Below are 121,896 nucleotides of genomic sequence, written 5' to 3'. Positions count from 1 at the left end.
TTTTTGACTACCATCTTAGCAGTTGTGTATAACTGAAGGAAGAGAGGGGGAAGTCATGTGATGAGTAGGCGACACAAACTGCTCCTCTAGCAGGAGCTGTGGGTGTACAGTTTCCCATAAAAGGGCCTGTGAACTCAAGGCACCGTGATGAGGACACTGCTAAGTGAAATAAGTCAAAGACAATTACCATATCTCACTTACATATGGGATATGAAAAAACCCCAAACTCATAGATGCAGAGAACAGATTGGTAATTGCCAGAGGCAATTGAAGAAAACCCAGAGATATGGGGAGGGGGTAAAAAATGGGTGAAAGTTGTCAGAAGGCACAAACTTTCAGTTATAAAATAAGTTTAAGTCCTGGGGATGTATATACATCATGGTGACCATAGTTAATAATACTGTATTGTATATGTGAAAATTGTTAAGACTGAAAATCTTAAAAGTTCTCATTACAAGAAAAAAACATTTGTAATTGTGATGATAGATGTTAACTTGATGTACTCTGGTGATGCTTTCACAATAGATACGTATATTGAATCATGTTGTACCCCTGAAACTAATACAATGCTACATGTCAATTGTATCTCAAAATATGTCAGTATAAAGTTAGCTGCAGAAAGATAACATGTAACACTACAACACTGGAAGCTTCCTCCAGGAGTCTTTTTCCCCCATCCACAGTGGGTCAGGTACAAAGAACTATGAGAGCAGTTAGCTCCAAACATAACATCCATGGTGGCTGCATTTAGGTTCTCTGTATAACTATTTGGAAAATGAACCCCTTCTCTGTCCCAGCTTCAAGGGAACAAACATAAGACTTGCTTTCTTCCTCTGCTACTCATTCCTACTTGGCCTGGTCATACACCTGCTGGAATCTGTTACTCCAGTCCTGGGCAGAGCTAGTTCATCTGGAGTGAAATAAGGGCAAGACCAAGGCTTCCTTCCCCTCACTGGCAGCCGGCTTTCCCCAGGGAGTGCTGCCCCAAGGATTTCCATCCTCTGCTTCCTGGAGAGCTACAAGCCCCAGGGGCCGCTGTTGTGATTTCCAGGAGGCACAGAGCAGGGGACTCCCTGCCCTCCTCACCTCTCCCTTGGGTGTTCATCCAAATGCATACATTCCTCTTTGGAAGTTGAAGGTGTGAATAGCTTTGAAAGTGACTAAGAGGAGAAATCTGTGGATTCATAGATTGACAGGATTGGTTAAGTAAAATACCTTTTTTTTTTTTACTCAGGTAAGTGGAGTTTCAGAAAAATGATGAAGTGACTTGTCCAAGTCATAAAACTACTCATTCCATGATCTATTCCTGGTGAAAAAGGAAATAGAAATCCTATTTCTTGACGATGGGGGGAGTCTAGTAAACATAACGTTGCTCATGTAATTGTAGATTGATGATACCAAAATTAAAAAATAAATAAAATAAAATAAATCCTATTTCATGATTCCCAAGCAGCTGCTCTTTCTTCTACTTTGGAGCTGTGAAGATAAATTGGCTTCTGCTTTTATGCATTTTGAATTTTGATTACTGCTTTTCACTCTCTACCCACTGTTGATTATTAGGGTGATGTTTTTATACTGTGATATTACAGTCAAGGACCTAACAATGCCTAAATCCTGTCTTGCCTGTCACTCCCTTTTCCCCTTTCCCCCAGGCTCCTAGGAAGCTAAGCACAATAAATAATTACCAATTGTGTAACAAGATACATCTTTATTAATATGGCTCAAGTGCCCATTCCCAACGTAGAGCTCTCTGGTAAAAAAGTAAGTGGGGCTTTCTTCTTAGGATATGCCTGCCCTCTGACGTATGCAAAGAGGAGGAAGTATAAGAAATACAGGAACTGTATGGCTAGATTTGCACAATACGCTTTGGCTTATTTGCTCACCCAAATGCATGTTAGGAGGAAAGTAGAAGAGAGAAGACACTGACTGGGTCTGATCCCTCTAGAAGTCATACAGGAAGCACAAGGTTTACACCCTTTAGTAAAGGTGGTTTGTATTAGTTACCTGGTGCTGTATAACAAATCATGCCAAAACATAGCAGCTTGTAACAATTACCATTGGTTATCTCCTGCAGTTTTTGTGGGTCAAAAATTCAGAGAGGGCATATCAAGGATGGCTTTTTTCTGCTGTTCAGTTTCTGGCGTCCCCACTAGAAAACTCAAAGGCTGAGGACTGGGGCTGTCCAAAGGGGCACTTACTCACATTCCTGGTGCTGTCAGCCAGAAGACATACATATGTTTTCTCCAGCTAGTTAACTCAAAACATGGTGTCCTGAGAGCCAGGTAGAAGTAATATTAATGTGTATGACCCATCCTCAAAAGTTATGCAGCATCACTTCTGCTACATTTGATGAGTTGAGGCAGTCACGAAGGTCTGCCTAAGTCCAGGGGAAGAGAACTGACCCCACTTCACGATGAAGCATATCAATATCACTTGGTCAGAAGAGCATAGAGATAAGACATTTTCGGAAAATACAGTCTGCCACAAAGCCCAGTCAGTGTCTTGGGATCTGGCCATTCAGATTAGGAACTTTTTCCTTATTGAGTGGGGACATAGGAAGAAAGGTGATCTGAAATAAGCATGGCTGGAAAGAAGGCCTCAAATTTTATTTCATATAGAACCACCACCCTTTTCCTATGAATAATAAATTAGACACTCCTTTCCACTCTCATTGTAACTTCCTTATCTTCACGCATAACAAAAAATTCAAATAAACTGTTGGGGTTTGACTTCTGAATCGGACTAGGATGATAGGTAAGAGGGCATGTATGTGGATTCTCTGGAAGGAACCGACCAGTGCACACACTTCCCAACAAAACAAAGCCTGACACTCCACTGAACTGTGTCTGAAAATCTATGTGAAAGTTCATTTGTCCTAAAACTATACTAAATGTTAAATTCAAATAGTGTAAATTACATCTTACTAATCATGTATGCCTTCATGGAAATTCATTTGGGTTTGAACTGGCAGAAAAGGAGAATAGAGATAGAGTTGAGACGCTGGTAGGGATAAGGTAGAAGAGAAAGGAAAAGCAGAAAGGAAGCTATAATTACCTGGAACTTTGCTGTGTTACTCGTTGTCAAGGTCCAGTTCTTGAAAGCAGTTTATATGGTTTTCCAGCTATAAACCCACCATATCAGCTTGGAGATCCTCCTCCATCCCTCACCCAGAGATTATCTCTGGAGGTACTCTATCATCCTACCCCTCACCAGAAATGCCGCTTTCTTCTGAGTACTCTAACAGAATGAAATAGGTAATTCATCTTTTCTAATTAAAAATAATAATAATGACAACTAACATACTAATATTTATTGACAGCTTACTGGGTGCCACACACTGTGTTAAATGCTCACAATATCTCATATAATCTTTACAAAAATAATCTGAGGTAGGTCCTGGTCATCACCTCCACTTTTCAGATGAGGAAGCTAGATGCTAGAGGTTTCAGCACCTTCAGTACAGCTGGAAAGGCCTAAAGCTGACATCTGAACCCTAGCAACTTAACCCTGGAGCCCAAGCTCTAAACCACTGCATTGTTATATAGGGAAACCTCATACAAACCAGTTATTGGGGGGAAAGATCACTCTGAACATCTTTATTAATACCTAAAATATTTAGTGAGGAGAAAAAGTAGCAAGTCAAGAGTAAGAACAGTGAAACAAGCATATACATAAATAAAGAACAAAACCAAGTTAGTATATTTAAAAAGTGAAAAGTGGGATTTTTTGGTAAATTAGGATTAGGGTTAGGATTATTGTCTTAAGCAAGCAAAACAAGAGGAAAAAATACAGATTAATAAGATTAGAAATAAGAATATAATATATTGCCAAATGGGTGCTTGTTTACAAAATGAAAAGAACTGTGACAGATCAAATAACTAGAAAAGAAGTTCAAGCAGCTACCCACCACAAAGATGTGTAGTCCTGATGGATTTAGGAAAATTATCAAAACTTTCAAGGAACAAAAAAAAAACCAGTTTTTTAAAGCATAAACTTTACATGTATATGAGTGTGTGTACGTTGTACGTTACCCATCTTATTTTCTGAAATGAAAATGATATATTTCAGTTTCCTATTCAGATTTTGAAGTCAAAGTATAGGCCAATCTCATTAATGAACATAAACGTTAAGATTTCATGGTAGCAAAAGGAAAAATACTTTACATGTACTAGTCACTATGTTTGATTCTAGAAACGCAAAACTGGTATGAAGAAGTAAAAATAATATAGTACATCATATTAACAAGAAAATGGAAATATATATATATATATATATATGTATTTAACCAAAAAGATTTTAATAGATATTGGGTATAATTCTCATTTCTTCCCAGTGAAAACTTTTAAAATCAGGTGTTGGTAACTCAGAGATTGCTTTTTGTCATATGGAATTTTATTCAGTAATTTACCAGAAAGGCAGATTCTTGTTCTTTATTGTCTGAACTCATCTCTCTAACATGAGAATATCTCTTTTACTCCTAAAGAAGTAATGTGGAGGAAGCGAGACAGGTAACAAGAAAAATATCATCACCTTGAGGCAGGGACTGACTGTCATATCTACAGATATGTGGCACTTGGGATTTAGGACCCAAGGAGAGATGAATTCAAGAGACTCACATGTATGAAAGAGATTAGCAAAGCCCTGGAAAATAGAGAAGGAACAATTGCTGCTATATGTCCTAATGATGCACTTTTTTTTTTTTTGGCTTATTTTGATTTGAGCTGCCTCCAAACTATTTTTATCTTCAACCATTCCAAACAGGAAACTAAGGTAACATTAGTTATATTGGATTTGGAGTTTAAACATGTTGGAGTACTGAAAACAGAGTCAATTTTATTTAAAGAAGAAACACACATTGGTTTTCTCACATCAGAATCTATTGTTCCAGAAATGTTGTCAATAACTATTCAAGAGGAAAAGAAAATATGATGTATTGTAAGAATAGAAATAAGTTAGCATAAGTGTAGCCATCTTAAGGGCCTAGAAGCCATTTTCTGAGTATGTGACTTAGAAAGAAAAACGGGAACTGGATAAGGCCTTGAAAAACAAGTTAATCATGAACACCAGGTGGTGGGCAGCTGTGGCCTTTAGTCAGGTAGCCTTGGTCAGCTAATCTGACATACCAAGCTTATCGTGCAGAACCTCCCTGACCATTGAGGAGTGGTCTTATCTTGCTCTTGCCTAACCCCAGGATGTATGTCTTGCAAGAATAATGTGCAGCTGTGGAAAATCACTATGAGTTAAGTGTTTTGAAAATGCTATATAAACCCTTAGCTTTGAGTGCCCGGGGTCCTTGTTGAAACCTGCTGTATGAGGCAGACACTTGGACCCCAGCTAGCTGGCTCCTGAATAAAGTCCTCTTGCTTGTTGCATCAAGAGACGTCTTCCGTGAGTGAATTGGGGTGGCGTCCTCCTTTGGGGAGATCCAACATTTCAAATATTAGAAAGGAAGAAACGAAAGTATCTATTTCACAGATGGTATGACTGCAGACCTGGAAATCAACTAAAAATTGCAGAAAGTAATGAATTTAACTGCAGGAATGCCTCTAAAAAATGTGTATGTATGTGTGTACATGTATGTATATATTGTATGTATATGTTATACATGTGTATATGTCACTGTATATACTGATATATAACAAGTACAATCAAAATGGATCCTTGTATTGTTATTACAACAAATGTATTGTTGTATATATATATATACAAAATGTATTGTTATAACAACAAAAGCAGATTAAATACACGGGGATTGATTTAACCTGTGGCAAGGTCTATTCAGAGAAAGAGGATTATTAATAAATCGAATGCTATACCAGCTCCTGATTAGGAGAGTACATACAACTGTATTTCCAAGGTTTATATGTAGATGTATTGATTAAATCCTTAGCAGATTAAAGCACCTAACAAATGAAGAGCCTAATTCCTATGGTAAAATAAGAAGAATGTTAAAGAGTTATTTTTAAGAATGTAATGATTACTGAATCATCCTACTGTATATTTAGCTTAATTAAATTTTAAAATATATTATAAAATGTTAATTGTAAAAGCCATAGATCTCTAGGTTAAAAACATAAGTTGTTGAATCAGGAAAAATAGATGTAGCAGATTAATCAAACTCTTAAGAATTTAATATATGACAAATTAGAAGTAATACAGTGAGGAAAGGCATCAACTAATAAATGCTATTGAGACAATTACATATTAATATAAAAAACTTAGATCATCTTTGGCAAGTTTCTTAAAATACCTATTTCTCCTTTTCCTTCTTGGTGAAATGGGACTATCTTGAGGGTAGTTTTGAGGAGTAACTTAGATAATGTACATAAAGCACTTAGCATGGTTCCAGGAACATAGTAAACAGTATTATTATGAGTCAGAATGTTAAATATAAACTAGAACAAACAAACTGGTTAAAAGATCTAGAAATACAAACAGAAAACATATTTATCCCAGTAGTGAAGAAACGAATTTCTGATTATAGAAGCATAAAAGGCATTTTACAAGAGACAAGATGGATATATGAATACTTTAAAAAGCCAAAGAGTTTCAAACAAAATGCGTTATTGAGAATAGACATGTATTATTGAGCTCCTAAGTGAGGTAGCTTTGGAAAGAGTGTTGTCAGGCCAGTGAACTGAATTTCAGGATGGCCTGCAGCCTCTCTCTATTGGTCAAAATAGAGAGAGAGGTGTGCCCAGGGCCTTCCACATGAGCCCACAGGAGCTCAAACCCAGCAAAGGAGGTCCCCTCCCTGTTCTACCAACCCCTTCGGCTGGTTTGTCTACAGCTCCGTGGTCCCTCCTCCTCCAGCTTGGGGTCCAGGAGAGCTTCATGTGGGCAGGATGGGCTTGTGGTCTTACCTGGTCACACTGCCAGCTGAGCTACCTCCCTCTAATCACAAAGGCTATTCATCTGGCATAGCTCCCACCCATCCAGCTGCCCCTGCCAGCCAGATGGCTACCCTCTTTACCCCTTCACCCAACTGGTTAATGCTCACTGCCTTACTTTTTTTTTCTCTCTAGAAGTCCCAAACTGCATGTCATTCCCACATCCCCACACCAACCAGTATACCTTCTACATCAGTCAGAGTTCTCAGAGAAACAGCTGCAACACATAAAGAGGGCTTTTAGTTTTGTCGTGTTGTGTTAAATAAGGAATTGGCTCACAGTTACGGAAGCTGAGAAGTCCAGACCCAGGAGACCTGGTGATATGGTTCCAGTCCAAGTCTGCATCTGAAGGCGGAAGATGAAACCCCAGCTCCAAGACAGTAGGGCAGAGAGAGAATTCTTACTCTGCCTTTTTTATTCTATTCAGGGGGAGGCCCACACACATTGCAGAGGGCAATTTGCTTTATTTAGTTTACCAATTCAATGTTAATCTCATCCAGAAACACCCTCACTGAGGTACCCAGAAATGTTTAACCAAATATCTGGACACCCAATGGCCCAGTCAATTTGACCCATAAAATTGACCATCCCAGCCTTGCAGTGCGGTTCATGCCTCTCAGCCTTTGTGCAGGGACTGTTCCTTTTGTCTGGATGACTCTCCCTTTCTCTCTTCTTCACCCGGATAGTTACTTGATCCTCTATGGCTCAGTTAATCCAAGAAGTCTTCCTTGACACATGCTAGCTGAACCAAAAGCTCTCTTCCGAGTACCACAGCAGCCTGTACACTTCTCCCCAACTAGGCTGCAAAGTGCTCATGGGCCAGTGACAGTCCTTGCTCTTAGCCATCTTTGGCCCTAGCACACTGTGTGGCCCACAGTAGCCCTAAGAAAGGTTTGTCGCACCTGCTGCTGTGTATCCCACCACTGCCCTCTAGTTTTAACGTCACTGTCTGTCCTACTGAAGCTGTTTATATGAAATGACAGCAGTTCTCAGCTCTGATGAACATTGGGATCTCCTGGGGTGCTGATAAAACCACCAGTGCCAAGGCCCCACCCACAGCCAATTAAGTCAAAATCTCTGCAGTGGGGGCCCAAGTATCAGTATTTTTTTAAAGCTCCCCAAATTGATCTGCCTTTATAGCCAGAGTTGAGAACCATCAATTTAGGAGATTATTTAGACCCCAAGAGATTATCTTAATTCTGAGTTTGACTAGGAAGGTGGGGAGGTGCACCCCTGCTGGTATGGTTGCTATGCTGAGCTTAGGGGCCTCAGGAAGCATGTCAGCTTCCTCCCAGGGCTTCCCCCTCCACACCCACACCCCCAGGAGGCTGGCTACTTGGTGTTACAGCTTTCACTTCTTCGTGAAGGGGAGCCATTTAAGTCGTTTCTCCAGGAACTGGCTTTGAACACGGCCTCAGTAATCCACAGGCCTACCTTTACCCCTAATCAGAGGGGTGGGCCCTCAGTTGGTGATATAGTACCTCATCCCTCAGGTGTTTTCTTTAGAGTCAAAGGGGTCATGTGATAATAAGGAGGACTATTCCACAAGAGCCTGAAATATATATAATTCTAGTGGTCCTCTTTAAGAATACAAATTTGCATATCACAAAATTGCTTATGGCCTTCTCAACATTTTGAAAAGGGCCAGTGCAAGTGCCACACCTGGATATTAAGCTTCAGCAGCTTCAGAGCAGATTTGCTTCTGAGAATAATAATTGCCATTTATTGTGTCAGTCTGCATCGGAGGCTTTTCATATGTAGCTCTCCTATATACAAGCAAGGAGAGGTTATCCTCATTTTACAAATGTGGAAACTCTGGATCAAAGGTTTGTTACCCACCCCAGGTCACACAGGTGGAATTGGAATTCGATCCAGTTCTGGCTGGTTCCTGAACCCAGACTCTTCCCAGCACACCAGCAGATCTCAACATCTACAAAGGCTGTGCACCTGCAGAGGCCTGGTGTTACACTAAAAAGCAGGTGAGCATATTATACCAAGCATGTAGACTGAGAAATTAATGTAGCTTGCATATACATGGGATGTTTTCTGCACTATGTAGGTGCTGTTGTAGTAAATAAAAGTCATTTAAAACACAAGTGTTACTTAATAGCTTTAATCTTTGTGTCCTTACTTAATCAACAAGTACAAAATGTACAACTCTTACATGAGTACTTGGAAAATTCTTTCTGTGTTAAAAGGGCCCCTGGTGCTGGAAAGGTTTGGCAACACATTGTATTAATGGTGTATTGGTATGGCTCACGTTCACTGAGCCTGTTGTGGTCAGGCTTTTTCTATAAGGTTCCAAATTCTTGAACCGTGGTCTCTAAAATGAGGGATTATAAAACAATCCATTGTAGTAACAGAAGAATATATCAGAAATTCTGTTTATTTTTATCCTCATCTTTTAAAATGTCCATGTATGTTTGTGCATCATAAAGTATATATTATTACAGTAGCATTCACATATGATTATAAAATGTACATATTACATGGCATAGAAGTGAAGAGAATAGACTCTGGGGTCAGACTACCTGTGTTAAAATCTTAGGTTTGCCTTTGTACGTCATTGAGAAAGAATCCTTTCTGTTCTGCAGTTTCCTCTCCTGTAAAATGGATACCTACCACATGGAGTTGTTGTGAGAATTAAATGAGTTAATATGTGCAGAATCTTTAGAATAGGACTCTACAACAGTGTCATGTATGTCTTCTATAATAAAGAAATGATTATTATCATGCATTCATTAAGACATATTAAGGGTGAGACAGGGACCATGGGTGTAGTCAGAGAAGTAAGGTGAGGGCATCCAGAAAAAGCAAGGCAAAATAATTAGTCAGAGCAGTGTAACAACATGCAAGGAGAGCCCCTACCAAAACTCTTGTGTTAAACATTACGCTCTAGAGTCATCCTTCAGTAAGATCAGTTAATGTTCCCCAGATAAAGGAAAGTAGCCTATTTTTTTATTATGCTAATCATTTGTAATCATGTGTAAGATTCATGTTAGCATGCTAAAAGGCCCAGGCCTATGTGCTATTTTCCCTCCTTCAGACCTGATGAGGTGATTTGCAATCTGGACAATTAATAAAGGCAAGCAAGCCCAGCTGTAAACAACATGGTAAAAGGCAGGAAGGATTCCATTTTAAAAATAAGATTGCATTTTGATACTCAGGAAGTTAAGAAGATTCTTAACTTACTCTTTAGCAAACAGACAATAGCTCTCCAGCCTGAGGCACCAGGAAGCAAGAATATCAGCTGCAGAGAAAAGGACAAAGGAGTGCATTGACTTCTGCTCATGCTGTCTGTTTTCCTCTCCTCTTTTGCTCTTTCCAGTGATACCTTGGGGGCTGGGCAGGTAGTCTTGTTTGATAGCTCCCAGACCAAGACATGGGTATCTCAGGGAAAAACCAGAGTAGTAAATTTCTTGTGTTAAGTTAATTCTAAATATTCAGGGACCACTTAACAAGTCCACATCCCTAAGCCTTTTATCACGTTCCCAATAATCCTCAACTGCCTATAAAACCCCTAGACAACGCACAACTATGGTCTCTCTTGTCCCTTCTGTAGTGAGCCAGGAGCTCTGTCTTCTCACTTTATCTCTAAATAAAAGCCTCGCCCTGGCTCTTCTATCTTGAATGTTTGCTAAGTTCATTCTTTGAGTCCGCAAACAAGAACCCCAACATCCAGCATTCATTGTCATTCCCTCTCTCTCTCCCCCAAAAAAGGTATGAATTAAAATATTTGTCAATTACTGCTCAAACTATTCTATCAACTATTGCAGAAGCAAAGAAAGAATGACTGTGGGGCATCCGATCAAGATCCCTCCCAAAACTGCCCTCCTGCTCAAGTCAGCCTCTAGCCCTGGGATGTGGGCTAGCACTGCCAAATGGCCTAACTCCACAAGAGTTAAAAGACAGCCCTAATATGTTAGGATTCGTTCTCTGTGCATTGTCTTCTGGCCCAACGCTACCCAGGATTGGGACACAGACTACACTGAGCCTGCCGTCTGGGAACTAGAGGATGGAGAAACCAAGAAACAAAGCTCCACTTACAGCAATTTGCCCATGCTTCCAGGGAAGGAGAGAGGGGCCTGTGTGCTGGGCTGCTCCCCTGCCAGCAGGCTGGCAGAACAGCTGCTGACACCCCGCCTGGGGCCCTGCTCTGCTTGCCCCATCTCCAGGCTGAGCCACCAGGAAGCAGCAATATCAGCTGCAGAGAAAAGGACAAAGGAGTGCATTGAGTTCTGCTCATGCTGTCTGCTTTCCTCTCCTCTTTTGCTCTTTTCAGTGACAATCTCATGGTCTGTATCCCCCCGCAGCCTCAGCACCCTCAAGCCCAGAGGTCTGCTCCTCTGGCTGTCCTGCCTCCCTGGATGCTGTCACTTCAGTTTCTCTTTTCCTGAAGGGAAGCCCCTGAACACCTTTGTGAAATCCCAACCCCGACTCCAGACTCTTCTCCCTCATTGGGACTGCCTCACATTTGCTTGGATAGATTTATAACTTATGCAAATACACATAGATGATTAGGCAAATGATTATGTAAATGAGAGTAAATGAGACCTTCCCTTTTCTTATACCAATTCTGGTAACACTAGGAGAAAGTAACAATAATGATTGAATGCTGCCATTGATGACAACATGGATGGATCTTGAAGGCATTATGCTAAGTGAAATAAGCCAGACACAGAAAGATAAATACTGTATGAGCTCACTTATATAAGGAATCTAAAAAAAATCAAACTCATAGAAACAGAGAGTAGATTGGCTGGTGGTTGCCAGGGGCTGGGGAGGATGAGGGAAAGTGGTGAAGGGGTCAAAGGGTACAAACTTCCAGTTATAGGATGAATAGATTCTAGGAATTTAATGTAGAGCAAGGTGATATAGTTAAAAACACTGTATTGTATCCTTAAAATTGCTAAGAGAGTAGATCTTAAAAGTTCTCACTGCACACAAAAGGTAATTATGTGAGGTGATGGATGTTACCTAACTTTACTGTAGTAATCATTTTGTTATATATGCATGTATACATACATATGCACACAGGCATATCAAATCATCACATTGAACACTTTAAACTTAAATGATCTTATATATCAGTTATATCTCAATGAAATTGAAAAAACAGTGATTAAAAGATGGAAAATAGAATCAATGTGTAAAAGATAAAGAAACTGGAACTTAATCTAGAAAAGAAAATGTGATGGCTATTTCACAGCAAGATTTCATTTCCAAGAGGATAAAATAAAAGAAGTCTTTTACTCTCAAATTGCCATGAAAGCCTCAAATCCACAGTAAATTAAAGAACTATCAGTATCCATTGTATTTTCCCACTGAAATTAGCAGCTTTTAGGAAATGGTCAAGGTTCTGTAACTCTGGGAGAGTGCTGCGGGGAGAAGAAATCCCAGGGCAAAATACCCTGGAAACTGAAATCCCTCAAAGGGAGAAATAAAGTGAGAGAAACCCGTTTATTTCTTACAAGCACTCCACTTCTGCTCTCCGGTGTATTTCCCGACGTGGCTGCAGAAGAGGAGGCCCCACCCAACTTCCCCAGTCCAGATAAGCCCTCACCCTCTATAGACCTTGTATTTACCTATTGATATGGAGATGGACTACTTTACTTCTCTCCACCCCTTGGAAACACCTATTGTATGGAGAAGCTCTAAAGCCAAGCGGCAGATTCTGGAAATATTGCAATTTTACCCGCAGGGACTAATTGGTATATTTTACAAAGAGCTCATATATTTCATTGGTATACAATACACAGTATTCACTGAAAAATATTTAATTTCTAATAGACAAAATCTTTGTAGAAATAAACAGAAATCCAACTGTTCAATTACTATTTTTCAAGCTCTTGCCCATATTTCAAAGAATTAATAAAGCTGACTTTTCATGAAACACGTAATATAAATAAGCAACTGGGTTTCAAAATAGAAACATTATAAAGCTCATTCTTGTGGGCTGAGCAAGATCCACAAGAAAATTATGTACATCTTATGTAATTTTTTAAGTCTAGAAAAGGTTATTGGAAGCCAAGTACATGATTGCTGGAAATCTAATAATTTCAAATGCTGTTGCAGCTGAAATTATATCTCCAGCTTCCACCTACTCAGATTGTCTATTATTTATGAAACTGACCCACATCCCATCCACACAGACACTATAGGAGCCCACAGAACATTTTTGTCAAAAGTTATAAAAATAAATGTTATTAAAGAACCATCATTAAACATATGAATTACATTCTATTGCTTAGCTTAAAATGGACTCCTAAATTGGCATTTTTAAGAAAACTTTTTAGCAGCCCTGTTGAGTGGGGAGTACAGCAAAAACAAATCTTCTCTCAATCTCCCTAGTTCTTACAATGATTGTAAGTCTGCAGAGAAGAAATCCCGGGGCAAAATACCTCTAAAACCCAAAATCAGTCAGAGGGAGAAATAAAGTTTAAAATCTGTTTATTGCTCACAAACTGCAGTCTGGGGCCATTTCTCCCTTTCCTGCTCCAGCAGAAGCCCAAACCGGCCCTCCCCCTCACCTCTCAGGTACAGATAAGCCCTCCTTGCCCAGGTAATTACCCATTGATATGGAGATGAACTTCTCTATACCCCAGAGAAATGGTGCAAATGCACTAAAGCCATACTTCTTTCCACCTTTGAACGCCTATTGATATGCAGATGTACTAAAACCGAGTGAGATATTCTGGAAATGTTACAATTTTACCCACAGGCCACTGCTCCAGAAATCTCACCTTACAATTTACTCGTTCCCCCTCTTTCAACCAATCTAATAACATACAATAGCAACAGCAATAAAATCTTGATAATCCTTAAGCCACAGGATTCAGCCTATGCAGATTAAGTAAATGTACCTTACAGCACAATCTCTTACTAAGCACAAAATATGTTTTTATGCTTGTTTACTCATTCCGAACAACCATGCTAGATTGCTCACAAAACTTTTACCAAACATTAGACAAAGTCAAGCCTCTCTTTAAGCATATTTTTCTTGATTACAGCAACACATCATGATAAATTTTCAAGCCAGAGGATTCACCTAGGTTCAAAGTCCCATTTGGATTAAGTCCAAAGCTCGTCCATTCCAGCCATCACACAGCAGCTGCAGCCAAGGGGTACATCCAGGACACAAGGGCTGTAGAAGCAAATAAATGTGATTGTGGGGGGCCACTTTGCTGTTATTCCAGGAATACCCACGTGGCCAGCTTTCAGGCCTTTCCCCAACGTGCCAGAAGAGCCAGTCCATGTGTTGAAATGTCCAGGGCCATGTCCATTTGACTCTTAATTGTTGCACTCATCCTTGCAATACATGTCCAATAAAGTGGGTGCCTTGATCACTCTCAATCACCGGCAAGCAGCCATAGGCTGCAAAGAGATGCTCTAGGCCCCTCTTGGTGGTTTGCTGATGTGCACAACATGCAGGGCACTCCTTCTGGGCTCAGCAGACTTCTTCAAAGGTCAGTGGCAAGCCCCACTAATGGGCTATAGCCCACATTGTCTTTTGCCCCACATGCAACAGACCCTGATGCAGCCATTGGGCCACATCAGAGGCAGACTCCTTCTAGCCAGAGAACTGGGCTAATGCATCTGCTTCATCATTCTCTGAGGATGCCAAAGGCAAACGGCCAATCACATGATATACAGTAGGTGTCTGTGCTACAGCACTCTGTGGCCTTTGGATCCAGTCTCTCACCCACCCCGCAGTGGCATAGGTGGTTATTACCTTGGTCGGAGCTGTTCCGGCAATGGGCTCCATAGCTATCAAGGTGTGGTACACAGCAGCCAGTTGCTTCTCTATCAAGGCAACTCAGACCTCTGCTCCTTTCCATATTTGTGACCAGGCTCCAGCTGGGGAGCAGAAGCAGCAGCAGTGGCAGAAGCAGTAGCCTTAGGCTCAGGCCACAGGTCGGGGTCAGCATGGCCAGCAGTGGTGGTGGTGTCTCCACGACCACATGAGTGTAGACACATGCCCCTCGGTGCAAGTACCACTTCTTGCCACCATTTGTAGGGGCGGCCTTCCCAAAGGTCGCACCCATTAAGACAGATTTTGGGTTCAGAGGAATCCTACCAGCTGCACCAGAGTATATGTCCGGGGAGAGGAAATCCCGGGGCAAAATACCTCTAAAAACCGAAATCAGTCAAAGGGAGAAATAAAGTTTAAAATCCGTTTATTGCTCACAAACTGCAGTCTGGGGCCATTTCTCCCTTTCCTGCTCCAGCAGAAGCCAAAACCGGCCCTCCCCCTCACCTCTCAGATATAGATAAGCCCTCCTTGCCCAGGTAATTACCCATTGATATGGAGATGAACTTCTCTCCACCCCTGAGGAATGATGCAAATGCACTAAAGCCATACTTCTTTCCACCTCTGAATGCCTATTGATATGCAGATGTACTAAAGCCAGGTGAGATATTCTGGAAATGTTACAATTTTACCCACAATGATTTATTTAAATTCTATTGAGAATGGGACAAGCTGCAGAAGACTGTATTGGGGGTGGGGGCTGGCAGATATCAAGAGTTCAATTTTGAACGCGTTAAGTTTTAGATGTCCATTGGACATCCAAATGTAAATTTCAAGTAGACAAACAAACAGGGGAGAGGTCCAGACTGAAGGTGTGAATTTAGGAGTATGTAAATATTTAAGGCCATGAAACTGAGATCACCAAGACAATAGGCATACATAGAGAAAAGAAGAGGTTTAAAGACTGGCCCAACAATTGGAGGTGAGGGAGGTGAGGGAGACTAAGAAGGAGGCTAGTGAGGTGGAGGAAATCAAGAAAATGGTAGAATCCTGGAATCAGGGGGTGCAAGCTCTTTAAGGAAGCAGGGATGGCTGATGAGTTAAGTAGAATGAGAACCAGGAATTGACCATTAGATTCAGCAATAAAAGAGTCATGGTGGCCTGGAAAAAGGTGGGAATGGTGGAGTGGTGGGGGTATAAGTCTGATTGTAATAGATTCCAAAGAGAGTGAAAGGAAAGCAATGGGAAACAATGAGAATAATCAGCACAGAAATTTTGCTATGAAGTTTTGGTAGCTAGAAGAGGAAATAGGATCAAGACTTCTTAAGACAGAAGGAAGTTTTCATAAATAAATTTTTTTTTAAGGTGGAAGAAATTACAGCTTGTTTAGATGCTGATTGAAAAGAAGCCCTTGAGAGAGGGAAGTTGATGAAGCAGAAGAAAGGAAATTGCTGGGAGAGCATATCTGAGCAGGTGAATGGGGCTGGTATCTAGACCACAGTGGAGGAGTTGGGTTTTTTGGGGTTTTTTTGGTATCATTAATATACAATCACATGAGCAACATTGTGGTTACCGGATTCCCCCCACTATCAAGTCCCCACTACATACCCCATTACAGTCACCGTCCATCAGTGTAGGAAGAAGCTATAGAGTCACTACTTGTCTTCTCTGTGCTATTCTGCCTTTCCCATGCCTCCTGCTACATGTTGTGTGCTAATCATAATGCCCTTTATTCCCCTTCTCCCTCCCTTCCCACCCACCCTCCCCATTCCCTTTCCTTTTGGCAACTGTTAGTCCATTCTTGGGTTCTGTGAGTCTGCAGCTGTTTTGTTCCTTCAGTTTTTCCTTTGTTCTTATACTCCACATATGAGTGAAGTCATTTGGTACTTGTCTTTCTCCGCCTGGCTTATTTCAGTGAGCATCATATCCTCTAGCTCCATCCATGTTGTTGCAAATGGTAGGATTTGTTTTCTTCTTATAGCTGAATAATATTCCACTGTGTTTATGTACCACATCTTTATCCATTCATCTACAGATGGACACTTAGGTTGCTTCCATTTCTTGGCTATTTTAAATAGTGCTGTGATAAACATAGGGGTGCAGGATTTGGTTTTGAAAGGCACACAAGACAGTTTGCTCACAGAAATAGGAGGGAAGGCACAGTATATGAGCACCGATGGAGGAAGGTGAGTAGATATGTTGATGGGTGCCTGTGGAAGTTCTCTTCTGATTGTTTTTATTTTCTCTGTGCAGGAAGCCAGGACATCAGCAGAGAAGGATGGAGAAGAAGTGTTGGAATTTGGAAGGAGGCATGAAGTAGTATCTAGAAGAGTGGGGAAATGAATGGACTAGGGAGATGTAATAGGATAGCCTCCTTAAGGTTGGTAAGCATTAATTTTTTAGTGAGCCTCTCCTCTGAATCCCAGTACTAATATTCTACATAATTTATTGAGTCTGTAACACCTAAAATGTCACTCTTTTCATCTGGTTTTGAAAGTCCTACCTCTCTCTCACTCTCTCCCTCTTTTCCTAATTATACCTCACCTATTTCCAAAAAGGGTCTGAGACAACTTACATACAATCGAGAATTATTTAAAACTACATAACTGAGGGCTTCAGGAAAAAAGGGAATAGATGTGACTGGTGCTGCTGCAGCCATATGGGAGGTTCGTCTACTTCTCATGTGCATTGTTATAAAGTTAATGTACCAGAAAGCACATCTTTTGACCTGGATTCTACCACTAATGAGGGTGATATTTGGTCCTGAAATAAAACCTGTTGTTTTATTTCTCAATTTATTCAGAATCCTAAGGATATTGACCTTGGCTGAAGGTAAATGCGTTGTCCAAGGCCATGCCTCCTTTCCTCCTGTAGAGGTCTGAGCCGGGGCCGAGGTCGGACCCCAGCCCTTCTAAGATGGCGCTCACATCCGGTAATGGCACATCCCACGCAATCGCTCTACCGAGTAGGAGAATCCCCCTCCCAGACCTTATAAGTAGTTCCGTGCTCGTGCACACTGCATGATTTCCGCCCTGTCGCCAATAGAGTTAAAGGTCACGCATGCTCTCCCCTTTGATTGGTCTAGGAAACATATATATAGTGGTAGTTAGTAGTAGGAAAAAAGAGAAGCCAGCAGAACCAGAAGCTAGCGAGACTGCCTGGGGAGACGAGAGGAATGAAATTCGGGAGAAACTGAAAGAGCTCTAACTCATACCTGCCTGCGTGCAAGCTGCAATCTTTCTGTAACACCGCCTGTGAGAAGAAATTAAGCCTGATTGAAACCAAACCAGGTTTACTGTGATGGCGTTGACTCGACCCACGGGAAGCGGGCGCGATACCCTCCCTGGAGGCAGCCCACATCCAAAATCCAGTGAAGATGGATATACAAAGACCCAACTCCCTTGCTTCAATTCAGTCCATCTCTGAAGGGCTCTCTGAGCTTCATAGCTCCCCAACCAGCTCCTCAACCGCTGCAGCTGCCTCCCAGTTCAACTCCTCCTGCTCATTCTTGCTTTCTTCACTCCCTTACAGGTGTTACTCCCAAGAGCACTCAATAGTAGACTTCCTGCATGGAAAGCCCTGCCTCTGAGGCTCTTTCCTGGGGAACTTGGTCTATGACAGTTGCTAACAGAAGTTGTCCTAGGAAACAAATGTTAAAATGGGATTTTGGAGCGAACACAAACCGGGCAACTGGCAATAAAAACATCATACATGGTGGTAAGTGGGGTATTGAAAGCTGCTAGCATACTATAACTGCAAAAGTTAAAACCCTTACAGAGAAGTCAGAATGATATCTGTAGAAGGTAATGAGGGCAATATCCCAGGCATCTGAGAGTTTTATAAGGAGTTGTAATTACATGGCTTTTGATGACTGTTGCTGGGGAGTATTGCTGCATTAAAGAAATGCAATAGACGGTGGGAATGTAATTACCAACGTAAGATGAACTGAATATTAGAGGACTTTGCTAGCAGCATATAAGGAACTCATCTCCTGTAGTCACAGGGCAGAAAAAGCAGAGGGTCAGGCTCATGACTTAATTATAAGGGAAATGGAGCTCCAAAGAGGACTGATTACTCCAAAGAGGAACATAAACATGTTCTCATGGCAATTCTGTTTTGTCAAGGTTAGGGCCTTGACTGGGGAGAACTGGGACCCTGTGGCTTGGAATGGGGACATCTGAGTCAGTGAAATTGAAAATACTGAATTGTGAGGTGCCCCTCAATGCTGTAGGCCCACCCCACCTTGCTAAAGACTTGTGCTTCTCCCTTGCTTAAAGATAGTTAAGAGGCTTGTGTTTTGCAAGACACATACCTCAGAAAATATCTTCCCTCCTGGCTGCCAGAACAATTAAGTCACAAAATAACCCATTTCGGGAAGTTCTGAGACTGATAGAGGAAAGGTTTATATCCTTAAGGTGCTTTTGGATCAGCAGAAGCTAGAAAAGTATGCTTGGGAGGGGCCTCCCAGCCTGCCTAACCAAGCAGGAAGAACATACATAAACTTTGGTAGTTTGCCAATGCAGAACATTGACCACAATACAGGATTCAATGCCCAGCCAAAGACTGTAGGACACATTACTAACACTCCACTAGGTTGGCTCTTGGAGGCTTGGCAAAAGTGATGACGTGCATAGTGAAATGACAGACCTGCAATGGCAGATGGTAGAAGGAAACAAAAGACTCAGAAGTGAATTAAGGTAAGACTATGGGTAATGGCAAATGGAGAAATATTGGAAGATATGGGACAGCAAAAACTGGGGAATTGAGGGATGGACCAATGGGAGTAGCCACAAAATTTGAAGAGCTATGCACTATGTGTCAATGCCATCCAGAAAACATCTACCACAAAAGATGAAGTAAACAGTCCAATAGAGAAGGTGACCAGGCTAGCTGACATCAACAGGCCACTAACATTATCCCCCGCAGTGCTGGCATGAGTAGTCCATGAACAGAATAGGCTTGGTTTTAGGAATGGAAGCAGTGCATGAACTCAAAAGAATGGACTCCCACTCACCAAGGCTAATCTAATTGCTGAGTGTACAACTTGCTCCAGATGCTGTGCTATTTATCCTTCAAGGAGACCAACCAACCACATGCAAGTAAGCCAGTTACATCAGAACTCTTTGGTCAGTGATTCCTCTTGACTGTTTGCACTTATTCCATGTAGGGGTTTTCCTTTCCTGACTGCAAGGCTTCATTTTCCAAGAACTGAGATAGGGTGTGAGCCAGGGATATGAAAGCCCACACACCAGACCAAAGGATAAACTTTTAAACAAAGGTGGTGTGGAGGTGGGCATATGACTATGGGTTCCCTGCTCTGATTACATAACTCCACCATCCAGAAGCTACTAGTCCTTCTAATAAAATAATGGGATGTCCCTTTGAAGTTACCATTGAGGTGCCAGCTTGCAAATGGTATCCAGTAATGATGGAGTACCATGCTCCAGGATGCAGTTCACACCTTAAATCAATACTCATTATATAGTGGTATGTTTCAAATAAGTAGAATACAAAGTTACAGGAACCAAAGAGTAGAAGTAGAAGTGGTGATCACTGCCAGGGACCCATTTGGAGAATTTTGCTTCCTGTATCAGCATATAACACTCTGAGATCTAGAAAGTCCTGGTTCCTAGAGGGAAAATGCTTCCACAAGGGACACAGCAAAAGCCTTTTTAAGCTATTTGTGCCACTTAGTCACATCGACCTTTTTATGCCAAGCAAAGAAGCCATCACTCTGGCATTAGTAATTCAACCTAATTACAGGAGGAGGTAGACTACCAATGAAACATCAGCAAGGCTATATAGAACACCTGACTAACATAATTAACAAGCTTGATGTTAGAATCTTATATTCATCAAATAAAAAATGCACATTTTTCTAGCACACATAGAATATTCATAAAAATTGATGGCATGTGAGATCAAAAGAAGTCTATTGAACAAATACCAAGGAGTCAATGGCATATGGATTGATGGTTTCCAAACGTTTTTGATTATGCACCTCTGCTGCTGTAGTTTGAATTCCTAGGGAAGCAGACTGACATGGAGATTAGTGTGCAGAATGTTTAGGGTGTGCTCTTGGGATTAACAGCTGTGAAGGAGAAGGGAAGGAAGCAGGAATGAGCAGACGGAGAAGTTGAGCTGCAATGTGATACCAATGAAGGACTCAGCCCAATGTCATTGGAAACGTGAGAGCTGCCAGCCCTTCAGAGTTGAAGAGGATCAGGCACTTACACCTTCTGTGTTGAGCAGTCATTGGATGCAAGCTGTCTTGAGCAAGGCAATCCCCATTCTAATAAGGCCATTTTCTGGCAGCACTCCTAGCAGCTGGGAGAGTAAATCTTTCATTCCTGAAAGAGGATCTGGATAGTACATCACATAAATTTTAGTGTACATCTCTTACATGCAGGATATTATAAATTATATATTTTTACTATTATATTGATAAATGTACATTATAAAATGACAAAGTGGAAATTTGTAAGTGAAGTGATAAATTAAGTACTATAGTAAAACATTTTATTAATAATGGTTTAAAACCATATTATTCAATTATCTTAACCATATTATAAGATACAATACACACTTAGGGCAAGCTTCATCATGAATGATAGGTTATGAATCAACATTTCTAATAATCTTGATAATTCCAAAGCTTTTTGGCCAACTTCTTGCCAGATCTAACTAAACCATTCTATCTTACGATACACCTGACAAAAAGCTGATACAAGAACTACCAGCTCTGTGACTTTCCTGTGGCTCACTTTAGCCTGCATCATTTGCATTACCTTCAACTGTGCTTTTTTTCAAGGAATCTTTTGTGAAAGTTAATTGAGTAAAATTAAATTAGTCTAAACATTCCCTGACCCGGACACACATATTTTGCCATGTTTCTCAATATGCTGAAAATAAATGAAAGGGGGAGGATGCCACTTTCAGTCTCTGTACATTCTGGAACTTGCCCTCTTCCCTCAAGTTACATTTCTAACATGCGGCTGTCTGAGATGCAACTTGGTGAGGTCATGTAGGGAAAGTTGGGGTTCCCATGGCCAGCATCCTCATTGAACCTGAACCGCTTAATGATGTAACTGGCCTATTGCTAGGCTACTGCTTCCACACCCATAGGCAATAAGCTATTATTGACTGAGTCACTATATAAAGAGCTCAGCCCAGTGCTCTAGGTGGAGGCAGAGATGCTAGTACTCAACCTACTGCTGGGAGAACAAGCCAGGTAATAAACGCTTTTGCCCCAAGAACGTTCTACAGTCATTTTTTTGGTCACATTGAATCCATAGTGAACTTGCCTGGGGTTGAAATCCATTCACAAGACAGGCCAACAGTGTCCACATGTATATGCAATATTAATAAAGGTTGGTTTATTATTTTTTAGCAAAAATAAGTAGCAGTATGTTTTGCTGTCTTGCTAATGGGTTTTAGCCCCAGGCAAGTTCGCTATGGATTCCATGTGAACAAAGAAAATGACAGCAAAACGTTCTTGGGGTGAAAGGGTTATACCCAACTTTATTTCCAGGTGGCAGGTCAGTCACTAGAATCCCATTCACTCAGAGTGAGTCTGCATGCAGCAAGCCGGTCTCTGCCTCTGGGCCCCTCTGTCTGCACAGCCGTCCTCTGGGCCCCTCTGCCCGCACAGCCATCCCGCACAGCCATCCTCGGGCCTCTCTGCAGTTGTCCCACACAGCCATCCTCTGGGCCTCTGTCCTTGGTGCTGCCACCACTCCAGCCTCTGCTCTGCTCTCCTGCAGCCTTGCAGCCCTGCCACCATGTCATGCCCAGAGCACTGGGTGGAGCTCTTTTTATAGAGTCAACAGCCATGTATTGCCCACAGGTATGCAGTGAGCTTGTCAACCACAGCCAGGTGAGAATCCTAGCCACAGGAACTCTCATTTTATCCACACTTGGCTAAGGGTTTCAGTCCCAGGCAAGTTCACTATGGATTCAGCAAGACCTAGAAATGACAATGGAATGTTTTTGGGGCAAAAGGGTTTATAACCAACTTTATTACATGGTGGCAGGTCAAGAACTACAATCCCATCTGCCTCAGAGCGAGTCTGCATGCAGCAAGCTCGTCTCTGCCTCTGGGCCTCTCTGCCCTGCAGTTGTCTCAGTCTCTGTCCTTGGCGCTGCCACCACTCCAGCCTCTGCTCTCCTGCAGCCATGCAGTCCAGAGTACTGGGCGGAGTTCTTCATATAGAGTCAGTAATAATGTATTGCCCACACATGTGCTGTGAGCAAGCCAACCAGAGCCAGGTGAGAATCCTGGCCATAGGAACTTTCATTTTCTCTACACAGTAGTAGTTCTTATATTTTCTGCCTGTACCTCTCTGAATCAATTTTCACACCTCCTTGGGTAGGGGCACCCATCATGGAGATCTCTGATCTAGTGAGCAGAAAGTTTGTACACCCCAGATTCACCACCTCCCTTTTGATCAGTGCTGAAACTGCTTCTGAAACTACTCTTCTTTTACTTTGTGCCATTTTCGACCATCTCTTCTGATAATTCATACTTTTTTTGTGTTTAATCTCTAATTAAGAGGTGTCAGTTTGAGGTTTATGTGGACCTGTGAGACTGTTTCCTACTAAATGTTGATTTAAATCTCTATTCTCAGATTCATAGTGGGTATCTCCATGGACTGCCTATAGCAATTATATGTGAAACACAACATAAAAATTTATGAGCAACTCAATATTAAGTTGAAAAACATCACTGGCAAAAAAAATTTTTCTGTGAGAAATCCTGTTTAATGTGTCCAGATAGTCAGACCTGCCTGTACCTTAGAATTACCTATGGCACTGAGAAAAACAAAAACAAAATTTAAAAATCCCACAGCTCACGCCCCTAACACCATGACTCTGTTTCGAGAAAGGCGCGATTTCGAAAAAAAAAAAAAAAAAAAAAAAAAAATCCCACAGCTCTTGGACCCCACCCGCATTAGTTAGGATTAGGGTCAGCTGTGATAATTAAATAACACCAGTTTACCAATGAGAGGGATTAATTTCTCTCACATAATTAACTGTTGGAAGGCAGAGTGGTAAATCTGCCCCATGAGGTCCTCAGAGCCCAAGATCTTTATAGCCCTCCATTCTGCTATCTCCAGGGCATAGCCTTTGTCCTCATGGTCCAGTATAGTGGGTTGAACTCCAGCCATCACATCTGTGTTCCTGACAGCAGGATGGAGGAGAGGCAAAAAAAAAAAAAAAGGGCAAAGGATGCACATTATCTGACTTTAGGCATAGATTCCCCCAAGCACGTGTGACCCATGCACTTACATCCCATTGTCTAGATCTGAGTCATATGTTCACAGCTGGATGCAAGAGAATCTGATAAATATATTGTATATTTTCAGCAATCAAATGCTCAGCTAAAACTTGGAAGTTTATTACTACAGAAGAGAAACATTGGGAGACAGCCAATAGTCTCTGCCAAAATTTACAAATCAACAACTTTCTAGGCCTTGGCAGGCATCAGGAATCCAAGTGCACTTATGATTTGGTTGGGAATGCTTTGGCCCTACCCGATCCTAAGGATCTCACTATGGCTAGAATTATCACTGTTTCTGTTAACAACTGCTTCCTCTTAGAGAAGATGGAATAACCCTAACTATAGTGAAAGCTCTGTGCCAGATAGATTGCATCAGCTCTGCTCATGTCCTCTTATTAGATGCTTTCAGGCACTCATTCCAGCAGGCTATTTTCAATTTGGTGAAAGAGAACAAATAAATATTACAATTGAAATGTCCTGGAATTAAAAGTCATGTTCATCTCTCTCATGTTGTTCTTTCTCAGGATGCTAGAAAAAAAACAATACTAAGAACAGAAAAGATGTAATCTTTCAAAAAATTTAGTTCCATTGGAGACATCAATCTAAAAAGAGACTTTCTGCTTTTGTTAACTTTTGTTTAGAACAATCCTTATAGCAATAAAGAGAAATGTGTTGGGTTTGAACTGTATTTGGAGTGTCCTGGACACAATACTGTTGCACAACTCTAGGGGGTGCTACTCACATTACATCTATATGAATGTCAACCCCTTGGAGCACAGTGTGACTGATGTCCCTCAGAGTTCTGTAATGATACTGTCCTGCCAGAAAGCTGTGTAACTTGTCTGTTAATGTCAAAGGATGTATGAGGCAGCAAAATAGGCAGATGGCACTGATAATTCCAAGTCAAAGAATATTGTTCTCTCAGCTGTTTTTAAACATAGTCCAGAGACTTTGATTTATATTAATGTCATCAATGGCTCCCCAAGAGGGTTCAGACAATATACTGAGCCTGCAATATTCTAGGGGTTTATTTTAAAGACAAATATAAGATTCTGGAAATTCCAGGTTCCTACAGTGTTGTGGTGTATAATTTGCATACATAATTCTGTAACGTGATTAATCAGGATTGTTTAGGATCCCTGCTTTATCTCTCTCATGCACACCTGTTCTACTGGAAATGAATAAATAGCAGCTGCAGCTGCATGGTGGCTTTACTGATTTAAAGAACATCTTAAGTCTCATCTTTAATGTTGGAGTTTAATGGCAAAGCTTCAAGAGTGCTTCTAATATACAGTTTTCATCAGTGTCAATTACCATTAGAACACATTTTAAAAATGTCTTTCAGAAACTGTTTTTTTTAAAAGATAATTTTTAAATTAACAACAAAGTAAGCCTTTTAAACAAGTATATTTTTCATGGATGGGCTAGGGTATTTTAGAAAGGCTCATCATTTCAACCACTGTTGTATGTAGGACCCGACAAATTAGTTTTGCTTACTTACATATAAAATAAGAATGAACTCATATTTCTTATTCCTATTTTACATACAGAATCTTGGTCCTTAATCTTAACCTGGGTCGTAGGCATTTTTGAGAACATGATGTCAGATGTGGTACCTCTTCTAAGAAATGCACTCATATCCATATACACAAACATTAACATAAATTTCAGGGATTATTAACTCATAAAACCCATTCATGGACGCTCTAGTTTCAAAGTCTCAATCTAGAGGTTACTGTAGGGTGAAAAAGAGTTTTAAGAACCCAAAATAAAATCTACTCAAGATCTAAAGAAGAAAAAGTTAACCTATGTGTTTGTGTGTGTAAGCATTAATTTGAAAAGACACTTTGGAGACAAAGTTACTACATTACTGATGTCTTTAATTTCACGGATTAATTTATAATAAAACCCAGCAATATACCTCTCAAAAATTATTCTCGATTTAACTACAGTTCAAGGCATATTCTAGGTAGCTTTTGTCTGTTTGTTTTTTACAATGGAAAACTTATACCATATTCATTCAGGATTTCTCTATCAGAACTTTATACAATTTTGGGTTCGCTAATGAAAATATTGTGAAAATAGTTTATTGTATTATACCAAAGGACAACAAATTGGCCCCATTTGTTTGTTTATTTACTTATTAACAACCTTATTGAGATATAATTCACATACCATACAATTCACCCATTTCAAATGTACAGTTCAGTGGTTCTTGGTAGATTCAAAGAATTTTGTAACCATCACCACAATAATTTCAAAACATTTCTATCAATCAAAAAAGAAACCCCGTACCCACTAGCAGTCATTCTGCATTTTCCACCCCTCAATCACCCCAGCCTTAGGCAACCTCTATCCTGCTTTCTGTCTCTATAGATTTTTGCCTTTTCTGGACATTTCATATGCCCATTACAATATGTGGCCTTTGGCAACTGGTTTCATTCATTTATCATAATATTTTCAAGGTTCATCATGTTGTAGTATGTATCAGCATTTCAGTTTTATTTTTATGGCCAATATTCTTTTGTATATTATATACAAACACTGTTTATCCATTTATAGGCTGACAGAGATTTAGGTTGTTTCTAATATGAGACTATTATGAATAATCCTGATAAAAACGTGTTTCCAAGTTTTCGTGATGACCAGCCCCTCAACTTTTAATCACATGAAAAGTAAAAAGAGAAGAACTCTTATAATTATTATACAATTATATAGAATTTTTTTGCAATAATTTGATTTTTTTCAAGATTCCACCATTTCTATACTCAACATCACAAAGGCTTATGACAAAGCAACTGGCATCATTTCTCTACATTTCTCTATCACAGAATCAGAGGAAATTAGAGCCCTAATTGTAACTCTAAGATCCCTTCTTACACTAGGACAACCACTTACTACTTTCTTTTATTTCTTCAGGAACAGAAGAATAAAGAAGGGCCAGGTTGTAGACACTCCCTGGTCTTGAGGAAATTATTAACATTACTGAGCCCCCCGGCCAGAAGAAAGCACAACTGTGCACATTGACTGGGCCTTGAAAAGAGGCGTTATGTTGAGCATGACTTGCCAGAATACTCTGATTTCCCATTCTAGTCTGAAATACTTGGCTCCCTCACCAGTTCCCAACTGTTTTGCCTACAGCTGCAATACTGTTCTGCCTTTAATACCCTGCCTCTCTTCGAGTAGCTTCCCATGCTCAGTCACAGAGACCTTCCCTGCTGACTCTATCTACCTCCGCTCCACCTCTGAGGTTGTGGACTGAACTTCATCACAGGCTTCTGTGCTGGGTTAATGCTCCTCTGGACTCTAGTCTGCCAGTGCTGTGCATGATGCTCAGGAGGTACACAATGAATGTTTGTTGAATGAAGGATCCATAAGATTTCCCATCAGTGCTGTGTGTGAGGTTAAAAGGGGTCAAAATGAATTTATGACATTGCATTTATCAGTAATTAATTGATGACATTCTCTATGATCAAAGCACTTGGAAACATCAACTTATTTCTGAGGCTCTCTCCTTAGCTGTTAGGGTATTACCACAAGTTTATTCACTGGGATTGAAATAATTTATCTGACAGGGACAGATTCAGAGGCATAAGAAGCACATTCCTAAAGATTTGGCCCATTAGTATGATCGGATAGAAGACCAAAAGAGGTTTAGTTGGCCAATTATTCTTTTTGCTGTGTATTTCAGAACACTCTTACTTTGAATCTTTGGATTGAATTTCAATGAAATTCAGTGAGCACTACCTGATGCCAGCATGTGAGGCATAACCTAGAAGGCTGAATTACAGTTTACTGTTGGAGGGTCCTGCCAAGGTTTGCCATTCGTCCAGAGGAGGGTTTCCCTGGGAAGCCAGTTTTTTCAGATAGTCACAAGGTTCCAGTTGTGGAATATCAAGATTCTGCCTGAAATATTTCTGCAACTTCTCTAGCACTATGGGCAACCCAACTGTGGAAGCATAGAACATGGGCCCACCCCTGTGCCTTGGCCATCCATACCCATGAAAATAGATAGCATCGATGTGCTCTGGGGTAGCAGCTATCCCATCTCCCAAGATACGGAATGCTTCATTGATGAGTGAATATAAGCAGCGTTCAAGGATCTCATCCTGACTGATGTTCCGTGGTTCAATGTGATAGGTTTCTCTGTACTGTGACAGAAACTTGGAAAGCCAGGGATCAGGTTTGTGAATCCTACCCAATGGCTTATCATATTGGTACCAGCCCTTACCTGTCTTCTGGCCAAATCGTCCTGATTCACAGAGCATATCAGGAATTGGGCAATATCTCCTGTTGCCTCGCTTTCGGGCAGGAGTTCCTGGAGGCAATGTAGGTCCAGTAAGACCTTGCCCTTTTCGAGATTTCCAACCCACATCCAATCCAGAAAGATCAGACACTCTAAAAGGTCCCATTTTGAATCCAAATTCTTCCAGCACCTGATCTATCTCCTCTGGCTTACTGCCTTCTTCTAATAAAAAATGTGCCTGATTGTAATAAGGTCCCAACATTCGATTCCCAACAAATCCAAAACAGTTGCCTACAACTACCCCAACTTTTTTCATCTTTTTTGATAAGTCCATAATAGTGGCAATGGTAGTAGGAGAAGAGTATTGGCTTGGAATAACCTCTAACAACTTTGCAACATGAGCTGGTATGAAGAAGTGGGTGCCAATGACCAAATGAGGACGATCTGTAGAAGATGCAATCTCATCGATGTCCAGGGCTGAAGTATTGGTGCACAAAAAAGCTCCTGGCTTGCATATGGCTGACAGTTCAGCAAAAACCTGCTTCTTCAGGTTCATTTCCTCGAATACTGCTTCAATGACTAAATCTACACCACCCAGCTCCTTTATAGATGTAGTTAACCTTGGTTTTGGTCCTGACCAAGGGTGGCCACCCTGTTGCATTTTGGATGCTTCCTTTTCCAAAAGAGTGGCTATTATCTTGTTAGCAGCCTCTAGTTGCTTCTTGTCTGATTCTACAGCAATCACAGGGATCTTGGCCTTTGCAAGAGAAACAACAATACCTCGGCCCATTGTTCCCAGGCCTGCAGATAAGAGTGAAGGAGAAAAATGATTCAGTGGTAGTGGGAACTAGAAAATTACCCAGTGAATGGAAAGCTCCTGTAACAATGTGGCTTTTAAAGAGATCAATTCAAGGAATACACATGGAATGAATACTAGTTAAGGCTAGGCACTGTGTTAAGTGCTGCAGAACATATAACAATGAGTAGAATTCACACACGCACACACACAATTAAGTTTTAAAAAACAAGTTTAGCAAGGTTGCATGATACAAGATTAATATAAAAAATCAATTGTATTTCTATATATTAGCAATGAACAATCTGAATATGAAATTAAGAAAACAATTACACTTACAATAGCATTAAAGCATTCTGAATAAAATGTTTATGAATAAATTTAAGAATTGCAAGACTTGTACACTAAAAACCAGAAAACATCGTTGAAAGAAACTGAAAAAGACCTAAATAAATAGAAAGACATCCCATGTTCATGGATCAAAATACTTTTTTTTAAGACTCAATATTGTGAAGATGGCAATATTATCCAAATTAATCTGCAGATCCAAAATAATCTCTATAAAAAATCCAACTGGGGACTCTCTTGTCCCCTCCTGGCGTGAGCTGGGAGCTCTGTCCTTTCACTATATCTCTGAATAAAAGCCTGTACATTGCTCTCCTAAAAAAAAAAAAAAAAAAAAATCCAACTGATTTTTTTCAGAAATGAATAAGATGATCCTGAAATTCAAATAGAAATACAAGGAACCCAGAATAATCAAAACAATATTGGAAAAGAAGAACAAAGTTGGCAATTCCAAACTTATGACAAAGCTACAATATTCAGAACACTGTGGTACTGGCCTAAGGATAGACATATAGGCCAATGAAATAGAACTGAGAGTTCTGAAATAAATTCATACACTATGGCCATTCAATTTTTGACAAGGGAGCCAACATAATTCAATGGGGAAAGAATCATCTTGTTAACAAATGGTGCTGAGACAACTGGATATCCACATGCAAAAGAATAATGTTTGACTCTTACCTCACACTATATACAAAAATTAACTCAAAATGGATCATAGACTGAAAAGCTAAAACCATAAACTCTTATTTACTATATGCCCTTGTATTAGGCAATGGTTTCTTAAATATTACACAAAAAGCATAAGCAACAAAGAAAAAATAGATAAATTGGACATCAAAATTAAAAATTTTTGTGCTTCAAAGGACAAAAAAAGTAAACTATAAAAAAGAGAAAAAGAAACAATGGGAGGAAATATTTCCAAATCATATGTCTGATATGGGACTTATAACAGAATATATAAAAATTCTTACAACTCAGTAGCAAAAAGACAAGTCAATTTAAAATTGGGCAATGGGTCTAATAAAAATTTCTCCAAAAATATACAAATGGATAATAAGCATATAAAGAGATACTTAACATCATTAGTCATTAAGTAAATGCAAACCAAAACCACAATGAGCTACTACTTCATACCCTCTAGGAGAGATATACTTTTTAAAAACAGACAATAACAAGTTCTGGCCAGGATGTAGAGAAACTGGAAACCTGCACATTGCTGGCAGATGTAAATTGCTACAGCTACTGTAGAAAACAGTTTGGAAGTTCCTTATAATATTAAGTATGGAGTTCCATGTGATCCAGAAATTCTACTCCTGGGTAGGTAGGTAGATAGAAATATGTATATATATCCCCAAGAGAATTGAAGACATATGTCCATACAAAATTTGTACATAAATGTTAACAGTAGTATTATTCAAAATAGCCAAGGAGTAAATACAAAGCAAATGTCCATCAACTGATGAGTGAATGAACAAAAGGTGGTATAAAGTGGAGTATTATTTATCCATAAAAAGGAATAAAGTGCTGCTGCATCCTACAACATTGATGAACCTAAAAACATTATTCTAAGGTAAAGAAGTTGACACGAAAGCCCATGTGCTGTATGATTTCATTTATATGAAAGGTCCAGTAATCAGCAAATCCATGGAGGCAGAAACTAGATGACTGTTGCCACGTGCTGGGGGAAAGGGCAATGAGGACTGACTGTAACAGGTCCAGGGTTATTTTTTAGGGTGATGAAAATGTTCTAAAATTGATTTTGGTGATGACTGTACAAATTTATGAATATCTAAAAATCACTGAACTGTATTCTTTTTGGTGGCATAATGTATACTTAAAATGTATTTTAATTGTAAAATACATATAACATAAAATTTACCATCATGACTATATTTAAGTATGTAGTTTAATGGCATTAGTATATTTATATTATTGAGCAATGAACACCACCATCCATCTCCAGAACTCCTGCACCTTGCAAAATTGAGACTCTGTACCCATTAAAAAATAATTTCCAATTCCTCCATCCCACCAACCCATGGCAACCACCATTTTACTTTCTATCTCTAGGATATCATCTATTTTAGATACCTCATATAAGTGGAATCATATAGTATTTGTTCACTTGTGACTGGTTTATTTCTCTTAGCAAAATTTCCTCAAGGTTCATTCATGTTGTAGCATGTTAGAATTTCCTTATTTTGTAGACTGAATAATATCCTGTTGTATATATATACTGCATTTTGGTTATCTATTCATCTGTCAGTCAACATTTGGGTTGCTTCCACTTCTAGGCTATTGTGAATAATGTTGCTATGAATATGAGTGTACAAATATCTGTCCAAGTCCCTGCTTTCAATGCTTTTTGTTATATACCTAGAAGTGGAATTACTGGATCTTATGTAATGCATTTTTAGTGTTTGGAGGAACTACCATGCTGATTTCCATAGCAGCTGCACCATTTACATTGAGTTGTACTCTTTAAAAGGATGAATTTAATAGTATATGAGTTACATCTCAAAAAACTGCTATTTAAAAATATGAGTGGTACCAGACCCCAGGGAGCTTATTATCTAGTGGTGAGAAGAAAAGTTCACAGGTATCCTCTCTATAAAGTAAAGTGGTATGAGAAGTTCAAATTTGTTTGGTGATTCAAAGGAAAAAGATTATTTTTGGCTGGATGAATCAAGAAAGCTTCAAGATAAAGATATTTGAAGAAATAGTTGCAGAAAGAGCATATTGAATTAGGTGAGATCAGGGAAGTCGAACCACCCAGGATGGGGAAAGGAAAAGGAAAGAAGTAATATTTTAAGCAAAGGTAATAAGAACAGAAAATGTAGGAAAATTATTTGATGGCAAGATGTTGTTGTTCCTTCCCCATACCATTTCACTTCACCCTGGGCACACAGAAGGCGGTATTTTCCAGACCCCTTGTATCCTAGTAGGGCCTGAGACTAGTTGTGGTTAATGAAGTAGGGGAGGAGGGTGGTGTGGGATCACAGGCAGCCCCTAAAAATCTCCACAAGATCCTCATTACCACCAGAACATAGAGGATGTAGAGAACAACTCTGAGGCCTTGGAGGAGACCTCAGAGCAGGTGTGCAAACTATGGGTGCAGGCCCAATCCAGCCCACTGCCTATTTGTGTACAGCCTGCAAGCTGAGAATGTTTTTACATTTAAATAGTTGAAAAAAAAACGAACAAAAGAACAATATTTTGTGACACATTAAAATCATATCAGATTCAAATTTCAGTGCCCATAAATACTGTTTTATTGGAATGAAAACCATTAATTTGTTTCTGTATTGTCCATGGCATTGTTTTTGTTCTCAATGGCAGAGTTGGCTAGTTGCAAAAGAGACCATATGGCCCAGAAAGCCTAAAATATTTACTATCTGGCACTTTACAGAAAAAGTTTGCTGAACCGTTGTCCAGGAAAATAGCAGAGCCACTAGCTGGGAAGTAATCTGATTCTAGAATGATCTTGAAGAGCAGGGAGGAAATAAATCTTTACTGTGTTCAGCCACTGAGATTACTATGTTACAGCAGCAGGTTGTCTGTTACCTAGCTGGTTCATTGTGGATGAAACAGTTTTGTGAAAATTATTTACATATTACTCTTCTGTACTTCACACTGACTAGCTTTGGGGGTTGGTTGTGCATACAGAATGTTTGTTATCAGTCACTGCAAGTCACTGACTTAGTTTCTCTGGAATATAATTAATTTCCAAGTTTTATTAAATTGATATAATAAGATATTAAGTTTTTAAAAACATTTAGTTTTCCAAATTAACCAACCATCTGCATTCCACTCAGTAACAAGAAGGCTGGATAGCTCTGACTGGTATAGCAATGTGTATCCTCAACTTTAGCCTGGGTAAAGAGGAACTAGAGTGGGGCTCAAAACCCTGGCCTCCTAGCTTTCAGTCCCAAGCTTCATGTGAAATTCTGACACTATAGAAATACAATCTCACAGGGACCATGGGGACTAATGAGAAGTTATGTGAAAGCACTTTGTAAAGTGTCACATAGTGTAGGTGAAGTCTCAGACCTGAAAAAAGAGAAGGGAAGGAAAGGCACCTGGTGAAGGTGGAGCACAGTTCTTCGGTGCTCACCTCTCAGAGCGCGTCTGAGGGCTACAAATCAACTCACGATTCAAGTCACAAAGTGGACCAGATTAATGCTCTTTAGAGGTGTCCCAGCTAAAATTTTAGATCTTCCTTAGTTCAATAAACTGACATTTTTTTATTTAATCACTGAAACAAACGCATACATGAAAGCACAATATATATTTCTTTCAAAAAGTTCTTAGCTTCTGACTTCACTTCTCACAACCTTGTGGTCTCAAAGTTCTCCCAAAGAAAGTGCTGAAACACCAAAATTCCCACTGATGGTAACTGTGTTTACATAAATACATATTGTATTTATATTGAATTTAGTTTCCTAATTTTTCCTCACTAAACACATACAGATATGGGCGAGGAGTCTTGCTCCCCTACCAAATTATTGTCTTTAACTGCCATGGAATTAAATCTGATCAAGAACCTCCTCTACTGAGAGGAGTAAATAAAGGATAAGAGATGCTTTAACTAGTGGTTCTGCAGTTTGGCCCGGCGGTAGTCTTCTCTCCTCCTGCCGACCCGGAGAGGCCAGGCTGGCGGGGAGAACGTGAACCTGCGGAGACGCCGACCTGATCGAGAGGCCTGCGCGGAGGCCCACGCAGTGCACCCTGGGATCGTCGGGGCCGCGGTTCCGCCGGGGACACAGTGAAAGACAGTGAATCATGGAGCCGAGGACGTCAGCGAGAGCGGCCAGTGTGGTGACTCCGAAAATGAAAGTTGGATAGGGAAGAAGGAAAAGACAAGGGGAGCTGATCAAGTCATGGATATCATTGGAATAACTAGCTATGGGATGTGGAAAGGCACAAGGTGGTAATGAATAGGTGAGATTTCAAGTTTTAGGGGTGGGAGAAATGTCCAGGGTGAAGATAAGACCTATGGCGGAGCTGTAAGTGTGGGTCAAGGAAGTGAAGTGAGGTGAATGTCACTGAATCTGAGGAGACAGAGGAACTTGGAAGCAGTGGGCTGGATGAGTTGTCCACACGGGCGAGATGACACTCAGGATGGCAGCAGGATGTGGGCAAAGCGGTAACTCTGAGCCAGGTACCAGAATTTTCAACAAGTAAAGGGGAGTGATTTTCAACAGTGATGATGGGGGAATAGAGCCATAGGACTGGATGGCAGAACCACAACGGAGAGTGACCTGAAAGGAATAATGGTCCGAGAGGGGAACTGGGAAGTTTCGGGGCCACGGTGTGTCCATGGAGTGTGGGGGAGGCGGTAGCATTCTCTTACAAGGGCTGCCGGTGAAGCACATGCCTAGGGTAAGGCAGGTCTCAGGCAGGGGAGAGAGAAGGGCGCCATCAGTGATGTGGATGAGGCTGCCGGAGCTCTCCAGAGGGCACAGGGCGCAGCGGCAGCTGCAGCCCGGAGAGGAAATGCAGAGCGGTGTGGAGATAAACAGGAAGAAGGCGACAGGACCAAACTCTCTTGCTTTATTTTTTATCCATGTTGTCTTCTACATATTTTAAACGCTTTCTCAAATATTTTTCAGAACAATGTGGGGGTATACTTTTAAAAAAAGACCTTCAGATTTTAAACACTCCATGCCGACATGAACCTGAAGTCTTTGAACAAGACTCACAACGAAGAAATAGGGAAACTCTCAGTGGTTGATAAATACAGTGCTGATAAACTTAATTTTTTGCATTACTTATTCTTGGCTTCAAGGAATATAGGGAAGAATAAACAGGTGAAGCACACAACTAGAAACAAGTATCAGTGTTGCTGAAAGATTACAAAGAAAGGAAAATTCATAATTCTGCATCACACCATTTGTTCACCTCCTTAAAAAAATTACAAGTGAACAGTCAGTGCTGGAAGGAGCATAGTGTGTTTTTACGACAAACATACTTTGTTATAGCAAACCCTGACTGAGATAACAGGCCAAGTTGTGGAGTGGGCTCTTTCCCTCCAAGGTAGCTTGGTGAATTGGGGTTTACCAATACAGACGGCTGAATAAGGCTCAAGAAAGTTGATGCTTTTAGTAAACTACAGACCTCCTCCCCAGAAGAAGGTACATAAGCTGACACATAACGTTTTGCTTACCATTCAGGGGGTTTAAAATCCAGCAAAGACCATTCCTGGGCCAAGACTAAGAGCAAGTGAGCCTTAGGAAAGTGGCCCAAGGAAGCCTATCAGAGAGCTGGCCTCTGAGGAAGGAAGACATTTTGTTTGGGAAAATTCCAGGAGGGAAAAGTAGGCAAGTCACTGTTCCAGGATTCAGATGGATTTGAGGATAGTAGTTTTGAACCAGGAGAAGTGAATGGAATCAGGGACCAGGAAGACAGAGGCTTCATGCCAAATATCTAACTACAAGAGTGACAAGCCACACCTTGAAATGTGGTACAAGTAATAATCACTCTTGGGAAATCCAGGGGTGAGAGACTCATGCAGGGAAGAGGTAGGGGTGCATGAAAAAAATGCTCAGAATCTTCAGTCAGACAGATCTAGCATCAGACCCTCAGTCCACTTGTGTTTAGCTCATTGTTGAGGAGATTAGTGTCTCTAGGCTGCACAGGTAAAATGAAGATAGTTCATGGGCTCAGGTGAAAACTGCATTAGCTAACACAATGTGTTTAGCACAGAGCCTGGCACCTGGTGGCCCTAAGCAAATGGTAGCAATTTCTACATGCAGATTGGGAGCATGACTTTTAACTACCCTATGTTCTTACCAAGAACGCCAGCTGAGGAGATGGGTCGTGCAGATGCTGTTTTCCAGGATGCTCCAGAGGGACCTGACCACTTAGTTGCCTTCCTCTCAGCCAAGAAGGCATATTGCAGGGCTCTAGCCTGCCCTGATTTCTGAAGGTACATGAACAGCTCCTCCTCCTTTTTGATGCCCACCTCATAGGGATACTTCACGGCAGCCTGGACGGCATGGACGCAAGTCTCCTGAGAAAGAAGCCCAGGGTACTGCTTCCGTATCTTCAAAAGGGCGTCACTGAAAATGCTTTCCATGTTGGGCAAGCTCTGAATTGGCCTGTTGCAGAGTCTACGGGATTCTATAGATTGGTCTGAAAGAAAATCAGATCTTTGGAAATGTTACTTAGGCAAAGGGAATATGAGTATATAATAAAAACAGTAATAACCGGTTCAAATTCAGTACTACTTATCAAGATATTTAATGTAACACTAAAACCAAATCTCCAATATCTTTGCATCCTAGTCCCATAAAATAGGATTTAATAGATTCAAAGCAATTTCAAGTTACCTATTTCAAGGCCAAGACAACTTTATAATAGATTAAGTATTAATCTGTCAGTGAGTTTAAGGAAAACAGTTCTGAGTTAATAATATTTTAGAGTCAAAATAATGTTAATTCCTTTCCTAATAGTAACAAAAACTTAAAAATGCCTAGAAAAGATCACTGGTTGCCTAGGGCTGGGGATGGGAGTGGGTGGGGTAAGCTGCAAAAAGGCATGCAGAAACTTTTGGGGACAGTGGACTCTGTCTAGGAACTGATTTATGGGGATAGTTGCACCACTCTACCAGGTGAATTGTGATTCATTAAAGCTATTAAGAAATACCTAGAAATGAATTTATCAAGAAAGATACAAGAGCTTTAAGAAGATAATTATAACATTTTACTGAAGAACATAAAATAAGACCTTAACAAAGAGAGAAACCCCATGTTCCTGGATATAAATATGTAATAGCACAAAAATATAGATGTTTTCCATACATATTATGGAATTTCTAACTGAATTTTTAATCAGAACCCTTATGGTTCTAAATTTTTTTAAATAACAGAATGATTCTAAAGTTTGCATAAAATAATAAATGTATTACAGATTGCATTACCAGAACTGTTTTTCTAAAAAGTCACCAGCCCCAGTGGCCTATGGATAAGGTACTGGCTTCCTAAAAAGTGCCACTATCTCTATTATATCAAATATGCACACCTTAGTTAATTAGAAAACCTACCAGAGCTTGTAAAACAATTCACTATAAAAAGACATGAATCTGAGCCTGTCTGGCACTGGTGTGTTACTTGTGTCCACAACAGAGTAAGAGTCGTGTGCATGTGGGAATACATCTTGTGAGGCATTCTATAATATCCTATTACATTATAGGGCAGTTGCAGCTCCTGGCAAACTTTGACCCGGGGTCAGAAATTGGGAAGGAAAGAGAAGAGAAAGAAGGAAAAGAAAAAAGAGAAGTCTGCTTAATGTTGTAGAGTAATTACTGCTGATCAGCATTATCCTGTTATGCTGGGGATACTCAGAATGTCTGACTGCAGATGGGCATTCTGGGAGACATGCTTGGCTATTTTATAAACCTTGGAGACAAGGATATTCCCTTAAAGCTTGATTATAGTAGAACTGAAAAGGATGGATTTTTAAATTAATGTTTTCCCATATGATGTTAAGAACAAGGTTCAGAAAAGGAGGGCTACATGATGATTAGCATATGGTCCTTGTTTGCTCTGCTATTGTTGGAAAAACATGAGCTCTATCCAAAAGGCTAACCAACACTCAGTTATTCAGTGAGCCCAATCCTCAATCTTTCCAGGCTTCTTTCCAGTGGCCCAAAAGGAGAGCAAGAGTGGGCAGTGAGAAGAGGAGGAGAGAGGACAAGGGTGTGGGGGGCCAAGTGAATGAGGAAAGAGGGCTGAGCTGTCAGGGTTATGGCATAAACAGCTGGCTGGTGTGTCTATGCCAGGGACAGAGCATAACAGGTTTGGGGTATCACAGCTGGATTTCTGTCATTTTGACACCACCAGCATTCCCATTAAGGGGGGCAGGGGGGCTGATTCTCAATACCATAATACTCATCAGAGTTATTTGAGGAATACAAAAGTTCACATGCCTATGTCCCACTTCAGACTCAGTTAAGAATCTTTAAGGGTGGGGGCCTGGACATGAGTATTTTTGAACATTCAATAGTTGATTTTGAGGTGTAGCCTCTGGGAGGTCCAAGAACAGAGCATTAGGTCAGCCACTGTCAAGGCAAACAGCTCCTGGCAAACTTTGCCCTGGGGTCAGAATTTGAAAAGGAAAGAGAAGAGAAAGAAGGAAAAGAAGAAAGAGAAGTCTGTTTAATGTTGTACAGTAATTCCTGCTGATCAGTATAATCCTGTTATGCTGGGGATACTCAGAACATCTGACTGCAGATGGGCATTCTGGGAGCCATGCAGGGCACCTGTCCAGACCAGCCTAGGTCCAAGCTCAGCACATCCACTGGAGAGTTTTGGATCGGGGCACAGTTGTAGATGGTTTTCCCCTGCTCAATTTCTCTCCTTTTCTTGCTGTAGCTGTAACTGAAGGATGTTATTATCTAACAACCTTGTTTTATTACTACAAAACATATTCAGAATTTCCCCTTTGGGTCTATAGGCAGGGTGTTTTCAAAGTGTGTTTCTTATACCCTTGGTGGCTTTAGAGTCTTAGCAGTTTAAGTTCACTCAGCTGTGCCTACATAATAAGAGAGGCAAAGTGTGGGCAGGTCAGCACCAGCATTGGTGATGGACTAATTACTGATTCATATATACTCATAATGGAATTCTTTCCTTGACCCATTCCCATTTTTTTTCTTAATTCTTGGAGGTATTCTAAGGTAGAAGAATACTCAAGTTTTGATTTTTAAAAAAAAGTGAATCATGCTCCTAAAGGAAGAAAAAAAGGTGATTATTTTCCCTCTCTCCTTTCTAGTAAACTGACAGAAAGAGATTGTCTCTGCCCAGGGTGAAGAGAGACACAACATGCAATTTACAGAAATGGTTTCTTGTAAAGGACTGTCTTTTCTCTAATTCTGATAACCAGCAAGCTGTGTCTGTCATAATAGCTGTGGAAAGGGCAGATAGAATAACTCTACTTTTCCTGGCTTCTAAGAGGTCACCCACAGAACCTCGATTTAGAAATATGCGCAGGCCTTCTGTGTAAAGCAGGGTCACTGTTCTTGTGAAACATGTTTACATAAATGTTCACAGAGAGTAAAAATAAATTAGGAAAAGCAAAAGACAAAACAAAGGGAAAGACAGATGAAACCACTAAAAAAAATTTTAAAGGCACAAAATCAAAATGAACAAGTAGATCAAGGTCTTAAGGCAGAATCAGAATTGCTAAAAATGGCTAACACAGCCCAGGGCAAATCACAGTAATAGAATGAGGATTCATGACAGGGACAAAAACAGAGCTTTTGGTTCCTGAATTGAGGCTCTCAGTTGGATGTAGCGGATGCCCATCTTTGAATAACAGAATACACTTTCAGTTTCATGCCAGAAACATGCACGTGGGAACAAGGAGTTCTTACTCAGTTTGGGAACAAGAAGGCTGCTGGCCAAATGGAAGTACAAATGAATAGCATTTTACAGGACGCTCCCCCACCCCCCAGTTTAGCCAAAGCAATCTGGTTTGTAATTCTGAATTGCTCTGCTAAATCCATTGCACTGCAGTAGTCTGAGAGGCTTCATATAGCAAGAGCATTAAGGTGCATGAAGCTAATTAACTTTCATAGTCAACTCTCCAAGATAGATGGTAGATTTGTAGAGAAATTTGCAGCTACTTCCCAAATCACATTTTTAGATACATGTTAACTTCCTATAATCCTCTCCTACCCATAACTGACTGCAATACTGACCATTGGAAATTCTCTTCCTTCTCTCCTTTCCTATTGGATGTGGAAGCTTAAATAAGTGTTCTTAATCCTTTCCTTTTGTTATTTTTGGTAAGTCAGTTTTTCAGAGAGGGAATATAGGAATGAGGGTAGAAATGGGCTGAAGAAATGGAATAATTTTTTAAATGGGAAAAGAAAACTAATAAATTTTACATGTTATTTTAAAAATTGAGATACAATTCACATATCTTAAAAGCCACCATTTTAAAGTTTACAATTCAGTGGTTTTTAGTATATTCAGAAGGTATGCAACCATACGTGTATGTTTTTTAACCATGCCTTTCATAACTGATTTACTAGTATCTTTAAGACTGCAGGTAGTGTTTGCATGTCAGGAGTAAAAAGTCAAAACTAGGAAAAGTTATCACCATCCTCACCATGTTCTTCGTTCATCAGTGGTTCTCAAAGTGTGGTCCCCAGAACACAGCACCAACATCACCCAGGAACTTGTTAGAGATGCAAATTCTTGGGCTGCACCCCAGACATACTGAATCAGAAAGTAATGAATGGGGTCCTACAATCTGTTTTAACAGACCCTCCAAGTAATTATGGTGCACAGTAAAGTTTGAGAACCATCGCTCTAGATCAAGATCTGTCTCATGTAACTATAGATTTGTAAATGCACATACATTTAGTATTAACATATTTCAATAACACAGAAAGTATACATCTATTTTTATAAATGTTTATTATAAAATGTGTCTATTATTAAAAAGTATCTATCATAAAATATAAATTATAAAATAAACAATTGTCTGTCCTTCAAAACAGTCCATCAATTTTGTTCTGCCAAATAACTATATACTAACAGTGATACTTAAAAGCAGACCAAGGAAAAAGAAAACAAAAGGAGGGAACAGGGAAACTAAAAGAAAGGAAAAGCACAAGACCTCAAATGAAAATAAAAGCCAAAACAAATAAGCCTTGCTAAAATATGCATTTTGTGAGATAATAAATGGCAAATGCAGATAAGACTCTTAGAGGTAGTCCTTTGTTGATTTGCCCTATCTCTCTACCCTGTACTTCTAGCATTTATCTATTACAAAGCAGCACCAAGAAATCATAGGATTCCAAACAGTGGAACTCCTTAAAAAAACAAAACAGAACAGTAGAACTCCTAGAGTTTTCCATGGGATTCTAAGCCCAAAACCACAAAAGAGACTCAGTGGAGCTGCCCACGTTGTAACAATGACAAAAAACTGGAGCCTGTGAAGTCTCAGAACAAGGTTCAAAACCAACTAATTTTACTGAACCTTTTCCTTTTATTGCTAGAGTCCAAAAAGCTGATTTGTTGATGTCTGTCTAGCTATGGTTGAGACTACAATCCAGGTCAGACTTCTTATGCTGAGTATACTTCTTTACCAGACTGCACCCCTTCCACACTGGCCAGGCATCCCATTTTCCTCTGGTAAATTTATGACTCAGATATGGGGAAAAGATAAACATTAAAACAAATATCCAGTCTTCATTACCTACAACCCAAATACAACCACTGTTAAAAGTTTGCTTGTTTTTTTCCTTATGTAAACATGCATGTGAACACACACACACACATGTATTTGTGTGATTTCCTATCTGGCTGTTTCCTACTTAATATTACATGTAAGCATTTTTCCAAATTCTGTAACCTTCTTAAAAACGGAAAGTTTTAATGGCTGAATGGGGCTGCTTCACTGAGATCTATCATCTTTAATGTAACTAATCCCCTAAAATGAGATATTTGGGTTGTTTCCAATATTTTACAATTATAAATAAAGTTTTAGTGGGTATCACTATACACAAATCTTTGGTATTTCTGTTATTATTTCTCTGTGATAATTTTCTAAGAATAGAAATGCTAAGTCAAAAGATATGAATAAGCCTCAATGCATGATTGCCCAATGGCTCTCTAACTGAGACATACTACTAGTAGTATAATAAGAGCTTATTTAAACTCAATTTCACCATTTTATTCTTCCATCTTTTCCAGTTTGCTTGGCAAAAATTAGTACCTTTCAGATTACTAATTGTTCTTCATTAATCATCAAGTTTCAAAAGAATTTAAGAATTTAGCATACATTTACTATATGACCCAAAAATACCACTTTTAGGTTATTTACCAAGAGAAATCTAAATATCCATCAACTCACAAATGGATAAACAAATTGTGGTATATCCATACTACAGAACACTATTCAGTAATAAAAAAGAATGAAATAGTAATACATGAAACAACATGAATGAATCTTGAAAAAATTATGCTAAGTGAAAAAAACAGACACAAAAGACTACATACAACCTGTGTGATTCCATCTATACGAAATTCTGGAAAAACAAAACTATAATAACAGAAAGTAGGTCAGTGATTGTCTGCAGCCAACAAGCAAGAGAGGAAATCTATTGGAAAGAGGCATAAAAATACTTCTTAGAACTATGTCTTGAATGTGACAATAGTTATGTAACTGTAAACAAACACAGAAATTCATCACACTGCATTTACAATGGGTGAATTTTCTTGTGTGCAAATCACACCTCAATAAAGCTGGAAAAAATTAAAACAAAAGTAAAGATCAATTGGGACATTTTTGAGGAAAATCAACTTAGTCTTGCATATTTCCTTTTAATTTTTGGCTATAGTGATGCATACTCTGTAGCTATAATTATAGAATGTATGTGAATTTATGTTTTAGACAAAATTTTTATGTACAAATTTTACATATTTTTACAGTCTTCATGATCATAATCTAAAATAGCTGTACATAATTGTTCAAAGCCCAGAACCCTACTGTTAACAGATGAATTACCAAATTTTAAAGTAGATGATTCCTCCTCAATATTAGGATGCCACCAAGTGGACAAACTGTATAATGTTACTGAGCTTGATAGACCATTTTATAAATAAATAATAATGATTTAATGTTCACAAATTTAATTTAAAACTCACCTAAAAGATAAAATAAATTTTAAAAATTAAGACAGACCATTTTATAATGTACTAGAGAATGATCCTCATCTATCACTTTTAATAACTTAACTCTCAAATCTGATAGAGAAATCTCTTAAGGATAAGAACTTCCTGTTGAAACCAAGTTCTTTTTAAACTAAAACCACAGGTGTAAATGATAGACAAGGGTCTCTGTTAAGCCCCAAACCCAAAAATCATTTAGGGACTTCCAAATGCAAATAGCCTTTGTTGTTGGCTAACCAAGTGAGCCCTAACAAAACAATAAGCCCTTCCCTGAGGCACAGTGAAACTGGCTATGAAAACATGTGAAGGTTGTCAGGAAAGCAAAGATGGCAGAAACTCATTCCCATTTGGGCAAAGACTTGCTGATTCTCTTTAAGCGTCATCAGGATTTTCTCCCAACAGCCCCTGGCCTCTCCAGTTCAAGCTTTCACTATTGCAATTGAAACAGTAACTGGCTACAGCCACAAAAAGAAAGATGATTTCTGGGAAGTGTTTGCTCCCTGCTATGTTATGACTTTTGCAAAAGAATGCCTTTGAACGACACCAAGCAACACCAAGCCATTGCCTACCACCATGGGAGATGAACACTGTGGTCTACCTGTAACCCAACGCTTCTCCCAATTATTTTTTGACACTCTTGAACCCTCTCCATCTTGCTCCCAATCTCCACAAGTTGAAAAAAGCAGGTAAAAAGAGGAAAGTACTCCAATGAACTCATAAAAGAATGTCACAAATCCATAAAGCAAGAAACCAGTGAGAAAGATAGAACATAACTCGCTGAGACAGAACTTTGGTTTTATTGTGGTAAATTATAGAGCTTGGTTTCTATTTGCTGAAATGTTTGTTTGCTTGTTTGTTTTTAATTATATTTCTCAATAGAAAAATACATTCACTTAATAAAAAGTCAAGATACAGAAGAGTAAACAATGACAAGTCTCTTTCCAAGTGCTTCGCTGGCTGACCAGCCCCATTTCCAGAGGCAGCCATTAACCATTTCTTGCAAATCTTCACAAAAATATCTTACATATAGACAAACAGTTACATATATACATTCGCCCAAATAGATATTCCCTATGGCAAACTATCCACACAATGATGCTTTTTTTCACTTAATAATACAATATATCATGGCATTCACACCTATCAGGAGAGTTTCTCATTCATCTTAAAGTTGCATCATATTCTTGCATGGAGGTACCAGAAGACGTTCAAGGAGTTCCTCATTAAAGTGGACATTTAGCTTGTTCTCAGTCTCATGCTATTTTTATTATCTGCTTACCTGAAACTCTCTGGGCTAATTTGATTGCTTCTTCAACCAGGTTTGAGTTCACAATTTCATCTAGAATACCCAGCTTGAGTCCTTCATCTGCCAAAACATATCTTCCTAAAACAAAACAAAATAGACCACTCAAAGAAAACTGTGAGACTGAAGCAAAAACATTACTCTTTCTAGTGGGAAAGATTATCTATCCTGGATATTAACATCTGTTATTAAATAAGTTACACACTGAGTGTCATGGTAGAAAGACCATTGCTGAGATCATTTCCGAAAACCTAGACTCCAGCTCCAGTTCTACCTTTTACTGTTTATATGATAATGAAGAACTGTACCAGGACCACAATTTCCTCATTGTTAAATGGGAATAATTATGTTTACCTTAGCAATTATGAGTATTAAATGAGAATGATATGTTTTCTTTATATTCTATGAATCTCTATATAAATGTAAGAGACGACTGGCCTTTTGAAAATGACAGAGGTGGTAATAGCAGAGCAGTACATACTATCTATCTTATGCCAACATACACCAGGGGCTGTCAATGGTTACAAAAAATTAAAATAAAGAAGGCAGCCCTCAAACACAAATATAGATGGGTTGACAGGGGAAAAATTAAGCTGACCTTGTGTGAGTTATAACCAAACTACTTAGGACCAAACGGGAGGACTGCTGCCTTTTGGCTACCCAGCACCTCAACCCCTCCCGTAGTTTGTGGAATCACTGTCCTCTAAGCCCTGGAGCCCTGCTTCCTACTACAGAAGCTAGAAAAGAAGCAGGGGCGATCAAACTCTTGTTCCTTGAGACCTACGGCAACCGGGTGTGGCCCATGAGCCCAGGCTTGGCAAACGGGAGTAACGTTAAGCAGCAGTAACATTTAAATCGCGTTTAACAGGTGGCGACATCTAGTGTACGGCCGTAGTAGTGGCGCCAGGAGTACCTGGGGTCCAGTGTGGGTGCTGGCAGCTTCCAGGGAATTACAGAAGTTTGATGAGCATCACTCCTAAGCTCTTCACCAGGTGAAAATACGTAACTTAGCTGCATATTTTGAAGTAGGAGGTTAAGGGATAGAAGCATCCCTCAGCATAGGGTCAAAGGAAGTAGACAGTAACACATTATTTGCTTTCTTGCCAGGACCATCTTGCCTTCCAAAAAGCAACCATCAAATCAGTCTTGGTGGCAACAATTCCACACTGTTCACTACTCTTACAGTGTTGGTGGATGTCATCTGAGACCTCTCTTCCTGGTTCTTACTAGTGCTTCAGAGAGTTCGGGCAGGTTTTCTTGATCAGATAGCCAGTTCAATGATTTTCTGTAAGTGCAATATTTGGGAGGTTTTCTGAAAGTGCCTTTGAACACAGGCTTCCAGATCTCTTTCCAGGGGTGAGAAGGATAGTGGGGAATGGGTGAGTGGTTTCAGGGGTCGGGTCTCCTGTATATAAAATCACTCAGGTGAGGGGTGAATGAATCAGGCTCGCCAGGTTAAGGGGACCAAATGGACACAACGTAGAAGATGGAAACCTGAGTGCTAAAAGGATCTTTGGGGCAACTGAGGAGGAGACATGAGCTACCCACAGGATGGACTGAAAATTCCTTCAGCTTAAGTCATTTCTTCTGGCCTGGATTTCACAAAGCAGAGACCTCTATTACTGTTCCTACAGAGTCAATGAGATTCCAGGTACTTTTATTCTGTTTCAAGGACCTACAGGCTCTGTATATCCAAACCAATCCTCAAGCTGAGTTTTAAACTTGTTTTTTCCTGTGCCACCCTCAGTGTAGACACCCATTGTCCAATTGGGCTCTCTAAGAGGTCTGCCTCACGCTCCTACATGGAGATGCCATGGCAACTGAAGCTGAGACTTCTCTTCTCCAAGCGAGATAATCTTAATTTTTTCCAATTTTCATCACAGCTTCTTTTCCAACCTTTAGAAAAAGTTTTCTGTGTGGAACCTTTCCCAGATGTCATTTGAAAGTCCCCCTTAAAACTGTATGGACTACTGAAAAAGGTGTATGACTCTAATGTTAGCTTTTTTTAATTCACTGTGACCTTTTCTATGCAAATCAAAATCCATCATATCCTTCTCTGTTTTTACCTCTTTTCTTCATCATGTTAAAAATAGTGATATTTCTATAAGCAGCAGTGCTTTGGAAAAGGCCAATCCTAGTTCACTTCATTTCTTTCTGTCAAAAAGTCAGATTTCTTCCTGATTTCCCCCAAGATAATCTTGTCTTTCAGACTTAATGCTGAAAATAGGGACCAAAAAATTCCTTCAGATTCCCCCACATGCTTTAATTTTTGTAGACCTTAGAATTTACAGACTAATTTCACATTGTTATGATTTCCCCCCATATTTTATGCTTGCTTCATTTTTCTTTTATCTTTTGCAGAATGAACTCTCTGATGTGCTTTGAATTTATGTAGTATGTTGAATTGTAAATATCCTTTTATGAATCCTATATTAGATACTTAAAATAGTTCATTCTTTATAGAGTATTTAGTATACCACTGTAAATTAAAAAATTTCTAATTTCATTTTTTGAAGACAAGAAATTTAATACACTTAGTTTTTCTAACTACCCTTTCATATGCTATAGGATTTGTATAACAAACCCTCTCCCCATTTAAAAGGGAAAAGAAGCCATTTTTTAATACACACAGACTCACTGTTTTCTAATTTGGATCAGGTATGCATAGTTTGTATAATGGTTTCTGTGTCAAAAAACACAGATTTCAAGTAGCAATTCTCAAACATTTTAATTGTAGGACCCCCTTTGCACTCATAAAAATTGTGGAGGACTCCAAAAAGCTTTTGTTTATGAGCATTATTTCTACCAGTATTTGCTGTCTTAGAAACTACAACTAAGAACTTTAAAAATACTTCATTAAACCATTTTAAAATAACAAGAATAAACCTATTATGTCAACATAAATTTTTATGCAAGATGACTGTATTTTCAAACTTCAAAAAATTTAGTGAGAAGTGTGTTGTTTTTATATTTTTGAAAATTTCTTTCATGTCTGGCTTAATAGAAGACAGCTGGATTCTTATATCTGCTTTTGCATTCAATCTGTTCAAGTATCACATAGCATACAATAACCTCTGGAAAATTCCACCATACACTTGTGAGAAAATGAGAGTGGAAGAGGCAATTGTCCTATTATGTCCCATAATTGCCCTATTATGAAAACAGTTCTGATTTCATGGCAGCCCCACCCTGCCCCACCCCCAACACACACACACACTCACACACAACGGTCTTAGGCATGCATACCCAGAAGTCCCTGTACCACACTAAGAACTCCTGATTTAGATGATCATTTTAAAGACTGTATAGAAGCCTAGAATATGAATGTTCCATACATTTAGCATTTATTTGTGGCTGAGGTTATTTGGGTTATTTTGAAATAAACTTTGTTATATATTTTTTTATTCTTTGGAAGCTTCCAGGTTTCTATTTCCTGGAAGTTTAAAATCTACTATAATACATCAGGGCATTGATATCTCATCAGTTTTTCCAGGAAAATAGTGTGCTTGCTAAAATACAATCTGATTCTATTTCACATCTCAAGAGTCTCTTCAATTTTTTCCTTTGGTTACTGTTTCTCACCTTTTTGCTTCTTGCTTTGGAGCTCTTAACATAACAGAGACTTTTATTATATAACTTCCATGTGTGCTGCCTTCATTTATATATACCTATCTTTTTGCTAAATTTTTCTGAATTCTATAAATGTGTCTCTATACTCCATGTTGCTAATTTAACTGTGTTCTATCACATTTTTTTATTAAGGTATCATTGATATACAATCTTATAAAGGTTTCACATGAGCAACATTGTGGTTTCAACATTCACCCATATTATCAAGTCCCCACACACATACCCCATTGCAGTCACTGTTCATCAGCATATAGAGTTATTACTTGTCTTCTCTGTGCTATACTGCCTTCCTCGTGACCCCCCTACATAATGTGTGCTAATCATAATACCCCTCAATCCCCTTCTCCCTCTGTCCTCACCCACCCTCCCCTTCCCCCCCTCCCCTTTGGTAATCCCTAGTCCCTTGGGTTCTGTGAGTCTGCTGCTGTTTTGTTTCTTCAGTTTTGCTTTGTTGTTATGCTCCACAGATGAGGGAAATCATTTGGCACTTGTCTTTCTCTGCCTGGCTTATTTCATTGAGCATAATACCCTGTAGCTCCATCCATATCACATCTTCTTTTTATTGCTTCAAAAAGAAATTATTTTGGTGAATGTTTTGATTTTAAACAGGGTGTTCTTATTTAATAAATAAATATTTTCGTTGCTAATTAAGAATATTGTGTATTTTCCAAAATTTTTGTTTTCTTTAACCTATTTCAACAGACTCATATTTACATTTAATTTTTCTGATGGTGCAGACTATTTTCACAGATCTGGGGTTTACTGTTAAGTTTTTTTGTTTGTCTGGAATGACATTTGGTAATTTTTATTATTGCTGCCTGGGAGCCTTGGGTACTAGAACTCACCCTCCACATCTTGTTCATATATAGAGAAAACCCACCTGGACCTAAATCTGAAAGGCAAGCAGGATAAAGATGCCACTCCCAAACTCTCCCCCGGTTCCTTGGGTGGGAAGAGGCATCTCATCAAAGCCTAGAGCCCGAGAACATTCTTGTCCTGGGAATGATCATAAAGGAACTCATGGGACTGAGGCAAAGCTCTATGAGAACACAACAGAAGCTTTCTATGTTGTTCAGTGAACAAAGAGGACAGCACCTAGAAAGTAAGAGCAGGGCACTGTAGTTCTTGTCAGTTGATTGGACAGAGAGCCTCAGGGAATGGACTGCCATGTGCTCAAGCATATCTTTGTGGTTACTGTTAAGGATTCAGTTGTTTTCAGGTGGCATTTTAAGGGAATTGTGGAGAAGCAGTGGTTGCTGTAATTGCTCCACTTTCTAGAATTACCTCTTTTATAGTTTTCAGAAGATCAGAAAGGTTAGCTATTTACTTATTAATTTAACCTAAATCTATTTACTTATTAATTTCCCATGGGGACTGTACCTACAAAGCTGGTGTTTTTCCCTCATTAACATCAGTAGGGAATCTTTAGCTTTCAATAACAACTTGGGTTTTTTTTTAGCAACCTTTCTTAGAAAAAATAATTTTCCAAACTAAAAATCAAGAGTCTTATTATTATTATTATTAATAGCTACTCTATTAGTTTCCTACACAAATTACAAGAAGCATAACAACTTAAAACAACACACATTTATTATCTCAAGTTTAGGATGTCAGGAGTCTAAAATAGGTCAATAGAACTATGTTCCTTCTGGAGGCTCTAAGAATCTGTTTCTTTATCTTTTCCAGCCTTGAAAAGGTGCCTATATTTCTTGGCTTGTGGCCTCTTTCTCCATCTTTAAAGCCAGGTGTGCAGCTTTTCTTCTCTGGAACCCCCTGCCTCCCTCTTTTAAGGCTCCTTATGATAAAGTAGGCCCATATGGAAAATCCAGAATAATCTCCCATTTTAAGATCCCTAACCATATCTGCAAAGTCCCTTTTGAATGTAAGGTGATATATTGACAGGTTCTGGGGATTAGGATGTGGATATCTCTGGGGGAACATTATTCTGTCTACTACAGTTACCATTTATAAAATGTCTTCTATGTGACAGGTACTATGCCAGAAGCATATCATGTAATTCTGTTACTCTTTAAAACAACTATGTAGTTGTTTCACTGATGACAAAATGAAGGCTGTAAAGAGTTCAAAAGATCTCTCTCCTAAACTCTAAACTGGTCGGTCTGTTTATTGACATCTCTACTTGAATGTCTAATAGGTCTCTCAGACTTGACCTGTCCAAAGCTGAACCCTTGTGATTCCTCCCTACAACCTGCTCTACCAACAGAAATCGTCATTTTGATAAAGGTGCCATCCTTCCAGCTGCTCAGGCCATCAGAATAATTCTTTACTCCCCACTCTCTCTCACATCTCAAATTTGATCTGTCACAAAATCCTCTTGGCTGTACCTTCAAAGTATACCCAGAATTTGACCATGTCTCACCACTTACATTGCTGCTGGTCAGGCCCAAGTTCCCAACATCCCTCCCTTGGATGATCACAGCAGCCTTCTAATCAGTCTTCCTCTTTCTGCTCTTACCTCCAATTAACATAATTTCAACAGCCAGTGATCTTTTAAAAAGCATAAATGAGAGCATGTTACTCCTCTGCTTAAAACACTCCAATGCCTTTCTACCTTGTTCAGAAGAAAAGCTGAAGTTCTTTCTATAATCTTCAAGGCCATACATGCTGTGACTTCATCCCCTCCTACTCTCCCTTACTCATTTCACTCCAGAACATGGACTTTCTTGCTTTTCCTTGAGCCTTCCAAGTGTGCCCCTGACTCAGGGCTGTGCATTTGCTACTTTCTCTGTGTGGAGTATCTTCCTTGAGATGCTCTCTTAATAAGCTTCCTTACCTCCTTCTAGTCTTTACTCAGATGTCATTTTGTAGGAAAGCCTTTTCTAGCTCCCTACCTAAAATATTACCCTCATCCCTAACATTTTATATTCCCCCTTTCTGCTTTATGTTTTTCTTCTTAGTACCTATCTTCATCTAACCTACTCTATATATTTCTTATATATATAATAATAGGCACATGCATGAGTATACAGTTGTGGTAGCTAGTCTCCAAAGTGATCCCCAAGGAGTTTAGCCTCTTGGTATTGAACCACCCTCTCAAGTTGAACAGGGAAGGCCTCTTTAATCAATAGGATAATTCAGAAAAGATGCTGTGTGACTCCAAAACTAGGTCATAAAAGACACTGCACCTTTTGCCTTGCTCTCTCTTGTGCCACTCACTCCAGAAGACGGCTTCCATGTTGGAAAGACAGTCAGACAGCTCTAGGGAGAGGTCCACCTGCAGAGGAAATGAAGCCTCCTGCACAGTGTGCACCAAACTAGCCATCCATGTGAGGGAACCATTCTGGAAGTAGACCTTCCAGCCCCACTCAAGTTTTCAGATTACTACAGCCCCTGTCAATATCTTGACTACAACCTCATGAGAAACCCTGAGCTAGAACTCAACTAAGCTGTTTCCAAATTCCTGGCACACAGAAATTAAAGAAGAAAAAACTATGGAAATCAAACCATGGCTTACAATGAATGTAAGAAGCATCCTGATTTTAGAGATGTGGAAAAACCTGTGCATTTTTGAATTGAAGAAATATGACAATGATGGTTATTGTCACTGTGGTTTTCTCCACATAATCTTCATGAAGGCAGGATTTTTTTTTATTTGGTTCACTGAAAACCCAGTGTTTAGGACAAGGAACAGCACCTAAGAGGTTGAATAGCTGTTGGATGAATGAATAAAAATTAACTTGCACAAGGCATGTTGTTTAAATGTGGTAAAGCTGGGATTCAAACTCAGGTCTTTGATTCTAAAGCTTATGCTCTTTTTCATGTCTATTCTTCAGGATATAGTTTATTATCTTATTTTTACTCAATCCTCTTCTTTTACTAGGAAGACAGGTGCAGGAATAATAACATATAGCTAACACTAATGGAGTTATCACCATGTCTAAGATTGTTCTAAGCACATTGTATATATTAATTTATCTAATCTTCACCGCACAACCAGATGGTAGGTACTATTGTTATCCACATTTATGAGGAAACTAAGGCACATAAAGGTAAAGTGATTGACCCAAGGTCTCATAACTAGTTATAGCTGTCTAGAGTAAAAGTTGTATGTTCTTTCCTCCAACCTTACCTCAATTTTCTGAAAGAAAAACCTGAAATATTTCTTTTTATGCCTTATGGTATTTGGCAAATCTAGGGACTCTAAATATTTTCTAGTTTTGCATTATTTGGTTCCTATTGAAAGAGAACAACTTCTATTTGCAGTTAATATCTTGGGAAATTAAAAATGCGGTCAGTTCCATACTAATACTTAAAAATTTTCCTTGCAAATTCTGGTTTTAATTCTTACTTATTTCAAATTTCTAAATTGGATCTGAATATAATACACCCTATGTGAACACCAGTTTCTATGCATAGACGCTTGAACTATAATAAAGCCTAAATGTGATTAGCATTTTATAAACACTTTCATTTAGAAGGCACTTACATTTGATCTTCATGGTAACATTTAACAACCTTTCAGGGAAGATATTCTTTCCATTTTACAGAAGAGAAAATTGACATTAAAAAAAAATTAAAGTATCCTCTTAAGATTAGATGGGTAGGGGAAGAGTCAAGCCAAGATTTTTCTAAATCTTAGTCCAGTTGCTCACATTGATCTAGATACCTGTTGGCATGTTTGTACTGACCTGTGGTAATTAAGTCAAGTGCAGCAGGAACTCCAATGAGTCTGGGAAGAAGCTGGGTACCTCTTGCACCAGGAATGATTCCTAGCAAAACTTCTGGGAAGGCAACTTGAGCCTATCAAAGTTTGAAGGCATGAAAGTTATTAGAATGAGATAATATATAGAGTCAAGGCAAGCATTCCCCAGGATTTTCCACACTTTCAAAAACATTGTTTCATGGAATTCAGCAAGAGTTTCTACAGGGCAAATTAGTATACACTCTCTCTTTTAATTAAAGCATAAGCAGAGATGTGCTGTCATAAGTCTTCATGTTGCAACACATCTCTAGCTTCTTACACACTTTTTTTTTCTCACTCTATTATGACCTGTCTCAGCCAACAAAAATAACCGTTTTCAGGAACAGCTTTATGGAGTCCTGAAAGAGCCAGGCAGCCAAGAAATTAGAAAGACAACCCACAGAATGGGAAAGAATATTTGCTAATCATACAACTGGAACATACAAAGAACTTTTACATCTCAATAATAAAAAGACAAATAATCCAATTAAAAATGGGGAAAGAATCTGAACAGACATTTCTCCAAAGAAGAGATACACAATGGCCAGTACACACATGAAGAGATACTTGATATCATTAGCCACCAGAAAAATGCAAATTAAAGCCACAACAGGTTACTACTTCACACCTACTAGGATGGCTATAATAAAAAGATAAACAGTAACTAGTGTTAGAGAGGATGTGGAGCATACAAAATCCTTATACACTGCTGGTGGGAATGTAAAATGGTGCAGCCACTTTAGAAAACAATTTGGCAGTTCCCTACAGGTTAAATACAGAGTTAACATATGTTCCAGCAATTCTGAGTACATATTGACAAATGACAAAAAAATACCCACAAAAAATCTGGTACACAAATTTTCATAATGTCGTAATTCATAAAAGCCAAAAAATAGAAACAACCCAAATGTTCATCACCTGAAGACCAGATAAAGAAAACATGGTTCATCTAAATAAGGGAATATTATTTGGCCATGGAAAGGAACAAAGTACTAATACATGTTACAACATAGGTGAACCTCAAAACATCAGGCTAAGCGATAGGACGTAGTCATAAAAGACAACATATTGTATGATTACATTTACATGAAATGCCTAGAATAGGCAAATCCATAGGGACAGAAAGTAGATCGAAGATTGTTTAGGACTCGGGGAGAAGGGAGATGGCCCATTACTGCTAAAGGGTATAAAGTTTCTTTTTGGGGTAATGAAGTGTTCCAAAATCAACTGTGGTAATGGTTGCACAACTTTGTGAATACACTAATATACCATTCAATTCTACACTTTAAATGAACAAATTATAGAGTATTTGAATTATATCTCAATAAAGTTATTATTTTTTAAAAAAAGGCAGCAACCTCAGTCCAGAAAAGAGGGAGCTTGAGTCCTTTCTCTCCTCTTCTGGCAATTTAAAAATGGGCAAAGCTCTTGTTAGTCATTTTACAGGTTCAAGGATGGGAGGAGGAGGTCACTTAAATGCAGACTGCCATTTACCCACACTGTGATACCAACAGTTCCAAAATACCTAGAATATTTGAGCCTCTCTCACACAAGGTTTCCTAACAATTAATTTCCTAACATTAATAGATGGTCACTATTTTTTCCATCACTGTTTGTCTCCATCCCCTAATTTATTATTGCCTGTACATTAGATATGCACTCAGTGTGCACAGGGTTATGGGAAGAGGACACAAATAAAGGAGCTCTTAGGATATGTGTCTTTATTTATAAGCCTTTAGAAAAATAAAAACAGTATATGGAAATGGTTAAATAAACAATGGTATACATGTAAGACAGAAAATTATGCAACCACTTAAAATGATATTTTTTAAAAGAATATTTGTAATAAAATTAACAGTGAATTTCTCATCAAAAACCACGGAGGCTAGAAGGCAGTGAGTGGGATGAAATATTCAAAATACTGAGAGGAAAAAAAATCTGTCAAACAGGAATTCTACATCCAGCAAAACTAGTCTTTGGAAATGAAGGCAAATTAAGACATTCTCAGATATACAAAGATTGAATATGCTGCTAGCAAATCTGCCCTATAAGAAATTCTTAATGCTGAAATGAAAAAACTCAACTTCAGCAACGGTGAAGCTAGGAAGGTCCCAGCTGGGCCAAGGATTTGACACTCTCCCAAGCTCCTTAACAAATGATTTGATCCCTTTCCCCCCAAAAAAGAAAGAAAGAAACTCAAATCCACATGAAGGAACCCTATTCTTTAACAGTGGTAAAGGTAACTATATAGGTAAATATAAAAGATGATATTAATGTAATTTTCTTTATAATTCTTTTCCAGATAGAATAAAAAGACTGCTACATTAAGCAACTAACTATAAAGCTATGCTGAAGGGCACACAGTGTGTAATGATATAATTTCTGTCAGTAACAGCATAAAGGGGGTGGGTAATAGAACTGTATGGGAACAAATTGTTCTATACTATTGAAATTAAATTGGCATTCATCTGAAATCAATTGTATATATTAAGATGTTAATCATAATCCCCAGGGCAACCACCACTAAGAAAATAACTAAAAAATACATAGTAAAAGAAACAAGAGAATTAAAATGGTACTAGAAAATATCTATTTAACACAAATGAAAGAATTAATGGAGGAATTGAGAAACAAAAGACATAGAAAACAAATAGCAAAATGGCAAAGTCCTTCCTTATCAGTAATTACTTTAAATATAAGTTGATTAAACTTTCTAAAGGCAGAGTTGGCAGAATGCATAAAGAATATTTAATAACAAGTTTAAAAAATTAGCATTAAAAAAATAAGAATACCAACAAAGACAATAAAATTCAAAATGTAGTTTTAAATAGTTCTTAAAAAAATGCAAAGAATCAAAAGACTATAATAAAAGTTATATAGAAAAAAAACAGAAGAAAATAAAGTAGAACATTAATAGTGGTTATTTCTGAACTACAAGTTTATGGTGATTTTAGTTTATACCTTTATAACTTCTTTTATTTTCTAGTCTATTAAAATCACAAATAATATCTTTATTATTATGATATCTTTATTATTAGAAAAACATATTACTTACAAAAATGTTATCATTATAAGACTGGTATCACAGACCTTGTTCTATATGTCCAATAGCCCAAATTAAATCTATTTTCAGAAATAAATGGATTTACTCATTTTGTGCTGTTTTGTAATAGGAACTTGTCTTTTTAGGTACTGATAAGATTTCACAAAACTGAAATCTTGAAGATAAGAAATGAAAATATAAGTAAGTATGGATATTCAGGGGAGCTAGTCAAAATATTTAATACATCATAGTGCATGAGCTTGGCTCAGTGGAACCTGATATGGGCCATAGTACTGGAGCAGAGTCCTAGGGCCCTCTATGGACCCAGGAGTTCCCCTTTGGCTAGTGGATCATGGGAATGCTCAAGTGCTAGGGTCAAGAGAAGCAAAGGAACAGTCAGGGGACTCAGTGCAACAGCTACTTACCAGCCAGAATGGACACATTTCACCATTTCAGTAACAACTGCCACAGTATTGGTACACAGCAGCTGAATGCTAGAAATACCTAAGAACTGCCAACTAATCTCAATTTCATGGCTACATTTAAGGTCTGCCTGAAGAAAAGCCCCCAGTACCAAACCCCACATAGACTGTCAGCTGTCACCTCTGCATGGGCAATCCTATAGTGACAGCCCAGGGCCAACTCCAGTCCCCCTCCTAGAGCCACGCCTTCAATAGCTGCCACCACAGGCTTCTCATTTCTCTGTATTTCATCTACTAAATGTCCCAATGTGAAGCTGTAGGTTCTAGGAGCACTGAAGGTACGGATATCAGCCCCTAAGGACAAAGACAAGGAAAAAAGAGTTGAGAAAGACTTGGGCTTTGTTACATAATAATTAATTACCAGATAACCCTTAAGGAATCTCAGACTTTGGGCCCATGAAACACTTCATCCTTTGACTGGAGACACAGTAAAGGAAAAACAACCTAGAAAATGCATAATGATATGAGATTAAAATCCTAAATCTTTATCAGGGAATCCTGTAATCTTCTAAAATCTGTCCTTCCATATGATAGGTAGCAATTCTACCTTTAAAAAAATTAAAAAGCAGAGGGAAGGGGAATAGATTCTGAGACTGAATCAGCTCCTCCCATTGACTGCATGGTACTGCTCACCAACCCTACCCACAACAATTGAGACCCATACCTTTGTTAAGGGCATGAGTTGTTATAAGACCTCAGGGTAAAATGCATACATATTTGTGATTATTTACAGATTTAAAGAGAAAAATAACTATATTTTTGTCTATGTCTTGCTTTCTGTAAATTGGGATAATAATACTAACCTTATGCTACAAATAGATTAAAGATTACAGATTAATAATTTACTCAAGGTCACAAAGCCAGTTGGATACATGTGTTGGGAAAAACTAAGAATTCACCAAAATATTACATTATTATCTCTATGTGGTAACATTTGTGTTAATCTTTGTGTTCTTCATAATTTTGGGTATTTTTCAAATTTTCCATAATACATGTGTTACTTTGATAATTAGGGAAATAAATGTTACTTTTATTGATCATAAAGATCAGTTACAATAACATAATTCTGAGCTCATTGATGAACATATAACTCACAAATATGTATGCATTTTACCTTGTGGTCTTCTATGATATTATAATGACTCATGCCCTTAACAAAGGTATGGATCTCAATTGCTGTGCATAGGGTTGGTGAGCAGTACCATGCAATCAACGGGAGGAGCTGATTCAGTCTCAGAATCTATTCCCCTTCTCTCTGCTTTTTAATTTTTCTAAAGGTACAGTTGCTGCCTATCATATGGAAGGACAGATTTTTGAAGACCCTGAGTAAGTTATCAAACCTTTCTGTCTCCATCTTATATGAACGATGGGAAAATTAAATGAGTTTATTATAATATATATATATATTACCAATATTGAGAGCATTTGGTAAGATTACTTTTTTTATTTTCCTTTTTCCACATAACATTATACATGGAGAGCTTTTCCCCCACAGCATTATCTATTCTTTGAAAACATTAAGTGGTACTATGATTTTTATTTAGATTCTTTTTGTCATAGATAAACAAGATGTATTTCTGGATCTCAGGACTGTCATTCCTGTAACTCTAGATTAAAATGATTTTTCATGCAATAACAACGAACATTTATTGGATACTTTATATCAAATACTGTGCAAAGTAGTTTCATATATTGTCTCATTTAATTTTCTTAACACCTGTTGTTAATAGTATAACCATCCCCATTTTACGAGTAAGGAAGTTAAGGCTTTGAGATATTAAGTGACTAGTTTGGACATGGACCAGTTACTGGTAGAATAAGGATTTGAACTCTAGCAGTTTGACTCCAAAGCCCACATTCTTAAATGTTATACTACATTCTTCTATTTGCAGCATAAAGTTAGTATTATTATCCCAGTTTACAGACAGCAAGGCATAGACAAAAACATAGTTATTTCAATCTTTAACTATTTATTTTTGACATATAGAGATGCAATTAATTTTTGGATATTGACTTTATATCCAGAAAAATTACTAAATTCTTATTAATTCTAATAATTTTCTGATAGCTCATTTTGATTTTTCTATAAACACTATCATATCTTCTGGATAATTGTTTTGTTTCTTCCTTTCCAATCTCCATACCTTTTATTTCTTTTCCTAGCATTACTGGTCTGGTCAGGGCCTAGAATACCATGTCAAATAGAAATGGTAATAAAAGCCAGCCTTGTCGTACTCCTTTTCTCATTAAGAAAGCTTTCAATTTACCATTATGTTTGATGTTTGCTTAGCTTTTTAAAAGTAACTATCTTTTGCCTAAGACATTTCCTTTCTCTACCTAGTTTAGTAAGAGTTTTTTCTTTAATGCATGTAAAGTATCATCATGTTTTTTCTATCTTGAAATAATTACATAATTTTTCTCTTTTAATCCTTTAATTCTGTCTTAATAGGATGAATTACATTGCTCTTCTAATGTTTAATCAATCTGTATTTCTGGGATAAAGTGATGTACTTTACTTTTTAGTATATTGTTAGATTCAATTTTATAATATACTGCATAAGATTATTATGCCGGTTTATGGATGAAAGTGGCTGATAATTTTGCTTTTTCATACTGTCCTTGACCAGGTGTTAGTATCAAAGTGATGCTAGGAGTTGGAAAGTGTACTGGGTTGAGTGGTGTCCACCCAGAACCTATAAATGTGATGTTATTTGGAAATAGAGTCTCTCCAGATGTGATCAGGTAAAGGTGAGGTCATACTGGATTAGAGTGTGTCTATATAGGATCAGGGAAATTTGGACCTCAGAGGGAAGGCCATGGGAAGACAGAGGCAGAGACAGGAGCAATGCAGCAACAAGCCAGAAACACCAAGCATTGCCAGCAACCACACAAGGGAGAAGAGGCAAGGAAGGATTCTTCCCTAGAGCCTTTGTGGGGAAATGGCTTTGCAAATCCTGATTTTGAACTTTTACCCTCTAGAACTGGGAAAGAATAGATTTCTGTTGCTTTAATTCTCCCAGTATGTGGTCATTTGTTACGGCAGCCCCAAGAAACTAATATAGGAAGAGTTCCCTCTTTTTTATTCTCTAAAACATTTATATAAAATCAGAAGAATATTTTCCTTGATTTTTCAGTTAAAGCTTGCCAATGAAGTCATCTGGGGCCAGAATTTACTGTGTGATTTTTGAATTCTGATTCAATTTCTTTAATGGTTTTCTATTTCTTCTGAGTCAGTTTTGGTTAGCCCTATTTTTCTACTTGTTCATGATATCTTCATTATCTTTTTTTTAATGGCTACATCTGCAGTGATAGCCCTTTTGCCATTCTTTATATACATTGTGCCATCTCTTTTTTTCTTGATCAGTTTTTCTAGAGGTTTGTCAATTCATTAATCATTCAAGGAACTAACTTTATTTGGGGTCTGTTTTACTGTTTGTTTTGTTAATTCCTTGATACAGATACTTAACTTGTTATGTTTTGGTCATTTTTCTTTTCTGGTATAAATCTAGCTTATAAATTTCCTGTTAAATTTTGCATAAGCTGTGTTCTTCAATTTATATGTGTCCTGTTTTCACTATCATTCAGTTCAAAATATTTTCTAAATTCTATTATGATTTCTGCTTTGACTCAGAGGTCACTAAGAAATGAATTCAATTTCTAAACACATGGGAATTTCTGGTTATATTTTTGTTATTGATTTCTATTTTAACCTCACTGTTGTCAGAGAACATATTCTAACTGAAATTTAGTAAGATAATATTTCATGGCCCAGTATGTAGCCAATTGCTGTAAATGTTGCAGATCTGAGAAGAACGTGTATATTTTCCAATTGCTGGGTGCATTGTTCTATAAAGATCCATTAAGTCAAGTATGATAATCCCTAATGCTTTTCCAGAAAAATAACTTTTTCTGCCCCTGTACACTTACTACATTGTCTCTTTCTACCTCCTTTCTTACAAAGAAATATCAAATTCTACATAATTCTGATCCCTCTCTCCATGCCTAACAGTCATTAATTTGGACTCCTAACCTTAAGTTTCCAAACAGTGAATAAGTCATTTAATAGCTGGTTAATGTTTGGCACATTATTTTAATTTCTCTCAGGCTTAGTCTTCTCACCTGTAAGTGAAGATTGTAGGATTTACAGAGGATTGTAGGATTTACTGAGTGTCTCTCAGACTGTTCAAGTACAGTTGGACAATATCCATCATATCATAGACGAATTTTCACAAATGCCTAGGGTGCCTACCTCGTTTTCTTGGCTTCACTGGAGATGGTTGGTAATTATAGATCTGCTTTGGTTATGTAACTGTATTCCTATTATGTTAATGTGTGTGCGCAATTTAATTAGTAGTTTAAAACCTATACATGCTTAAGTTACTCTACAAGAAGATATGTCAAAGAAATAATCAGTCCTCCCATGTTTTCTTCCATCTGCTACCTCTATAGCTTTTCTTCTTCCTTCCTAATTACAACCCTTAAATAGAATTTGTGCCTCATATCGAATTTACCGAGTATCATAATTCCTCCAAGTGGTAAAGATACCTAAAGACAAATGCTGGGCATAGAAGCCACAGGGCATAAATCTGCAAAGAAGTAAAAAGCTAACCTTTTCAAACAATATGGCTCCTCTCTCACTTACCAACTTTACATTTCCCTGTATGTCCCTGGAAGATGACTGGTTACCCAGAGACGGGTAAGATTCCTCAAGGGAGGAACAACCTAAGACAGGCACAGTCGCAGGGGGCCATCAGGTGAGAAATTGGGGATCAACAGAGGTGAGGCTTAGAACCTCACCCCCCGTTTTGAGATACATCTTCTGCATCCATGGATGTTTTGTTGCCCTTGTCTAGCTTGGATTAATACTTAGTCTATAGGCACACACCTGATCATCTACATTTGCTTTCTTACAGCACTAAACTATGTTTTCTACCTTTATCTTGCATCTACCTACCACTTCAGCATTTTATTAAAAATAAAAATAATAATAATAATACAGGGAGGAATGTGGGATCCACATATAAATTAAGTATAAAAATCAAACAAATATTCATATTTGACCTGATTGTTTATAGTTCATAATGCGTGATCAAAACTGAAAGTTTCTGTGATGAATGCCCTTGTACTGTCCACCATGTAAGAACTTATTCACTATGTAAGAATTTGTTCACCATGTAAGAACTTGTTCGTTATGCTTCAGAAGATTGGTGACTGACGAGAATTAGGCTTGGGGTGGATTAATGATTGTGCATTGAGCATTGACTCCCCTATACAGAATTTTATTGTTGTTAACAACCATTTGATCAATAAATATGAGAGATGCCCTCTCAAAAAAAAATATATATATATATATATAATATGTGTAAAAATACTACTATTTTCTTTATTAATAAATGAACAGCCTATATAGTACTAGAATGTAGCAGGCAAGATAAATGGTAATTAATATAATGATTAAAATGTTTGTATTTATATTATGTATTTTATTTTTATTATATTTACTTATTTGTCCAATATCTATTTCTTCTCAGGCAACCATAAACATACATTAAAATCCTCTGCTGTAGTAACAACACATAGGCCCTCATATCCACTTTTGTCAAAGGGTATAATATATTCATTTGGGAAAAGAGGAAAAGATGCTACAAATATCACTGAATCATCATTTCAAATTCTTTTGCCATATTTTGTCAATATTTTTGCATATTCACAGAATACCCATTAGAGAATGCTATGGTCACTGAGATGGGTGACTATCAGAAGAAAATGAATTCCATTTCAAGACTCTGTGTGGAATAAAAATAACATTTATTGAATATTTTCTGCATGTTCAGGCACTGTACTAGGGGCTTTCAGATACAATCTGTCATTTAATCTCACAAAAGCCTGTTAAGGTAGATATGACTGCATCTACTTTATCAATAGAGAAACTGAGGTCTAGGAGTTTAAAGGGATTTGCCCCAGCTCACACAGGTGGAGACATGCAGAGCAGCTTTGTACCAGTAGGTTTATACTAGCAGGTATAGTACCCATCAAGCCTGCAACTAAATGTCATCCAAAGGCCCAATCCAGTATCAAAAAACAAGGTCAAAGTCTTCTCTGGGTTTCTCATGTGATTGTTTCTTCACAACGTTTATAATTCCTGCTCAAGTCTCCCAGATCATTACCCACACTAAGGTATGGGTAATGCAACTACTGCACTATGAATCTCGGTCTGTAGCTGGATTCCGGAGATAGTGGGAGAGGTTTAGACACTGGTTACCTGCACAGAATTTGCCATTTGATCCACAAATCACAATGGCTTTTACTGTACGATCTGTTATAGCTTTCTGCAGTCCCTCTTTTATTCCATGGAGTACAGCCACACTAAAAGAAAAAAATCACATGAAGCATTAGTCAGAATTAAATTCCTACCACCTCAAATTTTTTTCCTTCTTAACAATGAAAAATTAAGCATTTAAGACATAATGGATTAAAGCCTAGATACTTAGCATTAAGTTTTCACTAATCTCTTCAACTAATAATATATGTGTCAACTATGAATTAAGCACTGCGCTTATAAAATAAACTTTTAAAATAATAGTATTTTCCCACACTTTGCTTTAACTTTGGCCACTTAGAAGAAGCACTAAACAGTTTTTAAATATTATTGAACGTCTTTTACGTAAACAGTGAAAGGAGTTTACAACATCCAAGGGAGAACAAAATGTGTACAACATGCTATCACACAGAGATATGGAAGATTTTCATATGGGGAAAAAATTACTTTCAATTTGTCATATTGGCAAAATATTACAAAACTGAAATACTAGTTTAAAAGAAACAGTGTAACAGATGTGTCAGGGGTTGCAAGTTATCCCAAATACCCATCCCCCTACTACCTTCCTCAAAGTATTAAACATCCGGTGTTTAACTGGATTCAAGGCAGTCCAAAATAAAGGAACAGCCCAGACAGTTGTGCAGTAATGTCAGCTAGGGCATTAATCCTGGCCAATAGGATGGAAGCAGATTTAGTATAAGCAAATTTGGGAAGTCCTTAAAGGATTGGAAATACTTTTCTCTTTTTTTTCCCTCCCTACTCCTGGCAGGAAGGGGGATAGATAGATGGCTAGATTGTGAGCAACCATCATGACTATCAGATAGAAGCCATGGATTGAGGATGGCAGAGCAAAAGATAGATGGAATTGGGGTCGCTGGTGACTATGGAGCAGCCATACCATTCCAGGACTCTGTTGTGACAGAAACTAACTTTTTCTTGTTCAATCCACCCTTATTTGGAATTTGGATTCAAAGACCAAACCAAATCCTAGTTAACTTAGGAGGTCAGACACTTCTCCAAAGAAGAAATTCAGATGGCCAACAGGCACATGAAAAGATGCTCCACATCACTAATCATCTGAGAAATGCAAATTAAAACCGCAATGAGATATCATCTCACAGCAGTTAGGATGGCCACCATTCAAAAGACAAACAACAACAAATGTTGGCAAGGATGTGGAGAAAGGGGAACCCTCCTACACTGCTGGTGAAAATGTAAGCTAGTTCAACCATTGTGGAAAGCAGTATGGAGCCTCCTCAAAAAACTCAAAATAGAAATACCATTTGACCCAGGAATTCGACTCCTAGGAATTTACCCTAAGAATGCCGCAGCCCAGCTTGAAAAAGACATATGCACCCCTATGTTTATCACAGCACTATTTACAATAGCCAAGAAATGGAAGCAACCTAAGTGTCTATCAGTAGATGAATAGATAAAGAAGATGTGGTACATATACACAATGGAATATTATTCAGCCATAAGAAGAAAACAAATCCTACCATTTGCAACAACATGGATGGAGCTAGAGGGTATTATGCTCAGTGAAATAGGCCAAGTAGAGAAAGACAAGTACTAAATGATTTCACTCATTTGTGGAGTATAAGTACAAAGAAAAAACTGAAGGAACAAAACAGCAGCAGATTTATAGAACCCAAGAATGGACTAACAGTTGCCAAAGGGAAAGGGACTGGGAAGGATGGGTGGGAAGGGAGGGATAAGGGGGAAAGGGGCATTATAATTAGCACACATAATGTAGTGGGGAGCCGTGGGGAAGGCAATATAGCACAGAGAAGACAAGCAGTAACTCTATAGCATCTTACTACACTGATGGACAGTGACTGTACTGGGGTATGTGGTGGGGACTTGATAATGGGGAGAATCTAGTAACAACAATGTTGCTCATGGAATTGTATATTAATGATACCAAAAAAAAAATTTAGGAGGTAAAGGCAAGGTCTGGGAAAGAAAAGGTATGCAGTAGATTTTCCAAGTTGTAGTAGATAAGGGAATCTTGCACAGAGGAGACAATGAAAGCTATGATTAGGTGAATCTGCCAAAGGAAAAGAGGACTGAGTAGATCTTCTAGATTCACCCTCATTTAATAAGTAGGAGAGACTCAGCAGAGGGATCCAGCACCAAAGGGCCCCAAAGTCACAAAGACCAAGAGAGAGGAGAATTTGCCAAGAAGCAGAGGATCAAAAAGTGCCAAGGGATGGTGAAGGAGAACCTACGACAAGTGGTGAGGAATCGCTTAAAGGGAGAATAATGGTACCAAAGTCCAACTTGTTTTGCCTTGTTGTTCTGAGTATTCTGGGGAAAATGTCTGTTCTTTAGTATACAGGATGAAAAAAATCTTAAAACAAAAACAACAAACTTCTATAAAAGCCAGACTGTTTAAGCCAGCAGCTATAAGTTAAAACATGAGGGAGTGAAGGACACACTTACTTGCCCTTGTATATGGTAACTCCCTTTCACTTAGTTACTGTCCCCCATTCAACCTAGATGAAACCAAATAAACCTTTGTCTTCAACTGGTTAATCAGAAACCAAATCTGCTGATTAAAGATTCTGACCCATTTATAATGCTGAGAAGTCCAAAAGACACGTATCTCCTTCTAGGTATATAATGTTTACAAAATTAGCCAAGATAGATTTAGTCACTCTCACTAAGAAGGGTCTGTCTTGTTCAATCTTTTATTCTTTTATTTTTTAAGTCTTGTCAATTTTGCAAAAATCAAACAGGAGAAAAAGAAAAGTGAAAATGCTTTAACAAGTACAGCTCTATTAGATTTAAGCTGATTGAAAAGGACCACAGTCTCTTAGCAATGTCAAGGTCACAGAGGTTAAGAAAGTATTTCATCCCCTTAATATCGTTCAGGTATGGAGACATGGACTAGAGTGAAGATAACATGTCATGGGGGCTGACCAAAACTCTTTAGCTTCTGTGACTACAAGAGGTCTTTTGTGTGACAGCTTTTTTTAAAAACTGGGGGTCATCAAATCACGTGTGTGGCTTGTGACCACTATGTTTTAAACAAAGAAATAGAAAAGAAGAGAAAATATAATATATCACACCACATAACATGTAAGGATAAGTTTTGTGTCATGAAACCTTGTTTTCAGTTATATATACTTGTATGTGTGTGTGTCTTAGGTTGCATGTAAAACATGAGTTTCTTACTGTTTGGATTACAGTTAATAAAAAGTGTGAAAGCCATTGTCTTGAGAGACAGGCTTAGTAATCAAACATGTCCTACACTTGTAAAGCAGGTCGGCATTCATTTCAATGGAAGGAAACATGGTTGGCTAAATTAGCAAAGAAGGATTTAAATTATTTGTGTGGGTGAAAAAAATATTCAAATAAGAATCTCTCAATGAGCTAGGAAGAGAGAATCTCCCACATGAAATCAGAAATAGGAAAGGAAAAGGGAAGGAAGGAGGAAGGAAAAAAGAAGTATTAAAATAGGGACACTGTTAAACTTGACGAACATGCCGGGATGTACACCTCTACCTAAAATATAACTTTAGAAGACAGAAGAAAGGACAGGAAAGTATTTTTTCCCAAGTGGAGAAAATCTTGATCAAGTTGAAATGAATCCTGAGCAGCAGGGACTGTTGGTAGGGGACTGTAACAGGCCTCTCACTAATAGAAATAATGATAGAAACATTAGTTAAATGCCAGTGTATAATCTACAACATATCTAAACTTCACAACTTTGAGGTGGATACTAACATTTATCTTATAAGGGGGAAGAGGGGCGGGTTAAATACTGGAAACATTTAAAATAGTTCTGAGAAAATATTCCTAGTTATAGGTATTTACTTGGGAACTTATTTTTCTAAGTTCTTGATGGGCATGGTTTCCTGTTAGGAGCAGGGGCTGAAGCAGAGTGCTAATATCTAGTAATTCCAATTAGAAATAGACATTCCCAAAATGGGTATGTAATCATATTACCAATGCCTTTCTTTGTCAGAAACAAAATAACAGACATTTTGCTTTTTTCTGAGAATGGCATGAAAGTGGACATATCATCCTTGTGTGATTTTACTCCTGCAATTTTTTTGTATTATTAAATGCTATCATTCATATTAAACATGAGAATTAAAATATTAATACTAATGGTAAAATTAAATCTGATGACAGTAGGATAAAACGCAATTAAAATGAGCAAAACTCCTCATTTTAGTCCCTTTTCGCTCCAGCAATTTAGGCTAAGAATTCTGACGAAACACCTTTCTCGCTCTATTTCATTTATTCTTCGTAAATTACAATTCCTGTGAATCCTGCTCCCTGTGGATGGAGTGGTTCTTTCCTATGCTGAAGTATCACTGTACATTTTTCAGAGATATGGAAGAACCAAACCTATATAATAATCTCATTAATTTTTAAAAAGCAGCAGCATTAATCTCACTTTTAAAAATAATGCTGCAAGAGCATTACACACATCTGGGATAGAGTTTAACAAGGAAGTTACTCCACCGTAAAAGAAGATAAGCTGCACAGTGATTTCTCAGGTAATGCTATTTAATAGGCTTATTCTGACATGGATCTTCCACTTAAGAATAGACTAGGAGAAATTATCTGGGCCAGGGGGCAATTCCCCTTTATTTACTGCGCTGGCATCAATGAGGATTTTTATTAATTTTTAAAAATGTGAAGCCACTTTATTGACTGATTCCTAAAGCTAGCCACAATTCTAAGGGCGGCCTGGACTCGAGGTTGAGAAGTGAGGGATCAAGGTCCAGCCCGCCACATACCTTTGTAAAACAAAGTACATTTAAGTAATCTAAGTTGGGAGCAAGCGTTCAGCACGAAGTTGGCATGGACAGATCCGGCTCGAATCGAGCTCTCCAATTTAAACTGCCTCTCGAACTAAGTTTCCTTACTAGAACTGGGACGAGGGTTCTCTGCGAACGTTAACCAAGCTAAGGGCCCTGGCACGCTATCTTTGTGCGATCTGTGCCAGTCTTTCTCCGTTTACGCCAGCAGCGGAGAGTCAGAGCCTCCAGAGAAGGGACGCGGCTGAGGCCTCGCTGTGCCTGGGCTTGAGGCCACCGAGTCCGTTACCTGATCGCGTTGACCGGCGGGTTTCGGAGGCGGATCAGCGCCAGGCAGTTCTGCAGCCTCGTATACTCGGCCATGTTTCCGAAGTCGCCTCCCGCCGGACCCGCCCCGGAGGAGGGGCGCCCGCTCAGCCAACGTGAGTCCGGCACCGCCCTCTGCCGCCCGGGGCTCCCGGGCACCGACGCCCATCCTCCTACCCAGTCTTTCTCCTTCCCCAGACCCAGCCCCGCGCCCTGCAGACGCTTGTCTCCCTTTCTTTATTGGTTCCCGTCACAAAGTAGATCAGGAAGAACGATGGAAAGTGGGTGAAATTGCCAGGAAGTTGAAGTTTTTAACCCTTTGGCCAGGAGGGGCTGCCTTCTCTGGGCAAGTTCCCGGTCACTAAATTGGTGGAGCTGTCCTCAGCAGTTTTTATCTTCATGTCCTTCTTTAACAGGGAGAGACATCTGGGGCCTTGACAAGTGACCCGGCACACACTTGAAAACGTAATATACACCCATCATGCATTTCGCCTAAATGCCTATACTGCCAACATCAACCAAATATTTACATAAGAGTCATTTTACCTGTCTTAATATCAGGCGGCAACCCAGTGAAAGCTACGAGTTTGTCTGCCCAATATTTCTTATTTTTCTTTTAAAATGTTTTTCCAGTTTTATTGAGATAGAATTGACATACACCATTATATAAGGTTAAGGTGTACAGCATAATTTGAAGTACGTAAATCGTGAAATGATTGCTGCATTAAGTTTAGTTAACATCCATCATCTCGTATGTACAAAAAAAGAAAAGGAAAAAAACTTTTTTCTTCTGTCATTCCTAAGGATTGTTATTTCTATTCCATTCATTCATGAACTGAGCACCTATTATGTGGGAGGCTCAGCCCCTTCTCTCCAAAAGTTCACACTGGAACAGTGTTTTCATAGGTGCAATTGGCTTTTGGTAGTACCCATGGTCTACCACGTGGTCAGAAAGCAGTCTGAAAGTTTGACAGGAAGAAAACAACGGAATGATTTTGTTCACTGATGTTTCACAAATTTTAGCAATTCTTAAGGATAATTTCATAGATACTATTTTACCTCTTGGAAAGAAAAACAGTTGTCAACCCCTAGTGAAGTATTGATTGCCTTCCAGCCCTGGAAACACGTAGCAGTCTTAAAGTACCCAATCCATCAAGGACAACCTGTGACGGACAGCCCTGACTTCTAATAGCCGGCCAATCACAAACAGCCCAGTGCACACGCCTTAGAGTGCCAACAGTCAACACAACCAGCTTCTTACAGATGACGTCAATCTCTAATGCCTCTGAAAATTTGCCAATGCCTGCACTGTACCTTGCCCCCAAAACTTGGTGTAATCTTCTGCTCTGTTTAGAGAGACTATGCATGACCAGCATAGCTTTCCCTTACTACAGGCAGCAATAAATTCAGCTTTGTCTTCAAATTTCGGATAGTCATCTCTAGGAGAACAATTCTGCTCTGGCATTGTAGCAACTTTGGATGTCTCCATCAAGGCCACATAGGCAAGGCTTGGCAGTTCCAGATGGTTTGAAATTCCTTCTGAAGCAAGGGGAAGTTGGAGAGGCAGTTTCCCATCTCCATCTGGGAGGAATCAACCACATGTTGTTTCTCATCTATCTTCCTAGTTTTAGTTGAACCCAGAACTTTCTGCCTTGTGTCCCCAATCCCCGAAGTACAGCTGCAAACTTCTGGGTAAATTTATAAAACTGACAGCAGTTTAGAGTTGGCTACCCAACACAGCAGGGACTAGGGTAAGCAAGTGAGGCAACTAGTGGGCACAATTTAAGAAGATACTCTCAGTTTCCCGTAAGTGCTTACCCTGCCCTACTCCCCGGCAATAGACCACGGTTCCATGATCTGTCATCTAGCCCCTCCTGTTTGGTGTCATCCTGTGGGACTAGGGATGCAGGGAGCTGATACCATGCTGATATTTCTTTTGCTGTCCATGTAAATAATAAACTGTCTAAATCTATTTGGGCTCCTTATGAACCAAATCTATGGCAGTGCGGTGAGCCAATTTAGCAGGTGCCACCATGCTGCTGCTTACAGACCTCTTGACTGCTTGACAGTCTTTTGATCATTGTGTGAATTATTATGTTCTTAAATGCCTTCTAATTTAATTTGTCTCAATAAGTGCTACTTAACAGGATCACCATTCCTCTTGGCTAATGTACTTCCATATCATTTATATGCTGCTGCTTTTTTTGGTAAATGTCCTTTTCATTATTGCGTTGCAATTCACAAAAATAGATCAGTCGATCAGAGGTGGTATGTTAAAACTTAAAAGAAAGCAAATACAGAACTTCTGTGTGATAGAACTTGCAAATATGTACTCACAGCAAACGCAGAGATGACTATCTAAAATCTGGTGCTTTGTACAACTTCATTCAATAGTGCCATGAAGCCATCAGAGCTGACTTCTCTGGGCCAGTCATGTTTTTCTGTAACAAATGAAAAGTATTGCTTAATAGCTGGACTGATAGACTCTGTCACATGTTCTCTTCCATGTCCTTTCCCCTTTCACTGTGGGATACAAAAGGTCACAAGGCCCCAAAGGAGGATACAGCCACAGATAGAAATTTGACTTCCCAAATGAACCTGTGTAAGAGGGCTGCCCTGCTGACTAGAAACAACATGGACTGTTATTGGAGAAAGCAAGAAGTTTGGATCTGTTTGTTAAAGAATTTTAACCTGTCCTAACTAAACAGTGAAGAGATGGGCAGCTAATACACTCTTCCAAGTGAAGTTGGCTGACATTTATGGAGAATAGCTGCTGACATAAGTGTTTGAAATAAGAGATGGGATATAAGTAGTTTTTTCACTATGCCAGTAGTATCAGTAAAGACAATTACTATAATTTCAAGAGGCTTGCTCAAGTGTTGAGCCTTAGAAGTACAACGCATATACACACACAGCTGTGCGCTCATATATTCAGTATCTGGATGATGAAGATAAGCTATCAGGATTCCTAAAGAAGACCCAACTGTGGCAGAAATGACTCAGTCACATGTTGACTATCTTTGCTGGTTGAAATGCCAGAGATCTATGAAATATTACTGGGCATATTTAAAGATTATGCCCATAGGCGGCAGCCAAATCTAAGCTGAATGCAGCCAAAAATTTAACTGAGAATCCATTCACTCCTATCTCCCGTATTTCAATCACTCAGCTTTTCAGTGAGTTCTGCTTGTCACTTTAGGTTTGCAAAAATTTTTCATTATGTATGCCATCTCTGCCAGCCTTTGAACTGAAAATTATACATGAAGTGTCCTTACTCAACAGCATAAAAACTTTTTGTGACATCTCTGACATATCCTAGCATTCAATTTTACTTTGTGTTGAAAGTGCAATTAGGCGCAGTTCACCTTTATACCTCCTGATCTTTCTCCCAATTCCCTACCATATTATTTTACTGAAAAGAGAATATTCCATTTGCTGATGATAATCCTTTTCAGCTTTTCTGACAAAGGCACTACTTAGTAAGAAGCTACATAGACATAAATTTGAGAGATGTCCTAGGCTATTTGGTCTAATATTTCTTCTAATATAGGAACACCTCAATAACATTCATAGCACAAGACTACCCACCTCCCTTTGAATGCTTCCACTGAGGGGAGCTCAGTACTCTTCAGGATAGATGGTTCTGCTTAATCAAAAAAATTTGCCCTATTTCCCAGGACTTTACACTCCCCTATTCCACATTTTTTCTCAGGAGTGATCATCCCCTGATTCTACTTTTGTTAAATTATAAGGCTCCCCTTACTAGTACAGTCTTTCATCAAATATTTAAAGATGCCAACAAGTCTGTGTAAGCCTTCTCTTTTTAGGCTTTTTCTCAGGTACTACTGTTTTTCATATGATAAGGTATTTCTTGTTTCCTAATTTTGTTGGTTGTCCTGGACACTCTTCAGATTTGTCATGACCCTTTTAATTAGCATCTATTCTCTGTATTCTGCACCTGTCATCAATCAGGTCATATTCATGTTTAACTCATGTTTGCTATTTTTTTTTCTTACCCATAAATATATTTTTTTCCTTTTAAATTTCAACTGACATGCTCATTTTTTAAAGATACTTTTTCTTAATGAGGTATAACTCACACACCATAAATTCACCCTTTTAAAGTGTATAATTCAGTGATTGTTAGTTTATTCACAAGGTTGTACACTATCATGACTCACAAAACCCAGAACACCCAAAATAATCCCTGTACCCATTAAGCAGTGACTTAACATTCCCCTTTTTCCTTATCCCATGGTTCTCCTTGAATAGAGACACTAATCTGTATCAATGGATTTGCCTTTTCTGGATATTTCATAAAAATGGAACCACATAATATGTGGATTTTTGTGTCTGGTTTCTTTCACTTAAAGTAATGTTTTTAAGATGTAGCATGTGTCAGTACATCGTTCTTTTTTATTGCTGAATAACAGTTCATTGTATACCACATTTTGTTTATCCATTCATCAATTCATGTATACTAAGATTGTTTCCAATTTTTGGCTGTTATGAATAATGCTATGAACTTTTTGTGTAAACTGTTTTTAATTCTTGGAGTAGAATTAAAAAACCTAGGATTAGAGTTGCTTGGATATATGGTAGTTCCATGTTTAACTTTTTGAGGAACCCCCAAACTGTTCTCCAAAGTGGCTGTACCACTTGACATTTCCAACAGCAATATATGACTTTTCACATTTCTCCAAATCCTTGTCAATTCTTGTTGTCCATTTATTTTAATTATGAGGTTAGTTGTTCTTCAGTATGAGTTATATTGCGTCTTTCTTTGTCACCTTCTTCCTTTTTAAGTGATTACACATTTAGAACTTGCCTGGCTTATGGAAAGCACTAGGTAAAAATAGTCGTATTATTAGCCATCTTTAATATTATGTTCCTTTTAAATGAATTTAATTGAATTATATATTTCTTCTAGGATTATATTTCTATCTGCTTTGAATAGCAAACAGTATGCAAACTAATACACCATGCACTGTTAAGGCCAAATTAAAACAGTTTGGCACAACTCATGCCTCCATTAACAGATCATCAAATGTTGTAGCAACTGTTATTTATAGGTTTCCTTACCAAAATGCCTTGATTTTAAGCGTGGAGAATTGGCTGACATGATTAAAGTCTTGAGAAATTTCAAGAAAAAGGAAAGAGGCCAAAAGACTAAGGATGGACAAATGTTTTGATATTTGAATAGGCAAAGGATAAAAGATGTTGTAGACTGGTGAGTTTTAATCAATACTTTATGAATTTTAGATACCTAATTATTTTAGAATAATTCACTAAGGTTATGGCTTGTGATCATCAAAGATATACTGTGTTCACTAAGAACAAGATGTGCCAAATAAATTTAATATCAGTTTTAGAGAGGATTAATACATTGGAAGGCTCGAAAAATGTTGTATTGAGATTCCTAGAGAGATTAAACAAGGTTAGGTAATGGAATCTTTGTGGATATGATGTGGTTATTTGATAACTATGTTTTAAGAATATATCTGACCAACCATATTTTTATTGAGCAGTTTGTGTGGTAGGCACTGCTAATGCAGTGTGAGCAAAAACAGAATGGTACGTGTTCTCAGATTGCTCACTTCATAGTATTATAGAAGAGTGGATCTTAACTGAGGCAGGAGAAGGAAGAATCATGTATTTTGAAAATACACATATGTGGCACTCACTTTAGAAGACTGTGATTCTGGATGGACTCAGCAGTTTTAAAAAGCTCCCCAGGGAGTTTTAATGCACAGCCTTGGCGAAGAAACTCTTATGACAGAAACTTTAGGTAGTTCACTGTATTCTTCTTGACTTGATTGTGCCTGGAACTATATTATTATCCAAATTGAGTAACTAATAATGTCAGAAAAATTTCATATATACATTTATAGTTGCTAATGCTGTAACAGAATTAAATGAGATAAACTGTCAAGGAATTTTCCTGCTGCTTTATCCTTTACTCACAAATTGGTGTAGTTGGAGTCTAGATGAGTTTGTGTCAATGAGACTGAAAGATAGTTTTGGCTTTGTAACAGTCTTCAGGGCTTTTCACAGATATTCTAGTTTTCACCCCTTCTCATCCATGATAAGGTTGCACTTCCCCATCCTCTTGAAATAAGTGAGGACATGTGACATTACTGTGGCCAATAAAAAGTGAGAAGTTATGGGAGCATTAATTTAATGGTTCTTCACCAGATTCGTTTTTCCTTTGGCTTGGCTACAGGCAATGTTCAAGACAGTGGTTGCTCAGTCAGCCTAGGTTCCTGAGTGACTGCAATGATTGAGCCCTTCTGCAGACCCAGAGTCATCTTGTAACATAAGTAAGAAATTAATCTGTGCCATTTAAAGACATTCAGGTTTGGGGATTTTTTAAATTTACTGCAGTATGACCCTGCCTATCCTGATACAGAATTCTAGGGTAAATTTGTGACAGAATGACATTTAATGGTGACTACAGAATGACATTTAATGGTGACTACCTATATAAAGTTGAAAGGTAAAAACTGTAGATAGTATAGTGTCCAGCCCAGAAATTTAGGTATATTTTTCCCTTTTCTAGCCTAAGAATCACCTTGGAATTACTGAATGTGTGTCCATCTCCTCGAGAGTGTGCACAGCGTGTAGATGTGAGATGAATGCTGCACCCATTTTTCCACCCTGAGGGAAGCTGGCTATAAGCTCAAGTAGATGCTATGAAGGCAGCAAAGAGGGTAAGAAATATGGGTCCCACATGATCATTGAGGTGCTAGAGCAACCAACCCTGATGCCTGTCATAACAGTCCACTTAAAGAAGCCAATTCATCCCCTTTGCTTAATCTAGTTTCTGCTGTACTTTGTGGAAGAAGCAAAGATGTGCTGCCCTTTATTCATCTTCATATCCCTAATGCCTGGCCAGGTGTCTCTTCTGCATGAATGACTAAGTGGAATTAGGAGGCTTAGATTCTAGAATTGACTGCTGCTGACTAACTGTGACTTTCAGCAGATTATTTAATTACTATGGTCCACAGATTGATTACAAATATCATTGGCCTTTTTAAATGATAGAGTTGGAATAAAACTTAAATTTCATTTATACCAATTACATTATTCAATGGCTCTATAGGATTACCTAGTTAGTTGAAACACACTCATTACCAGATTTCAATAATAATGACTATACCAGATTTGTCATATTCCTAAAACAAAGATTTGAATATTTAAGAGAAATTGCTTCCAACAGAGAAGACTAAATAAAATTGTGCCACATCACTGGCAGTGCATTTCCAAAGTCTTTATGTTTACCTCTGGAAACTGCTTTGATCATTTCCTTATTCCTATCTAGATAGTAAAAACGGGAAGTAGAGCTCACATACCTGATACTTAACCCCTCATTTCTGGGTATATATAAGAATTTTGTCAGGGGGAGAGGGGGCCACAGTGTTTGAAATGAACCCAGCAGTAACTAGACCAGAACATTCAAATGATGGTCAGTATCCTGTGGCACCTGCTAGGTTGCATTGCTCCTGTCTCTCTTGCACTGCGATTTTTCTAGTCCTTTCACTTGACAGTGAAGAACTTGAAAGTGAATCTCGTTTTACCTTATTGACACTTTGAGGCAGATTTGGGAAAAGGAGGGAAGTGGTGAGCATCTTAGGATTCCACTTCTGGTCCTAGCCCTGCCACTAAATGTGTGACTTTTAGTTGTAATTTTCCTTACTTGTAACATCAAGAGGTTAACTGAGCATTCTCTGAAGTTCCTTTCAGTTCTGGCAATCCATAACTGGTTTGAAGAATAAATCCTTGGCCCTGTTGATCTGCTTGGTTTTTTCCTTGGTTGACTTTCTTCCTCCTTGTTAGGAGGATTTCCTGGAAACATCTTCCCCCAAATTGTGAGTGAACCCAACAGGCCAAAGAACTGCCTCAGACAAGTCCAGCTTAGCGAGTAAATGAGTTTTATTCAGGGGTTACTCATGGAGGGGTGCATGACATTTGGACAGCTACACTACCCAACTCGCCAACCCGACTCAGTAGGCTAGCTTTTATCATTTTATCAAGGTATGGGAGGGGTATTAAGTGCAGGAGAGCGGGTAAGAGTGGAATTCCTTCCTCTTATCTTGATTTTTCCTTTAGACACAAACAGCTCTACATTCCTTGTGCTTTGCCATTAGGAGAACAGGGAGCTCCTCCTTTTTCCTGGAACTGCAGTCCAGAAATGCAGCCCAGCAATGTGCTCTAAAATGGCATTTTTAAACAATATGGTTCTACTTTGGCTAAGTTTCAGAGGATCACCTATGCTTCACTTGCATAATAATTTACTAAGTATCTCCATGGTGTTAAGGGTGGGCCTGGGTCTTATTCGTCTTTCTCCCAGTATCTAGCAATTACCAAGCAGGTGATTTCAAGTAGGGTTGAAGTTGTGTCCTATACAAGATTCCATCTTTGTTTGGAGGACGTCACAATTCAGAGGGGGATGGTACCAAGCATCATTAATTATGTAATTAAAAGCTGAGGATATAAAGGATAACAGGAAAACTGGTTCCAGCTTTCCTAACCACTTCTATGTTCCAAAAGGGAACAAGAGAGCACTTGTAATAATTAACATTCATTGAATGCTTTCATATGCCAGCGCTTTCCTATTATCTCAAATAATACACACAAATCAACCCTATTTCTAGGTACTAGTATTAAGTTTCACACATGAGAAAATGGGCCAGAGAAGTTAAGCAGCTTGTCTAATTAATACTGTTGCATGTGAGAGGCAGCATACAAACTTGGGGAACACAACCTCAGAGCCTGCACTCCAAGCACTCCACGGGGCAGAGAAAATGAGAAAAATCACAAGAATAATCTTGTGGTTCCTTTAGCTGACGAGTTTAGAGAACAGTGATGAGTCTGGTACAGAGGAAGCAGAGGGAAATGACTGCAGCAGAAAAGGTTGTAGAATATGGCAAAGAAGTTGTAAAAACAAAAACTGCACTTCTGCGGGCTGGACCACAGAACCGCAGTTTAAGGAAGCAGGCGAAAAAGAATAGGATAAACAAGATTTGGACAGCGCCTAGAGCCGGGGAGACCGAGGAACAGGTCGGAAGTGACAACTGGGAGGTTGGGGGTTAAGCTGGACTGCTGGGCCGAAGTCCGACAGGACGTGACGCACAGGAAGTTACGCCCCGGAGGCAGTACCTGGTTGTAGAGGGCGTCGCGATGGGCGGGGCGGGGCGGGGCGGGGCTAAGGTGGTCCTGCTGGAACCCCGGATCCCGGCAGGTAACCTGAGGGCCGAACCTAGACCGGTGTAAGGGTGGAAATCAGGGTTGGTGGTCCACGTTGTTCGGGGCCCCAAACTCGGGCGGGGAAAGGTAGATCTTCAATTAGATGGTGGCTGGAGGAAAAGCTCCTTGGCGTGGGACTCCCTGGGGAGATAAGGATACGAGGAACTTTGGGAACGAGGTCGTGAGGGCCGAGATCGTCGCGGAAATACCGTCAGATTGCGTCTTCCGTGAATCCGTCGTGATTGGGGTCTTGGGCTCCGAGTACTGGCACTCGGGGGTGGAGAGACGGAGCTTGGGCACTGATATGAGCTGACCAAGAGTCCATTTCCCGCCTACCTCGACCCCTACCTCTATTCTGCTAGTAGGGGACAGGGACTTTGTTTTTTCATCTCTCAAGTCAGGACAGTGCCTTGCCACTATTAGGCATTCTTTAGATGCTGTAGAAGTAATGGATTAATGTATGCACGAACCTCAGTCTGGCTCAACTGGGAGAACTCCCGAACTTCAGGATCCCTATCCCTTAATGTAGACGTGAAACCAGTAGTTTATGAGGATGTTGGTGCAGTAGAGATTCAGGATCTTGTTGTTGTTTTGTGGTTATTGATATTTAGAAGTGTGTGTTAATATGTTTCTCTGCTGTGGGTGGATAAGATGAGGCAATTAATTCGGCTTTCATATTCTTTTACTTTTCTGGGAAGATCCTACGGGTGAATGATACCAGGGAGAACTTGGCCATCAGATAGATGATAGCTGCAGTTGTAGCATTGAGCTTCTAATCCATGTTCTAAGTGCTTTCTTGTTTACCAGTGTGAATTTACTACCCTTTTTCCTAATGGTTTCTTTCTTATGTTGGCGCATTTCTTACATTTGAGATGTAAATGCGAATTATTTCATAAGAAAAATGAAAGTAGTGATTTGTAAAAATCCAGTCAGAGGTTTCACCCGGTGTGTTTACATAATGTTAACTCCGTCCAAATAGTTGTAGGAAGCTCAAGATTTAATTGTTTCTTTTTGTAAAGTATTTGCTTAGATGTCTTAAATATGATGATGAAGAGTGGGCACAGACCTAAAGAACAAGTGCAGTAACCCAGTTGTTTCTGGTTGTCAAGTGGGAAAAAGTGCAGACTACACATTGGCCTTGTAATGGGATCTGAGCATGAGTCACTCTCTAGATGGAGTCCCTGTGAGGTGATTGTGTGTATGGGCTTCGTGCTGTCTAACGAGGTAACGAGGTCGTAGCTCCTAAGAGGTTCTGAAATCTGAGATTGGATTTAATGGAGCAGGAAAAACTGAATTTATGGCTTCTTGTTTTACAAAGAAGAAACTAGTATGCATTTTAAATTTAAAAACCTAAGGTGTTCTTAAAAATAGGTTAAAAAAAACACAAAAGTAGATATGTAAATACATTATCACAGTCATTTAAATCTTAAAAGTTTGCTTACTATTAAAACTTGTTTACCTAATTTCTGGAAAGTGTTGGTATCCAAATCATCCCCATCTTTTTGTGCTCTTGCTGTGGTGCCACCTTTAGAATACACATAAATATGGTACAAAGTAATGTTTTGAGATCCTATAGATTTATGTTGTCTTAAAAATTAAAAAGTCTAATTTTGCTACTTCAATCTTCTGTTCAATGTTGTGTCCACTAATTTTGCACATCTTAATGTCTATATTCATAATAACTATTCTATTATTATTCATAGTAAGTTGGTATCCAAGTGGTAACTTAGGTATGTGCATTGACATTCTTGAGGTTTCAGTTTTGCAGAATGCTGATATCTATGGACTCTAACATGGACTTCATTTAAAGAAATCCACGGACCATCAATGGACCAAAACATGAAACAATTTGTGTTGTGGCATTCAGATCCTAACACTTTGGGAAAGGTAAGTTGTTGACTGTGTTTTATGTTAGATGAGAAATGGAACAGCCCTGGATCAGTCTAGGAAACTGTAGGATTGTCATTAAAAAATACAGACTGAATCTCTTTAAGTTATGTTAATTTGGACCTTCTGAAGAGAGGTTTGTTTTGTGTATATGAGTAATATTTTACCCAGTAAAATTGATGAGAAACTAAAGAGATCAATAAGATATACTATTCCTGGAAGATTACTGCGCTGCTTTCTTTTTGGGGGAGCTCTCCTTTCAACACCTTAGAGCCTGGTAGACTACGTCAACCTGTCGATATCCTGTAGGAATTGGGGCCTTAAATAGTCACTTAAATCATCTCACATTCTAGTTTGGCTCTGTCATAGTAGGTGCCCTAAATCTTCTGGCCAGTTTTACTTTATGCCTTAGGTTAAAGTAAGAAAAGAGGCCCCTAAATGTCTTTTTAAAAACTTTTGTACTGTTTATTTGTGCTACTTTCCTTTCCTTTTTCTTTTTTTTTCTCCTTTTTTCTTCTTCATCTTTTTAAAAACTTCTTAGGTGATTCATTCCTCAGGGGGTAAAGTTCCTCTTTTTTTCTATTTTATTTCCTAGCTTTGGAGTTTTTAAATTCTAAGTTTGTGATAATATTTAGCACCTTTTAATCACTAAGCATTATATTTAGTTTTTCCTAGTCTCCCTTGTAGATACTCTGGCTTCTTGTTTAGAATTTGTTCAGTTCTAAAACCAGGCAATACTTCTAAGAATTCATCTTTCAGGCTTATTTGTGCCTGCACATAAAATTTTATAAAAAGATATTCATCACCATATTACTTGAAATAAAAAAGAAAACTAGAAATAACCTAAATATACCTCATCAGTGGTCTGGTTGAATAAATTCCTTCATATAATGTAGTACCTTGCAGCTCTTAGAAAGAATGAAGCAGATCCATACTTGGAGATGTGGAAGAATCCCTAAGATACATTGTTAATTGAGAAAAACAATATAGAACTGTTTGTATAATGTTTTCATTTGTATTTTATAGTATAATATATACATGCAAAATTCCTTCAAATCTATATAAGGAGCTCTTGACAGAGGTATTCCTGGAAAATGAAACTAGAGATCCGGAGTAGGAAGAAAACTCATATATTTTCTGTATACTCTTCCTGGTAGGTTGAATTTTTTACTATGAACATGTTTTTATCTTTATAATACTAAGAAACAGCAAGGCTTTAGACTAGTTTAATAATTATGGGAGCCTATTACTATTCCTTATGGCTTTTGTCCTCATAATTATTTGTCCTATTTGGAAGAAATGGGGTTACACAATTGAATTAAGTTTTTTCAAAGCCGCGTGGAAGGTTTGGTGATACTATAAGAGGTTTTTAACTTTGACATTAGATTATTACTTTTAATAAGGATTTGCAAGTAAACTAAATGCTTCGCCCTGCTGGATTCAGTACTCACAATTTATAGCATCTTGCTGATCTTAGCAGGTGGTAGGGATGTTGTTACCTTTGTTTGCAAGCCAGGTATGCATTGCACTATCACGGTTCTTTTGAGCCTCTCAGTATCACTGAATGGGATGGACTTTGTTTTATTAGAATTGCTACTTAGGGATTCCACTTTTTAAACAAATATTAGTTATTATTTCACTTTGTTTTTGTTGTTTAGAACAAGTCAAAGAGTGGCTTGTTCTCTGTGTAAGTAAAGTCAGTAAACTAGCAAGATCCTTTAGATACACATGGATAATCTTATCGTGTAGTGAGAATACTACTTTGAATACTGATTATTTGACTTGGAACTCAGCAAAAATTTCTGATGGCTTTTACTTGCCATCTTTATCTTTCCACACTTTCATTGTGTGTAATTTGTAATAACAGTAACAGTGATTTAAATGAGTTATACAAGAAATGTAAAGATATGATAATCTTCATTTTATGAGTAGAGAGATTTTCTTTGACACTTGCTTGAAAATAGGCTATAGAAGGTACATATCTGTATGATACCACTGATCATGTTTCTTGTTAAAGTCAAAATGAAGTCCACTAATATGGGGGCTGAGTCATGATTAGTGGAATAGAGCATGTTATGGTATATCAGTTGTTATATACCATATGTTGGCACATAATCATTTCTGTTAAATGATGCTTTGCTTCTTAAGATACTTGGAAAGAGGTACTAGCCACAAGGGGTAAATCATTGGGCAAGATGCATAGAGCAGGACTCATTCTTGCTGAGAGAATGGATAGCAATGAACTAAAATCAAGGGTAGATTGTGTTTCCCTAAGTCAAGATAAATATGGTAAAGGTAACATAGAAGGGAGATAAACATGTTCATGAAAGTCACATGTAGATGACATAGAATTGGGGAAGGTACATGTATGTGTGTGTATGTCTATGCAAGTAGATATATAATACATTACATACACACACACACACACACATATAAAATGTATATATATTATTTTACAGATATATATAAAATTTTCTGGAAAACCAAAAATTCCAGACAGGAAGATATCCGGTTAGTGCAAAAGAAAAAAAAGTCAGAATTTCAAGGCCTCAGGGCCTGTCATGGGCTAAGTCATGATTCTGAAAGCAGCTTAAAGAACTTTGGATGTTCTAAGATCCTTTACAGGGTTCAAGTGATGGGAAGGTAGGCAAAAGCCTGAGAATGAAAAGATTAGAATCTAGTAACATAAAAGATTATGGTTAGTGTATCTTTTAAGACTCTGTTTTGTGGTATTGTTTTGGGCAGGAGGAAAAGAAAGGAGAATCTCAAAAATTTATTGCTATTCAGTCTAAATTTGAGCTGTCTGTAAGGCTTTCCTAGCATTGTGTATAACCAAAGTGAATTAACTAGATCCATTAACCTACAAAACATTAATATACAAAAACTGATTTTATTATTAGATATGCCATGAAGAACAAGAGAATTATCTTTAATCAATTTTGTGGTTATATGAAAGGACAACTGTGATGACCTAGATTGAAGGGACTGGGACTGCTTTTTCAGAAAACAGAAGACTTTGGAAGAGTTGGAGAAACTCCATAGGTAGTACTCTTGTTCTGTTATTTGAAGCCAAAATTAGTTCTTAGTTAGAGAAGGTATGGAACTGGTCAACAGTGGGGGGCAGATTGTGCTGGTAGGCAGTGAACTCCTCTATTCATTAGGGTTGCTTGATAGAGTTTGAACATGAGGAATTTTGTGGAGGGGATTTCTCATCATGTGGGTACATTCTCTTTCAAACCCTTATTTTTTTTTTATAGTGCAATAAAGTCATTTACTGTAGTAAGAGTATATGTTCTATTATCCCGGTATTTGAATGCTGACAGGAAGATATCTACTTATCTACTGGTCATTTATCCACTGATCTCAACTTATCCATAACAGGAAATAAGTTTAATTATCTGAGCTCCCAAACTATAAGACAAAAAATCCATGTTTTTCTCAGGTCCTTACTCAGTTTATTTAACTTTTTTAAGACATAGTTCCAATAGGCTTAATCAATTGGTATCTAACTTCACAGTATATTAGAAGCAGCAAATTGTGAGCAGCTGAATATTCCTATTAAAGGCAGGCACATTGACAAGCAGGGACAAGGAAAGTCAGAAAGCATACCAACTAATTTTAAGATTGTAGCCACCTGGGCTCTTTTGATTAGATGAAGACAGCTCTGTGTTAATAGATGTTCAAAATGATAATCTTGACTGAACTTAGTTTCTGTTCAATATTTTCTATTTAAGAAGAATATATGAATTTTAGATTTTTCAGTGTGTTTACTACCAAAAGACAGTTCTTTGGCATTAGGCAAGGCTACAATATAATGGAAAGAGTGTGCGCTCTAGTGAAGACAGGTTGGATTCTGGGCTCCAATATCTACTAGCTGTTCTATTAATTAAGTTTATTCTTTCAAAGCCTCAATCTTTTCATATGTAAAATAGGAATTTACTGAAGAGTAAAGGTAATGTATGTAAAAGGTTTGCCTAGATTAAGTGCTAAGTAAGTAATAGTTATTATTTATCATAAAGCTTACCCTCCATTGAAAGTTTTCTCTTCAGATAGAACCGTAACAAACTTACCTAGTAACTTTAGCATAAGTTTAATATATATATAGTAATTTAGTATATATTAATACTAATAATGGTGATGGCATACTAGAAAACCTTTTAAAAAATTGTGCAAGTAATCCATGCCCACTGTACAAAAAATTAGGATATAGAATACAGGCATATCTTGGAGATATTGTGGGTTCAGTTCCAGTCTATGATGATAAAGTAAAAATTGCAATAAAACAAGTAAAATGAATTTTTTGGTTTCCCAGAGCACGTAAAACTTATGTTCACACTATATTGTAAAATGTGTATATGAAGTGTGTAATTGTATTGTCTAAAAAATCAGTGTACATACCTTAATTAAACTAAAAAGTACTTTATTGCTAAAAAACACTAACCATCATCTGCGCTTTCAGTAGGTCATAATCTTGCTGGTGGAGGGTCTTGCCTCAGTGTTGATGGCTGTTGACTGCTGAGGGTGGTGGTTGCTGAAAGATGGGGTGGCTGTGGCAATTTCTTAAAATAAGACAACAATGAAATTTGTCCCATCAATTGACTCTTCCTTTCATGAACAATTTCTCTGTAGCATAGGATGCTGTTTGATAACATTTTCCCACAGTGGAATTTCTTTCAAAATTAGAGTCAGTTCTGTCAAACCCTGCCACCACTTTTCAAGTAAGTTTAATATTCTAAATCCTTTGTTCTCATTTCAGCAGTCTTCACAACATCTTCACCAGTAGATTCCATCTTAAAGAAACCACTTCCTTTGCTTATTCATAAGAAGCAGCTCCTCATCCATTCAAGATTTATCACAAGATTGCAGTATTTCAGTCACATCTTCAGGCACCACTTCTGATTCTTGTTCTCTTGCTCTTACTACCACGTTTGCAGTTACTTCCTTCAGTGAAGTCTTGAAGCATGCAAAAGTCATCCATGAGGGCTGGGATCAATTTCCTCCAAACTCATGCTAATACTGATATTTTGACCTCTTCCCATGAATCATGAATATTTTTAATGGCATCTAGAATGGTGAATCCTTTCCAGAAGGTTTTCAATTTATTTTGCCCAGATCCATCAAAGGAATTACTATCTAGACAGTGTAGCCTTACCAAATATATTTATTAAATCATAAGACTTGAAAGTCAAAATGACTTCTTGGTCCATGGGTTACAGAATGGATGTTGTGTTAGCAGGCATGTATATCTCCATCAGAGCTCTTGGGTGACTAGGTATCAGTGAGCAGTAATATTTTGAAAGGAATCTTTTTTTCTGAGCAGTAAGTCACAACAGTGGACTAAAAATATTTAGTAAGCCATGTTGTAAACAGATGTGCTGTCATCCAGGCGTTCTTGTTTGATTTATAGAGCACAGGCAGAGTAGATTTGGCATAATTCTGAATGGCTCTGGGATTTTCAGAATGGTAAATGAGCACTGGCTTCATTCCCCAGCTACATGAGTCCCTAATGTGAATCCTTCTGTACTTTGAAGCCAGGCATTGACTTCTGTCTAGCTATGAAAGTTCTATATGGCATCTTCTTCTAAGAAGATAGAGGCTGATTCTTTTACACTGAAAATCTGTTGTTTTGTGTAGCCACATTCATTACTCATGTTATCTCGATCTTCTGGATAACTTGCTGCAACTTCTGTATCAGCACTTGCTACTTCACCTGCACTTTTATGTTACAGAGATGGCTCCTTTCCTTAAATCTCATGAACCAAACCTCTGCTAGCATAGACTTTTCTTCTGCAGCTTCCTCACCTCTCTCAGCCTTCATGGAATTGAAGAAAGTTAGGGCCTTGGTCTGGGCTAAACTTTGTCGTAAGGGAATATTGTGGCTATTTTGAACTTTTGTACAAGATCACTAAAACTTTCTTGATATCAACAATAAGGCTTTTTCTTATCATTCATGTGTTCACTGAAGAAGCACTTTGAATTTCCTTCAAGAACTTTCCCTTTGCACTCACAACTTGGCTAATTACTTGGGGCAAGACACCTAGCTTTCTGCCTGTTTTGGCTTTTGATGTGCCTTCCTCACCAAGCTTAATCATTTCCAGCTTTTAATTTAAAGTGAGACATGTGTCTCTTCCTTTTACTTGAATATTTAGAGGCCATTATAGGGTTATTAATTGGCCAAATGTCAATATTGTTGTGTCTCAGGGAACAGGGAGGCCAAAGAGAGGGTGAGAGATGGCAGAATGGCCAGTCAGTGGAGCAGTTAGAACATACACTTCATTTATTAACCTCACTGTCTTATCTGGGTATGGTTCATGGTACCTCAAAACAATTACAATAGTAGCATCAAAAATCACTGATCACAGATCACCATAACAAATATAATAGTAATGAAAGTTTGAAATATTGCAAGAAATACCGAAATGTGACTCAGAGATATTGAAAAAATGTTGTGAAAGACTTGCTTGATGCAAGATTGCCACAAACTTTCAATTTGTATAAAACATACTATCTGCAAAGGACAGTAAAGAGAAATTCATAACATGAGGTATGCCTGTGTGTGTGTGTGTACACACACATAAAACTACACACAAAAAGGAGTAAAACCAACTGTACTTCTCTACTACTGTTTATATTTTACTAGCATGCTTTATTTTTAAACTGTTTTAACATTCTTGGAAGATGTCACTTCTGAGTCGTGACTGCTGAAACTGATTCTACATTAGTCTGTTAGGAAACTTAAATTAGCCACGATACTTTGTAATCAGAATATGCAGTGAAAGATTGTGATATGGCACAGTGTTGATTTGAAGAAAGCCTTAGTCCATTAAATTTTGTTGTATTAAAACTAGTTTTGTAGAGTATTGGTTGTAGGTCGGTGTCCTAGCTCTACTATTTACTAGCTAGGTAAACTAGATGAATTTTTTAACTTCTCTCTGCCTTACTTTCTTCATCTGTAAATTGGGGGTAATTATAGTATCTAATTCATGGGATTATTGTGAGGATTAAATGAATGAATCTACATAAAGTGGTTAGAGCAGTGCCTTGCACAAAGTATAGACTCAGTAAATATTAGCTGCTATGATTACATTTTAAAAGGTTAAAGTTTTCTTGAATAAAAAGGCAGGTTTATAGGAACACAAAAAGAAACAAGTTTGAGTGGTGAAGTTTGGTTTACTAGTATTTTTATTTGAACCTGCTAAGTGGTCTGAATTTTTTCATTCTAAGACTTTGTTACTTTTTCTCTCTGCTTAAATATTTTCAAACCATAATGTTCTGAGTTCAGTTTCTCCCTCTATCACATAAAATCAGCTTCATTTTATTCTCTCTTCCAACAAATATTTTGGTCATCCTTTCAAAGATCAAAAGTCCTTTAAGACAAATCAGATATCCTGGATAGTGATCAAAGAGATTCAGGAAATTATCATTAAATCAGTTTATCTGATCACAGAGCAAGGTGATTCTATAAATTCTGTTGTAATTTGAAGTGAAGAATATTAATCAAAGAGATAATCCAGAAACATTTAGCCATTCTGTACACTATATCCCTTTAAATCTCTTTTCTTTTTTTCTTTATTTCATTTTGGTTTTCTTTTTTTGTTCTTTCAACATGTTATCTAGTGATCTGATTAATTACTTGTCGAAGAGTTAAAGCTTTTCAAAACCCATTTAAAAAAATTTACTAGACTTGCTAGTAGAATTTTTTTTGTGTTTTGTTTTAAAGCATCAAGTACAAGTTTTTGAAGACCCTGGGGCCTACCATCATTACGCATTCAAGATTTGAGTTTGAATAACTTCATCAAGACTTAGATCCTCTTCAAAAGCCTCAAGTCTCAGCTGCATTAAAGCTCTCCATTGAACTTTCTCACAAAACTAGAAGCTTAAAGGGACTAAAATTCATTAATACACTCCACTGTATAGCCTTTTCTCTGATTTCTCTTCATGAAGTTCCCTTGGCCTTTATGGCTTTCATGTTGCTTATGTTCCTTTAGAGCTAAGAAAACAGTACTTTCCAAAAGAACTTATGTCCTGTGGCCACAGTTTTCATTGGTAAAGGAGCATAAACTTGGCATGATAAGTTTAGAATCAGGTCTTTTGTTGTATTAAGTCAACACTAAGAAAAAGAAAATGAAATTGAAGTGGTAAAAATATTTGAGGTCAGATCATACTCTCAGAGGTTATGTGGTTTAGAGAAAAGAGCCCTTGGCCTTAAAGTTAATAAGTTCTTACTCTGTCTCTTATGAGATATTCAGTAACTGGGAAAGTCACTGAACCTCTCTGAACCCTAACTTCATCTGTAAAGTAAATCTGATAGTATTTTCCCTGCCTACCTCACAGGGTTGTTGTGAGGATCAAATGAGATAATGTACATAAAAAGGACTTATATAAAATGTGCAGTACACATGTTGGAGTCTGTTACACAGTTGCCAGTCCTTCCTTCAGCTCTTGGACCTAGGAAGGTAGGTGATTTAAAACACACTGAGGGGGGCGGAGCCAAGATGGCGGCGTGAGTAGAGCAGTGGAAATCTCCTCCCAAAAACACATAGAGCTATGAAAATATAACAAAGAAAAATCTTCCTAAAATAGAGACCACAGGACACAGGACAACATCCAGACCACATCCACACCTGCAAGAACCCAGCGCCTTGTGAAGGGGGTAAGATACAAGCCCCAGCCCGGCGGGACCCGAGCGCCCCTCCCCCCGGCTCCCAGCGGGTGGAGAGAAACCGGAGCGGTTTTTTTTTTTTTTTTTTTTTTTTGGCGAGCGCTTTTTGGAAGCCTTAGAGGGACGGGCCCCCGTTGCTGGGGAGGCAGGGTGGCGGGACCGGTGAGGAGGTGCCTGGGAACGGCGCCGGAGGACAAAGAATATCCCGCGTTTCTCCCTGCGAGACCTGGGGGCGGGTGCCTGAGACCGGTGCCTGAGGACGGAGGAGGTCGCGCGTTTTTCCCCCTTTTTTTTTTTTCTCTTTTTGGCGAGCGCTTTTTGGAAGCCTTGAAGGGACGGGGACCCCAGTGCTAGGGAGGCACGGTGGCGGGACTGGTGAGCGGGTGGCTGGGACCAGCGCCTGAGGACAAAGAATATCCCCCGTTTTTCCCTGCGGGACCGGTGGGCGGGTGCCTGAGACCGGCACTTGAGGACAGAGGAAATCGCGCGTTTTTCCCCTTTTTTTTTTCTCTTTTCTGCGAGTGCTTTTTGGAAGCCTAAAAGGGACAGGGACCCCGGTGCTAGGGAGGCAGGGCGGCGGGACTGGTGAGCGGGTGCCTGGGACCGGCACCTGAGGACAAAGAATATCCCGCATTTTTCCCGGTGGGACCGGTGGGTGGGTGCCGGAGACCAGCACCTGAGGACTGAAGAAATCGCGCGTTTTTCCCCTTTTTTTTCTCTCTTTTTGCCGAGTGCTTTTTGGAAGCCTTGAAGGGACAGGGACCCCGGTGCTAGGGAGGCAGGGCGGTGGGACTGGTGAGCGGGTGCGTGGGACCAGTGCCTGAGGACAAAGAATATTGAGCGTTCCTTCCCTGCGGGACCGGTGGGTGGGTGCTTTTTGGAAGCCTTGAAAGGACAGGGACCCTGGTGCTAGGGAGACAGGGCAGCAGGACCAGTGAGCGGGTGCCTGGGACCGGCACCTGAGGAAAAAAAAAAAAATCGCGTGTTTTTTCTTTTTTTTTCCTTTCTGTTCCCTCTCTCATTGTTACTGTTGTTGTTTTGGTTTGGAGAGTGCTTTTTGGAAATCTTAAAGGGGCAGGACAGGTCACTTAGACCAGAAGCAGGGAATCTGGGGATCTCTGGGCACTCTAACCCCCTGGGCAGCAGGGAGCACAGAGGCCCCTTACGGAGATAAATAGTCTCCTGGCTGCTCCCCCTCTAACGGGGCTCCACCATTTTGGAGGAACAGCCCCAGCCAGGCCAAGCCCACAGCAACAGTGGAGATAAACCCCAAAGCAACTGGGCAGGAAGCAGAAGCCCTGTCTGCGCACAGCTGCCCAGCACAAGCCACTAGAGGTCGCTATTCTCCCAGGAAAAGGCTACAAACCAACAAGAAGGGAAGCTCTTCCAGCGGTCACTTGTACCAGCTCTGCAGACTATCTCTATCACCATGAAAAGGCAAAACTACAGGCAGACAAAGATCACAGAGACAACACCTGAGAAGGAGACAGACCTAACTAGTCCTCCTGAAAAAGAATTCAAAATAAAAATCATGAACATGCTGACAGAGATGCAGAAAAAAATGCAAGAGCAATGGGATGAGATGCAGAGAAAAATGCAAGAGCAGTGGGATGAGATGCAGAGAAAAATGCAAGAGCAGTGGGATGAAGTCCGGAAGGAGATCACAGATGTCAGGAAAGAGATCACAGAAGTGAAACAATCCCTGGAAGGATTTATAAGCAGAATGGATAAGATGCAAGAGGCCATTGAAGGAATAGAAGCCAGAGAACAGGAACGTATAGAAGCTGACATAGAGAGAGATAAAAGGATCTCCAGGAATGAAACAACACTAAGAGAAATATGTGACCAATACAAAAGGAAAAACATTCGTATTATAGGGATACCAGAAGAGGAAGAAAGAGGAAAAGGGATAGAAAGTGTCTTTGAAGAAATAATTGCTGAAAACTTCCCCAAACTGGGGGAGGAAATAATCGAACAGACCATGGAATTATACAGAACCCCCAACAGAAAGGATCCAAGGAGGACAACACCAAGACACATAATAATTAAAATGGCAAGGATCAAGGACAAGGAAAGAGTTTTAAAGGCAGCTAGAGAGAAAAAGGTCACCTATAAAGGAAAACCAATCAGGCTAACATCAGACTTCTCAACAGAAACCCTACAGGCCAGAAGAGAATGGCATGATATACTTAATGCAATGAAACAGAAGGGCCTTGAACCAAGGATACTGTATCCAGCACGACTATCATTTAAATATGATGGTGGGATCAAACAATTCCCAGACAAGCAAAAGCTGAGGGAATTTGCTTCCCACAAACCACCTCTACAGGGCATCCTACAGGGACTGCTCTAGATGGGAGCACCCCTAAAAAGAGCACAGAACAAAACACACAACATATGAAGAAGGGAGGAGGAGGAATAAGAAGGGAGAGAAGAAAAGACTCTCCAGACAGTGTATATAACAGCTCAATAAGCGAGCTAAGTTAGGCAGTAAGATACTAAAGAAGCTAACCTTGAACCTTTGGTAACCACGAATCTAAAGCCTGCAATGGCAATAAGTACATATCTTTCAATAGTCACCCTAAATGTAAATGGACTTAATGCACCAATCAAAAGACATAGAGTAATAGAATGGATAAAAAAGCAAGACCCATCTATATGCTGCTTACAAGAAACTCACCTTAAACCCAAAGATAAGCATAGACTAAAAGTCAAGGGATGGAAAAACATATTTCAGGCAAACAACAGTGAGAAGAAAGCAGGGGTTGCAGTACTAATATCAGACAAAATAGACTTCAAAACAAAGAAAGTAACAAGAGATAAAGAATGCCACTACATAATGATAAAGGGCTCAGTCCAACAAGAGGATATAACCATTCTAAATATATATGCACCCAATACAGGAGCACCAGCATATGTGAAACAAATACTAACAGAACTAAAGAGGGAAATAGACTGCAATGCATTCATTGTAGGAGACTTCAACACACCACTCACCCCAAAGGATAGATCCACCGGGCAGAAAATAAGTAAAGACACACAGGCACTGAACAACACACTAGAACAGATGGACCTAATAGACATCTATAGAACTCTACATCCAAAAGCAACAGGATATACATTCTTCTCAAGTGCACATGGAACATTCTCCAGAATAGACCACATACTAGCTCACAAAAAGAGCCTCAGTAAATTCCACAATATTGAAATTCTACCAACCAATTTTTCAGACCACAAAGGTATGAAAGTAGAAATAAATTCTACAAAGAAAACAAAAAGGCTCACAAACACATGGAGGCTTAACAACATGCTACTAAATAATCAATGGATCAATGAACAAATCAAAATAGAGATCAAGGAATATATAGAAACAAATGACAACAACAACACTAAGCCCCAACTTCTGTGGGATGCAGCGAAAGCAGTCTTAAGAGGAAAGTATATAGCAATCCAGGCACACTTGAAGAAGGAAGAACAATCCCAAATGAATAGTCTAACATCACAATTATTAAAACTGGAAAAAGAAGAACAAATGAGGCCTAAAGTCAGCAGAAGGAGGGACATAATAAAGATCAGAGAAGAAATAAACAAAATTGAGAAGAATAAAACAATAGCAAAAATCAACGAAACCAAGAGCTGGTTCTTTGAGAAAATAAACAAAATAGATAAGCCTCTAGCCCAACTTATTAAGAGAAAAAGAGAGTCAACACAAATCAACATAATCAGAAATGAGAATGGAAAAATCACGACAGACTCCACAGAAATACAAAGAATTATTAAAGACTACTATGAAAACCTATATGCCAACAAGCTGGAAAACCTAGAAGAAATGGACAACTTCCTAGAAAAATACAACCTCCCAAGACTGACCAAGGAAGAAACACAAAAGTTAAACAAACCAATTACAAGCAAAGAAATTGAAACAGTAATCAAAAAACTACCCAAGAACAAAACCCCGGGGCCGGACGGATTTACCTCGGAATTTTATCAGACACACAGAGAAGACATAATACCCATTCTCCTTAAAGTGTTCCACAAAATAGAAGAAGAGGGAATACTCCCAAACTCATTCTATGAAGCCAACATCACCCTAATACCAAAACCAGGCAAAGACCCCACCAAAAAAGAAAATTACAGACCAATATCCCTGATGAACGTAGATGCAAAAATACTCAATAAAATATTAGCAAACAGAATTCAACAGTATATCAAAAGGATCATACACCATGACCAAGTGGGGTTCATCCCAGGGATGCAAGGATGGTACAACATTCGAAAATCCATCAACATCATCCACCACATCAACAAAAAGAAAGACAAAAACCACATGATCATCTCCATAGATGCTGAAAAAGCATTTGACAAAATTCAACATCCATTCATGATAAAAACTCTCAGCAAAATGGGAATAGAGGGCAAGTACCTCAACATAATAAAGGCCATATATGATAAACCCACAGCCAGCATTATACTGAACAGCGAGAAGCTGAAAGCATTTCCACTGAGATCGGGAACCAGACAGGGATGCCCACTCTCCCCACTGTTATTTAACATAGTACTGGAGGTCCTAGCCACGGCAATCAGACAAAACAAAGAAATACAAGGAATCCAGATTGGTAAAGAAGAAGTTAAACTGTCACTATTTGCAGATGATATGATACTGTACATAAAAAACCCTAAAGACTCCACTCCAAAACTACTAGAACTGATATCGGAATACAGCAAAGTTGCAGGATACAAAATCAACACACAGAAATCTGTAGCTTTCCTATACACTAACAACGAATCAATAGAAAGAGAAATCAGGAAAACAATTCCATTCACCATTGCATCAAAAAGAATAAAATACCTAGGAATAAACCTAACCAAGGAAGTGAAAGACTTATACTCTGAAAACTACAAGTCACTCTTAAGAGAAATTAAAGGGGACACTAATAAATGGAAACTCATCCCATGCTCATGGCTAGGAAGAATTAATATCGTCAAAATGGCCATCCTGCCGAAAGCAATATACAAATTTGATGCAATCCCTCTCAAATTACCAGCAACATTCTTCAATGAATTGGAACAAATAATTCAAAAATTCATATGGAAACACCAAAGACCCCGAATAGCCAAAGCAATCCTGAAAAAGAAGAATAAAGTAGGGGGGATCTCACTCCCCAACTTCAAGCTCTACTACAAAGCCATAGTAATCAAGACAATTTGGTACTGGCACAAGAACAGAGCCACAGACCAGTGGAACAGATTAGAGACCCCAGAAATTAACCCAAACATATATGGTCAATTAATATTTGATAAAGGAGCCATGGACATACAATGGCAAAATGACAGTCTCTTCAACAGATGGTGCTGGCAAAACTGGACAGCTACATGTAGGAGAATGAAACTGGACCATTGTCTAACCCCATATACAAAGGTAAACTCAAAATGGATCAAAGACCTGAATGTAAGTCACGAAACCATTAAACTCTTGGAAAAAAACATAGGCAAAAACCTCTTAGACATAAACATGAGTGATCTCTTCTTGAACATATCTCCCCGGGCAAGGAAAACAACAGCAAAAATGAGCAAGTGGGACTACATTAAGCTGAAAAGCTTCTGTACAGCGAAAGACACCATCAATAGAACAAAAAGGAACCCTACAGTATGGGAGAATATATTTGAAAATGACAAATCTGATAAAGGCTTGACGTCCAGAATATATAAAGAGCTCACACGCCTCAACAAACAAAAAACAAATAACCCAATTAAAAAATGGGCAGAGGAACTGAACAGACAGTTCTCCAAAAAAGAAATACAGATGGCCAAGAGACACATGAAAAGATGCTCCACATTGCTAATTATCAGAGAAATGCAAATTAAAACTACAATGAGGTATCACCTCACACCAGTAAGGATAGCTGCCATCCAAAAGACAAACAACAACAAATGTTGGCGAGGCTGTGGAGAAAGGGGAACCCTCCTACACTGCTGGTGGGAATGTAAATTAGTTCAACCATTGTGGAAAGCAGTATGGAGGTGCATCAAAATGCTCAAAACAGACCTACCATTTGACCCAGGAATTCCACTCCTAGGAATTTACCCTAAGAACGCAGCAATCAAGTTTGAGAAAGACAGATGCACTCCTATGTTTATCGCAGCACTATTTACAATAGCCAAGAATTGGAAGCAACCTAAATGTCCATCTGTAGATGAATGGATAAAGAAGATGTGGTACATATACACAATGGAATACTACTCAGCCATAAGAAGTGGAAAAATCCAACCATTTGCAGCAACATGGATGGAGCTGGAGAGTATTATGCTCAGTGAAATAAGCCAAGCGGAGAAAGAGAAATACCAAATGATTTCACTCATCTGAGGAGTATAGGAACAAAGGAAAAACTGAAGGAACAAAACAGCAGCAGAATTACAGAACCCAAAAATGGACTAACAGGTACCAAAGGGAAAGGAACTGGGGAGGATGGGTGGGCAGGGAGGGATAAGGGGGGGGAAGAAGAAGGGGGGTATTAAGATTAGCATGCATGGGGGGGAGGGAGAAAGGGGAGGGTGGGCTGCACAACACAGAGAGGACAAGTAGTGACTCTACAACACTTTGCTAAGCTGATGGACAGTAACCGTAATGTGGTTGTTAGGGGGGACCTGATATAGGGGAGAGCATAGTAAACATAGTATTCTTCAGGTAAGTGTAGATTAAAAATTTAAAAAAAAAAAAAAGAAAGAAAGAAAGAAAAGGGGGATTACTCCTTAACAGGATAAAACTATTGGTAAATCAAAGATCAACGCATGCTTTAAATATCCTTAATGTTGATCACTTAAAGGGTGTCAGATGATCAGCTATGGAGGTACTCTTTTCTGATAATATTCCTTTCTCTTAATTAAAAAAAAAAAAAAAAAAAGCAGTTACTGTGTGCTGACCTCCAATGAGTTCTGCACAGTGGTATAGAGGGCATGTCAAAGGGTGGGCAAAGGGTCGGTTTGTTTCTACGCAGAAGATCAAGGCCTAGCTTGGATACCCAGAAAATGAACTAAGATACGATATGAGGAGGAGCTTCCGGCATCAGCACTCTCTGGAGGACTCGTGCCGGGGGATGATCATCAAAAAGCCTCCACAGGGATCCGGACGATGCTGCGGTTGTGGCTGCATCCAGCCCACCATCTCCTGGACTTGCCATAAGAAGGAGGAGGGAGATGTCTAGGCTGGCATGTGCATACAGTGAGACAACGAATTTGACTGGATCTGTACTGTTGGAACTCAACCAGGAGTTGGGAGGGGTGCAAGTTGTAGCACCCCAAAATCTCATGACTATAGACTATCTATGGTTAAAAGAACATATGGGATGTGAACAGATCCCAGAAATGGGCTGCTTTAATTTGTCTGATGGTTCAAGTACAGTTGGAAAATATCCATCATATCATAGATAAATTTTCACAAATGCCTAGGGTGCCTAAATGGTTTTCTTGGCTTCACTGGAGATGGCTGGTAATTATAGATTTGCTTTGTTTATGTCACCGTATTCCTATTATGTCAATATGTGTGTGCAAATTAGTTAGTAGTTTAAAACCTATACATACTTAAGGTACTATACAAGAAGATATGTCAAAGAAATAATCAATCCTCCCAAGTTTCCTTCATATGCTACATCTATAGCTTTTCTTCTTCCTTCCTAATTACAAACTTTAAATAGAATTCGTGCCTCATATCGAATTTACCGAGTATCATAATTCCTCCAGGTGGTAAAGATACCTCGAGACAAGTGCTGGGCATAGAAGCCACAGGGCATAAATCTGCAAAGAAGTAAAAAGCTAACCTTTGCAAACAATATGGCTTCTCTCTCACTTACCAACTTTACATTTCCCTGTATGGCCCCGGAAGATGACTGGTTAGCCAGAGACGGGTAAGATTCCTCAAGGGAGGAACAACCTAAGACAGGCACAGTCGCAGGGGGGCCATCAGGTGAGAATTTGGGGATCAACAGAGGTGAGGCTCAGAACCTCACCCCCCCTGCTTTGAGAGAAATCTTCTGCATCCGTGGATGTCTTGCTGCCCTTGTCTAGCCTGGATTAATACTTAGTCCATAGGCACACACCTGATCATCTGATCATCTACATTTGCCTTCTTACAGCACTAAACTATGTTTTCTACCTTTATCTTGCATCTACCTACCACTTCAGCATTTTATTAAAAATAAAAATAATAATAATAATAGGAGAAATGTGGGATCAACATATAAATCAAGTACAAAAATCAAATGAATATTCATATTTGACCTGATGGTTTATAGGTCATATTGCATGATCAAAACCGAAAGTTTCTGTGATGACTGCCCTTGTACTGTTCACCATATAAGAATTTATTCACTCTGTAAGAATTCGTTCACCATGTAAGAACTTGTTCGTTATGCTTCAGAAGATTGGAGACTGACGAGAATTAGGCTTGAGATGGATTAATGATTGTACATTGAGCATTGACCCCCCTATACTGAATTTTATTGTTGTTAACAACCATTTGATCAATAAATATGAGAGATGCCCTCTCAAAAAAAAAAAAAAAAAAAAAAAAATGGATCATAGACATACATGTAAGAAATAAAACTCTTGGAAGAAAAAAAAAAAAACACACTGAAAGCATGCACTGTGTCTGAGCTGGATACATAGTAATAAGGCTGTTAATTTTTGTTTTCTCTGAATACTAGAATACTCTCGTGGGCTAATTATAAGGAAGAAAACTATAAATTTCCCTACAAGTTAGCATTGATAATGCCTTAGACAAGTTATATGTTATAACATTCATGTTTGCAAAATTTATTTACTAAGTTGTGGCCAGCATTTTTTTTAAATTAATGAATAGCAGAAAATTTCACAATGCATCTCAAATGGTAAGAGTAAATATTGTTTTAGCTATATATGTGTGAATGTGTGTATGTTTGTGTATTTGGTCATTAAATAAAATGATTTTTTCCTTTGAGTTGCTGTCACTGATCTAGAAGTATCATTGGGGTACTAATGCCTTTCTGTGCATTTGGATTCTTAGGAGATTCAGTGTTTATTTTCACTTCATACTACTACTTGTGACAAAGGAATTAACAATATCAGTTTGACTTTTGGTCTTATTAATGAGATACTTTTTAATTTATTTTAAAGCACAGAGAAAGCCTATAGGCCTTCAGGGTATTTTATTTAATATTCTAATCCCATCTGTTCTTTATTCTCAGACTGTTATAACATGTAAGATTGGTTCAATCTCATACTAGTATAAAGATTGTACGAATTTTTTTTTGCTTTTTAAAATTTTTTACTTTTATCTTTCTGGCATAATAGAAACCAAAGAAATCCCATTTAGTTTAGCATTATTTGAGGACTCCATAGAGATAGGCTATAGAGAATATAGGAATTTGATGGTCTCTAGAAGAGAAAAATGCCAATTTTTCTTTCTCTGAGTAACTGAGTTTATCCTTAATGATTTAAGATAAAGAAGTCACTGGCATAACTTATTCAACTGTTTCTCTAAAAACAGATACCTACCTTTTTGGTGATGGCATCAGTTAGGAAATGGTGACTTATCCATGAACAGTAGGGAATGTCCTCTTCTAAGACTTGTAGATTTCAATTATAATTCTTTACTGCTGTAGCATACTGGAAAATTTTACTTGGTACCCTGGGATTACTTAAGATTTGATGGAATGTTGTAGAAAATGTTGATTTTCCCTGCTTACAAATGTTATAAGTGTATATACTCCTAGCAACATGAATATTTATCAGAAGATTTAAAATGTAGAATTCAACTGCTTCATTTTTCTGAAGTCATAGCCAAGTTTCACACATTGGTTGAAAAGAACAAACTGCATAGATTGTGCAAGTTTAAGCTCTTTCATGCATGACAGTTGGCAGCAGTGGCCTACGGGCTTATCATCATTTTCTGTTGGCTTTTTGTTGTTCTTCCCCTCAAAAGAGTCACATTATTTGTCTACGAAAAAGGTCAAGCAAAGTAGTTAGGCAAACTCCTTGACCTACTTCCTCAACTGTCATGAATCTAATCTATCATCAAATTCTGTCTTTTCTGCTCCCTAAGTATCTTTCAAACTATACATCTCTTTCCATTCTCAGGTTCAGTACATGTATTTATGCTGCTGTCATCTTTATCTACACCTCTGTGATAGCTCTCGACTGTCTCTTGTATTCACTCTTCCCTCCACTAATTTCTTTGCGTTTAGAGTCATCTTTAAAAAATACAACTATAACCTTTTTGGTATCCTGCCTTAAACTGAAGTATCTTTTTGCCTTAAGCTTCAACCCCAAATCTTCAATCATTCTCTGCTTACTTAGCTCCAGCAACAGTAATCTTCCAATTCCCTGAAGATGCCATTCTTTTTTTCTTCAGGGATTTTTGCAGATACTTTTTGCATGGAATGCTCTCCTTCCTCTTATCCCTCTTCACCTGACTCACTTCTATCTCACTTTAAATATTTTTTTCTTCTAAGAAGAACCCCTACAACTCAAGACTAGATTAGACCTCCTTCCCTCATTTTTTCAGAAATAACCCAGTTCATCTCACACCCAGCATAGTTTGATTATTTGCTTAATCATTTGTTAATATTCTTACCCACAAGACTAAAGCTTCATGAGGGCAAGAACTGATGAGTGTTTTGTTGATCACTGTATGCCCAATGCTTAGGAAAATCCTAGTAAGTAATATGAATTCCATAAATATTTGTGGACTAATTCTTCCCACAGCTACCTGTTTTCATTTAGATATTTCAGGTATTGTAAATTTTAGGTTATTTAACTTGTTCTGTTCAGAAACTTCCAATTGCTTCCAATCTCACTTCAGCTATAAGCCACAGTCCTTAGAAAGATCTCCTCCTCTTAATACCACCTAACAGTCAGCCCCAGCCACTCTGGTCTCCTAGCTGATCCTCAGAAATGCAGAGTTTTCTTCTGCCTTGGGAACTTTTAACTGATATTCCTTGTGCCTGGAATGCTCTTGCCTTGGATATCTATGTGGTTTAATCCCTTACCTTCAGATCCTTCAGATCATGATTTGTAACCTCAAAGCACTTTCCGGCTGTCTTATTTAAAATGTAACCTCCCCCCCACCCTGCCACCATGGCATCCCTATCTCATTTCCCTGCTTTGTATTTCTCCATTATCTCTGCCTGCCATACTACTCACTAGTGTTTCCCCCAGCACGCAGAACAGTGTCTGACACATGGTAGGTACTTAGAACATAGTCATCAAATGAATGAATTCAACTTGTACCACAGAGGTGCATATGTGGGACAATAAACTCATAACCTGAATTATGGGAACTTAATATTTTTAAATTATTTAAAAAGGTGAATTAGTTATAATTTATATGTTTCTCTGTACTAAAAATAGTTGAAATGGCTTCTAAAAATGCATACAGGACAGTAGGATGAAGATACATAAAGAGAGCAAAACAAAGAAAATGTAATAGTAACATTAAACTGGGTAGAGTAAATGTAGAGAATGTTCTCCATTGTGGCTAAAGGCAGGTTACAAATTCATTAAAGAGTTAGCTAGCACAGAAATGATAATTGGACTGGGATCATGAACTTTGTTTTGTGACAGAGGCCACAGACGTTTGAGTCTTACATAGGAACCCAGAAAACATAATCTGTTTAACTGTAACAAATCGTGAAACTACTCTTCTAAAAAAAACTTGCTTTTTGCTTTAGGAAATTTCCTGTTGGTATAAAATGTATATAATCTATCCATAATAAAATCTCTGCTACATCTGAGAGATGACAGTCATGGCTACCAGCCTCTGTTTATATTTTCTGTAGGACATTTCCAAGGTTGATTCAAACTTAGGACTTGGGTATTTTTGAAAGTCCACTGTCAAAGATACCAACCAAGGCATTTATTATTCTAGTTTCTGTGACTCTAATCATGAGGTAGTATGAGATTTCAGTGGGTGTGGCTTCCTTCCTTTGGAGGTAGATAATTGGCAACTTAGATTTTTCATTTTGTACTACACATGTATATCAAACCATTATGTTGTACACCTTAAACTAATACAAGGTTACATGTTGAGTGTATCAATAAAACTGGGGGGGGAAATAAATTTTTATATAATCAACAACTGAATGTTGGAGTGGAGGGTTGAAAGTAAAGCAGGTGAATTAGACTTCAAGAGATCTCTCACCAATATAATAACCAAAGCAGAGCTACCTTGTGTGTCTCCGTGAAGTTAAATGGGACATTGTGCATTATACAGGACATGTCTTTCTGTTCATGTTTTTCTGTATGTGTTCCTAATTCTATTTTGTCCCCCCCCTTTTTTTTTTATCATTTAAAACTGAGTCTGCAACTTGTGGAGGTACACTCAGGCCAGAGATAAAGCTGGGGATGTGGGTGGGAGTGAAGCGCAGACCTTTCAGTAAACTCTGTGGTTCTTCTTTAAATGAAGTTGGTATTTTAAGACTATTTAGCTAAGTGGTATTCCACTGGCAAAATGCACTTTTATTTAACTTTCTCATCTTTTTTACCTTTCTCCTTTCAATCTTTGACCTGGAGATTAACAGTACTTCTTAAGGACAAATCTTCTGTCCTACCCCATTTGCCAGGGTTGAAAGAGGAGAACTAAACCAACATTAGACTTTTAGAGAAATAATGAAAATCTGTATTAAAAAAAAAAGTCCAACATACTTCAAAGAAAGAATATGAGGAGGCATAGTAAGAACACAGAACCATTAAAATGGACAATTGTCCCTAAAGGGAAAGTAATTTTACCAAAAGTATTAAGTATATGATGTTGATGATTAAAATATCAAATTAGGCTATATTCTACAACTATATTGTTCTAACTAATTTAAAGTGTACTAATTGTGCTTTACATATTTAATTTTCTAGAACTTCATGTTCTATTTTAAAGAAATCAAGCATCTCTTCATTTTGGCATCTCAAAGTAACAGTAGAAAACCTGAAGAAAGAACTATTAGTGTAAAAATAATGCAAAGGTCATCACATCTTCTAGCATAAGTGATGCAGAAGCAGTAAGATCTTGTTCTCAGTAAAGTGTTGAGGTGGCAGAAAGGAAATATCCCCCGAGCTTTGCTGACACAAATTTTGCTACAGTTAGGACAGAAAAATGTGCCCAGGCTTTTAATTCAATATTTCCTAAACAATGTTACTCAGAATGCCTGACATACATAAAAGAGACTGGAAAGCAAAAGGGTTCTTAAATGATGTAAGTTTGGAAAATGTTGCTGTTATTTTGAAATGTATAATGCATATTATCATTTTCCAAGCTTTTAAGTGTCCAGAACACCTTTTGCTCATAAAGTCTTAATAACTTTTTGTGTTTCAGGAAATGCTATTCTAGATTTAAAAATAAACTCATAATATATATACACACATATCCAGATGTATTAATTATATATTTTACAACAAGATTCGATATACTGTAAACTAAATGAATCCTGATTATCAACAAAATTTTTATCAATATCCCTAATGGAGAGAGATGTTAAAATCCTAAAGTGATTCCAAACTTGGTACATATGTACTAAATTGAATGCATGGTCATTAAATAATTCGTACAGCCCTGACATAGATAATCACTTATCTTTTCCTGGAAAGATGAAAAAAAAAGATAAAAACTTTTCCCTCAGTTTTTCTTTACTTGGCCTCCAGTGCATCACACCCTTTGGAATTTCCTCTGACTATTCCTTGTCTTCTCTGTCGGTTTCTCATTTTCTTAACCTCTAAATGCTGTGGTGGCCTAGAATTCAATCCTAGGACCTTATCTCTTTTCTACCTAGACTCATTTCTCTTGATGATCTTATCTATTCTCAAGGCCTTAATACCATATTTACTTACATTTTTATTTCCAACTTGGACCTCCTTTCTGAACTCGAGACTTGTACATACAACTGCTAATTTAACATTTCCATTTGTATGACTAATTTTCATCTCAAATATAATATGTTCGAAAATGAACTCCTACTCTTCCTTGCCATAAAACTTCTTTCTGGTTTTTCCATCTCAGTAACAAATGCTATCTTTCCTGTTTCTCAGCCTGAAAATTATCCCTGACTCCTCTGTTTCTCTCAGACCTACAATACGATCCTTTGGAAAGTCCTGTTGACTCTATGCTACAAATACAACCAGGATCTAATCACCTCTACTGCAACCCCTTCCACTTGCCTCCTAATTTATCTTCTTGCTTCCGCTCATCCTCCTTTCAATCTGTTAGCACAGCAGCCAAAGTGATCCTATTAAAACAGAAGTCACATCAATTCACTCCGCTCAGAACTCTAATAGCTTCCTAACTTCCTAATAAAAACTTTTCGAGACATGGTTTGCGATGTAGAAAATTGCAAGAGAACATCTCTCCCACCCTAACAATGAGAAAAGGCCTGATAATGCACAAAGTCATTTCTCTTGAGCCCAGTAGATTTGAGGTCACAAGGCAATCAGGTGAACTGAAATCCCAAAAGACAAGCCCTTCTGTGGAGAGATGGGACACAGGACCTGTTTTTACCTTTAACAGAACATGGGAGGAAGAAGCAGCTACCATAAAAGTGGATAAGAAGAAACCAGATAAAATTTTAATGAATTCTTAAAGTCTGAGTATGGGCTAAAGTAACAGTAGTAGAATAGCAGAATACAGAGTAATAGAGGAACTGGGAGCTCCAGGCATGAGAGTGTGCATTCATTTTAAGCTCTTTTCTATGGGCTCCTTGTATCAGATTCCAGGATTTCCAAAACATAAATACCACAAACTAGAGTGACTTAAAACAGTAGAAATTTATTCTGTTACAGTTCTGGATGCTAGAAATCCAAAATGATTTAGTGGGCCATACTCTCTGTGAAGGACATAAGGAAGAATCTGCTCCATGCCTTTCTCTCAGCTTCTGGTGGTTGCTGGCGTTCCTTGGTTTGTGGCAACATAGCTCTGTCTCTACCTCCATCTTCACATGGCTCTCTTCCTAATGTGTATCTGTTTCTCTGATTTTTGTATTTCTTGTACTGTCTTAACCATTTTCAAGCATATAGTACAGTAGTAACTATATGCACATTGTGCAGTGGATCTCCGGGACTTTTTCGTCTTGCAAAACTGAAGCGCTATACCCATTGAACAACTCCTCTTTTCTCCCCTGCCTAGTCCCTTGCAACCACCATTCCATGTTACGTTTCCAAGAGTTTGGCTACTCTAGATACCTCGTGTAAGTGGAATCACACAGTATTTATCTTTTTGTGACTGGCTTATTTCACTAGAATAATGTCCTCCAGATTCATTCATGTTGTAGTATATGACAGGATTTTCTTCTTTTTAAGGCTGAATAAAATTCCATTGTATGTATATAACACATTTTCTTTATCCATTCATCCACTGATGGACATTTAATTTGCTTTCCCTTCTTGGCTGATGTGAATAATGTTGCAAAGAACACAGATCTCTTCAAGATCCTGTTTTCTATGCTGGATCACATGATAGTTCACATGATAGTTCTATATTTAATAGCAGCTGAAACATTTTTACATTCCTATTAATAATGCACAAGGTCTCCAATTTTTCCTTATCCTCACCAACACTTGTTATTTTTTGTTTTTTTTAAATAGCGTATTATAATGGATGTGAGGTGATATCTCATTGTGGTTCTGATTTGCACTTCACTAATAATTAGTGAATTTGAGGATATTCTCATGTGCTCCTTGGCCATTTGTATATCTTCTTTGGAGAAATTTCTATTCAAGTCTTTTGCCTATTTTTAAATTGGATTTTTTATTGTTTTTGCTATTATTGAGTTATAGGAATTCTTTATACATTCTGGATATTAACCCCTTATCAGATAATATGGTTTGCAAATGTTTGCAAGTATTTTGTCCCATTCTGTAGGTTACCTTTTCACTCTTGTTTCCCTTGCTACACAGTTATTAAGTGTAGTGTAGCTCTGTTTTCTCTGTTTGCTTCTGTTGCCTGTGCTTTGGGTTTAATATTCAAGAAATCATTGCCAAATCAAGTGTCATGACTTTTCACCTGTTCTCTTACAGGAGTTTTATAGTTTCAGGTCATATGTTTAGGTGTTTAATCCATTTTGAGTTAACATTTGTATATGGCATAAGGTAAAGTGTCCAACCTCATTCTTTTGCATGTGGCTATCCAGTTTTCCCTATACTCTTTATTGAAGAGAGTATTCTTTCCCCATTGTGTAGCCTTGGCTCCTTTGATGATGAACATTTGACCATATACATGAAAGTTTGTTTCTGGGTTTTCTGTTTTGTTCCATTGGTCTGTATGTCTGCCTTTATGCCAGAACCATACTGTTTTGATTTGTAGATTTGTAGTATGCTTTGAAATTAAGAGGTGTGAGGCCTCTGATTTTGTTTCTCTTTTGCAAAATTGTTTTGACTATTCAGGGTCCTTTAAGTTTCTATATGAATTTTAGGATGATTATTTTTCCTATTTCTGCAAAAAATCCCATTGAGATTTTGATAGGATTTCATTAAAGTGTAGATTGTTATGGGTAATATGGACATCTTAGCAATAGTTAGCCTTCCACTCCATCAACACAGGTTATCTTTCCATTTATTTGTGTTTTCTTTAATTTTTTTTGTTAATGTTTTATAGTTTTCAGTGTAGAAGTCTTTTGCCTCCTTGATTAAGTTTATTCATAAGTATTTTACTTACTGATGCTGTTGTAAATGGGATTTTCTTAATTTCCTTTTCAGATTGTTTGTTATTAATGTATAGAAACACTAGATTTTTGCATGTTAATTTGTATCCTATAACTTTGTTGAATCATTTATTAGTTCCAGCAGGGGTTTTTTGTGGAATCTAGGGTTTTCTACATATGAGATCATATCATCTGTGACCAGAGACATGGTCTTTTTCCTTTCCAATTTGGATACTTTTCTTTCTTTTTTTTCTAGTCTCTATTTTGTTTATTACTGTACTAATCTTTGTTTCCTTCCTTCTGCTAATTGAGTTTTGCCTTTTTCTAGTTTCTTGAGGTATAAAGTTAGGTTTTTTGATTGGAAATCTTTCTTCTTTTTTAAAGGTGATATTTACCACTATAAAGGCCCCTCCTATTACTGCTTTTGTCACATCTCGTAAGTTTTGGTTATGTTGTGTTTTTGTTTTCATTTGTCTCAAAATAGTTTCAAACTTCCCATGTGATTTTTTTCTTTGACCCATGGTTGTTCAAGAATGTGTTGTTTAATCTCCACATATTTGTGAATTTTCCCATTTGTATTCTTCAGCTCCAGAATTTCTATTTGGCTCTTTTTTATATTTTCTATCTTTGTTGATATTCTTGCTTTATTCATCATTCTGATTTTCTTTAGTTGTCTAGATTGTAGCACACTGAGCATTTTAATTGAAGTATAGTTGATCTCAATATATTGGTTTCAAGTATATAGCACAGTGTTTCAACAGTTACATGTATTATTAAATCCTCACCCTCAACTAAAGCAGTTACTATCTGTACCTTAGAAAGATATTACAAACCATTGACTATATTCTCTATCCTGTATTTTCATCCCTGTGACTAATTTATATTATGCTTGAGATTTGGTGCCCCTTTTTCCTCCATTCACCAACCCCAGTCCTTCCCCAGTGGTAACCACCATTACTTCTCAGTGTCTCTGAGTCTTTTACTGCTGTTTTGTTCATTTTGTCTTGTTTTGTTTTTAGATTCCACATGTAAGGAAATAATATGGTATTTGTTTTTCTCCACCTGGCTTATTTCACTTAGCATAATACCCTTTAGGTCCATCTGTGTTTTCGCAAATGGCAGAATTTCTTTATTTTTTAGCACATTGAGCATCTTTAAGCTGATTATGTTGCACTATTTGTCAGGATATTAATAGACCTACATTTCTTTAGGTTGGTTTCTAAAGATTAGTTTTTTTTTGTTTTGGGCTGTTTCCCTGTTTCTTCATATGCCTTATTTTTTTGGTGGGGTTTGTGCATTTGAAAAATAGCCACCATTCCCACTTCTATGGACTGGCTTCATACAGGGGAAGACCTCCACCAATCAACCCTACTAAAGATTCTAGGGACCTCCTCAAACCTTATGTGGAGATGTGTTGTCTGTGGGTTTGTGTGTGACTTTGCAATAGGTTTCCAGTCTCTTTTTCAGGAGTTGGTGATTTCTTGCTCCCTCTTGTGTTGGTCGTTGGTATTGCAACTTTTCTGGTGCTGCGCTGACCTTTGGGCTCTTCCCCATTCTAAGAGGCACCAGGCATCCAAAGTACACTGGTCTCATCAGCACTCCAAGTTAGGTGAGACAGAAATCAGTCTCGCAGGTAGTACCTTGAAAAACTGGACTGTTGAACATACATTCTGCTCTTCTCTTTCCTTCCTAATGGTGAAGCTCAGTTGTGTGTTAATGCTGATCATGCCAAACTGTCAACTTGGGGGAAGGTGAAATAAAATGGCTTCCTTACCCATTTCAATGTGGCTGTTCTTGGCTTTGAGCTTGCCTACAGCACTACTAATTCTTAACTGGTTTCTGCACGTTGTGTGAAGGCTTTTTAGACCCTATATTATCATTAAGTTAGTGTTTCTGTGGAGGAACTAGATCTGGGGCTTCCTGTTCTGCCATCTTGCTGATCCTGTACAGGGGAATGAAGTCCGGGGCTTGCTATATGACTTGGTTTCTCTTCTTATACAGATTCCAGTCTTATTGGACTAGGGTCCACCCTATTTCAGTGTGACCTCATCTTAACTTGTTTACATCTGCAAAAGCTTATTTCTAAATAAAACCACATTCACAGATACCAGGGGATAGAACTTCAGCTTGTCTTTTGGGGGAACACAATTATACCTACAACAAACAACCACTGCTCATAAAAGATTAAGAGCAAGACAGGAAATTGGAGAGAGCCACTCATTAGGACACAAAGCTAAAAATTCCTGCCATTTTACCTACCATTCTCTCATATGAAGCAAAAATCTTAAGCCACTGGGGGAGGGCTGGGAAACCTTTCTGTTTTCAGGGTTCAGGCAAAGATTTACTACCTCTGGGGAAAGGGCAGTAGTAGAAGCTTTCTGCCATGGGGAGGTACAGGAAACTCTCCACCAGTAGCTGCAGTCACCTTGTGTTTAGTGTGGAATCTGTGGTGCTGGAGGATTTTTCTGTATCTGCATGTGTTCCCCAACAGATACAAGGTAGAGTTTCACTGCTCAAGGTTGGGTTGGGGTGCAGAAAGCCCAATACCCAAGGCCTGACTAAGATTGAGACTGGAGCAAGAGAACCAAGACACTTAGCACTGAATAACAACAGCAGTCTACCGCTGAGGGAGGAGCAAGTATTAGAGAAAGAATTCCTTTTGTGGCACAGGCATGCAGTGACTACTGAAAGCTGAGGGTGGAGCAGGAAGGCTGCATGTTAAACACAAAGTAGCAGCTGCCCACTGCTGGAGGAAGGTGTGCACAGAAGGTAACTATAGCAACAATAAGACAACCCAGCTAAACTACTGACTATAGATTATCTCTTTTTAGGATTTCAGTTCACCTGGTTGCAGGACAGAAGAATAAGCATGCCCATTTCCAAGAGTAACCATTCTTTTCCTCAGTTTGTGTGGTTATTCTATAGGCAATGGCTGACATTCAATAAAAAACTATAAAACATGGAAAACCAAGCTATAAGAGGTAAAGCAATCAACACACTTAGACCAAGAGATGATTCATGTTGGAACTGTCAGACTGGGTCTTTAATTATGATTAATATGTTAAAGAATCTAGTGGAAAAGGTGGTGTGTATGTATGAACAGATGAGGAATTTTAGAGAGATGTAAAGAGCCAAATGGAAGTACTAAAATTTTTAAAAATGATATCCAAGATGAAAAACTCCTTTGACAGGCTTCTTAACAGACTGAACACAGCTAAGGAAGGAATAAGTGAACCTGGACATAAGTCAATAGAAATTATCCAGATCAAAGCACAAAGAGAAAAAAAGAGTGATGTGAAAAGAAAAAGAAATGAAAATCAAGTGGCATAACTTTTCAAGTATCTAATTATTCCTATCAATGGATAGAGGGAGTCAGCACCTGCCTTTATGCCAGTATCATTGCCATTTCTCTTTATTCGTTTCTGTGTTCCTTATTGCTTCTCTGTTCTTGCTGTTTTCTGCTTCCGGTATTCACAGGGGTGAGTAGAGGCTACACCCAACTTGCCAGAAAAAAAGCCAGGCTCTTTTGGTGGAACTTAAGACAACTTCCTGGTTGTTGAGTCAGAAGGCATTTTGGATTAAACTGTTTTGTGTCTCAAATTTTATCTCTAAAGAGTTCAAACCAGTGATCCCTGGATACAACTGGTACCTTGATTTTCTCCTATTTTAGAGTAAGTTTCCTAGGGATAGCCCTAATCCAAATAATAGTACCCTTGTTTCCCCCCTTCGTTAGAATGTGACTATGTGTTTACTGTCAGTTCAGGAAACAATTTTACTCATTATCTTTTGGCAGCCCAGGGTGGTTCTCAGATTATTGAGGTTCCCTGATGTTTCAGAGTTCTCAGTCCCCCAGATTAGCATGGAGACCCTTTAGTTATTATTTGGACTCTCCTGTCCTTCTCAATCAGCTATTTTGAAAGTGTTTCTGTATTTTTTTATTGAGAAAGGGAGAGAAAGAGGGGAGAGAGAGATTCAGATACATTTTGAAATGTGGTCCTTCACGTTTGCTAGAGTAATCTATTAAAATGTTCATTTTTTTTAAAAGAAATATTCACTGTTTTAAAGGAAAAAAAAGAAGGAGCCTAAATGACTATCAAGAGGAAAATGGATGAATGAGCTTTGCTGGACTAGTCATTCATTGGGATAAAATTCATCAGTGCATTGTAGATCTTGTATCAACATGACCACTTCTCAAAAAACAATGTTGAGTAAAATAAGTTTCAAAAGCATCTTATTATACATTTTCATAAAAATGAAAAGTAGTACTTTTTGGGGGGATGACACAGATTAAAAAGTGATTAAAACATTAGGAGAATGTGAACTTGGAAGGGTACAGAGGGCATTTGAAAAGTTTTATATTTTGGGAAATACCTGACAATCATGAAAAATATGTAGTAGTGGCAGGAAAGGGTGGATTATTGTAAAGTTACTTGTGGACTAGAACTGGAAAGGTCTTTGGATTCCTATGGTGCTCCAGAGACTGGTTGCTTTCTCTACTTGTCCTCACAAACTTTGGGTTCTAACAAAGAGGAATTACCTTACTGAGTTTGTTAATCACTATATGATAGGGGGTGCTGTTATGGTAAATGCCCCTGTTCTGGGCATATGTCCCTGGCTTGGGGGTCAGGATATGTAAGCACAAAATAATGTTTCTCAGAAGGATTCAGTGGAGTGCAGCATTTCCTACAAGATCAAGTCACAGCCCTTAACCAACTAGTTTACCTCTCTTCAGCATCCTGTGCTTCTGGGGTGCTGTATTACCACCGGGCATTGTAATGTTTGAATTTCAGCCTGTCTTACCAGACTGTCAGTTCTTGAGGCACTCATTCTCAAGCACATAATAGGTGCTTAATAAATGCTTGTGGAATGAATGAAAACAAGTGCCCCTTTCAACAGATGCAATAAAATTACTAAAAAATAGTAGTTATATCCTGGTATATGGCATATGTGGCCACATGGGATTATTTTCATAACTGATGGGTACATTACACATTAGAATAATAGTTCTCAAACTTTAACATGCATCAGACACCCCAGAGGAGGAATTTAACAAGAAGCAGATTGTGTGTGTGTGTGAGTGAACAAAAACACAGATTGCTAGGCCCTGCCCTGGAGTTTCCCCTTCAGTAGGTCTGGGTGGGGCCTGAGGGTTTGCACATCTGACAAGTTACCAGGTGATGCAGGTGTTGCTGGTCAGAGATCATGTGCTGAGAATCACTGCATTAGAAAAACCCTGGGAAAAATACAGAGCTACATATGAAAATCATGAAATTACATAGCACTTTACTCTGTGTATCATTGCTTTGGGAATGTCTTCTAAAGAAATCCACTGAAAAGAAAATTAATTAAAACACAACTTTTGCTGCTGTACCCTAGTACAAATGGGATATTTACTGCCTTTGCTCCCAGGTAGTGATCTGTGAAGTTGGGATAACAGTATATTTTTAAACTGAAAGTATCTCACAGGGTTGTTATTGTGAGGATTAAATTAAGTAACAATAACTAGCTTAATGCATATTAGCTATTAGTATATTTTTGATTAAGAAACTTCAAACTAACCATAGAAAAGAAAAGAGGAAGGTCTGAGCAGAAGGTAGCAGTGTGGGAGCCATTAAGAGAAAAGACCTGAATAACAAAAAAGCATGATATATTTTCCCTTAACTTGTGACAATGAAATTTTATCTTAGAAGCCAAAATACTTCTTATCTTTGCATTTAAGAGTTTACTGTTTGATAGATAACATCACATAAAAAGTTTTGCACTGAATGGCTTTTCTTTTCAAAAATGAAAATTCTTGGGGATTTTTTGGCTAGAAATATTTTGAGCCAAAAGTATATAAAAAAGCATAAAAGATGTTCTTGAAACCCCTTTCCTCCCCCAAGATGCCAACATTTTTTCCAATATCCTTTAGGACATTTCTCTATATTGCATAGTTCTTGAAGAAAGCATTTGGGGTAATAAAGGTTAGGAAATAATTATGAATTATTTATGTTAAATATCCTAGTAGTATTTCCAAAATAATATCAAAAGTTTTTTTTTTCCTTTTGCTAACTAGATGGGAGGTGGAGATGGAAGAGAGAAATCTTTAGGAGAAAGCAATTTGAATATCTTAATTTCTGCTCCCTCCCTGCCCCCAGCCATTACATCTTTATTCCAGCTTTATTTGAAAAATCAGGGTTGCAGTTAGAGGTAGAATTACTGTCCCATTTACTGCTCCTTCCTAAATTGAAGGTAGTAGGGACAGGAAACATTGTCAGTTCAGACAGAAGGGACAATTGAAAGGCCTGTAATTCTATCTTATAATTAGTGTGGTGCTTATGTCATGCTAATGGTTTACAATTCTTCTTTAAAAGACCTGTAATATTGAGAACAGTCCAGCCACTATTTTAAAATAGTGTAGAGATATTCCAGGAAAAAGATCAAAATATCAAAAAGTCTCTCTGCTGAACTTTCCCTGCTACTCTTTCCCCATTCACTTATTTACCCTTCATTTCAACTTCTGAAACACCAGTATATTCTGTAGAAACTCAGATTGTGAAATGTTTAATTTTTTCTGTCCTGAAACAGCTTTTGAGAGCAAGGTAGATGACTGGGCTAAAAATTCCAGGGCAACACTTGTAGTTTCACCTGAAAATGAGAGAGAGAGGTGCCAGGGGTGAAACTAGAGGTGTGGCTAGATTTGGGGAAATACTTTGTTTCTATTCTAAATCATCCCCACTTGTTTAGGACTCTGTACTGATTTTCAGTGGTTTAGGGTTAGTTTCATAACTGCTTCACACTGGAAAGGATTGGTTTCCCATAAGCCTTTTTTTATGGTAAATCTGAAATAACTTCTTCTTGGTGAAAATAGATATTTTAGAAATTTCAAAATAAAGCAAAAACAAAAGTACTTTATATATTATGTAGATTTTAAGGTAGTTATCCTAATGTAACAGGTATTAACTATAGACTCAGATTCTCACTTCAGCATGATACATTCAATGTTTGACTTGCTTCAAAATTAGCCTGTCTTGGATAGCTTGAAGCAGTATCAAGGGTGAATTTCTGAATTGGATAAATAAGTGAAGGTTTTCTGTGTATAGTTGACCCTATAAATATATAATGTTATATGTTTAAATTTGAGCTTTTTAAAAATGGCTTAAGGGAAAAAAGCCTTTCATTTTGTGTAAAGTTTATTGATTTCATCAGTGATAATAACATCCAAGTTCAAGGTGCAAAGGCAGATACCATTTGGCATACCTTTCTAGTGTGTCATGTGAAAGTAGTTTCTATTTGGAACTTTCAGATAGATACTCCAGAACTAACAGGGGGAATTCCATCAAGGTCATTCACCCATTAAAACTTTGAAAAAAAAAAGGGAAAAAATTGCCTTTGTGTACACATTAACCTATCTGCTTTTAAGTGGCACTTTTTTAATATTAAAGAGAAAGCTCACATTGGGTTTGTTTTATATTTCGAATAAAAAATAACAAATTTAATTAACTTCGTAGTTAAGTTTATATCTTTGTCATCTATTATATCTCTTCTGGATTGGCAAAATATCCAATGCTTACAAAAATGGCTTTCTACTGTCTAGCCTTTGAAATACAAGTAAAGGCAGGAATTCTTAAAATGTTTTCATGGTGTTTTCCTTGGTAGTTACATTAGTTGAAACAGACCCAGTTCTTACTCTTGAAGCTTTATAAACCTGCCCTTAAATGACATTGACGAACAGGCAGACATTTGACTAAGCAAACATTGCTGGATACACACGATGAATAAACGTATTGTCATTCTGTAAATGTCTTTTGTGTGGTCTAAATACACAATGAAATGTTGACTGTTTAGAAAATAGCAAGAGGAATTATTTGTCCATAGGCTGTCAGTTTATCCAGTCCTGATCCTTTAAATCCATATTTTAGTTAATGTTAAAATTTGCGTCTATCGTGCCTCATAGAATGATAGCATATGAATTAGTTTTGATTTTAATTATTGTATAGCTTTCAAATATTTTATTGTTGCAATTGTGTATGCGTCTGTAGGGCCTTTGTGAAAGGTTCGGTGTCTGACCTGTAGCATTCTGTATAATTTATCACTTTCTGTGCCTCCTATTCCTTTATCTCATACTGTTGCTGAGATGGCAGGTGCATTTGCTGTCTGCCTTTAGAAAAGTAAGGCTTTTATGAAAACTGTCTATTAAATATTGAGATTAAAATATTTATACAAAAGCCATAAGGTTTATGTAATAACTATATAATAATGTATATATAATATCATGCGTTTACCTACAACCCAATTTTTAAAAAGCAGTATTCATACACCTCTAATATCTCCTACTCCTCTCTGATCTCAGACTTTTTTTGTTCCCTCAGAGGTAACCAAAGTTCTGAATTTTGTGTTAATAATTTTCTTGCTTTATTCAATGGTTTTATTACATATCTATATCCCGAAACAGTACATTGATTAGTTTTATGTATTTTTGAACCTTATAAAAATGGAACATAATATGTATTTTTCTGGGACTTACTTTTTTTTTTTTCAACATTATGGTCCTAGATTTATCCATGTCGATGTGTATATTGCTCAGTTTTCACTGCTGGATAATGCATCATATGAGCATTCCAACACTTATTAGATGATTAATTGATTGATGGACATTTGAAATGTTCCAGTTTTTAGTTATTCCAAACATTGCTCCTATATATACATGTGTTCCTGTATATGTATCTGCCACACATATGCGAGAACTAATCTATCAGTGTTTCCCAAATTTTCCATGTCATAGCACACATAGAAAATGAGACAATATTTGTATAACATGCTGTATTAAAGGAATGAAACTGTGACTCTGGTCTGGGGTTTCCGCCTGGCTGGAGGGCTGAAGAGATTCATATCTGGGCACGCCTGTAACCCATTTGTTGTATAGTAGGGTACCATGGCACAGTAGTTGGGAAGCTTTGCTAGGATGTGTGACTGGCAGTTGAATTGCTGGCTGTAGGAACATGAAAATTGAAATTCTTCAATTTTTCTAGGTAATATCAAATTGCATGGTGGCATTAATAATTCCATTTAATTGGCATCCAAAGTATAATTGTAATTGTATCGATTCACATTTCCTGAACACATATTTAAGACAAAAAAAGGGAATCAGAGAGAATTCTCTGATTTTGAAGGTCAAGTAGGAAAAGAAAACAATTTATTTTTCCCTAAGATACCAATTCAGATTTGCTTTCTCATAACATGTTAATGTCAAAATTCCTTTAAAATGTGACAGGAGAGTTATAGGCAATAGATGATGTGAAGAAGTGGTAACATGCTTCCCTAGTTGTTATTAATAGTGACAGAGCTGTTTCTGCCTTCCAGGTTTAGTGTTGCATTAGCTTTTCATTTCTTAGCCTTGAGAGGTACTTCAGATAATGTATACAAGGCGGAGTAATGAGAACTATTTGCCAGTAACTTCTAGTTCGAAACCCAAGTGTTTAGAAAAGAGGCTGGTTTGTTTTAACTATTCTTAAAACTGGTTTTCTTTTAAACAGTAAAAAAAAAAGTTTAACAGAATTACATTAAGGTAATAAATGGTAAAATTAATTCTTCCATTCAGATGACATCAGACTAGACAAGTGATTTTAGAAAGATTACCAACCCTTCATAAGTTTCCCATGACATTTTCAAGAAGTTCCTATATATTACTTACACTGTTACATCTCTAATGGATTTCACACAAAAAATATAAAAGAAAGCTTTACTTGGTGGTTATATTGCCTTGGGGCTTGTAGACTAAGGCTGTTTAAAATTAAATGGAAAATATCAGAGCAAAGCTTTCAAATTTATGCTTAGCCTGGTTTATAAAGTCCTAATGCCAAAGTAATATTTTAATATACTTGGCAGAGAATTACATATGAGAACCATACTTCCATTTTACTGGTATACAGTACACTACACATAGTTGTTTTTATATAAATTAGAATTTGAAGTATGGTCACCAGTTCTTGTATTAAAACTTATACTTACAGTATGTGTGGTGTGTGTATGCATGCATATATGCATGCACCACACATACATATGTATGTATGTATGGTGTGTGTATATACATATGTATGTATATAGTATTGGTTGGTAGTTAGTATTTACTCATTCTCAAATAGCATTAAGCATATAAGTATAGTTGACAGTGTGACTTCCCTCTATGTAGCTAAACTAGCTATACATGTAAAGTTTAAATAATATATAATTACATAAATAACAATAATAGTGGTATTTGTTAGGAATTCAGGGTTTTTAAATAATTTTTCTTCTTTGAATATGAAATATTTTTTGTAATTTTCCACAGTAGGCCATAGTTTGTAAAGCTAGTTTTTAAATGATAGGTTCCTGAGTTTTAATAACATGGACACATTTCAGCATAGCTGGCCATTACATCAGCACTTCTCAGATTTCTACCCAACGACCCCTTTTAAGAGGTAGAGAGTAAATTTGTAACCCTAGAAGTAGGAAAGTGACCTCCTGCAAAGACATTCTATGCTTGAAATCTCAGGATTTGCCTTAAACTTATGCAATTTTGCATTCTTCTTTGTTTCAATATATTTTCCTCCAAATAAAGCTGGTGCTGCATAAAGACCTATCCTGTGGCTTCAAATACCCCAATTTTAGAAGCATGATAGTAAATGGAATCCCATTTCTCAAAGGTCTTTAAATCAGAAGTTCTTTCTTGTAAAAAAAATTTGACTTTTATAATCTAGGTTACATTTAGGCTTTACTGAAAGTGAAAAAAGTCTCCTGCATGACCTCCTTTGCTCTTAGTAATTTCTCTTTTTAATCAACTATCTTGTGGCCTTTTGTATATCCTCATTTCTTGGACAGTGTGCATTTAATGGAACCCTTCACCTTTGATCTTTTTTTTTTGTATTGGTTTCCAGGAAATTACCCTATCCTGCTTCTTTCCAAAACCCTTTGGCCATCCTTGCCTGTCTTCTTTGCATATCCTCTCTTTCCCTAATGGTGTTTCCCAGGGCTCAGGTTTAGCTTCTCCTTCCTCATCCCATATCACCTTCCTCAGCTATCCCAGTTCTGTCCTTGCCCCTGAACTCTCATCCTGTAATATTCCGATGCCTTTTGGACAATTCAATTAGGACATTTTAGGGTTACTTCATACTTAGCATTTATAAACTCACTCTGACCCCTCAGTGCCGTGCACAGAGCCTGACATAGTAGGTACCAACAAATATTGATTGGATGAATGAACTAAATAAATCTCATTCCCCTTTAAACCAGCTTCCTCCTTGAATTTTCATCTTTTTTCACTATTGTCACTGTTTTCATGTCTGCTCCCTGCTATTGCAAACAATTAAGTTTTTCTTTTGCAATGTATCTTTTATCTGTATTAGTTCTTTTCACTGTATTTTCATGTCTGTTACCCTAGTGCAGATCCCTATCACCTTATGCGAAGATTGCTCCCACTGTTCCCCATCTGGCCTCTTTGGTTCTAATCTCTTCTCTCTCCAAGCCTTTCCCAGTCAGTATAGCTGCCCTAATAGCTTTTTAAATGTTTGCTTATTTCTTGTTTTAATAAACTTAAAAAATTTTTAAACAATTTTAGGTTTACAAAAAGTGCCAAAATAGTATCTTTTCCACCTTCTCTGATGTTAACATTTTACATAACCATGGCTCTTTTGTCAAAATAAAGAAATTAACACTGATACCTGACTATTAACTAAAATCCAGACTTCATTCAGTTTTCACCAGATTTCCCACTACCATACTTTTTCTATTCCAGGATGCCACATTTGCCATGTAGCATATCCAGATATTTTTAAATAAGTAGTACCAGCTTTTGGTAAAAATTCAAAAGTACAGTTAAGTCTCCTTCCCACCTCTGAACCACAGCTCTCCAGTCCCTTCCCTAAAAACATCCCATTGTTTGTGGTTTGTTGAATATTCTTCCAGAGGGATTATGTGTGCACATACATGCTCTCAAACCTATTCACACAAATAGTTCCATTCTAAATATACTGCTCTGTACCTTACTTTTTAAAAGCCTTAAGATAGCCTGGTCATTCTCTAACAGTAACTCAAGGTTGCCATATGTTTTTATTCTGGTATCCTGTTGAATAGCTGTAGTATACTTTGATTTATGAGTTCCCTACTGATTGACATCTTTTACTTTTGCAAACAATACTGCAGTGAATCTCCGTGGACATATGTCATTTTGCCTGTGTATGTTTTCAGTTATTGCTGCGTAAATGGGTATATGCACTCGTAATTTCCTTACCAGTTTGCTTTTCAGACAGTTTCTACCAATTTATCCTCCATTTTCCCCTGTAACCTCATCAACATTGAGATTTTTTGAATTTTGCCAATTTGATAGGTTAAAATATAGGTTAAATTTATGGCATTGTAGTTTTAATTTGCATTTCTCATAGTAAGTGGTGTGTCTTTTCATATATTTAAGAGCCATTTACATTCGTGAACTATCCATATACTATATCCATTTTTCAATGATATTATTACTCTTTTCTCCTTTAAAATCTTCTGATTCTCCCTATTTTCTAATATGTTAAGTTAAAATCCTAATCCTCTTTTCAAGTCTTTATATCATGCTTCCACCCCAGTTTCACACTGCTTTCCAATAACCACTACTGCTCTGACTAGTCTGGTTTCCATACCCTCGCAAGGGCGCACTGTGCGTGCCTTTTTTCATGGGGTTCCCCTTTTTTCCCCCTCCACTTGGATCTCCTCTTTTGAGACAAATTGTTGTCACTACCTAAAACTGGGTAAACTTCCTTTTAATTTCAATTGGACTTCTAGAAAGAATAATGAACTGGTAGTTTGTAAACTCTTAAAATGATAGCCCTAAGACAGCACCAAATTACAAAAACACTGTTCATATTAAACTAACCACATCTCCATCTCCAGTAGAGTTCTAGTGGACTGCTATGCTACCCACATGTCTTTATTTCTTAAAAGACATTTTATTCTCCTAATATGTTTGAGAAGTTAAAAAAAGAAAAGTAAGCTATATGAGAGTAGGTGGTTTTGTAGCTGATCAAAGTTGTGTACCCAAAGAATACTGATTCATGAATCAGTGTCAAACTGAAAGTCTCTAATATAATGTTCTCTGTTTCAGAACTCTGTTTTTTTTTAAGTGTGATTGCTATACAATCTTATTTTGGTTTCAAATACACATCACAGTGGTTCAACAGTTACCCATATTATCAAATCCCCAACCCTTCCAGTGCAGTCACTATCTATCAATGTAGTAAGATGTTACAGAATCATTAACTGTATTCTCTGTTCTGTACTACCATCCCCATGACCAACTTATATTGTGCCCCTTAATCCCCTTCCTCTCCCTCCCCACCCTCCCCATTGGTAATCACTAGTCCCTTCTCAGTGTCTGAGTCTACTGCTATTTTTCAGAACTCTATTCTTTATTTTGACTGCTCAATGTTTATTTACTAATAACTTGGTGGATACATGGGAATTAAGTAAATGCAGTTTGGCTTAAAAAAAGATACTTCCTATAACAGTACAGCAGTATGATTCAAAATTATCTTCATGGTTTAGAAGGTTGGGCTAAAACCAATGAGGTAAAATTTTAAGGGATTGAATGCAAAGCTCTGCATTTCATCTCCAAAATTAGTTGAAAAAAAGAATGAGAATAAAGTCAGGCACCTGGTTTGATGTGTGTGACAAAAATTTAGGAGTCCAGTAAAGGGTACAATGCATTACAAATCCAAAACAGTCTTGAGCTACATTTATGAAAGCATAGCATCCAGATTAAGGAACTTAATAGTTCGACAATTATTCTCCATCAGACCTCATTTGGCATGTACTATTCAGTTCTGGGTATTACATTTTCAAAGGGATGTTTTGAACTGAAAACACCTGTATTACTTTTCTATGACTGCTATAACAAATTATCACAAAGTTAGTGCTTAAAACAACCCAAATTTATTATCTTACAGTTCTGTAGGTCAAAAATCCAATATGGATCTCACTAGGCTAAACCCAAGGCATCATCAGGGTTGCATCCCTTTCTGGGGGCTTCCAAGGAGAATCAGTTTCTTGCCTTTTCCAGCATCTAGAGGTCCCCTTCCTCCATCTTTAAAGACAGCAAGAGCAACTGAGTCCTCACATTGCCTCTCTCTGACCACAGCTGGGAAAGGTGCACTGCTTTTAAAGGGTTCATGGGATTAGATTGGACCTATTTGGAAAATCTCCTCGTCTCAAAGTCTTTAACCTTAATCACATCTACAAAGTGCCTTTTGCCATGTAAGGTAACACATTGGCACATTCTGGTGAGAAGGGCATTGGGCCGTGTTTGGGGGGACAATTGTGCCCCTTACAAGTGCTTACTGCAGGGTCACAGGACAGACAAGGGGCTAATTGGATACAGAGAATCAGACTGAGATTTGAAGATGATCCCAAAATTTATTGCCCAAGAGAAAATGAGATAATGTTTATAAAGTGATTAATACAGTGAATACAAAATAAAAGTACAGGCTTTGCACAGTCGCAGGGGGGCCATCAGGTGAGAATTTGGGGATCAACAGAGGTGAGGCTCAGAACCTCAACCCCCCTGCTTTGAGAGAAATCTTCTGCATCCGTGGATGTCTTGCTGCCCTTGTCTAGCCTGGATTAATACTTAGTCCATAGGCACACACCTGATCATCTGATCATCTACATTTGCCCTCTTACAGCACTAAACTATGTTTTCTACCTTTATCTTGCATCTACCTACCACTTCAGCATTTTATTAAAAATAAAAATAATAATAATAATAGAGGGAGAAATGTGGGATCAACATATAAATCAAGTACAAAAATCAAACGAATATTCATATTTGACCTGATTGTTTATAGGTCACAATGCGTGATCAAAACCGAAAGTTTCTGTGATGAATGCCCTTGTACTGTTCACCATCTAAGAATTTATTCACTATGTAAGAATTCATTCACCATGTAAGAACTTGTTCGTTATGCTTCAGAAGATTGGAGACTGACGAGAATTAGGCTTGAGATGGATTAATGATTGTACATTGAGCATTGACCCCCCTATACTGAATTTTATTGTTGTTAACAACCATTTGATCAATAAATATGAGAGATGTCCTCTCAAAAAAAAAATTACAAACATGTGAAAAAAAAAAAAGTACAGGCTTTACCTTCAAAGGCTAATGCTACAAAGTATAGAAATATAGTAGCTCAGAAGGGAAAGGAACTTAGGGATATGGAGGGAGATGAAGCTAACCTAACATTTTATTTTGCAAAAAACAAAATTTGGGATTCAAGTTCTCACTTTACACTAGATCAGCAGGTGATTCCAGTGGTTTCAGTGTCAGAAAGCATTAAGTTTAATAAGAACTCTGCACTATTTCCTTAACTGGTGAGAGAGTCAGGGGACCATAGTAGAGAAGCAACTTTCTGGCCTCTTTTTGCCATGATTGCACAATGCATAGATTCCGAGGAGGAGGGAAAACTTTCTTCAAAGGAAGAAAGCAAAATTTTTGAAGCTCAGAGGGCTATTGTTTTTTGTTTTTGTTTTTTCACAAACATGAGAAAGAATTCCCTTCTGAAACCAAAACCCAACCATGAGAGATTATGAGATTTTTCAGGCTTTCCCTGTAATCTTCCTTACATTTGTCTCTTTAAACACATTGAACTTGACCTTTAAGAAGTTGCTGGTAAGTGGTTATCAAGCAATAGTTAAATTAAACCCTCCCACCTCGCTCCTGTTGGGTGGTAGCTTCCAAGGCCATAGCAAATGTGTATCAGTGTGAACCTGATCCAGAAACAGTCAGGAAGGGAACAAAGTTTAGTCTGTGAGGAAATAGGCGGCTGCTGGAAGTTTCATGCTGTCTGTCCAGACTTCAGTTTGCTGTAATGTAAGTAGTGATTTAAAAGAATATATTATGGTATTTGAATATAAAAATATTATAGGAATAATTTCCCTCTAAGATTAAATTAAGGCCCTACTGGCTCTACATGTTGTGCACAAGACCTACTTAAGGTTTCAGAATTTCACAAGTAGTTTTATTTGTGAAAATGAAAAGAAAAGTCATGAAGTTTTTCAGCCCAGTGTTCTGCTAAGACAGGTCCTGCTTTCAGAAGATGGTTTTTATTTAATTCCTTGTCTTTGGTTGAGTCCAGGTATTTATAGTTAGAAAATAAAAGTGAGTGAATATATACCTGGTGCCCAGAGATTGATTATTTCAAAGCAGTGCTTAGCTTTTTCCCTGATGGTCTTTCCAGTTGCTTTTCCTTTAGTTTAGGTTTATGTTACAAGTTTATGTTAGCAGATATTTACTAGTCTCTCAAGTTATTAAACTGTTAAAGAAATTAAGTGAATGAAAATAAAGTAGAACTTAATACAGTGTAATAAGATGGGATCGTAGATTTAAGAGTGTCAGAATGTCTTTTTAAAGAGGAAGACCTTTGTGAAAAGGACGGCAATGGCAAGCACCCTTAGAAATTTCATATAACTTTGGAGAAATTTGTTTTTAAGATTTTGACATGTACTGATTTTCAGGAATAAATTCCCAGTACCATAGTGTAAAAAATAAATTTCATATGAATTTATGAATTCATGAAAAAATATGAATTTAGAAATTTTGTATTTCAGCTGTTGTTAGTTCTATGTTGAAATTAGGATTCCAGGAACTACACACATTGTTACAAAACATTGACTTTAATTGAGTGCAGCTATGGGAATGTTAATGTAATGTTTGGTGTTCAAGAGGTTAGTATTTTCTATTTTTCTTTTGCCACATGTATTGAAAAAGACTGGTACATGTCAATTTTACAATTTTGAATGTGGAAACCAAACTTGGCATTGTTAATATATAAAAGTTATAAAGGCTGGCAGTTGGCCATTAGGCTTTCAGATCACTCAGGGAGTGCTGAGGAGACAGTTTGTTTATGTAGAAGTACACTAGGTTTCCCCTTTATCTTCATCTCAGATCTCAGGGACATTCGGTCTATTTTTCTAGCCTGCCTCTTATTCCTGCTGGATTTAGTGGGAGCCCAGATGTTGGTATTGGGCCCCAGGTGACCCTTGGTGGGAAGGAAGCCCAAGACACACTTTCCCAAGCAGGCTGTGGGACTGTTAATGAAGTGAAACCTTTACTCGCCATTTTGATTGCTGAATCTCAGTGATTCTAGGTTCCTAAACTGATAAACTCTCCCAATTCAGTAGCCTCTGATGGGCCAGGTTACGTAATTGTTAGTTCATGGGGCAAGAGTACAGAGGTAGGGGTGGTGGAGGTCCTGGGAAAGGAGCCAGCATGGCAGGTGACTCTGTTACCAGGGAAACAGCTCTTTTCCTAACCAGATTTGAAATATTTCAGTCTTTTAGCAACGTGGAAGGCTGTATAGGTATGTACTGGCTGAATCTTAACCATGACTCTTTTGGATTTTTTGAAATCCTCCAATAGCTGCCTCTAACATCAAACACTTGCCTGTGCCCTACAAAGACCACCCAATCTGCCTTCTAAACACCGTCTGTTGAACAGTACTGCCTACACTGTTCTCCTCACAGTTTGCTCCAGGTAGTAGGTGTTTTGCTCCTTCTGGAACACTTCAAGCTTGTTCCTGTCTCACCTTTGCTGCCTGGGAAGCTCTTCCTCAACATTGTTTCTTCCTTCCATTCATTCAGATTTCTACTCAAACACCTCCTCCTCAGAGGCACCACTACCTCGCTTCCACCACATCACTCTTTTTTTCCTTTACCTTGATCTACTTAAAAAAAAAAAATTAGCTGCCATTGGAATTTATTTTATTCCAATATATATATATCCCCACACTATATTTAGTCTTTCTAAATATATGCAGTTGTTCCCAATAGAATATAAGTTCTGTGAGGGCAAGAACTTTGTCTTATTCAGTGTTGTATTGCCAATATCCAGAATAGTGCCTCCTTGA

The 121,896-nt window shown here is 38.1% G+C and overlaps 2 protein-coding genes and 2 long non-coding RNA genes across 8 annotated transcripts in view; 2 read left to right on the top strand and 2 right to left on the bottom strand.

Annotated features, from left to right (window-relative positions):
* Positions 1 to 9,035: 9,035 nt before the first annotated feature.
* LOC140848198 (uncharacterized) lies at positions 9,036 to 11,036 on the bottom strand. The gene is made up of 3 exons (XR_012128749.1): positions 10,938 to 11,036; positions 10,083 to 10,140; positions 9,036 to 9,213 (listed from the first exon to the last, which is right to left on the bottom strand). It is a non-coding gene; the product is annotated as an uncharacterized lncRNA (long non-coding RNA).
* Positions 11,037 to 25,779: 14,743 nt separating this feature from the next.
* EHHADH (enoyl-CoA hydratase and 3-hydroxyacyl CoA dehydrogenase) lies at positions 25,780 to 67,665 on the bottom strand. 2 transcript variants are annotated; one of them, XM_073231967.1, is made up of 7 exons: positions 67,539 to 67,665; positions 62,415 to 62,518; positions 56,274 to 56,446; positions 52,575 to 52,686; positions 44,272 to 44,376; positions 36,103 to 36,444; positions 25,780 to 28,967 (listed from the first exon to the last, which is right to left on the bottom strand). In XM_073231967.1, exons 1-7 carry the CDS (start codon positions 67,610 to 67,612, stop codon positions 27,706 to 27,708), a joined length of 2,172 nt encoding a protein of 723 aa, XP_073088068.1. In that variant the 5' UTR covers positions 67,613 to 67,665; the 3' UTR covers positions 25,780 to 27,705. The 2 variants fall into 2 exon arrangements, with proteins under 2 accessions (XP_073088068.1, XP_073088069.1); XM_073231968.1 differs by lacking the exon at positions 36,103 to 36,444.
* A 9,036-nt stretch (positions 67,666 to 76,701) lies between these two features.
* Positions 76,702 to 87,161, top strand: LOC108410189 (uncharacterized). Its single transcript, XR_001856431.3, has 3 exons — positions 76,702 to 76,796; positions 78,562 to 78,688; positions 86,409 to 87,161. It is a non-coding gene; the product is annotated as an uncharacterized lncRNA (long non-coding RNA).
* Positions 87,162 to 119,758: 32,597 nt separating this feature from the next.
* MAP3K13 (mitogen-activated protein kinase kinase kinase 13) overlaps positions 119,759 to 121,896 on the top strand; it is a 124,581-nt gene continuing 122,443 nt past the window's right edge. For 2 of the 4 annotated variants that reach the window (XM_017681189.3, XM_017681173.3), the window contains exon 1: positions 119,759 to 119,861. The gene's annotated coding sequence lies outside the window, so the exon portion shown is untranslated. The remainder of the gene's footprint in view (positions 119,862 to 121,896) is intronic. The other 2 variants (XM_037024151.2, XM_037024150.2) reach the window with 1 other exon arrangement.

The sequence above is a fragment of the Manis javanica genome, chromosome 3 (assembly GCF_040802235.1).
Source record: "Manis javanica isolate MJ-LG chromosome 3, MJ_LKY, whole genome shotgun sequence".
NCBI classification, from domain to species: domain Eukaryota; kingdom Metazoa; phylum Chordata; class Mammalia; order Pholidota; family Manidae; genus Manis; species Manis javanica.
This window is presented reverse-complemented; position numbering and strand designations above follow the sequence as displayed.

Coding starts and splice junctions, on each gene's coding strand:
- EHHADH (XM_073231967.1), bottom strand. CDS start 67,612: ATGGCCGAGTATACGAGGCTGCAGAACTGCCTGGCGCTGATCCGCCTC. Junction 52,687..56,273: donor ATAGGATTGCCCATGCAGAG/GTGACAGCTGAC, acceptor AAACTTTGATAG/GCTCAAGTTGCCTTCCCAGA. Junction 36,445..44,271: donor ATTAGCCCAGAGAGTTTCAG/GTAAGCAGATAA, acceptor ATTTTCTTTCAG/ACCAATCTATAGAATCCCGT.